General features: G+C 35.7%; 5 protein-coding genes across 6 annotated transcripts; 4 read left to right on the forward strand and 1 right to left on the reverse strand.

Annotated features, from left to right (window-relative positions):
• Positions 1-58,866: 58,866 nt before the first annotated feature.
• On the forward strand, positions 58,867-60,007 carry LOC113336641. Its single transcript, XM_026582288.1, has one exon. The coding sequence runs from the start codon at positions 59,202-59,204 to the stop codon at positions 59,808-59,810; it is 609 nt and encodes a 202-aa protein (XP_026438073.1). The 5' UTR covers positions 58,867-59,201; the 3' UTR covers positions 59,811-60,007.
• Positions 60,008-60,306: 299 nt separating this feature from the next.
• Positions 60,307-65,472, reverse strand: LOC113336833 (heat shock protein 90-6, mitochondrial-like). 2 transcript variants are annotated; one of them, XM_026582508.1, is made up of 20 exons: positions 65,282-65,472; positions 64,866-65,066; positions 64,700-64,773; positions 64,308-64,433; positions 64,132-64,225; positions 63,969-64,052; positions 63,690-63,833; positions 63,477-63,590; positions 63,318-63,377; positions 63,158-63,229; positions 62,976-63,080; positions 62,747-62,887; positions 62,491-62,583; positions 62,287-62,364; positions 61,939-62,193; positions 61,751-61,853; positions 61,430-61,604; positions 61,040-61,145; positions 60,857-60,946; positions 60,307-60,769 (listed from the first exon to the last, which is right to left on the reverse strand). In XM_026582508.1, exons 1-20 carry the CDS (start codon positions 65,387-65,389, stop codon positions 60,590-60,592), a joined length of 2,403 nt encoding a protein of 800 aa, XP_026438293.1. In that variant the 5' UTR covers positions 65,390-65,472; the 3' UTR covers positions 60,307-60,589. The 2 variants fall into 2 exon arrangements, with proteins under 2 accessions (XP_026438293.1, XP_026438292.1); XM_026582507.1 differs by having other exon boundaries at positions 63,158-63,232.
• Positions 65,473-67,163: 1,691 nt separating this feature from the next.
• Positions 67,164-69,766, forward strand: LOC113336814. Its single transcript, XM_026582489.1, has 2 exons — positions 67,164-68,190; positions 68,736-69,766. Exons 1-2 carry the CDS (start codon positions 67,164-67,166, stop codon positions 69,764-69,766), a joined length of 2,058 nt encoding a protein of 685 aa, XP_026438274.1.
• An 18,286-nt stretch (positions 69,767-88,052) lies between these two features.
• On the forward strand, positions 88,053-92,434 carry LOC113336678. Its single transcript, XM_026582321.1, has 6 exons — positions 88,053-88,416; positions 89,334-89,682; positions 91,199-91,283; positions 91,400-91,486; positions 91,606-91,848; positions 92,108-92,434. Exons 1-6 carry the CDS (start codon positions 88,256-88,258, stop codon positions 92,182-92,184), a joined length of 1,002 nt encoding a protein of 333 aa, XP_026438106.1. The 5' UTR covers positions 88,053-88,255; the 3' UTR covers positions 92,185-92,434.
• Positions 92,435-101,764: 9,330 nt separating this feature from the next.
• LOC113336882 lies at positions 101,765-105,724 on the forward strand. Its single transcript, XM_026582574.1, has 6 exons — positions 101,765-102,363; positions 103,372-103,448; positions 103,528-103,650; positions 103,749-104,459; positions 105,081-105,300; positions 105,443-105,724. The coding sequence occupies exons 1-6, from the start codon at positions 102,069-102,071 to the stop codon at positions 105,586-105,588; spliced, it is 1,572 nt and encodes a 523-aa protein (XP_026438359.1). The 5' UTR covers positions 101,765-102,068; the 3' UTR covers positions 105,589-105,724.
• The last annotated feature ends 13,558 nt before the right edge of the window (positions 105,725-119,282 follow it).

A 119,282-nucleotide genomic window follows, 5' to 3' on the forward strand; every position in this document is an offset into this window, starting at 1 on the left:
AGTTGAAGATACTTGTCGTCGACCAAGTTTCCGAAACTGTCGGGGAAGATATAGTTGGCCAGGACGTATAACAAATAAGATGACGCAGTTGCATTTATTCGCACCAAGTCCACATTTTCTTCCCTATCAAAGATTTCCTGAATCCCAGAGTACGTGTCCCTCAACTTTTTCAGATTCAACTTCTTGCTTGTATAACCATCCTTCTTCACAAACATAGTCTCTGGCTGCTTCTCATCCAAACCGAACAAGATCTTGGTCATTTTGAAGAGATTCTCCCAAGAAATGTCCTCATTGTAGCCATCTTGGATGGATTTTCCCTCAACCCCGAGGCCTAGAATTTGATGAGCATCATCGGGAATTATTTCCATCTCACCGAATGGGAATAACACTGTATCAGTCTCTCCGCAGAACCTTTCAATGCAGTTATGGTAAATTTGTCATACAAAACAACTGAACTCTTCACTGCAGGCCACAACCCGGAGTTTTTGAGAATCTCTCTCACCGCGTCACATTCCAAATGAAGTGACCATTTCTTCATCATAGTATTTGAAGCTTGACACTCATAAGACGGATGGCATTTTTATGATCCTAAATAACATAAACCAAAAACACACAATTTAAAAATATAAAATACAAACATTTGAAACACATTTAAGATAAAGTGTCTTAGTTATAAACAAAGTGATATTGAGATTACTTATTATGAGTAGAATAAATTTCATATGCCCATGAGTCTTTGTATAAAAAAAAACAACAGTTCCACCATCTTCTGGTAACCCTAGTAGAGGCTCACCTGTTTTTTGTTGCTTCTTCAAGTGAGGGGGAGGCATGTGGGAATCAATAGGTTTATTGGTACCCTCTTCTTCTTTCCAGTTGCAGTTCCAGCTTGAGGTTGTTTTTCAACCCCAACCCCTATTTTTTGACCATTACCTTCTTCTTCACAAACATTTTCTTCCTCTTCTTTATCATTTTCAACAATTTCATCATATCCATTATTATTTTATTTCCATTTTTTTATCACCATCATCATTACCTCCTCCAACAGGTAGCATGTCTTGATCATCATCATCATTATTATCATCATTGTTATCTCCTCCAACAGTCGGAGTTCCTTCCACATCATCATCATCGTTACCTCTTCTATCATATAAAATTGATTGGTCTGTATCTAGAGTTTCATCAGAATCACTTGGTTCGGGTGGACCCTGAGAATCATTCTGTTCACGGATCTTGAGCGTTCTCGGCTCAACGAATGCCCTTCGATGTGTTGCAGTCCAGATTTTTTCACCAACGCGAGGAGATTTTGAAGGATGAGTAATAAGTTTCTTCTTTCCTTTCTTGACCTTTTGCATCCTAAACAAGAACAATGAAAATATTTTCAACTATTCGTCAGGGTCAGCATTTGAACAAGGATACGACTAAGTAACAAATAGGGTTAGTCATCAGGGACGACAATATTATTAGGTTCCGACTAAACCCTAGTCAACACCTTATCCAAATAAAAAAGTAACGACGGATAACAAAAAGGTACACGGAGAAACTGGGTTTTGGTTAGCAATTAGTCGGCAAGGTCTATAATCCATATAATGCCGACTAATAAAAAGTCGGCAGGATTGCATTCTAAAAACATGCCTACTTATAACTATATGGGACTCAGGAAACATATGAATTTTCACAGTACTAGTCGGCAGGTTAGGGCTTTCAAAAACGAACAACTAATAAAACTACATTTAGTCGGCAAGGTTTTAAGGTTGAATATCGTGACGACCCTGTAAATGGCACTTCCAGATATGAAAAGCCGACAAGGTAGACGAATAGACCCCATGCCGGCTACATAACTTCAGATTCATAAATCCGAATTTTCTGACCTAATTTGACATGCAAAAGGAAAATTGAAGTACTAGAGTTAGTTTAAGTAGGCACTTACTTTCTCAATCGCGTCATTTCTTTGGTTTCATCAGTTTCAGTGATTTCTTCTTCGTCAACTGTTTTTGTATTCCGTTTGTATTGAATTACTTTTCCAAATCCAGGATCTTCAGTACTAGGTCTTCTAGAAGTGTTTTTCATACGCTTGAGATTATGAATTTTTGAAGAGATTAATCGACGGTGGAATTTTCAAATCGACGATTACTACGAATTAATCGACGAGTTTTCAATCATTTTTAATGAAGATGGGGACCAATTTTGGTCGGTATGGTAGAGAAGAAGAAGAGGGGAAGATGAAATGAAAATGAATTGGAAGGAAGCGTAAGGGTATTTTTGTAACTTTTCCCATTTTAACACCCCTTATCCCTTCAAATGAGTCCCTTTAAAATTGGTATACCCTAATTAATCTGGGTATACCCCAATCCGGCCAGGTATATCTATTAAGTTCCATTATTTTTAAGTGTAATCATGGGGAGTCACTAGGGAGCCAAACTACACAAACCTTAACACACCCAAGCAGTGGTGCAAGTCCTCTCTTTCATGCTGGTTTACAGATTGGGGCTTCTGTTTATTAAGAGCATGTGCACACACTTTTATTGAGATGCCCTTTTGTTTTGAAGGACCAATCAAATTGGTTAGTTACATGCACACTCTTTAAAGGAGTGTGCACAAAACTGGACTTGTCTTTTTGTGATATCGAACGAATGGCTTACACGTAGCTACTTATACACACTTTAACCTATATAAGTCCAGAATCTCAAAACCCTAAATATCTAAAATCCCTCCTTCACTCTTCCTCTTTCCTACCAGAACCCTAACTTTTCATCATGAACACAGTTTTCCAAACTCTAGGAAACAATATTACAAATAAATATATGAGATTACCTCCACAAGAAATTGAGATGGTGAATCTGAATCGCTTACATCAACAATAGCAGGCTTTTCAAGAACAACAACAACATGCTATTCAAGAACAACAACAACTTTTAAAGGTGTTAACGATTCAAGGTTTTATTCAGCAGTTATGTCACACAATCTTTTTTTATTATTTAATATTTCATTGTTGGGGCTGGATTTGGTGTTACAACTCTATACGTGTTTTTTAAGCCTGTTTCATTTATAGTATCCATCTTCACAGGATTTACTGGTTTGGTTAGAGTGATTTTATGGATGTGTTTTGGAAGAGTTGAAACAAGAAGAGAAACTGTATCTTGGAAAAGTTTGGTTATTAGGGTGATCATAAGGATATTTATTGTAGTTTGGGTTTACCACATAATCTCAGATTTGGTGAAGCGACGTCTAAGTGTTATTCCCATTTCAGCAGCAGCAACAGCATCTCCAACGACGACTCCACATCTACCCAGGTTTAGCAACTTTACTCTTACTTTGGTTATCTGGCTTGCCAGTATCTATTGGTGTTAGAGCACTGCTCGGTCGAACTCGCATGCGTTGCTGTCTCAAGCATGTTTGTCAATGTTAGTGATCAAAACTATAATTCTTAATTTCTAGCCTATTTATAGATGTATCGGACTAGGACATAGATTGTGTAGTTGAGCTTATACTTCACGGCGTTCATCATTTGAATACGAAGAACTACTAAGGGGAGCTTGTGGAACTTCATCGACAAAAGGTATGTGCAGACTAAAACTCATCTATTACTTGGAAAGTCTATTTCTACTCTATCTCCTATATTGAGACATAAGTCGTATTACGATATAGTTTTCTATATACACATTTGATATTTCGATCTGAGTTTATGTCGCTTGCATATTTCTCGAAATATGTGTTGGCATGCTTTCGCTTCGACTAAGTTCATCTTATATCATGTGAAAATTGCCGAGTAACGTATTACATGGTTTGTGTGATACAATCATTTGTTGTTGTCTTGGAATGTTTCGTTATGATTATTTCAATAACTTGAAAATTGCTTTGATGCTAATAGTATGTGAAAACGACTATTGTCATCCTCTAAGAAAGTTTCAATGATAGAAATAAGAGTTTAGAACACATAGCCATTATTGGATATGTCATGTTGTGCACTCTTGAACATATGTAATCCATGTCCGGGAACCATAGTATGCGCACCCGTTTGCGTATCTGTTGGTTTGAGAAATCTGGGAACCTAAGTATGCGTACCCGTTTGCATACTAGAGTACAGGTTCAGGCCCGAGAATTTCTGCTGGGATTGAAAGTTCGTGTACCCATTTGTGTACCAGCGAAGCCCAATCTTAGTCAGGGTATTTCAAGTATGCGTACCCGTTTGCATACTTGAAGGTTAAAGTTCTAAAATCGGTTATGAACATGAACATAAACATTTATATAATAAGGACTGCAATCTTTGCAAACCGTGGCTATAATGTTCATGATTGATTCGAGTGAATCAAACCGATTTTGCTTCAATTGTGTTCTTGTATAATTCTATGAAAATATAGCAATTTAAACACTCTCTAACTAGTTTCATTTGAGTCATTTGAACTAGTTATGGTTAAGATGGATAATGTTGATATGAGAGTAATCATATGGCTAACCTCGGTTAACTATTTGTGAACCAACATGGTGTACACGTTTGGGTACAGTTACATAAACCTAAATGAGGCTACATTTCATTTGTGTGTAAAAAGCTAAGTTTGATCTAACGGTTGAAAGATATTAGCTTGGTTGAATCAGGTTTTTCATCTAACGGTGAATATTTAATGCTTTGTTACCAAGGTAACTTGAATTTCAAACCCTAATTTGAAAATTATATAAAGGAGAACTCTAGCAACTGGGAAAACTAATCCCTACACCTCCTGTGTGTTACTAGTTGCATAAACTAGAATCGATTCTCCTTTAACCTTAGGTTTCTATTGAGCCCTGTAGGTTAACGACTTGAAAGACTTCATTGGGATTGTGAAGCCAGACCCAACTATTTTCTTTCTAGTTGCATGTTCTGATCTTGACCGATTCTATCGTATTGAGTGCAATTAAAATAATTGACTCGAGATTAATTTCTCCGATAGGCAAGATAAAAGTAATCACAAAAATCTTCGTCTCATCGTTTGTGATTCCACAATACCTTGTTTCGCTAGTCGATTAAGATTATTGTGAGGTGATTGATAATACTAGGCTGTTCTTCGGGACTATAAGTCTGGTTTATCAATTGGTTCTTGTTCACCTTGATTTATCAAAATACGGAAAAAAAACTCTTGGGCATTTCTGTGGGAGACAGATTTATTCAATCTATTGACTTTTCTGTGTGAGACAGATTTGTTTATCAAGTCTTCGACTTTGGGTCGTAACAACTCTTGGTTGTGGGTGAGATCAACTATGGGAATCAAGTGCCTAGTATCCTGCTGGGATCAGAGACGTAAGGAACGCAACTGTACCTTGAATCAGTGTGAGATTGATTAGGGTTCGATTGCAGTCCAATCTGAAGTTAATTGGTAGTAGGCTAGAGTCTGTAGCGGCTTAATATAGTGCGGTGTTCAAACTGGACTAGGTCCAGGGGTTTTTCTGCATTTGCGGTTTTCCTCATTAACAAAATTCTGGTGTCTGTGTTATTTCTTTTCCGCATTATATTTTGTTATATAATTGAAATATCACAGGTTGTGCGTTAATTTCAATCAATTATAATATCCGACCTTGGGTTGTTGATTTAAATTGATTGACACTTGAACATTGGTCTTTGGTACCTTTCAAGTTACTCCTCTTATATTCAATCTGGCTCGTAAATTTCTATTTGTTGATTGCGGATTAAATTAAGAGTTAGAGATATTAAACTCTTTGATATACTTTTCTCTAGATTGAGTCTGACTGTGTAGTTGATTCTCTAGAAAGTATGTTGGAGTAAGTCCTCTCAGATTGCCAAACGAATTGTTGGATGTGGTTGTTAGACCCCCGTATTTTCAATTGGTATCAGAGCACGCAAACACATTAAAGACCTTATAAGTCTGTGTGTTTGTCGTGATCTGATATGGAAAGAAGTGCTATCTCTATAAACGTACTACCAGTCTTCGATGGCTCAAATTACTTGTGGTGGAAAATTGCTATGCGTGCATTTCTTCAAGCGCGTGATTTTCAATCATGGGTTTATGTAGTTAATGGCTATGATGCTCCCGTTGTGGAAATATGAAATGCGACTGTTCCAAAGGATATTGGTGCATATGACGTTGCCGAGATACTTGTTGCAAAGCAAAACTCCGACGGTTTGAATGCCATCATACATGCCATTACCCCAGATCTTCAGCACCATGTGACAACGTGCACTCGGTCTAAAGATGCTTGGGGTATCTTAGAAACCGTATTTAAAGGGAATACCAGTGAAAAGGAAGCTAGGCTTCAAAACCTAAATTCCTATTGGGAAAACCTTCGTATGACAGATGAAGATTCATTTGATGAGTTTAATCACAATGTATCTGAAATTTTAATGCATCCTTTGCATTGGGTAAGACTATTCTTGAAAAGGACATTATGATGAAAATTCTCAGATCGCTGCCATCTAGATACGATTATAAGAAGCATGCCATCGTTGAAGGAAATAACCTTGATGCTCTCTTCAGAAATACGCTGGTTGGAAAGCTAAAGATATTTGATCATGAGCATACATCCAAAATCGGAAAGGATGTTGCCTTCAAAGCACAAAAGAACACTAAATTACTTGACAAAAGTAAAAGTATTTATGTCTATGAGGATGATCTTTTTGATGCAGATTCATCATATGAACTTGACAAGTCAGTCTCTTTGATCACAAGACAGTTTAGAGATCTCTTATTGAAGAGAAGTAAACGGTTTTCCAGAGACAAACCTAAGTCATCAGTTAAAACTCACAATCGCATTCCTCCTAAAAACAGGGATGCTGACGAGGCTGATGACGAGGATATGCCACAGTGCTTTAAGTGTAAAGGTTTTGGTCATTTTTCAAGTGAGTGTCCAAACCTTAGAAAATATACTGGGAACAAAGGTCTTGTTGCAACTATCAATGAAATGTTTGATCACCATGATTCCAATGAAGACGAAAAATCAAGTGTTGCGCTTCTTTATGAAGATATCGATTTTGATAATTTTAGCAATACGTACATCAATCTTGATATTCTTTCAGAATGAGACACAATCAATCTGGAAGAGAAAATTGACCTTTCTATTGGAAACTCTCTGTCTGATTTTTCAGGTTCCACTCTGTGTCTAGCAGCTTACACATCTCGGGTGTCTGAATCTTCTTATCCATTGACATGCTCTTATTGTTCACTCAAAGGTCATGAACTCTCAAAGTGTTTCAAGTAAAAACACAAGATGAGATATGTCAATAAACCTCAACGAAGAGCAAATCGGCTAGCAAACAAGCTCAAACTTGTTCAAAAAACCGCTGAGGTATGTAAGATTTTATCCTCTTCAAAGAAGTTAGTTTCCAAAGAGAAGACAAGACCACTAGAAAAGAGAGTATGGTCTAAACATTTTGATAGACATGGTTCTATGAATTCCTTTTTAAAAGGTTATGGTGGACAAATTGTTATTCACCGCAGCACAACTTAATTGTGTTGTTTTGGTGCATCTTGGGTCATGTGCCTGATTAAAAGAGACAAGATTGTGCACACCTCAGGCTTTAAAGAAAAAAAATGTTTTTGTTTTCTTAGATTTTCCATGTGTTTTGTGAAACTGGAATTCTTTCATATTGGAATGGACTTCCCTGTTTAATCAATAAAAGAGGGTTATTCTCGACAATTCTACTCTCTTTAGGGTTGTGATTGTGCGTGCGTGAACCTGTGTGGTTAAAGGTCCCGCAACCCTACATTCCTTTTCCTTATCTGAAACTCTTTTCATCTTAAGACTGCATGTTGAGTTTAAATTGTGATTTCCTCTCACAAACCCATATACGTATCATGTGTTCTGATGGAAAAGATGTTAATATGATTGTTATGCCATCAATCAAGAAGGAAAAATAGAAATCTCTGTTACCTCTAACTTTTAAAAGAAAAAAAATGAATGTGAGGAAGCCAAGAGTTGTTCCTTCAAATTCTCAGAAGTTTTCTGGTGTCCTTGAAGAGTTGAAGGAAACAAGGAAGGAGATTCAGCAAATAAAGGCTTTTGTTATGAGAACTCTCAAAATTCAGAAGGCCTTGGTTCGGCATCATCATCTTAGAAGGTTCATTGGAATTGACTCCTTTCTTCACGAACCTTATGTACATATGTTTGTTGACGACAAGGAGTTCGGGGACGATAAAGAATTCTTCAGAGGCCTCAATGTCTAGTAAATCTTCTTATGATAATTTATTTCTTGTGTTTTTAGAAGAATAACTAGGGTTAGGAATAGCCATTATTGTGAGTACACATAGCTATTCCAACGTTTTTATCTTCATGTTTTTAGATTTATTTATTTAAATTCTAATTTTTTTGGAAGATGATGTTTGCAATTTTAATCTTTATGATTTTATATATTGCAAATTTTTATGGGATATGTTGTTTACGTCCATGAACCTGTGACTGTCCCATACTTGTTCAAAAGTTATCTCTATTATGTCGGTATGAAAGTATTGATAAAAGATAGAATGAACTTTTGACAAACAAAAGTTAAAGCCTTTTATGTCATTATGCAAATTTTGATGGAAGAAAGGATGAACTTTTGTTTACAAGGATTAAGTATATTATATGTCATTGTGCAAATAGTGATGAAAAATAGAATGAATCCTTGTGTATTCCGCAGTATTGGTCGATCTCCGATCCACATTTTTGTGCAAATACTGTGTTGCTCCGTAAGTTCTCTTATTTCGAGCATGACCAATTGAATTGATCATTTTTGTGGTTGATTCAATTGAGATTTTTGGATTCAAATTCATGTTTTCATGTGGTTTGGTTATATCAAAAGAAATCCTTCTTTTCTTGTAAAAGCAAGGTCGCCTTTGTTGTTCTTTTGGGAATGACATTTATGGGGGAGAGTTCTTAATTGAACTTGTGCCTAATTTCCAAATATATGTTGGGAGTGCAGTTGTGGAATATTATAGGCAAGATAAAAGTAATCACAAACATCTTCGTCTCATCGTTTGTGATTCCACAATATCTTGTTTCGCTAGTCGATTAAGATTATTATGAGGTGATTGATAATACTAGGTTGTTCTTCGGGAATATAAGTCCGGTTTATCAATTGGTTCCTGTTCACCTTGATTTATCAAAATACGGAACAAAAACTCTTGGGTATTTCTGTAGGAGACAGATTTATTCAATCTATATACTTTTCTGTGTGAGACAGATTTGTTTATCTAGTCTTCGACTTTGGGTCGTAGCAACTCTTGGTTGTGGGTGAGATCAACTATGGGAATCAAGTGCCTAGTATCCTGCTGGGATCAGAGACGTAAGGAACACAAATGTACCTTGAATCAGTGTAAGATTGATTAGGGTTCGACTACAATCCAGTCTGAAGTTAATTGGTAGTAGGCTAGAGTCTGTAACGGCTTAATACGGTGTGGTGTTCAAACTGGACTAGGTCCCGGGGTTTTTCTGCATTTGCGGTTTTCCTCGCTAACAAAATTCTGGTGTTTGTGTTATTTCTTTTCCGCATTATATTTTGTTATATAATTGAAATATCACAGGTTGTGCATTAATTTCAATCAATTAGAATATCCGACCTTGGGTTGTTGATTTAAATTGATTGACACTTGAACATTGGTCTTTGGTACCTTTCAAGTTACTCCTCTTATATTCAATATGGCTCGAAAATTTCTATTTGCTGATTGCGGATTGAATTAAGAGTTAGAGATATTAAACTCTTTGATATACTTTTCTCTAGATTGAGTATGACTGTCTAGTTGATTCTCTAGAAAGTATGTTGGAGTAAGTCCTCTCAGATTGCCAAACGAATTGTTGGGTGTGGTTGTTAGACCCCCGTATTTTCAATTGGTATCAGAGCACGCAAACACATTAAAGACCTTATAAGTCTGTGTGTTTGTAGTGATATGATATGGACAGAAGTGCTATCTCTATAAACGTACCATCAGTCTTCGATGGCTCTAATTACTTGTGGTGGAAAATTGCTATGCGCGCCTTTCTTCAAGTACGTGATTTTCAATCATGTGTTTATATAGTTAATGGCTATGATGTTCCCGTTGTGGCAATAGGAAATGCGACCGTTCCAAAGGATATTGGTGCATATGACGTTGCCGAGATACTTGTTACAAAGCAAAACTACGACGGTTTGAATGCCATCATAGATGCCATTACCCCAGATCTTCAACACCATGTGACGACGATCACTCGGTCTAAAGATGGTTGGGATATCTTAGAAACCGTATTTGAAGGGAATACCAATGAAAAGGAAGCTAGGCTCCTAAATTCCGATTGGGAAAACCTTCGTATGACAGATGAAGATTCATTTGATGAGTTTCATCACAATGTATCTGAAATTGTTAATGCATCCTTTGCATTGGGTAAGACTATTCTTGAAAAGGACATTGTGATGAAAATTCTCAGATCGCTGCCATCTAGATACGATTATAAGAAGCATGCCATCGTTGAAGGAAATAACCTTGATGCTCTCTCCAGAAATACGCTGGTTGGAAAGCTAAAGATCTTTGATCATGAGCATACATCCAAAATCGGAAAGGATGTTGCCTTCAAAGCACAAAAGAACACTAAATTACTTGACAAAAGTAAAAGTATTTATGTCTCTGAGGATGATCTTTCTGAGGCAAATTCATCAGATGAACTTGACAAGTCAGTCTCTTTGATCACAAGACAGTTTATAGATCTCTTATTGAAGAGAAGTAAACGGTTTTCCAGAGACAAACCTAAGTCATCAGTTAAAACTCACAATCGCATTCCTCCTAAAAACAAGGATGCTGACGCGACTGATGAAGAGGATATGCCACAGTGCTTTAAGTGTAAAGGTTTTGGTCATTTTACAAGTGAGTGTCCAAACCGTAGAAAATATACTGGGAACAAAGGTCTTGCTGCAACTCTTGATGAAATGTTTGATCACTATGATTCCAATGAAGACGTAAAATCAAGTGTTGCGCTTCTTTGTGAAGATATTGATTTTGAAAATTGTAGCAATACATACATCAATTTTGATATTCTTTCAGAAGGAGACACAATCAATCTGGAAGAGAAAATTGACCTTTCTATTGGAAACTCTCTGTCTGATTTTTCAGGTTCCACTTTTTGTCTAGCAACATGCACATCTCGGGGGTCTGAATCTTCTTATCCATTGACATTCTCTTATTGTTCACTCAAAGGTCATGAGCTATCAAAGTGTTTCAAGTACAAACACAAGATGAGATATGTCAATAAACCTCAACGAAGAGCAAATCGGCTAGCAAACAAGCTCAAACTTGTTCAAAAAAACGCTGAGGTATGTAAGATTTTATCCTCTTCAAAGAAGTTAGTTTCCAAAGAGAAGACAAGACCACTAGAAAAGAGAGTATGGTCTAAACATTTTGATAGACATGGTTCTATGAATTCCTTTCAAAAAGGTTATGGTGGACAAATTGTTATTCACCGCAGCATAACTTAATTGTGTTGTTTTGGTGCATCTTGGGTCATGTGCCTGATTAAAAGAGACAAGATTGTGCACACCTTAGGCTTTAAGGAAAAAAATGTTTTTGTTTTCTTAGATTTGCCATGTGTTTTGTGAAACTGGAATTCTTTCATATTGGAATGGACTTCACTGTTTAATCAATAAAAGAGGGTTATTCTCGACAATTCTACTCTCTTTAGGGTTTTGATTGTGTGTGTTGAACATGTGTGGTTAAAGGTCCCGCAACCCTACATTCCTTTTCCTTATCTGAAACTCTTTTCATCTTAAGGTTGCATGTTGAGTTTAAATTGTGATTTCCTCTCACAAACCCATACACGTATGGATACTCCAAGCATCTTGTATTCTGATGGAAAAGATGTTAATATGATTGTTAAGCCATCAATCATGAAGGAAAAAGAAAAATCTCCGTTACCTCTAACTTTGAAAGAAAAAAAAGGAATGTGAGGAAGCCAAGAGCTGTTCCTTCAAATTCTCAGAAGTTTTCTGGTGTCTCTGAAGAGTTGAAGGAAACAAGGAAGGAGATTCAGCAAATAAAGGCATTTGTTATGAGAACTCTCAAAATTCAGAAGGCCTTGGTTCGACATCATCATCCTAGAAGGTTTGTTGGAATTGACTCCTTTCTTCACGAACCTTATGTACCTATGGCTGTTCACAACAAGGAGTTCGGGGACGATAAAGAATTCTTCAGAGGCCCCAATGTCTAGTAAATCTTCTTATGATAATTTATTTCTTGTGTTTTTAGAAGAATAACTAGGGTTTGGAATAGCCATTATTGTGAGTACACATATCTATGTCCAACGTTTTTATCTTCATGTTTTTAGATTTATTTATTTAAATTCTAAGTTTTTTGGAAGATGATGTTTGCAATTTTAATCTTTATGATTTTATATATTGCAAATTGTTATGGGATATGTTGTTTATGTCCGTGAACCTGTGACTGTCCCATACTTGTTCAAAAGTTATCTCTATTATGTCGGTATGAAAGTATTGATAAAAGATAGAATGAACTTTTGACAAACAAGATTTTAAGCCTTTTATGTCATTATGCAAATTTCAATGGAAGAAAGGATGAACTTTTTTTTACAAGGATTAAGTATATTATATGTCATTGTGCAAATAGTGATGAAAAATAGAATGAATCCTTGTGTATTCCGCAGTATTGGTCGATCTCCGATCCACATTTTTGTGCAAATACTGTGTTGCTCCGTAAGTTCTCTTATTTCGAGCACGACCAATTGAATTGATCATTTTTGTGGTTGATTCAATTGAGATTTTTGGATTCAAATTCATGTTTTCATGTGGTTTGGTTATATCAAAAGAAATCCTTCTTTTCTTGTAAAAGAAAGGTCGCCTTTGTTGTTCTTTTGGGAATGACATTTATGGGGGAGAGTTCTTAATTGAACTTGTGCTTAATTTCCAAATCTATGTTGGGAGTGCAGTTGTGGAATATTATAGGCAAGATAAAAGTAATCACAAACATCTTCGTCTCATCGTTTGTGATTCCACAATATCTTGTTTCGCTAGTCGATTAAGATTATTATGAGGTGATTGATAATACTAGGTTGTTCTTCGGGAATATAAGTCCGGTTTATCAATTGGTTCCTGTTCACCTTGATTTATCAAAATACGGAACAAAAACTCTTGGGTATTTCTGTAGGAGACAGATTTATTCAATCTATATACTTTTCTGTGTGAGACAGATTTGTTTATCTAGTCTTCGACTTTGGGTCGTAGCAACTCTTGGTTGTGGGTGAGATCAACTATGGGAATCAAGTGCCTAGTATCCTGCTGGGATCAGAAACGTAAGGAACGCAAATGTACCTTGAATCAGTGTAAGATTGATTAGGGTTCGACTACAGTCCAGTCTGAAGTTAATTGGTAGTAGGCTAGAGTCTGTAACGGCTTAATACGGTGTGGTGTTCAAACTGGACTAGGTCCCGGGGTTTTTCTGCATTTGCGGTTTTCCTCGCTAACAAAATTCTGGTGTTTGTGTTATTTCTTTTCCGCATTATATTTTGTTATATAATTGAAATATCACAGGTTGTGCATTAATTTCAATCAATTAGAATATCCGACCTTGGGTTGTTGATTTAAATTGATTGACACTTGAACATTGGTCTTTGGTACCTTTCAAGTTACTCCTCTTATATTCAATATGGCTCGAAAATTTCTATTTGCTGATTGCGGATTGAATTAAGAGTTAGAGATATTAAACTCTTTGATATACTTTTCTCTAGATTGAGTATGACTGTCTAGTTGATTCTCTAGAAAGTATGTTGGAGTAAGTCCTCTCAGATTGCCAAACGAATTGTTGGGTGTGGTTGTTAGACCCCCGTATTTTCAATTGGTATCAGAGCACGCAAACACATTAAAGACCTTATAAGTCTGTGTGTTTGTAGTGATATGATATGGACAGAAGTGCTATCTCTATAAACGTACCATCAGTCTTCGATGGCTCTAATTACTTGTGGTGGAAAATTGCTATGCGCGCCTTTCTTCAAGCACGTGATTTTCAATCATGTGTTTATATAGTTAATGGCTATGATGTTCCCGTTGTGGCAATAGGAAATGCGACCGTTCCAAAGGATATTGGTGCATATGACGTTGCCGAGATACTTGTTACAAAGCAAAACTACGACGGTTTGAATGCCATCATAGATGCCATTACCCCAGATCTTCAACACCATGTGACGACGATCACTCGGTCTAAAGATGGTTGGGATATCTTAGAAACCGTATTTGAAGGGAATACCAATGAAAAGGAAGCTAGGCTCCTAAATTCCGATTGGGAAAACCTTCGTATGACAGATGAAGATTCATTTGATGAGTTTCATCACAATGTATCTGAAATTGTTAATGCATCCTTTGCATTGGGTAAGACTATTCTTGAAAAGGACATTGTGATGAAAATTCTCAGATCGCTGCCATCTAGATACGATTATAAGAAGCATGCCATCGTTGAAGGAAATAACCTTGATGCTCTCTCCAGAAATACGCTGGTTGGAAAGCTAAAGATCTTTGATCATGAGCATACATCCAAAATCGGAAAGGATGTTGCCTTCAAAGCACAAAAGAACACTAAATTACTTGACAAAAGTAAAAGTATTTATGTCTCTGAGGATGATCTTTCTGAGGCAAATTCATCAGATGAACTTGACAAGTCAGTCTCTTTGATCACAAGACAGTTTATAGATCTCTTATTGAAGAGAAGTAAACGGTTTTCCAGAGACAAACCTAAGTCATCAGTTAAAACTCACAATCGCATTCCTCCTAAAAACAAGGATGCTGACGCGACTGATGAAGAGGATATGCCACAGTGCTTTAAGTGTAAAGGTTTTGGTCATTTTACAAGTGAGTGTCCAAACCGTAGAAAATATACTGGGAACAAAGGTCTTGCTGCAACTCTTGATGAAATGTTTGATCACTATGATTCCAATGAAGACGTAAAATCAAGTGTTGCGCTTCTTTGTGAAGATATTGATTTTGAAAATTGTAGCAATACATACATCAATTTTGATATTCTTTCAGAAGGAGACACAATCAATCTGGAAGAGAAAATTGACCTTTCTATTGGAAACTCTCTGTCTGATTTTTCAGGTTCCACTTTTTGTCTAGCAACATGCACATCTCGGGGGTCTGAATCTTCTTATCCATTGACATTCTCTTATTGTTCACTCAAAGGTCATGAGCTATCAAAGTGTTTCAAGTACAAACACAAGATGAGATATGTCAATAAACCTCAACGAAGAGCAAATCGGCTAGCAAACAAGCTCAAACTTGTTCAAAAAAACGCTGAGGTATGTAAGATTTTATCCTCTTCAAAGAAGTTAGTTTCCAAAGAGAAGACAAGACCACTAGAAAAGAGAGTATGGTCTAAACATTTTGATAGACATGGTTCTATGAATTCCTTTCAAAAAGGTTATGGTGGACAAATTGTTATTCACCGCAGCATAACTTAATTGTGTTGTTTTGGTGCATCTTGGGTCATGTGCCTGATTAAAAGAGACAAGATTGTGCACACCTTAGGCTTTAAGGAAAAAAATGTTTTTGTTTTCTTAGATTTGCCATGTGTTTTGTGAAACTGGAATTCTTTCATATTGGAATGGACTTCACTGTTTAATCAATAAAAGAGGGTTATTCTCGACAATTCTACTCTCTTTAGGGTTTTGATTGTGTGTGTTGAACATGTGTGGTTAAAGGTCCCGCAACCCTACATTCCTTTTCCTTATCTGAAACTCTTTTCATCTTAAGGTTGCATGTTGAGTTTAAATTGTGATTTCCTCTCACAAACCCATACACGTATGGATACTCCAAGCATCTTGTATTCTGATGGAAAAGATGTTAATATGATTGTTAAGCCATCAATCATGAAGGAAAAAGAAAAATCTCCGTTACCTCTAACTTTGAAAGAAAAAAAAGGAATGTGAGGAAGCCAAGAGCTGTTCCTTCAAATTCTCAGAAGTTTTCTGGTGTCTCTGAAGAGTTGAAGGAAACAAGGAAGGAGATTCAGCAAATAAAGGCATTTGTTATGAGAACTCTCAAAATTCAGAAGGCCTTGGTTCGACATCATCATCCTAGAAGGTTTGTTGGAATTGACTCCTTTCTTCACGAACCTTATGTACCTATGGTTGTTCACAACAAGGAGTTCGGGGACGATAAAGAATTCTTCAGAGGCCCCAATGTCTAGTAAATCTTCTTATGATAATTTATTTCTTGTGTTTTTAGAAGAATAACTAGGGTTTGGAATAGCCATTATTGTGAGTACACATATCTATGTCCAACGTTTTTATCTTCATGTTTTTAGATTTATTTATTTAAATTCTAAGTTTTTTGGAAGATGATGTTTGCAATTTTAATCTTTATGATTTTATATATTGCAAATTGTTATGGGATATGTTGTTTATGTCCGTGAACCTGTGACTGTCCCATACTTGTTCAAAAGTTATCTCTATTATGTCGGTATGAAAGTATTGATAAAAGATAGAATGAACTTTTGACAAACAAGATTTTAAGCCTTTTATGTCATTATGCAAATTTCAATGGAAGAAAGGATGAACTTTTTTTTACAAGGATTAAGTATATTATATGTCATTGTGCAAATAGTGATGAAAAATAGAATGAATCCTTGTGTATTCCGCAGTATTGGTCGATCTCCGATCCACATTTTTGTGCAAATACTGTGTTGCTCCGTAAGTTCTCTTATTTCGAGCACGACCAATTGAATTGATCATTTTTGTGGTTGATTCAATTGAGATTTTTGGATTCAAATTCATGTTTTCATGTGGTTTGGTTATATCAAAAGAAATCCTTCTTTTCTTGTAAAAGAAAGGTCGCCTTTGTTGTTCTTTTGGGAATGACATTTATGGGGGAGAGTTCTTAATTGAACTTGTGCTTAATTTCCAAATCTATGTTGGGAGTGCAGTTGTGGAATATTATAGGCAAGATAAAAGTAATCACAAACATCTTCGTCTCATCGTTTGTGATTCCACAATATCTTGTTTCGCTAGTCGATTAAGATTATTATGAGGTGATTGATAATACTAGGTTGTTCTTCGGGAATATAAGTCCGGTTTATCAATTGGTTCCTGTTCACCTTGATTTATCAAAATACGGAACAAAAACTCTTGGGTATTTCTGTAGGAGACAGATTTATTCAATCTATATACTTTTCTGTGTGAGACAGATTTGTTTATCTAGTCTTCGACTTTGGGTCGTAGCAACTCTTGGTTGTGGGTGAGATCAACTATGGGAATCAAGTGCCTAGTATCCTGCTGGGATCAGAAACGTAAGGAACGCAAATGTACCTTGAATCAGTGTAAGATTGATTAGGGTTCGACTACAGTCCAGTCTGAAGTTAATTGGTAGTAGGCTAGAGTCTGTAACGGCTTAATACGGTGTGGTGTTCAAACTGGACTAGGTCCCGGGGTTTTTCTGCATTTGCGGTTTTCCTCGCTAACAAAATTCTGGTGTTTGTGTTATTTCTTTTCCGCATTATATTTTGTTATATAATTGAAATATCACAGGTTGTGCATTAATTTCAATCAATTAGAATATCCGACCTTGGGTTGTTGATTTAAATTGATTGACACTTGAACATTGGTCTTTGGTACCTTTCAAGTTACTCCTCTTATATTCAATATGGCTCGAAAATTTCTATTTGCTGATTGCGGATTGAATTAAGAGTTAGAGATATTAAACTCTTTGATATACTTTTCTCTAGATTGAGTATGACTGTCTAGTTGATTCTCTAGAAAGTATGTTGGAGTAAGTCCTCTCAGATTGCCAAACGAATTGTTGGGTGTGGTTGTTAGACCCCCGTATTTTCAATTGGTATCAGAGCACGCAAACACATTAAAGACCTTATAAGTCTGTGTGTTTGTAGTGATATGATATGGACAGAAGTGCTATCTCTATAAACGTACCATCAGTCTTCGATGGCTCTAATTACTTGTGGTGGAAAATTGCTATGCGCGCCTTTCTTCAAGCACGTGATTTTCAATCATGTGTTTATATAGTTAATGGCTATGATGTTCCCGTTGTGGCAATAGGAAATGCGACCGTTCCAAAGGATATTGGTGCATATGACGTTGCCGAGATACTTGTTACAAAGCAAAACTACGACGGTTTGAATGCCATCATAGATGCCATTACCCCAGATCTTCAACACCATGTGACGACGATCACTCGGTCTAAAGATGGTTGGGATATCTTAGAAACCGTATTTGAAGGGAATACCAATGAAAAGGAAGCTAGGCTCCTAAATTCCGATTGGGAAAACCTTCGTATGACAGATGAAGATTCATTTGATGAGTTTCATCACAATGTATCTGAAATTGTTAATGCATCCTTTGCATTGGGTAAGACTATTCTTGAAAAGGACATTGTGATGAAAATTCTCAGATCGCTGCCATCTAGATACGATTATAAGAAGCATGCCATCGTTGAAGGAAATAACCTTGATGCTCTCTCCAGAAATACGCTGGTTGGAAAGCTAAAGATCTTTGATCATGAGCATACATCCAAAATCGGAAAGGATGTTGCCTTCAAAGCACAAAAGAACACTAAATTACTTGACAAAAGTAAAAGTATTTATGTCTCTGAGGATGATCTTTCTGAGGCAAATTCATCAGATGAACTTGACAAGTCAGTCTCTTTGATCACAAGACAGTTTATAGATCTCTTATTGAAGAGAAGTAAACGGTTTTCCAGAGACAAACCTAAGTCATCAGTTAAAACTCACAATCGCATTCCTCCTAAAAACAAGGATGCTGACGCGACTGATGAAGAGGATATGCCACAGTGCTTTAAGTGTAAAGGTTTTGGTCATTTTACAAGTGAGTGTCCAAACCGTAGAAAATATACTGGGAACAAAGGTCTTGCTGCAACTCTTGATGAAATGTTTGATCACTATGATTCCAATGAAGACGTAAAATCAAGTGTTGCGCTTCTTTGTGAAGATATTGATTTTGAAAATTGTAGCAATACATACATCAATTTTGATATTCTTTCAGAAGGAGACACAATCAATCTGGAAGAGAAAATTGACCTTTCTATTGGAAACTCTCTGTCTGATTTTTCAGGTTCCACTTTTTGTCTAGCAACATGCACATCTCGGGGGTCTGAATCTTCTTATCCATTGACATTCTCTTATTGTTCACTCAAAGGTCATGAGCTATCAAAGTGTTTCAAGTACAAACACAAGATGAGATATGTCAATAAACCTCAACGAAGAGCAAATCGGCTAGCAAACAAGCTCAAACTTGTTCAAAAAAACGCTGAGGTATGTAAGATTTTATCCTCTTCAAAGAAGTTAGTTTCCAAAGAGAAGACAAGACCACTAGAAAAGAGAGTATGGTCTAAACATTTTGATAGACATGGTTCTATGAATTCCTTTCAAAAAGGTTATGGTGGACAAATTGTTATTCACCGCAGCATAACTTAATTGTGTTGTTTTGGTGCATCTTGGGTCATGTGCCTGATTAAAAGAGACAAGATTGTGCACACCTTAGGCTTTAAGGAAAAAAATGTTTTTGTTTTCTTAGATTTGCCATGTGTTTTGTGAAACTGGAATTCTTTCATATTGGAATGGACTTCACTGTTTAATCAATAAAAGAGGGTTATTCTCGACAATTCTACTCTCTTTAGGGTTTTGATTGTGTGTGTTGAACATGTGTGGTTAAAGGTCCCGCAACCCTACATTCCTTTTCCTTATCTGAAACTCTTTTCATCTTAAGGTTGCATGTTGAGTTTAAATTGTGATTTCCTCTCACAAACCCATACACGTATGGATACTCCAAGCATCTTGTATTCTGATGGAAAAGATGTTAATATGATTGTTAAGCCATCAATCATGAAGGAAAAAGAAAAATCTCCGTTACCTCTAACTTTGAAAGAAAAAAAAGGAATGTGAGGAAGCCAAGAGCTGTTCCTTCAAATTCTCAGAAGTTTTCTGGTGTCTCTGAAGAGTTGAAGGAAACAAGGAAGGAGATTCAGCAAATAAAGGCATTTGTTATGAGAACTCTCAAAATTCAGAAGGCCTTGGTTCGACATCATCATCCTAGAAGGTTTGTTGGAATTGACTCCTTTCTTCACGAACCTTATGTACCTATGGTTGTTCACAACAAGGAGTTCGGGGACGATAAAGAATTCTTCAGAGGCCCCAATGTCTAGTAAATCTTCTTATGATAATTTATTTCTTGTGTTTTTAGAAGAATAACTAGGGTTTGGAATAGCCATTATTGTGAGTACACATATCTATGTCCAACGTTTTTATCTTCATGTTTTTAGATTTATTTATTTAAATTCTAAGTTTTTTGGAAGATGATGTTTGCAATTTTAATCTTTATGATTTTATATATTGCAAATTGTTATGGGATATGTTGTTTATGTCCGTGAACCTGTGACTGTCCCATACTTGTTCAAAAGTTATCTCTATTATGTCGGTATGAAAGTATTGATAAAAGATAGAATGAACTTTTGACAAACAAGATTTTAAGCCTTTTATGTCATTATGCAAATTTCAATGGAAGAAAGGATGAACTTTTTTTTACAAGGATTAAGTATATTATATGTCATTGTGCAAATAGTGATGAAAAATAGAATGAATCCTTGTGTATTCCGCAGTATTGGTCGATCTCCGATCCACATTTTTGTGCAAATACTGTGTTGCTCCGTAAGTTCTCTTATTTCGAGCACGACCAATTGAATTGATCATTTTTGTGGTTGATTCAATTGAGATTTTTGGATTCAAATTCATGTTTTCATGTGGTTTGGTTATATCAAAAGAAATCCTTCTTTTCTTGTAAAAGAAAGGTCGCCTTTGTTGTTCTTTTGGGAATGACATTTATGGGGGAGAGTTCTTAATTGAACTTGTGCTTAATTTCCAAATCTATGTTGGGAGTGCAGTTGTGGAATATTATAGGCAAGATAAAAGTAATCACAAACATCTTCGTCTCATCGTTTGTGATTCCACAATATCTTGTTTCGCTAGTCGATTAAGATTATTATGAGGTGATTGATAATACTAGGTTGTTCTTCGGGAATATAAGTCCGGTTTATCAATTGGTTCCTGTTCACCTTGATTTATCAAAATACGGAACAAAAACTCTTGGGTATTTCTGTAGGAGACAGATTTATTCAATCTATATACTTTTCTGTGTGAGACAGATTTGTTTATCTAGTCTTCGACTTTGGGTCGTAGCAACTCTTGGTTGTGGGTGAGATCAACTATGGGAATCAAGTGCCTAGTATCCTGCTGGGATCAGAAACGTAAGGAACGCAAATGTACCTTGAATCAGTGTAAGATTGATTAGGGTTCGACTACAGTCCAGTCTGAAGTTAATTGGTAGTAGGCTAGAGTCTGTAACGGCTTAATACGGTGTGGTGTTCAAACTGGACTAGGTCCCGGGGTTTTTCTGCATTTGCGGTTTTCCTCGCTAACAAAATTCTGGTGTTTGTGTTATTTCTTTTCCGCATTATATTTTGTTATATAATTGAAATATCACAGGTTGTGCATTAATTTCAATCAATTAGAATATCCGACCTTGGGTTGTTGATTTAAATTGATTGACACTTGAACATTGGTCTTTGGTACCTTTCAAGTTACTCCTCTTATATTCAATATGGCTCGAAAATTTCTATTTGCTGATTGCGGATTGAATTAAGAGTTAGAGATATTAAACTCTTTGATATACTTTTCTCTAGATTGAGTATGACTGTCTAGTTGATTCTCTAGAAAGTATGTTGGAGTAAGTCCTCTCAGATTGCCAAACGAATTGTTGGGTGTGGTTGTTAGACCCCCGTATTTTCAATTGGTATCAGAGCACGCAAACACATTAAAGACCTTATAAGTCTGTGTGTTTGTAGTGATATGATATGGACAGAAGTGCTATCTCTATAAACGTACCATCAGTCTTCGATGGCTCTAATTACTTGTGGTGGAAAATTGCTATGCGCGCCTTTCTTCAAGCACGTGATTTTCAATCATGTGTTTATATAGTTAATGGCTATGATGTTCCCGTTGTGGCAATAGGAAATGCGACCGTTCCAAAGGATATTGGTGCATATGACGTTGCCGAGATACTTGTTACAAAGCAAAACTACGACGGTTTGAATGCCATCATAGATGCCATTACCCCAGATCTTCAACACCATGTGACGACGATCACTCGGTCTAAAGATGGTTGGGATATCTTAGAAACCGTATTTGAAGGGAATACCAATGAAAAGGAAGCTAGGCTCCTAAATTCCGATTGGGAAAACCTTCGTATGACAGATGAAGATTCATTTGATGAGTTTCATCACAATGTATCTGAAATTGTTAATGCATCCTTTGCATTGGGTAAGACTATTCTTGAAAAGGACATTGTGATGAAAATTCTCAGATCGCTGCCATCTAGATACGATTATAAGAAGCATGCCATCGTTGAAGGAAATAACCTTGATGCTCTCTCCAGAAATACGCTGGTTGGAAAGCTAAAGATCTTTGATCATGAGCATACATCCAAAATCGGAAAGGATGTTGCCTTCAAAGCACAAAAGAACACTAAATTACTTGACAAAAGTAAAAGTATTTATGTCTCTGAGGATGATCTTTCTGAGGCAAATTCATCAGATGAACTTGACAAGTCAGTCTCTTTGATCACAAGACAGTTTATAGATCTCTTATTGAAGAGAAGTAAACGGTTTTCCAGAGACAAACCTAAGTCATCAGTTAAAACTCACAATCGCATTCCTCCTAAAAACAAGGATGCTGACGCGACTGATGAAGAGGATATGCCACAGTGCTTTAAGTGTAAAGGTTTTGGTCATTTTACAAGTGAGTGTCCAAACCGTAGAAAATATACTGGGAACAAAGGTCTTGCTGCAACTCTTGATGAAATGTTTGATCACTATGATTCCAATGAAGACGTAAAATCAAGTGTTGCGCTTCTTTGTGAAGATATTGATTTTGAAAATTGTAGCAATACATACATCAATTTTGATATTCTTTCAGAAGGAGACACAATCAATCTGGAAGAGAAAATTGACCTTTCTATTGGAAACTCTCTGTCTGATTTTTCAGGTTCCACTTTTTGTCTAGCAACATGCACATCTCGGGGGTCTGAATCTTCTTATCCATTGACATTCTCTTATTGTTCACTCAAAGGTCATGAGCTATCAAAGTGTTTCAAGTACAAACACAAGATGAGATATGTCAATAAACCTCAACGAAGAGCAAATCGGCTAGCAAACAAGCTCAAACTTGTTCAAAAAAACGCTGAGGTATGTAAGATTTTATCCTCTTCAAAGAAGTTAGTTTCCAAAGAGAAGACAAGACCACTAGAAAAGAGAGTATGGTCTAAACATTTTGATAGACATGGTTCTATGAATTCCTTTCAAAAAGGTTATGGTGGACAAATTGTTATTCACCGCAGCATAACTTAATTGTGTTGTTTTGGTGCATCTTGGGTCATGTGCCTGATTAAAAGAGACAAGATTGTGCACACCTTAGGCTTTAAGGAAAAAAATGTTTTTGTTTTCTTAGATTTGCCATGTGTTTTGTGAAACTGGAATTCTTTCATATTGGAATGGACTTCACTGTTTAATCAATAAAAGAGGGTTATTCTCGACAATTCTACTCTCTTTAGGGTTTTGATTGTGTGTGTTGAACATGTGTGGTTAAAGGTCCCGCAACCCTACATTCCTTTTCCTTATCTGAAACTCTTTTCATCTTAAGGTTGCATGTTGAGTTTAAATTGTGATTTCCTCTCACAAACCCATACACGTATGGATACTCCAAGCATCTTGTATTCTGATGGAAAAGATGTTAATATGATTGTTAAGCCATCAATCATGAAGGAAAAAGAAAAATCTCCGTTACCTCTAACTTTGAAAGAAAAAAAAGGAATGTGAGGAAGCCAAGAGCTGTTCCTTCAAATTCTCAGAAGTTTTCTGGTGTCTCTGAAGAGTTGAAGGAAACAAGGAAGGAGATTCAGCAAATAAAGGCATTTGTTATGAGAACTCTCAAAATTCAGAAGGCCTTGGTTCGACATCATCATCCTAGAAGGTTTGTTGGAATTGACTCCTTTCTTCACGAACCTTATGTACCTATGGTTGTTCACAACAAGGAGTTCGGGGACGATAAAGAATTCTTCAGAGGCCCCAATGTCTAGTAAATCTTCTTATGATAATTTATTTCTTGTGTTTTTAGAAGAATAACTAGGGTTTGGAATAGCCATTATTGTGAGTACACATATCTATGTCCAACGTTTTTATCTTCATGTTTTTAGATTTATTTATTTAAATTCTAAGTTTTTTGGAAGATGATGTTTGCAATTTTAATCTTTATGATTTTATATATTGCAAATTGTTATGGGATATGTTGTTTATGTCCGTGAACCTGTGACTGTCCCATACTTGTTCAAAAGTTATCTCTATTATGTCGGTATGAAAGTATTGATAAAAGATAGAATGAACTTTTGACAAACAAGATTTTAAGCCTTTTATGTCATTATGCAAATTTCAATGGAAGAAAGGATGAACTTTTTTTTACAAGGATTAAGTATATTATATGTCATTGTGCAAATAGTGATGAAAAATAGAATGAATCCTTGTGTATTCCGCAGTATTGGTCGATCTCCGATCCACATTTTTGTGCAAATACTGTGTTGCTCCGTAAGTTCTCTTATTTCGAGCACGACCAATTGAATTGATCATTTTTGTGGTTGATTCAATTGAGATTTTTGGATTCAAATTCATGTTTTCATGTGGTTTGGTTATATCAAAAGAAATCCTTCTTTTCTTGTAAAAGAAAGGTCGCCTTTGTTGTTCTTTTGGGAATGACATTTATGGGGGAGAGTTCTTAATTGAACTTGTGCTTAATTTCCAAATCTATGTTGGGAGTGCAGTTGTGGAATATTATAGGCAAGATAAAAGTAATCACAAACATCTTCGTCTCATCGTTTGTGATTCCACAATATCTTGTTTCGCTAGTCGATTAAGATTATTATGAGGTGATTGATAATACTAGGTTGTTCTTCGGGAATATAAGTCCGGTTTATCAATTGGTTCCTGTTCACCTTGATTTATCAAAATACGGAACAAAAACTCTTGGGTATTTCTGTAGGAGACAGATTTATTCAATCTATATACTTTTCTGTGTGAGACAGATTTGTTTATCTAGTCTTCGACTTTGGGTCGTAGCAACTCTTGGTTGTGGGTGAGATCAACTATGGGAATCAAGTGCCTAGTATCCTGCTGGGATCAGAAACGTAAGGAACGCAAATGTACCTTGAATCAGTGTAAGATTGATTAGGGTTCGACTACAGTCCAGTCTGAAGTTAATTGGTAGTAGGCTAGAGTCTGTAACGGCTTAATACGGTGTGGTGTTCAAACTGGACTAGGTCCCGGGGTTTTTCTGCATTTGCGGTTTTCCTCGCTAACAAAATTCTGGTGTTTGTGTTATTTCTTTTCCGCATTATATTTTGTTATATAATTGAAATATCACAGGTTGTGCATTAATTTCAATCAATTAGAATATCCGACCTTGGGTTGTTGATTTAAATTGATTGACACTTGAACATTGGTCTTTGGTACCTTTCAAGTTACTCCTCTTATATTCAATATGGCTCGAAAATTTCTATTTGCTGATTGCGGATTGAATTAAGAGTTAGAGATATTAAACTCTTTGATATACTTTTCTCTAGATTGAGTATGACTGTCTAGTTGATTCTCTAGAAAGTATGTTGGAGTAAGTCCTCTCAGATTGCCAAACGAATTGTTGGGTGTGGTTGTTAGACCCCCGTATTTTCAATTGGTATCAGAGCACGCAAACACATTAAAGACCTTATAAGTCTGTGTGTTTGTAGTGATATGATATGGACAGAAGTGCTATCTCTATAAACGTACCATCAGTCTTCGATGGCTCTAATTACTTGTGGTGGAAAATTGCTATGCGCGCCTTTCTTCAAGCACGTGATTTTCAATCATGTGTTTATATAGTTAATGGCTATGATGTTCCCGTTGTGGCAATAGGAAATGCGACCGTTCCAAAGGATATTGGTGCATATGACGTTGCCGAGATACTTGTTACAAAGCAAAACTACGACGGTTTGAATGCCATCATAGATGCCATTACCCCAGATCTTCAACACCATGTGACGACGAGCACTCGGTCTAAAGATGGTTGGGATATCTTAGAAACCGTATTTGAAGGGAATACCAATGAAAAGGAAGCTAGGCTTCAAAACCTAAATTCCGATTGGGAAAACCTTCGTATGACAGATGAAGATTCATTTGATGAGTTTCATCACAATGTATCTGAAATTGTTAATGCATCCTTTGCATTGGGTAAGACTATTCTTGAAAAGGACATTGTGATGAAAATTCTCAGATCGCTGCCATCTAGATACGATTATAAGAAGCATGCCATCGTTGAAGGAAATAACCTTGATGCTCTCTCCAGAAATACGCTGGTTGGAAAGCTAAAGATCTTTGATCATGAGCATACATCCAAAATCGGAAAGGATGTTGCCTTCAAAGCACAAAAGAACACTAAATTACTTGACAAAAGTAAAAGTATTTATGTCTCTGAGGATGATCTTTCTGAGGCAAATTCATCAGATGAACTTGACAAGTCAGTCTCTTTGATCACAAGACAGTTTATAGATCTCTTATTGAAGAGAAGTAAACGGTTTTCCAGAGACAAACCTAAGTCATCAGTTAAAACTCACAATCGCATTCCTCCTAAAAACAAGGATGCTGACGCGACTGATGAAGAGGATATGCCACAGTGCTTTAAGTGTAAAGGTTTTGGTCATTTTACAAGTGAGTGTCCAAACCGTAGAAAATATACTGGGAACAAAGGTCTTGCTGCAACTCTTGATGAAATGTTTGATCACTATGATTCCAATGAAGACGTAAAATCAAGTGTTGCGCTTCTTTGTGAAGATATTGATTTTGAAAATTGTAGCAATACATACATCAATTTTGATATTCTTTCAGAAGGAGACACAATCAATCTGGAAGAGAAAATTGACCTTTCTATTGGAAACTCTCTGTCTGATTTTTCAGGTTCCACTTTTTGTCTAGCAACATGCACATCTCGGGGGTCTGAATCTTCTTATCCATTGACATTCTCTTATTGTTCACTCAAAGGTCATGAGCTATCAAAGTGTTTCAAGTACAAACACAAGATGAGATATGTCAATAAACCTCAACGAAGAGCAAATCGGCTAGCAAACAAGCTCAAACTTGTTCAAAAAAACGCTGAGGTATGTAAGATTTTATCCTCTTCAAAGAAGTTAGTTTCCAAAGAGAAGACAAGACCACTAGAAAAGAGAGTATGGTCTAAACATTTTGATAGACATGGTTCTATGAATTCCTTTCAAAAAGGTTATGGTGGACAAATTGTTATTCACCGCAGCATAACTTAATTGTGTTGTTTTGGTGCATCTTGGGTCATGTGCCTGATTAAAAGAGACAAGATTGTGCACACCTTAGGCTTTAAGGAAAAAAATGTTTTTGTTTTCTTAGATTTGCCATGTGTTTTGTGAAACTGGAATTCTTTCATATTGGAATGGACTTCACTGTTTAATCAATAAAAGAGGGTTATTCTCGACAATTCTACTCTCTTTAGGGTTTTGATTGTGTGTGTTGAACATGTGTGGTTAAAGGTCCCGCAACCCTACATTCCTTTTCCTTATCTGAAACTCTTTTCATCTTAAGGTTGCATGTTGAGTTTAAATTGTGATTTCCTCTCACAAACCCATACACGTATGGATACTCCAAGCATCTTGTATTCTGATGGAAAAGATGTTAATATGATTGTTAAGCCATCAATCATGAAGGAAAAAGAAAAATCTCCGTTACCTCTAACTTTGAAAGAAAAAAAAGGAATGTGAGGAAGCCAAGAGCTGTTCCTTCAAATTCTCAGAAGTTTTCTGGTGTCTCTGAAGAGTTGAAGGAAACAAGGAAGGAGATTCAGCAAATAAAGGCATTTGTTATGAGAACTCTCAAAATTCAGAAGGCCTTGGTTCGACATCATCATCCTAGAAGGTTTGTTGGAATTGACTCCTTTCTTCACGAACCTTATGTACCTATGGTTGTTCACAACAAGGAGTTCGGGGACGATAAAGAATTCTTCAGAGGCCCCAATGTCTAGTAAATCTTCTTATGATAATTTATTTCTTGTGTTTTTAGAAGAATAACTAGGGTTTGGAATAGCCATTATTGTGAGTACACATAGCTATGTCCAACGTTTTTATCTTCATGTTTTTAGATTTATTTATTTAAATTCTAAGTTTTTTGGAAGATGATGTTTGCAATTTTAATCTTTATGATTTTATATATTGCAAATTGTTATGGGATATGTTGTTTATGTCCGTGAACCTGTGACTGTCCCATACTTGTTCAAAAGTTATCTCTATTATGTCGGTATGAAAGTATTGATAAAAGATAGAATGAACTTTTGACAAACAAGATTTTAAGCCTTTTATGTCATTATGCAAATTTTAATGGAAGAAAGGATGAACTTTTGTTTACAAGGATTAAGTTTATTATATGTCATTGTGCAAATAGTGATGAAAAATAGAATGAATCCTTGTGTATTCCGCAGTATTGGTCGATCTCCGATCCACATTTTTGTGCAAATACTGTGTTGCTCCGTAAGTTTTCTTATGTCGAGCATGACCAAGTGAATTGATCATTTTTTTGGTTGATTCAATTGAGATTTTTGGATTCAAATTCATGTTTTCATGTGGTTTGGTTATATCAAAAGAAATCCTTCTTTTCTTATAAAAGCAAGGTCGCCTTTGTTGTTCTTTCGGGAATGACATTTTATGGGGGAGAGTTCTTAATTGAACTTGTGCTTAATTGTCAAATCTATGTTGGGAGTGCAGCTGTGGAATATTATAGGCAAGATAAAAGTAATCACAAACATCTTTGTCTCATCGTTTGTGATTTCACAATATCTTGTTTCGGTAGTCGATTAAGATTATTATGAGGTGATTGATAATACTAGGTTGTTCTTCGGAAATATAAGTCTGGTTTATCAATTGGTTCCTGTTCACCTTGATTTATCAAAAGACGGAACAAAAACTCTTGGGTATTTCTGTGAGAGACATATTTATTCAATCTATAGACTTTTCTGTGTGAGACAGATTTGTTTATCAAGTCTTCGACTTTGGGTCGTAGCAACTCTTGGTTGTGGATGAGATCAACTAAGGGAATCAAGTGCGTAGTATCCTGATGGGATCTGAGACGTAAGGAATGCAAATGTACCTTGAATTAGTGTGAGATTGATTAGGGCTCAACTACAGTCCAGCCCGAAGTTAATTGGTAGTAGGCTAGAGTCTGTAGCGGCTTAATACAGTGTGGTGTTCAAACTGGACTAGGTCCCGGGGGTTTTCTGCATTTTCGGTTTTCCTGGTTAATAAAATTCTGGTGTCTGTGTTATTTCTTTTCCGTACTATATTTTGTTATATAATTGAAATATCACAGGTTGTGTGTTAAGTTCAATCAATTAGAATATCCGACCTTGGGTTGTTGATTTAAATTGATTAACACTTGAACATTGGTATTTGGTACCGTTCAAGTTACTCTTATATTCTATCGGGCTCGCAGATTTCTATTTTCTGATTGCGGATTGAATTAAGAGTTAGAGATATTAAACTCTTTGATATACTTTTCTCTAGATTGAGTCTGACTGTCTAGTTGATTCTCTAGAAAGTATGTTGGAGTAAGTCCTCTCAGATTGCCAAATGAATTGCTGGGTGTGGTTGTTAGACCCCCGCATTTTCATATGGTATATGTTTATGCAATATTGGTATGGGTTTGTACGGTGGTTTGGAAACCTCAATAGCTGAAACTTCCATCGTTATTTTCTTAGGGTTTATGTTAACTTTTCCTTTCACTGGATCTAGTTTTAATCAGTGTTTTTAAAACCGGACCGGACCGGCCGTTCTGTTCGGTAAACCAGTGAACCAGTAACAAAAAAGGGTTGGGTCACCCTTGACCCAGTAATCTGTTAAAAACCCCAATAAAACCAGTGAACCAGACGGTCCAACCGGTGAACCAGCCGATCAGCTGGGTTTTAACCCGGTTCACCCGGTCCATCAAAATTTTACTTTTTTTTCTTTCTTGAAATTCTTCTCTCCGCAAGCTTGAGTTTCAAACGATCCACTATACAAACAACATTCAAATAAACAATCTAAAAGTTAATAATCTTTTCATTCCATTAAAGTAACATTCGAACATAACATTGCTAATACATATGAACTATTTTGAAAAATCAACAAAATAGTTTAACAAAATAAAACTCATAGTGGAATATCAAAAATTATAGATAGAGAAAGAGAGAATTAAATCTTCCAACAAGATAAACAATAATCCTTAATTTGTCGAATTTCTGTTAGTTTATAACAATAAAACCTTGATTTCTTTCAAATGGACACATGGAGCTTTCCATGGGTGTAATAGAAGCAGACATATAGTTAGTATAGTTAGGGCGGTAGAGAGATGTAGCGGCTGAGAGTTAAGAAGACCCAATATTTATTAGGGTTTTAATGATATAAATAGTAAAAACTAAGCATAAGAGGGGTACATATGGAGTTTGCAAGGGAAAAATGTTTAATTTCTAAACGTGATTACTCGTTACTTCCAATGTTAATACAAATATATTTGACATATATTTGATACCTTATTTGTCGACAAAATAACTTCTATACAATTTTATATTATCCAAATAATTTGTATATTATTGACCCTGTGACCCCGGTTGAACCACTATTTAGACCAGTTGACCCTAACCCATTCACTTTGTTGGTTCGACACCCGGTCCAGTTCTTAAAACATTGGTTTTAATACATTCTCCTTTGTTGTTATGGTTTTCACTGATCAACTAGCCGCTATGTTGTATTGCATTCAAGCTTTTGAGTCCTCAATTCTTCAATAATAAGCGATTTAGAAGAGAGAGTAGTTAGACTTGAAACAATTGTTGTTGATCCTAAGAATAATATGCATTTGGATGTTGTTGTAGAGGAGTAACTTTTAGTGGAAGAGTTTGTCTGTGGAAGTAGTGACGAAGTTGATGATGACTGTTAATTAATGTTGTTTTATGTTAAAATGGGTGGCAGATGATATGAAAAAATCTACAAGACGGTTAGTAGGAAACGGGGAAGATATTTCTGTATGGATTGATAAATGGATTCTATACAGATCTTTAAAAGAAGTATATCCTGAAAATGAATTCATGAGCCAATTTCCTGACATGAAAGTATCAAATTTGTTAGTGGATGGAGATTGGGTAATTCCTAGTGAGTTACTTGAGATGATAAATATAAATGAAATGCCAGTAGTGGAAAATGGTGTTGATAGAAGGATCTGGACAAGAACTATTACAGGTGAATTCTCGGTGCCATCAGCTGTGGAAAGCATAAGAGAGGAGTTTCCTTTTCTACAGTGGACAAAAAAGGTATGGCACAGTTCAATTCATCCAAGTTTATCTAGTAATGTTTGGAAATTAGATAGAAGTATCTGCGCAACAGATGAAAATATGAAAAAGAGGAAAATTAAATTAGCATCTAGATGTGTCTTCTGCAAACAAGAAGAAAAGAATAAAGAACACATTGTCTGGTATTGCAGGTACAGTGAAATAATCTGGAGTTAGTTAGGAAGAATTTTCAACTTCACGAACCCAAAATCTTTTGAAGAAGTGTTACAGTTAACAAAAACAAAAAGCCTAGCAGTAAATGAATTATGGAAAATTGATTCTTATGCACAATGAGAGAGATATGGTTTATGATAAATCAATGTGTATATGAAAATGCTAACCATAACATGGATGCAATAAAAAAAAGGTAGTGCAATTTACTTTAGGAACTGAAGTTAGAATGCATGAACCAATGTGGAATAACACATATTTTTTGCAGGTACTTAAAGCATTTGGTCTAAAGAGCAGAAAAATTAGAACTGACAGAATAATGGATATCTTCGTATCCTGAACAAAACATATTACTATTGTGATGTGATGGTGCATCAAAAGGTAATCCAGGTGCTTCGTGGTACGGATTTATAGGGATAAATAATAGATGTGAATGTGTCATTCAGATCTCTTCTATTTAGCACTGATCCAAGAGCAGTAATTGCATCATTCCAGAATAAAAGAGTTCCCTGGTTTGCAATTTCAAGATGGGAGAAAATATGCAATACAATAAGCACATGTGATTTTATCCATAACTACAGGGAAGTAAACTTCTCTGCAAATACCTTAGCAAAAAGGGGAGCAAGTTTACAGAGAGGAGAAAAACAAATTTATTCTAATAAACCTCCATTTCTTGTAGAGATTGAAAATGAAAATAAAAAAATACTATAGGAGGATTTAGGTTGATCTTCTTTAGTTTTCTTAAGTTCCTGTTTTAAATAACCTCTTGTAACCTTTTGTAATCTTTGGTTATCAATAAAGTTATTACTTAGCAAAAAAAAAAAAGTAGCAATTGGTTTAAGTATCTCCACAAATTAATTTGCAGAAATAATGGCGATTCTAAATGCAGGTAAATGGGCAATAAATCAAGGATTTTGCAATTTGTGCTTCAGGAATGATTCTAAGGCAGCCTTAAAAGCTTTCTAAACTCATATAATTCCATGGTATGCTAGAACAAGATGGGATAAAATTTGTGCCAGACTTACATCTTGGTTCCACATTCACATTTACAGAGAAATAAACTTTTCAGCAAATAGACTGGCTAAAAAAGGGTCTAATCTTGCTAGAGGAGAAAAAATCATTTTTGATAGTAAACCTCCATTTCTTGATGGTCTGGAAAATCCAGAGAAAGCATTTTATAGATCTAGTTAAAGTGTAAGCCTGGAGAAAGGCATTATTTAGTTTGGTTTTCTTTTTAGAATTTAGTTCTGATGGAACTTAGTTTGTATTCTTTGATCTCTTTGGTTTAATTAAATTCTTATTATTGAGCAAAAAAAAAAGTTGTTTTATGTTCTTTTAGGTTAATTAAATCCATGTTTAGTAGTTATTTAAATCCTGTTGTTTAGTAATAGTTGGTACTTTTTTAGTAAGAAAAAACAACGATCCTGATGTATTTGGGTTAAATATATGTAAGGTCGTTGTTGGATTAATATATAATAATGTTATGTTTTTAAATCTCTATTTTATATGAAACCGTCAGATGTAGGGTTCATTAGGGACTTTTTTCGAAGCCTTAGATCTAGGTTTTTTTTTCTTGAAAAATGAACTAGCCTCTAACAGTCGTTGGACCCGTATCATCAACTTTAGATCTTGATATAAAGATATCTTATAAATATATTTCAAATTTTATTCTCTGGGGTGTTTGCAATTTCATACAAAACCAAAATAAGTTTTTCTCTGCATTTGTGTTGTGATGAGAAATCGTGCAAATAGCAGTAAACAGGATTTCTAAATCTTAGACACCATTATTTTACTATTGATTTAAAATGGAAAACTTATGGGATTGAATTTCAAAACTATCAACAGTAGGGAAGAATCGCGGATGCTAATGACATCAAAAAAAATCAATGTTTAATCTGTCTCAGATGAACTAACGGCATCAAGGACAAGAATGTAAGAAAACCCTTGAGATTTTAAGAATATATTCATTGCTCAAGTCAATTGTAATTCATTATCAGCAAGATTAAAAACAACAACTTATTGGTTTTAATATATTCAGTGTTTAAAATCAATGTTGTTGTTCGGGCATAAGGATTTTAATAATGTAGGATTTTAAAAACAATAAGTTTTTGATCGATCGTTATGCCCAAACAGAACCCCAACAAAAATTATCTACCCTTATATCATCAGATCTTATAATAATCGATTTTGTCATACTAATCATTAATATGTACACCAATGAAATGATTAACCATGAATGGAACACAAATTTTTTCTTGGTAACCATGAATGAGAAAAATTGCAGCGGTTCCAATGAAGAGGGAAAGTGAAACTGAAGGGTGCTTAGCTAATAAAATTCAAAAGATAAATAAAATATCTTTGAATCGCTACAGATAATGATAGAAATCCAACGGATGTTAGATGCGGGTTCATTTTTCTTATAAAGCGAACGCGCGCGTGACAACATGACTTTTTGCTTTTTGTTGCATCTCTCCCCACCCCTTGGTTCTTAGTCTCAATTGAAGGAAGAAAAAAAAGAGAAAAAAAGAAAAGAAAATGTGATGCCTTTATTCATTTGTCTAACGTTATGCTTCACAAAGAAAAATAATTATCCAATGTGTTTTTCCTTTTTTTCATCCCTTCGTTTTTTTTTTGTATCTGGCTTGCCAGTATCTATGGTATATGTTTATGCGAGATTGGTATGGTTGGAGTGATTTTACGGTTGCGTTTTGGAAGAGTTATAACAAGAAGAGAAGTTGTATCTTGGAAAAATTTGGTTATCAGGGTGATCATAAGGATATTCATTGTAGTTGGGGTTTACCACATAATCTCATATTTAGTGAAGCGGCGTCTAAGTGTTATTCCCAGCTCAGCAGCAACAACAATATCTCCAATGGCGGCTCCACATCTACCAAGGTTTAGCAACTTTACTCTTACTTTGGTTATCTGGCTTGCCATTATCTATGGTATATGTTTATGCGAGCTTGTTCTGGTTTATACGGTGGGTTGGAAACCTCAATAGCCGAAACTTCCATCGTTATCTTCTTAGGGTTTATGTTAACTTTTCCCTTCACTAGATCTAGTTTTAATACATTCGTCTTTGTTGTTATGGTTTTCACTGTTCTACTAGCCGCTATGTTGTATTGAATTCATACATTTGAGTCCTCAATTATTCCATAAACAAGCGATTTAGAAGAGAGGGTAGTTAGACTTGAAACGATTGTTGTTGATCCTAGGAATAATCTGCATTTGGATGTTGCTGTGGAGGAATAACTTTTAGTGGAAGAATCTGTATGTGGAAGTGGTGACAAAGTTGATGATGGTTGTCAACTAATGTTGTTTTATATTGTTTTAGGTTAATTAAATCCATGTTTATTAGTTATTTAAATCATGTTGTTTAATATTATTTAAATCCTATTGTTTAGTAGTAGTTGGTACCTTTGTAATAAGGAAAAACAACAATCCTGATGTATTTGGGCTGAATGTATGTAAGGTCGTTGTTCGATTAATATATAATTATGTTATGTTTTTCAATCTCTATTTTATATGAACCGTTGGATGTAGGGTTCATAGGAACTTTTTTTGAAGCCTTAAATCTATGATTTTTTTCTTGAAAAATGAACTCGCCACTAATAATCGTTGGATCCGTATCATCCGTTTTAGATCTTGATATAAATATATCTTATTAATATCAATCAAAATTTATTCTCTAAGGTGTTTGCAATTTCTTACGAAACATAAATAAGTTTTTCCCTGTATTTGTGTTGTGATGAAAAATCGTGCAAATAGCAATAAACAAGATTTCTGAATCTTAGAAACCATTGTTTTACTATTGATTTTAACTGAAAAACTTATGAGATTGAATTTCAAAATTATAAACAGTAGGGAAGAATCGAGGATGCTAATACTATTAAAGAAAATCAGTGTTTAATCTGTCTCAGATGAACTAATGGCATTAAAGACAAGATGTAAGGAGACCCTTGAGATTTTAAGAATATATTCATTGCTCAAGTATCAATTGTAATTCATTATCAGCTAGCTAGATTTTAAAAACAATAAGTTTTTGATCGATCGTTATGCCCAAACAAAACCCCACCAAAAATTATCTACCCTTATATCATAAGATCTTATAGTAATCGATTTTGTCATACTGATCATCAATATGTACAACAATGAAGTGATCAACCATGAATGAAACAATTTTTTTCTTGGTAAACATGGATGACAACAATTGCAGCGATTCCAATGAAGAGGGAAAATGAAACTGCAAGGGTGCTTCGCGAATAAAATTCGAAAGATATAATAAAATATCTTTGAATCAAGATCTACAGATGATGATACAAATCCAACGTATGTTAGATGCGGGTTCATTTCCCTATCATGCGAACGCGCGCGTGACAACAAGACTTTTTGCTTTTTGTTGCATCTCTCCCCACCCCTCAGTTCTTTTGTCTCATTTGTAAAAAAAAATCAAAAAAAAAAAGGAAAAAACAACGTGATGCCTTCATTCATTTGTCTAACGTTATGCTTCAGAAAGAAAAATAAATATAAAATGATTTTTTTCTTCTTTTTGTTGAATATGGTTGCCAGTATCTATTATGCGAGATTGGTCTGGGTTTGTACGGTAGGTTGGAAACCTTAATAGTTGAAACTTTCATCGTTATCTTCTTAGGGTTTATGTTAAGTTTTCCTTTCACTGGATCTAGTTATAATACATTCGTCTGTATTGTTACAGTTTTCACTACTCTACTATTCGCTATGTTGTAGTGCATTCAGACATTTGAGTCCTCAATTCTTCCATCAACAAGCGATTTAGATGAGAGCATAGTTAGACTTGAAACAGTTGTTGTTGATCCTACGAATAATCTGCGTTTGGATGTTGTTGTAGAGGAATAGTTTTTAGTGAAAAATCTGTCTGTGGAAGTGGTGACGAATTTGATGATGGCTGTTAATTAATGTCGCTTTATGTTGTTTTAGGTTAATTAAATCCTTAGTAGTTATTTAAATCATGTTGTTTAGTAATTATTTAAATAATGTTGTTTAATATTTGTTGGTACTTTTTTAGAAAGGAAAAACAACTATCCTGATGTATTTGGGATGAATGTATGTAAGGTCGTTGTTGGATTAATATATAATTATGTTATGTTTTTAAATTTTTATTTTATATGTAACGTTGGATGTAGGGTTCATTAGGGACATTTTTTGAAGCCTTAAGTATAGGTTTTTTTTTCTTGAAAAATGAACTCGTCTCTAACAACCGTTGGATCCGTATCATCAGCTTTAGATCTTGATATAAAGATATCTTATTTCAAATTTTATTCTCTAGGGTGTTTGCAATTTCATACAAAACCAAAATAAACTTTTCCCTGTATTTTTGTTGTGATGAAAAATCGTGCAAAGAGCAGTAAACAAGATTTACGAATATTAGACACCTTTATTTTACTATTGATTTTAACTGGAAAACTTATGATATTGAATTTCAAAACAATCAACAGTTGGGAAGAATCGAGGATGTTGATGCTATCATAGAAAATCAGTGTTTAATCTGTCTCAGATGAACTAATGGCATCAAGGACAAGAATGTGAGGAGACCCTTGATATTTTAAGAATATATTTGTTAGAGCATTGCTCGGTCGAACTCGCATGCGTTGCTATCTCAAGCATGTTTGTCAATGTTAGTGATCAAAACTATAAGTATTGATTTCTAGTCTATAGCTAAGGTCTCGGACTAGGATAGAAAGTATAGTTGAGCTCAATAACTCCATGAAAATCATCATACAAGACGAAGGACTACTCAAGGAACCGGTGGATCTTCATCGACTAAAAGGTATGTGGAGACTTGAACTTATCTATCACTCAAAAGTCTATTTATCTCCTATCTTGAGACAAAAGTCGTTTTGCTATATAGACTTAGATTATACACATTTGCTATTTCGAGCCGAGTTTATCTCGCCTATCTATTTCTCGAAATATGTGTTGGTAAGCTTTCGCTTTAGCCAAATTCATCTTTACCTAGTAACGAATGTCATGTTATGTTTCAATCACTTTGGAAATTGCTCTGACGAAAAATGGTCTGTGAATAACGGCTATATAACGTCCTCTGAGAATGTTTCAATGATTGAAATAAGAGTTCAGATTACATAACCATTGGTAGGATATAAGCATTGTTGTGGAAACACATATATGTATAAATCCTTATTCCTTGAACCAAAGTTTGCGAACTTTGTTGATCAAGAAAAACGGAATGTGGAGTGAGCCAAGTCCGCGAACTGGCGGAAGTTCTCGACCCGAGAATTTCTGCTGGAGTTTGTGAACTCCTTCCGTGAGCTTATGTCCGCGAACCCAGTCCGCGAACTTGAGTAGGTTATATCTAAAATCGATTGTTCTTGAACTCATGTTTATATAAACTAAGGAATGCTTTTGTAAACCGTGGCTATAAAGTTCATGAACCGATTCGAGTGAATCAAACTGTTTTTGCTTCGATTATGTCTTGTGTAGTTAGATAAAATCTAAGAAATTGAACAACTCTCTAACTAGTTTATTTGAGTCACTTGAATTAGTTATGGTGAAGAAGAATATGGTTGATATGAAAGTGATCATATGGCTAACTATTTGGTTGACTATTGTTGAACCAACAAATGTACAAGTTTGGGTATGGTTACACAAGCCTAGAAACGTGCATTTCATTTGTGTGTAACAAGCTAGTTTTCTATCTAACGGTTGAAAGATATTAGCTTGAATCTAAATCAGGTTCTCATCTAACGGTGAATATTGAATGCTTTGTTACCAAGCTAACATTGATTGCAAACCCTGATTTGAAAGACTATATAAGGGAACTCTAGAAACTGGGAAACCTAATCCCCACACCTTCTGTGTGATACTAGTTATGCTAAGCTAGAGTCGATTCTCCTTTAACCTTTGGTTTCTTCTTCTAAACCAGGTTAACGACTTAAAGACTTCATTGGGATTGTGAAGCTAGACCGATACTACTTTCTCGTAGTTGTATGATCTGATCTTGTTGTTTCTATTGTACAAGTACAATTGTAATAATTGGCTTGAGATTGATATCTCCGATAGACAAGATATAAAAGAAATCACAAACACTTCGTCTCATCGTTTGTGATTCCACAATATCTTTTTTCGTTGCGTCGATTAGGATTATTGTGAGGTGATTGATAATACTAGGCTGTTCTTCGGGAATATAAGTCTGGTTTATCAATTGGTTCTTATTCACCTTGATTTATCAAAAGACGGAACAAAACTCGTAGGTATATTCGTGGGAGACGGATTTTTCTGTTACCGTAGACTTTTCTGTGTGATACAGATTTGTTTATTAAAGTCTTCGACTTTGGGTCGTATCAACTCTTAGTTGTGGGTGAGATCAGCTAAGGGAATCAAGTACGTAGCATCTTGCTGGGATCAGAGATGTAGGAGCATAACTTTACCTTGGATCATTGTGAGATTGATTGGGGTTCAACTACAGTCCAGACCGAAGTTAGTTTGGAGTAGGCTAGTGTCTGTAGCGGCTTAATACAGTGTGTGTTCAATCTGGACTAGGTCTTGGGGTTTTTATGCATTTGCGGTTTCCTTGTTAACAAAATTCTGGTGTTTGTGTTCTTTCTTTTCCGCATTATATTTTGTTATATAATTGAAATATCACTGTTTGTGTGTTGTTCAATCAATTAGAATATCCGACCTTTTGGTTGTTGATTTAAATTGACTGACACTTGGATATTGGTCTTTGGTACCATCCAAGTTATCCCTCTAGTATTTGATAAAGACTCGCAGATTTCTATTTTGCTTGAGTATATATCAAATCGAGAGATTGAGATATAAACTCTTTGATATACTTTTTATCTAGATTGAGTCTGACTGTCTAGTTGATTCTCTAGAAAGTGTATTGGAGTTTGTCCATACAGATTGCTAAGCGAAATATTGGGTGTGGTTGTTGTACCCCACTTTTTCAATTGGTATCAGAGCAGGCAAACACGTTCAAGACCTCACAAGTCTGTGTTTATGGCGATCTGACTCTATGGACAGAGGTGTTATCTCAATATACGTACCACCAGTCTTCGATGGTTCAAACTACCCAGGGTGGAAAGTTTCTATGAGTGCTTATCTTCAAGCTCGTGATTTTCAAACCTGGGTACATGTAGTTAAAGTCTATGATCCTCTGATTAATACAAAAGGCGATGTATTTATACCTAAGGATGTTAGTAGTTATAGTCCTGAAGAATCTCTTGCTGCAATGCAAAACTCTGACGGATTTAATGCTATCAGACAAGTCGTTACCCTAGACCTTCAGCACTATGTGTCTACTTACAATAAGTTTAAAGATGCCTGGTATATCTTAGAAACTACATTTGAAGACAATAGATACGTTTATAAGAAGTATGCCATCGATGGAGGAAATAACCTCAACACCCTCTCCAAAAATACCTCTCTTGGAAAGGTAAAAATTCTTGATCCAAATTATGTTCAAACCTTTGCATTCATTGCTATTTCCGACACAAGAGAGTCCTCTAACTTGTCTTGGGATGATGAATGTTGTTCAAATGGAGATTGGTTCGATAAACCATCGATAACAGAAAGGATCAAGGATTTTGTAAAAAAAAGCATTGATAAACATCTTCTGTCAGCTTTTGTTGCTAATGATTCTGTGAAAGAAAAATCTTTAAGTGTCAACGTGTTGAATGCGTCTGATGGATGTGATGAACCCGCAGCTCTTGCAGCAGAAACATCCACATACTCAAGGTCTGATTCGAAAATTGAGTCTGACAAAGAGATTTTTGATTTCTTGAATAGAGAGGTTCTTCAAGAAAATCTTCAATTAAAAGCTTCATTGAAGAATCTAGAATCATTAATCCAGGTGAAAGATCTTGAGATAGACTGTCTTAATGATAAACTCTCCAGAACCATTGTTCTAAAGGAAAAAGAGACTAATACTCTCAAGGATGATCTACAAAGATTATCTGGAAGTTCTGACAAAATCTCAGCAATGTTATTTGGTCAGAAATCCTTTGGAAACACAAATGGTTTAGGATTTAAAAGCAAGACTGCTAGTATTGTTAACCTCGTTGTTTCTATTCATGGAAAAATAAAGGTTGACGGTTGTGATAAACAGAAGGCACTTCAACAAGACAAAGGATCCTTGATTTGTTCGTTTTGTGGAAATGCAGATCATGTTCAAAGCACGTGTTGGAGGTTCAAGAGGAACAACAAAAGAATCTTCAGATTGCAAAAGAACATGCAAAAGATGAATCTGGATAATCAACATGGGTCTCGTAAAACCAATGCTTCCAGAATCAGAAGAGGTAGGAAATCTGTTTATACAACAATCCTTGGTAAACAAGGGGAGCATCTGGCTCACAACATGTCTGTCTAATTCGAGAGACGTTCGCATCCTCATCTTTAACTTGAGAAAATGGGGTTTTGTGTCTTTGTGACTCAAGTAGTGTATTTATTTTTGTTAAAGAAAAATTCTCCTAATAATATAGATATTGAATCTTTAAACTATGGAAGACTTTTTCTTCTAGGGTTTAGACCTTTTACAAGTCTATTTAATACTTTTGTAGACTTCCTTTTTTCCCTAAAAAGATACAGTTTCATGGCTCCTGTAACTAGAGGCACCACAAGCAGGGATGCAGTCGAAGCAATTACGTGTATCTGTGTAAAGGAATCTCTTCCTCAAGGGTAAAGAAAGTGAAGACTACAAAGTGTAGAGAAGGTTCTTCCTCTAAATGCCTCTTGTCTTTTTATCAGCTTGATAATAACTTTAGAGGTTTGGTGAAAGATTTCATCAACAAAAGAAACAATTTAAAATCTCAAATTGTTTCGTCTTTAGAAGAGATAGCTCACTATGAACAAATGTTGTCTCTTTCAAAGAACACCTTGAGTGAACTAAAAAGAGAACTTAGTGAGTTAACTGATATTTCTGAAGAATTAGAGGAATTGAACGATCCCATAATCAATGGGTTTTTCAATAATGTGAAGGAATTCTCAGTAGAGGCTCTGAGAAAGATCTACAATGACTAGTAAGTCTTCGGATGAGAAATCTTCTATTTTCTTTTTTTGTTTAGAAGAATAACTAGAGTTTAGAATAGCCATTATTGTGATTACACATACCTATGTCCAACGTTTTCATTTTCATGTTTTAGATTTATTGGTTTAAATTCTAAATTTGTTTGGAAGATGATTTTTGCAGTATTAATATTTATGGTTTTATATATTGCAAATTTGTTATGGGATATGTGTGTTTACGTCCGTGAACTATGATTGTCCCATACCTTGTCAAAAGTAAAGTCTTTCGTATGTCGATATGCATGTATTGATAAAAGAATGAATAGACTTTTGACAAATACAAAAGTTAAGCCTATTATGTCAATTATTGATGGAAGATAGGTTAAAATCTTTTGTTTGTAAGGATATGTCTATTGAATGTCGTTATGCGAATAGTGATGGAAAATAGAATGAATCCTTGTGTATTCCGCAATATTGATCTTCCCTGATCCATATTTTTTGTATTAATGTGAGGCTCCGTAAAGTATCTTATGTTGAGCATTGAACGACCAAGTTGATTATTTTTATGATTAGCTATGTTGTTGTTCTGTGAGGTACTTTATGTCGAGCATATTCAACTAAATTAATCATCTTGTTTGGTTATTTAGTTGTTGCTCCGTAAGTTTTCTTATGTCGAGCATGACCAATTAAATTGATTACTTTGTGATTATTTTGGTTGTGTATTTCGATTAGATTAATTATGGGTTCTCTGGGGATTAATCTAATTGTATATTTTTAAGTCTCCATAAGTTCACTTATGTTGAGCATTTGTCGATTAAATTAATCATGGGTTCTCTTGTGGTTAGTTTAATTGAATATTTTTGGATTCAAATTCATACTTGTATGTGATTTGTTATGTCCAAAGAAATCCTTCTTTTCTTTTGAAATTAAGGTCGCTCTTGTTGTTCTTTCGGGAATGACATTTTATGGGGAAAAGTTCTTAATTGAACTTGTGCTTAATTACCAAATCTTTGTGGGGAGTGCGGCTGTGGAATATTATAGGGGTTATCTTGTATTTTTATAAACTCCTTGATGAATGCATTCATCTTCGGCTTTATGATTGCATCTAAATAAGATGATATATTTTTGCTTTCTTTTGGTCAAGAAATGTCTCTTTCGGAAATTTCATTAGGATCCCGTTCTTGTACCTTTGCCATTTTGTTGACAAAAAGGGGGAGAATTAATATGTAGTTCATACTACAAATACATATGGTTTTCGGATTATTATGTAAGGAGGGGTGGTTTCCATGTGATATGGAGTATTGACTAAGGGGGAGTGATACATATCACCATAATATTGTTGTTGAAGTTATGATACAATTGAACTTTGACGTTGTGTAATGATACTATGGCACTGTATAACGATGATTGAGAACTCTTGTTTTCTCGTTGTTATATGGATTTTCAACAACGATGAACTTACAACCTTTGGGATCATTGGAGTACTTGAAAGTGACGAAGATTTCAAGTAATGTTGAAGATTAGGCGTATGGAATAGGAGCTACGAAAGTTAATTTATTTATTTTTTGTATTCCATATGTATTGATAGTTTTGCCACTAAAATTGACAAAGGGGGAGATTGTTAGAGCATTGCTCGGTCGAACTCACATGCGTTGCTATCTCAAGCATGTTTATCAATGTTAGTGATTAAAACTATAAGTCTTGATTTCTAGTCTACTATAGCTAAGGTCTCGGACTAGGATAGAAAGTGTAGTTGATCTCAAGAACTCCATGGAAATCATCGTACAAGACGAAGGAATACTTAAGGAACCGGTAGATCTTCATCGACTAAAAGGTATGTGGAGACTTGAACTTATCTATCACTCAAAAGTTTATTTATCTCCTATCTTGAGAGAAAAATCGTTTTGCTATATAGACTTAGATTATACACATTTGCTATTTCGAGCCGAGTTTATCTCGCCTATCTATTTCTCGAAATATGTGTTGGTAAGCTTTCGCTTTAGCCAAATTCATCTTTACCTAGTGACGAATGTCATGTTATGTTTCAATCACTTTGGAAATTGCTCTGACGAAAAATGGTCTGTGAATAACGGCTATATAACGTCCTCTGAGAATGTTTCAATGATTGAAATGAGAGTTTAGATTACATAACCATTGTTAGGATATAAGCATTGTTGTGGAAACACATATATGTATAAGTCCTTATTCCTTGAACCAAAGTTTGCGAACTTTGTTGATCAAGAGAAACGAAATGTGGCGTGAGCCAAGTCCGCGAACTGGCGGAAGTTCTCGACAATAGAATTTCTGCTGGAGTTTGTGAACTCCTTCCACGAGCTTAAGTCTGCAATCCCAGTCCGCGAACTTGAGTAGGTTATATCTAAAATCAGTTGTTCTTGAACTCATGTTTCTATAAACTAAGGAATTCTTTTGCAAACCGTGGCTATAAAGTTCGTGAACCGATTCGAGTGAATCAAACGATTTTTGCTTAGATTGTGTCTTGTGTAGTTACATAAGATCTAAGCAATTGAACAACTCTCTAACTAGTTCATTTGAGTCACTTGAACAAGTTAAGGTGAAGAAGAATATGGTTGATATGAAAGTGATCATATGGCTAACCATTTGGTTTACTATTGTTCAACCAACAAATGTACAAGTTTGGGTACGGTTACACAAGCCTAGAAATGTGCATTTCATTTGTGTGTAACAAGCTAGTTTTCGATCTAACGGTTGAAAGATACTAGCTTGAATCTAAATCAGGTTTTCATCTAACGGTGAATATTGAATGCTTTGTTACCAGCTAACATTAATTGCAAACCCTGATTTGAAAGACTATATAAGGTAAAACTCTAGAAACTAGGAAACCTAATCCCCACACCTTCTGTGTGATACTAGTTGTGCTAAGCTAGAGTCGATTCTCCTTTAACCTTTTGTTTCTTCTTCTAAACCAGGTTAACGACTTAAAGACTTCATTGGGATTTTGAAGCCAGACCGATACTACTTTCTCGTAGTTGTGTGATTTGATCTTGTTGTTTCTATCGTACGAGTACAATTGTAATAATTGGCTTGAGATTGATATCTCTGATAGGAAATATATAAAAGAAATCACAAACACTTCGTCTCATCGTTTGTGATTCCACAATATATTTTTTCGTTGCGTCGATTAGGATTATTATGAGGTGATTCATAATACTAGGCTGTTCTTCGGAATATAAGTCTGATTTATCAATTGGTTCATGTTCACCTTGATTTATCAAAAGATGGAACAAAACTCGTAGGTATATTCGTGGGAGACGGATTTATCTATTACCGTAAACTTTTCTGTGTGATACAGATTTGTTTATTAAAGTCTTCGACTTTGGGTCGTAGCAACTCTTAGTTGTGGGTGAGATCAGCTAAGGGAATCAAGTACGTAGCATCCTGTTGGGATCAGAGACGTAGGAGCATAACTGTACCTTGGATCAATGTGAGATTGATTGGGGTTCAACTACAGTCCAGACCGAAGTTAGTTTGTAGTATACTAGTGTCTGTAGCGGCTTAATACAATGTGTGTTTAATCTGGACTAGTTCCCGGGATTTTTCTGCATTTGCGGTTTCCTCGTTAACAAAATTCTGGTGTCTGTGTTATTTCTTTTCTGCATTAAATTTTGTTATATAGTTGAAATATCACCGGCTGTGCATTGTTCAATCAATTAGAATATCCGACCTTTTGGTTGTTGATTTAAATTGATTGACACTTGGATATTGGTCTTTGGTACCATCCAAGTTATCTCTCTAGTATTTGATAAAGACTCGCAGATTTCTATTGCTTGAGTATATATCAAATCGAGAAATTAAGATATAAACTCTTTGATATACTTTTTATCTAGATTGAGTCTGACTGTCTAGTTGATTCTCTAGAAAGTGTATTGGAGTTTGTCCATACAGATTGCTAAGAGAAATATTGGGTGTGGTTATGGTACCCCTACTTTTTCAATATTTATTGCTCAAGTCAATTGTAATTCATCATCAGCTGGCTAGATTTTAAGAACAATAATTTTTTGATCGATCATTATGCCCAAACAGAATCCCACCAAAAATTATCTCCCCTTTTATCATAAGATCTTATAGTAATCGATTATTTCATACTGATCATCAATATGTACAAAAATGAAGTGATCAACCATGAGTGAAACAAAAAAAAATCATGGTAAACATGGATGAGAACAATTGCAGCGGTTCCACCGAAGAGGGAAAATGAAACTGCAAGGTTTCTTAGCAAATAAAATTCGAAAGATATAATAAAATATCTTTTAATCAATATCTACAGATGATGATACAAATCCAATGGCCGTTAGATGCGGGTTCATTTTTCCTGTCAAGCGAACGCGCGCGTGACAACACGTTGTTTTGTTTTTTTTTGCATCTTTCCCCACCCTTCAGTTTTTTTGTCTCGTTTGCAAAAAAAAAAATGGAAAAAGACAACGTGATGCTTTCATTCATTTGCCTAACGTTATGCTTCAGAAAGAAAAATAATTATCGAATGTCTTTTTCCTTCTTTTTTGTTGTATCTGGCTTGCCAGTATCTATGGTGAAAACGTGGGGGTACAAAAACCTCACCCAATAATTCGCTGAGAAATCTGTATGAACTAACTCCAATATACTTTTAAGAGAATCAAATAGACAGTCAGACTCAATCTTAATAAAAAGTATATCAAAGAGTTATATCTCAATTTCTCGATCCAATACTTACTCAAGCAAATAGAAATCTGTGATATTTTAATTATACAACAAAATATAATACGAAAAAGAAATAACACAGACACAAGAAGTTTTGTTAACGAGGAACCCGCAAATGCATAAAAACCCCGGGAACTAGTCCAGATTAAACACACATTGTATTAAGCCGCTACAGACACTAGCCTACTACAAACTAACTTCGGTCTGGACTGTAGTTGAACCCCAATCAATCTCATATTTATCCAAGGTACAATTGCGCTCCTTACGTCTCTGATCCCATCGGGATACTAGACACTTGATTCCATTACCTGATCTCACCCACAACTAAGATTTTCTACGACCCAAAGTCGAAAACTTTAATAAACAAATCTGTATCGCACAGAAAAGTCTACAGGAATAGATAAATCTGTCTCCCACAGAAATACTTACGAGTTTTGTTCCGTCTTTTGATAAATCAAGGTGAACATGAACCAACTGATATACCGAACTTATATTCCCGAAGAACAGCCTAGAAATATCAATCACCTCACAATAATCTTAATCGACTAGCGAAACAAGATATTGTGGAATCACAAATGATGAGACGAAGATGTTTGTGACTACTTTTCTATCTTGCCTATCGGAGAAATTAATCTCAAGCCAATCTTACGATTTTACTCAAATACGATAGAAACAACAAGATCAGATCACGCAACTACCAAGAAAATAGTTGGGTCTGGCTTCACAATCCCAATGAAGTCTTCAATTCGTTAACCTACAGGGTCTTGGTAAAAACCTAAGGTTAAAGGAGTGTCGACTCTAGATTATACAACTAGTATCACACATGAGGTGTGGGGATTAGGTTTCCCAGTTGCTAGAGTTCTCCTTTATATAGTCTCCAAATCAAGGTTCGCAATCTAAGTTACCTTGGTAACAAAGCATTCAATATTCACCGTCATATGAAAACCTGATTAGATTCAAGCTAGTATCTTTCAAACTTTAGATCGAACTTAGCTTGTTATATACAAATGAAATGCACGTTCATTTAGGTTTGTGTTACCGTACCTAAACGTGTACACCTAGTTGGTTCAACAGTAGTTAACCAAATGGTCAGCCATATGAGCACTTTCATATCAACCATATTCATCTTCACTATAACTAGTTCAAATGACTCAAAAGAACTAGTTAGAGAGTTGCTCAATTGCTTATATCTCATAGAAGTATACAAGACACAATTGAAGCAAAAACGATTTTGATTCACTTAAATAAATTCATGAACATTATAGCCACGGTTTGCAAATATGCATTCCTTAGTTTATATATGTCTTAGTTCACGAATAAACCGTTTTTAGAAAATAACCCACTCAAGTATGCATACCGGTACGCATACTTAAGTACCCGGATTGAGTTTGTTTTCAGTTCACAAACTCCAGCAGAAATTCACGGGATGTGAACTTCCGACAGTACGCGTACAGGTACGCGGACTTTAGTTCCGGTTATCCTGAGCAGCAAAGTACGCATACTTTGGTTCAAGGATTTTGGACTTACACAAGTATGAGTTCACATACAATGTTTATATCCATTCAAGGTTATACATTCTAAACTCTCATTTCAATCATTGAAACATTCTTAGAGGATGTTAAATAGAGGTTATTCACACACTATTTTTTATCAAAGCGATTTTCAAGATATTGAAATAATTAACATGACTTTCGTCACTTGTAAAGATGAACTTGACCAAAGCGAAAGCTTACCAACACATATTTCGAGAAATAGATAAGCGAGATGAACTCGGCTCGAAATAGTAAATGTGTATAATCGAAGTCTATATAGCAATACGACTTTTATCTCAAGATAGAAGATAAAATAAATAGACTTTTGAGCGATAGATAAGTTCAACTCTCCACATACCTTTTAGTCGATGAAGTTCCACCTGTTCCTTGAGTAGTTCTTCGTCTTTGTATGATTAACGCCGTGGAGTCTAGAGCTCAACTACACTTTCTATCCTAGTCCGAGACTTAGCTATAAGTAGACTAGAAATCAAGACGTATAGTTTTGGCAACTAAACTTGAGAAACAATCTTGAGATAGCAACGCTTGCGATTTCGACCGAGCAATGCTCTAACAATCTCCCCCTTTTTTTAGTGACAAAACTATCAATACATGGAATACAAAATAAATAAACTTTGCAGCTTCTCTTCCACATGCATGATCTCCTTGGTTCTTCAACATTACTTGAAATCTTCGTCACTTCCAAGTACTCCAACGATTCCAAAGATATCCAATGTAGCATCATCGTTGTTGAAGATCCGTAGCCAAAACAATGAGAAAACAAAAGCTCTCAATCATTGTTACACAGTGTCATAGTATTATTACAAACATCAAAGTTCAATTTTATCACAACTTCAACAACAATACTATGGTGTTATATATCACTCCCCCTTAGTCAATACTTCATCTCACATGAAAACCACTCCCCCTTACATAATGATCCGAAAACCATATGTATTTGTAGTGTGAACTACACATTATTTCTCCCCCTTTTGTAATAAAATTGGCAAAGGTACGAAAAATAGTGGGATTCTAATGAAATTTCCATAGAGACACTTCATGACCAAAAGAAAGCACATATCAACTTTTTTAGATGCAATCATATAGCCGAAACTAAATGCATCCATCAAGGAGTTTATAAAGATACAAGATAACCCCTATAATATTCCACAGCAGCACTCCCCACAAATATTTGGAAATTAAGCACAAGTTCAATTAAGAACTCTCCCCCATAAAATGTCATTCCCGAAAGAACAGCGAGAGCGACCTTACTTTCACAATAAAAGAAGGATTTCTTTGGACAACAACAAATTACATAAGAATATGAATTTGTATCCAAAATACTCAATTAAAATAACCACAAGATAACCCATGATTAATTTGATCGGAAATGCTCAACATAAGAGAACTTACGGAGCCACACAGTATATGCATAAAAAAATATGGATCAGGGAAGATCAATAGCGGAATAAACAAAGATTCATTTTATATTTCATCACTATTTGCACAATGACATTCAATAGACTTAATCTTTGTAAACAAAAGCTCATCCTTTCTTCCATCAATATTTGCATAATGACATAAAAGGCTTAACTTTTGTTTGTCAAAAGTTCATTCAATCTTTTATCAATACTTGCATATCCACATATGAAAGACTTAACTTTTGACCACGTATGGGACAGTCATAGTTCACGGACGCAAACACACATATCCCATAACAAATTGTAATATATAAAACCATAAAGATTAATACTGCAAAATTATCTTCCAAACAAACTTTAGAATTTAAACAAATAAATCTAAAAACATTGAAGATGAAAATCGTTGGAAAAAGCTATGTGTAATCGCAATAATGGCTATTCCAATCTCTAGTTATTCTTCTTAAAAACACAAGAATAAAATTCTCATAAGAAGTTTTCCTAGGCAAAATAAAAAAAAACACACAACTCATCTGAAGCATTTCACTTACTTTGAATACTCTTCTCATATTCCCTATATTCATCAAGCTCGTCTTCGATCATATCAATCATGGATTCAAGATTATCCATCTTTCTTCAAGTCTTTTGGAAGAGGATTCAAGTTCACTCTTGAGAGCACGTATTTGTTCTTCTTAGAGGGAAAGAGAACAGTCCAAACATCACTTTCTTTGCTTGAAAGACTTGATGAGGACATGGTTAGAAGAGAAGAATAATGAAATGCTCACATCAATGAGAAATCTTCATCTTAAGAAAGACTGAAGAAAGAAGATAAAATTTCCCAAAAGACATATGACCAAAACCCTAACAGAATTTGGTTATCCCCAAGAAAAAATCTTTACAGGAAAAACCGTTTACATACTTAAAAGGTTCTTGACTAAAACTGAAGATCAACAACAAGAGAAAGAATTAAACTTAAGGAATCAACAGAGAAAATTCATCACAACCCTCTTGAAGATTATGATTCCTGCCCAAGAACGTGACAAACAAGAATCATCTTAAACAGAATTACTGAGTGTAATTTCTCCAATCCTTAACAGGACTGGGTGGTTTCTTATGAAGGGATGAATTATTTGTTATTCCTTGTTTCTGTTTTGCCTTCATGGAGGAAGAGTTATACACATCATTCTTTCGTCCTTTTAGCACTGTTTTGAAAACATTGTTTGTTGATTTTCGCAACCTATGAATGGCTTTGCAAATCTCTTTTGAAGATTTCAAGGTATATTTCCTTTTCATCTTCTGAAAACAAGGTTTAACAAGGGGGAAATATTCTTAACCTTTAGTGCTTACAAATTCAAGATGATCCTGATTTTTACACAGGGAAACCAAACAGTTTGGTACGTCCCTGTGGATTTCCATATCATCCTCTTTAGGTTGATTTGAGATTGACATAGAATCAGGAGCAATTTGTTGATTATGCTTAAAAGAATTAATCGAAGAAGTTCGATGTTTCTTATTAAGATCACAATTACGAGCCATAGCAATCTCTTGTCTTAAAACAAACAGTTGACATTCCAGATCTTCAATCTTTTTAATCAAGGTTTCCTTTTCCAGTTGAAACACTTCTGGAGAAGTAAGATTGTTCATCATGGAATAATCAGGACTATTCGGAGGGCATGTGTGATTATTAGCAAAGAGATTAAGAGAACTTTCACAGATATCATCCTCAGGACAATAGTCTAGAGTAGCCATCCATGCTTTAGTTAACTCACTCGACTCCTTATCAGAATTTATGGAAGAGTCATGGAAACTTCTATAGCACTTGGAACAAGTTTTATTATCATAGATTTTCTGAACTTTTTTGTCCTCTTTTCTGACTGACTGGACTTTCCTTTGAGACTTTCTTTTCTTCTGTCTAAGAGTTTTCTTAAGTTATTGTATAAACAGTGACAGATTTGAATTGAAGAAATTCTCATCCCTTGTATCAATCAATTTAGAACGTCGAGACCTTTTATCAGATGTAGCAACATGGTTGCTTAACAAGTGACGTTATTCTCTTTGACAAAGTTCAATATCGAAAATTTTAAACTTTCCAACCAGAGTATTCCTGGTAAGTTTATCAAGGTTATTTCCTTCAACGATGGCATGTTTCTTAGAATCGTATCTGGATGGCAGAGATCTGAGAATCTTCATCACAATGTCCTTTTCAAGAATAGTCTTATCCAATGCAAGGAATGCATTAACAATTTCAGAAACTTTGTGATTAAACTCATCAAATGATTCTTCATCTGCCATATGAAGGTTTTCCCAAACAGAATTTAGGTTTTGAAGCCTGGCTTCTTTTTCACAGGTATTCTCTTCAAATACAGGTTTCTAAGAGATACCAGGCTTCTTTAGACTTCGTGCACGTAGTCACATGATGCCTAAGGTCTGGGGTAATGGCATGTATGATAGCATTTAAGCCATCAGAATTTTGCTTTGCAGCAAGGATTTCTTCTGGATTATATGCACCAATATCCTTAGGTCTAGAGCACATCGCCTACTGTATCAACCGGAGGAGTATAGCCATTAACAAACCGTACCCATGTTTGAAAAACGAGCTTGAAGCAAAGCACGCATAGAAATTTTCCACCATAAGTAGTTTGAGCCATCAAATACTAGCGGTACATTTATGGAGATAGAATTTCTGTCCATAGAGTCAGATCGCTACAAACACAGACTTACAAGGTCTTTAAACGTGTTTGCCTGCTCCGATACCAATTGAAAAAGTTGGAGTACAACAACCTCACCCAATAATTCGCTTAGCAATCTGTATGGACTAACTCCAATATACTTTTAAGAGAATCAACTAGACAGTCAGAATGAATCTTAATAAAAAGTATATCAAAGATTTATATCTCAATTTTCTCGATTCAATACTTACTCAAGCAAATAGAAATATGCGAGTCTAATTGAATACAAGAGAAATTAACTTGAATGGTACCAAAGACCAATGTTCAAGGATCAATCAATTTCAATCAACAACCAAAGGTCAGATTTCCCAATTGATCGATTCAACGCACAACCTGTGATATTTCAATTATATAACAAAATATAATGCAGAAAAGAAATAACACAGATACCAAGAGTATTGTTAACGAGGAAACCGCAAATGCAGAAAAACCCCGGGACCCAGTCCAGATTGAACACACATTGTATTAAGCCGCTACAAACACTAGCCTACTACAAACTAACTTCAGTCTGGACTGTAGTTGAACCCCAATCAATCTCACACTGATCCAAGGTACAGTTGCGCTCCTTATGTCTCTGATCCCAGCAAGATACTACGCACTTGATTCCCTTTGCTGATCTGACCCACAACTAAGAGTTGCTACGACCCAAAGTCGAAGACTTTAATAAACAAATCTGTATCCCACAGAAAAGTCTACAGGAATAGATAAATCTGTCTCTCACTGAAATACCTACGAGTTTTGTTCCGTCTTTTGATAAATTAATGTGAACAAGATCCAATTGATATACCGGACTTATATTCCCGAAGAACAACCTAGAAATATCAATCACCTCACAATAATTTTAATCGACTAGCGAAACAAGATATTGTGGAATCACAAACGATGAGACGAAGATGTTTGTGACTACTTTTCTATCTTGTATATCGAAGAAATTAATCTCAATCCAATCTTACGATTGTACTCAAATACGATAGAAACAGCAAGATCAGATCACGCAACTACCAAGAAAATAGTTGGGTCTGGCTTCACAATCCCAATGAAGTCTTCAAGTCGTTAACCTACAGGGTCTCGGTAGAAACCTAAGGTTAAAGGAGAATCGACTCTAGCTTATACAACTAGTATCACACATGAGGTGTGGGATTAGGTTTGCCAGTTGCTAGACTTCTCCTTTATATAGTCTCCAAATCAGGGTTTGCAATCTAAGTTACCTTGGTAACAAAGCATTCAGTATTCACCGTTAGATGAAAACCTGATTAGATTCAAGCTAATATCTTTCAACCGTTAGATCTAACTTAGCTTGTTATACACAAATGAAGTGCACGTTCATTTAGGTTTGTGTGACCGTACCTAAACGTGTACACCTAGTTGGTTCAACAGTAGTTAACCAAATGGTTAGCCATATAAGTACTTTCATATCAACCATATTCATCTTCACCATAACTAGTTCAAATGACTCAAAAGAACTCGTTAGAGAGTTGTTCAATTGCTTAGATCTCATAGAAGTATACAAGACACAATCGAAGCAAAAACGATTTTGATTCACTCGAAACGATTCATGAACATTATAGCCACGGTTTGCAAATATGCATTCCTTAGTTTATATATGTCTTAGTTCACGAATAAACCGTATTTAGAAAATAACCCACTCAAGTATGTATACCGGTACGCATACTTAAGTACCCGGATTGAGTTTGTTTTCAGTTCACAAACTCCAGCAGAAATTCACGGGACGTGAACTTCCGACAGTACGCGTACAGGTACGCGGACTTTAGTTCCGGTTATCTTGAGCAGCAAAGTACGCATACTTTGGTTCAAGGATTTTGGACTTACACAAGTATGAGTTCACATACAATGTTTATATCCATTCAAGGTTATATATTCTAAACTCTCATTTCAATCATTGAAACATTCTTAGAGGATGTTAAATAGAGGTTATTCACACACTATTTTTCAGCAAAGCGATTTTTAAGATATTGCAATAATCAACATGACTTTCGTCACTTGTAAAGATGAACTTGGCCAAAGAGAAAGCTTACCAACACATATTTCGAGAAATAGATTAGCGAGATGAACTCGGATCGAAATAGCAAATGTGTATAATCGAAGTCTATATAGCAATACGACTTTTGTTTCAAGATAGGAGATAGAGTAGATAGACTTTTGAGTGATAGATAAGTTCAAATCTCCACATACCTTTTATTCGATGAAGTTCCACCAGTTCCTTGAGTAGTTCTTCGCCTTTGTATGATGAACGTCGTGGAGTCTAGAGCTCAACTACACTTTCTATCCTAGTCCAAGACTTAGCTATAAGTAGACTAGAAATCAAGACTTATATTTTTGGCAACTAAACTTGACAAACAAGCTTGAGATAGCAACGCTTGCGATTTCGACCGAGCAATGCTCTAACATATGGTATATGTTTATGCGAGATTGGTCTAGGTTTGTACGGTGGGTTGGAAACCTCAGTAGTTGAAACTTCCATCGTTATCTTCTCAGGGTTTATGTTAACTTTTCCTTTCACTGGATCTAGTTTTAATACATTCGCCTTTGTTGTTATGGTTTTCACTGCTCTACTAGCTATGTTGTAGTGTTATATACTCTTTTTAATTTTGGTAATAACATAGCATTTAATAGGGGTAGTTTTAAGCGACTCTAGGGGAGTGACCTTCCCACGTGAGTGATAACAATTTAGTTAGTTTTTTATAATATATGCATGCTTCAAAAAAAACAGGGATAGTTTTGTACACTCCTCCAGTCTTATTAATATCTAGATTTGTCAAAGCGGACTAATATTTTAGGATGGAAGGAGTAAAATGTTTTAGAAAGTGAAGCGATTGTGACCTTACAGAGCCGTAAAAAAAGACGCATAGGCAAATTACAATGCAAGGTGGAATGTTGTAGCAATATGGTAGGGCGTTAAGAAAACGACACTCTTAACTCTATCTACAAAGGCTTCTCGTGATAAAAATTTCATGCCATATTCGTAGTTCATGTCTATCTAACAACAATGACGCCAGTTTTTTTTATCAAACATCATGCGGTTTTTAAACAAAAATGACCATAGTTTATTTTATTACATAATATAGTTAGTAGATAAGAGGACCAACCCGGCTAATTGAGTCCTCTATGTAAGTCCCTCAAACTCTACCAGTATGTTTGGATACATATCAATATCAAGAAGTAATATTTTGCTTGTAGAAGTCAAAAACCAAGAAGTTATAGAAAACTTCAAAACGACTTTTAAAAGCAAAAAATTAACTTGTTATAAAGCAAATATATGTTATTTCTGACTTCTGCTTCTAGAGAAGCATGAACAATTCTGTTTGTGGTGCCCAAATGTATTATATGAAATCTAATTTATTGTCAAGGCAAGACCTACTTGAACTAAATTACCATGTAAGATTAATTTTTAAATTAACTAAAACGGAAATTACAAATACTGCTAATAAGGGTATTATTTCCTTGGGTATCAAAATACATATAAAACAAAACATTCTTTATCTGTGGATTAGAATATCCTCGTGCATATTGGTACCCATGTTAACACTTGATAATGAATTTTACCTAGTTAATTATAGCAGTTTGCATGGAAAGGATATATACAGAGTCTGGGGTTCATTTGGCTTGGGAGAAACTTCTCAGGAAGCTACAGATGTGGATGTGTTTTCCTTGTAGGAAATGGTTTTCATGGAGGAGGCCATGCCGTGACCACCCAGGTGGAGTATTACCAGGTCCTTCAAATGGAAGAGGTGCAGATTTATTGATCTATGGCGTAGATAAGCCGCTTCAACATCTCCCAGTTGATATCCCACCAACTATGCCCACAAGAGGCGATGATGATTCTGAGGGTCTTAATTTAGGTATGCTTAATCTGATTTTTCAGAAACAAATAACCACTATTTCTAGCATTCCACCACAATGTCGCTTAGATTTTTAAAGAACCTTAAAATCTACCCTTGAGAAAGTGGTGGCTAACCCCAGCAACATATCTTCATGGGTTCAACTGCTCCTTCTACCCATCTGCACCCTAAATATGTACATACCAAAAAGTTCACGGGAAGAGAGATCTAGCAACAGAAAGCGACTACAAACTGCAGCCATTAATCAAGCCTTGGTCACTTGGAAAGAGCCAAATGGATGTAACCTTTTAATACAACGGCTATTGGAGGTTCACAAGGAGGATCAACTTAACAGGCAACAACATGCTAAAAAGAAACCAAAAACTAATGTTGAAGCTTGTAGGAAGAAACTCAGCTACGGGCAATATTCAGCGGCCATCAGAATTTTGTCTTCCACTGGTGTTGCACCATATAACGAAGATACTTTACACGAGTTGCAGCAGAAACACCCATATTCTCCTCCTCCTTCGATACCTTCTGAAAACATTGTGTCTGCACCAGTTTCTGTTGACAATAGAGTTGTCTTAACTGCAATTAAAGGCTTCCCAAAAGGCACCTCATGTGGCAGAGATGGCCTTAGAGACCAACATATGTTGGACGCCTTAAGTGGACCTGCTGCTGTTGTGTCTGAAGAATTATTATCAGCCATCGCAAGTGTAGTTAACTTGTGGTTATCTGGTCAGTGTCCTGCAGCCTTAGGGGAATACATAGCAAGTGCTCCTCTTACGCCGTTACTCAAGCCTGATGGTGGCTTGAGACCAATAGTTGTAGGGATAATATGAAGACGACTGTGTTCAAAACTAGTTGCCAGTGATGTATGTACGGAAAAGGCCAGTTACTTGGGTGACCACCAATTTGGAGTAGGAATTCCGTGTGGAGGTGAAAGTATACTGCATTCTTCCAACCGATTGCTTGAGTTGAAAGGTACACATAATAACCTTACTATGTTGCTCATTGATTTTACAAACGCGTTTAACTTAGTTGATAGAACTACCCTAATTAGAGAAGCAAGAGACAAATGCCCTAGCATATCCAGGTGGGTCGAATTCTGTTACGCTAAGCCTGAAAAACTATACTACAATGAGTCTGTTCTATCCTCAACTCAGGGTGTCCAACAAGGTGACCCACTTGGCCCTTTGTTGTTCGCATTAGCACTTCATCCACTTGTCTTCCAAATTGCTTCTCAATGTTCACTAGATCTTCACGCCTGGTATCTTGATGATGGCACCATCGTTGGTGACACAATGGAGGTTTCAAAAGCACTTAGTATTATTCAACGTGAAGGTGCTTCCAGAGGATTACATTTAAACATAAAGAAGACTGAAATTTTCTGGCCTTCTACAGACCCTAGAAGCCTTGAACTAGATGTATTTCCTGCTAATATAAGTAGTCCATCCAAAGGCGTTAAACTATTAGGAGGTCCAATCAGTTTGGACACTCAATTTTGTAGTGACATGGTGATGAATAGGGCAGACAAAACTATAAGTCTTATGGACAATGTTAAGAAGCTGAAAGATCCACATAGTGAGCTCTTACTTCTGCGCAGATGCACTGGTGTTTCAAGGCTATATTTCACCCTACGAACTACAAATCCTCAGGACATCCAAGCGGCAACAAGCCACTTTGATCAACATTTGATGAAGTATCTACGTCTTCTGATCACCGGGGATGCCGCTGGCTTCGGTCCTCTTCAACAGAGACTTACAACTCTACTTATGAAAGATGAGGGCTTTGATGTATACACAAAGGCCGATACAGGCCATTATTGCTATCTTGCTTCATACATTCAGACTCAAAGCTTGCAGCACACTATTCTACAGTCCATTGATACGACAGTACCAGGTCCTAACTTTCAGTTTGCACTTCACAATTTCATGCAGACTTGTGGCCTCACTCCTTCAACCTTTAATGTCAATAACACTGCCCCTCATCCTATGAAAACACTGGCAGTACATTATTTTGATGTTATTAAGAGGGAGTTACCCACTAAATTTTGTATGTCAGACAGGGAAGCAGTCTTATGGCAAAGCAACAGGACCGAGCATGCTATGGATTATTTGAAGACAATACCAATTGCTGGGCTAAATCAAACAATGGGACCAAGACAATTTCGTGTTGTACCTCAATACAGATTGGGTATACCTCTATTCCATGTTGGAAGTTTGTGCACAATCTGTAAACGGCCCATGGATATATTTGGAGACCACGTTGTCCACTGTGCCAGCGAAGTTGGGGTTAAATTCCGCCATGATTTTGTACGGGACGTGTTGATGGATATCTGCTACAAAGCAGGAGTCGCAGCCAGGAAAGAAGCACCACTGGCATTATTGTCAGATCAGCATACCCCTTTGAAACCCGCAGATATACTTATACACAGTTGGGAGGATGGCCGAGATACATGTTTTGACGTCACAGGAGTCTCACCCTTTACCGGAAATGATATTCGAAGCTTCACTCCAGGCCATGCCATTTCTGCAGCTGTTACTCGCAAAAATAGTAAATACCTCGCACAATGCGTATCACATGGTTTTGAGTTTAGAGTACTGGCTTTTACTACATTGGGCGAGTTGGGTGACGATATGATTGTCTTCTTGCAGCGTTTGAAGAATTGCCTTGGTAGTCATGATGTGCATAGCAAAATAGGTAGTTTTCTTTTTCAAAGGATAGGGTTGGCTATCCAAAAAGGAGTCGGAGCACAACTTGTTGCCCGACTACCAACCGAATTTGTGTAAAATTTTCCATAATAATATTAATAAAGTTTTTATTATGAAAATTATAATTTTATTAAAATGCCCTCAAAATGGAGTCATTTTCTCAAACAGTGGGGATACACATAGCAGGTGTTACTGGAATATAGTGCGATAAAGTTGCCTAATGATGATCCTAGTTATTTGAGTTCGAAACTCCTGGTATTGGGGGCTTGGGGTTTGCTGATATTTCCTTAAAAATGTTTAACAAAGACGATGAATGAACAAGATTAGTTACATTTACCAAGATTCCAACACAAATCCAGCGGCATCTATTCATGTTGTTTGATCCTCAAAATATTTAATATTACAGAACAAACCGAGCATTTTTTTGAGGAGATATTTCCTCAAAAAAATTAACAAAGACAATGAGTAAACAAGATTACAAAACAAATCGAGCACCATCTTTTCATGTCTTTTCTGATTCATACCATCTTTACATGTCTCACCAAACAACGCTACCAAACCAACATTAGGACATCTTAAAAGGCTCTTAAAATCCACCCCAACTTCCCTGCCCAAACAATCAGATCTCCTGATCCTCACAATCCGAACCACCAAATCTCCCATCAACAGAACACTATCTTCAAACGGAGATGAGTATCTATTCTTACATGCTTCTTTTACTGCTACTCACAGTCACAGTCCCTTCATCAAAAAGCAAACCAGATAGTATCGACCAAGCAGAGCTACAGTCAGCCATCCGCGACATGAGATCGAAATACTACTACGGATTCGTTATGCTATTAGAAATGTTGCTCAACTCCCCAAATTATACTGCTTTACAAGGCCCTGACGTAACGTTCCTCATGCCGGACGATGAAGAACTTTCAGTACTATCTATATCTCCCGACGGACTAACAGATTTCATGCTCAACCATTCGATCCCAAGATGTATGAACTACGAAGATTTTGCACACATGCCTGCGGGAACCATGATTCCAACAAATTTACCGAGAAACATGCTCAGAATTATTACAGATAGAAGTGCACATGTGTTTGTCAATCAGGCACGAATTGTAGCTCCAGATTTGTGCTCAGCTGGTACGATCAAGTGTCACGGACTCAATAGGATTCTATCCGACATAAGAAGCATTAAGAAGCCAATAAGGAAGCTGCCAGTGCCTCAAGAAAATACTACCAAAACTTCAGCACCAGGTAGTCCTCCCGGCAGAGTTGATGATGATGATGACGACCAAGATTAAACTCCTACTGGAGTTGATCTACATGATACTCTTTTAGATTGGTACCAGGGTTAAGATACCTATTCTGCGTTTCTAAGTTTCAAATTCTCACTGAATAAATGTAGTTCATATTATCCGTCCAAACAGATAATTTTTCAATTATGAATAGACTTTGTTGCCTATGGTGTATGCTTAACCAATGCCCATATCTAATGCAGAAAAAGAAACACGAATACGTAACTTAATCAGGCACAAAAGCCGTAGCTCCAAACTTAAGGCCAGTCCTACTTGATAAATTTATGCCATGGACTAAATTTAGTTCTCCCAACATAGACCAGAATTGAAAGCATTTTTGTGTGATTTATATGGTGTTATTAAGATTGGTATACCAGAGTAAGTAGCCTAAGTGTTGGTTGTTCGAAACTATTAATAAGCAAATGAAGCCAATATGCACAAATATCCAACAGAAGCAATTCTCAACATAAACTGCTTTTAACAGGAGCAAAACAACCTCGCGACAAAATAAAATAAGGAGGATGGATAAGATAAATATTCATTTTTCTTAAGAGTATTGAGAAACAAAGTGGTATTACAGTTCAATTCACATTTCCTAATAGATTTCTGGTGCCCAGCAGAAAAGAGAATTGCGAGATAGTCCCACTACACTTTTTTTATTGTGCTCCCACTGAACATTTAGAATGAACTTACTAATTATCTCTACTATTTATATATCTCCAGTATCCTGCTACGCCGCTCTACTTCACAAAATGGGACTTACCAGGAAGTGCGTCCAAGTCCCATCATTTATGACCGGTGCCAGCTTCAACTGGTACCACCTCTGCTTCAATAGCAGCCTCCGAACCATTGATCATGTTACTCTGTTTGATTACCTCTGCTTCAATAGCTGGGGACCATTTTCCTGAGAGAGCCATACCCATCATCTCGTATATCTTCCCGCCAAGCTCCGCAGGATTTTCAGGCTGCATTATAAAGAGATGATGACATGAGATGAATGCACAACAAGACAAGGTACGCTAATAGCTAGAAGAAGAAAAAACAGCACTCACAGTGAAGCCGCTAGAGATTAAAGCTGTATTATACAAAAGATCAATTGCCCGCAGTGCCTCTTGATCATCGGGGCTACTCTTGCATGCAACCTGTGCCACCATATTCCAAACCACTCAATAAAGTTATCCTACTCCAACAGATATAGGAAATGAGAAGAGGAGATTTTAGCCCCTATTTCTTACACTCAAGTTTTTGATGATTGCGTGGTCTGCATTAATCTCCAATACTCTCCTCCCTCTCATATAGTCCAAGGAAGATGTGTCTCCAAGTGACTGAGCCTTCATCAGCCTGAACAAATTCCGAATACACAAATCAGTAACACAAATCCCTCTGCACCCTCTGCAGATAAAAGTCTTTTTGCTTGAATATATTAAACCAAGCAAGACTTATATATTAAGACCTAATTCTGCAGTCCGCACTGCAGCCAAAAACAATACGGCGTCCCAAAACAAAATTAGCTATTCTACTGCCTCGTTGGTTTAGTTACATACTACAAGTGCGAACATGAGAGCAGACATTCTATTAACATACCGAGTATTGTTAATCTCACAACACGGCAAGGAAGAACTAACCTCTCCATATTGGCTGACCAGCCAAACTTTCCAGACACAAGAACACAAGGTGAGCTGCTCAGACGATTGGAGATTTGAACACTAGCAACTTTATCACCCAGACGCTTCTTCATCCAATCACAAGTTACACCAAACTCCTGCTTGACCTGTTTCTCCTTCTCTTCATCCTTATCACCTGCCAAAAACAGAATTAGGAGTTCATCAATCATAACAACCATTACATTCTCACACGCAAAGAAATAACTGTGAAAAGAATTTCCACAGACACCTAACTTAAATCAATAATACTGAAGCATACAAGTAATGTTATTGTAAACATACCCATATCTAAATCTTCCTTGCTAATGTCCACGAAGTTTTTCTCCTTGTAGGACTTTAGGTTTTGGATAGCGACCTCATCAATGGGATCAACTAGAAATAGCACCTGCAACAAACACAACAAGGAAGCCCATGATGAACAGTGGAGGAAAACAGCAAATTTTCTCATTGAGCTATAAAAGTAATCATACTTCATATTCCTTCTCCTTGAGCTTCTCTAAAAACGGTGCATTTTGAGCACTAGTCAAACTATCTGATGCAATATAGTAGATATCCTTCTGCTCGGGCTTCATATTCTCAACATATTCATCCAAGCTGATCATCACTTCATCAGCCTGAGAGGAGAAAAATCGAAGAAGGGGAGAAAGACGCTTATGGTTTTCACGATCCTCGATACAACCCAACTTTATGTTCTTTCCAAAGTTATCCCAGAACTTTTCATAATCCTGCAGCATGATAAAGAGAAAAAGTCAAACATATGCAGTCAAGTCAAAGCGAGTTAAATGTCCACACGTCTATGTGATAGATCAATGCAGTACCTCGGGGTTCTCACTCATAGCGATACCCAAGATCATATCAAAGGCCTTGCGCACCAACCGTTTCCTCATAATACGCACCTAACAAGATGTGAATGATAAAAGTCAATATGGCTACATAATGACCTGGATATTTCAGAAGAAACACCAGAGCAAAAATGAACAGAAAAGACAAGGTTGATACAAGAAAAATTAAAATGTACTTACAATACGGCTCTCTTGAAGAATCTCACGTGAGACATTTAGAGGAAGATCGTTTGAATCTACAACACCTTTCACGAAGCTAAGATATCTAGGGAACTAGTTAACAGAGCAGAAGCAAACCAAGCAGGCAAAATATTAGTACTTGTGACTGTGAACGGCATGTTACTTTCAAAAATATAGGCGAAAAAAAAATAGAAAAGTAGAGAGAAGATGAAGAAAATGTATGACAAGCAAAAAAATATGATCCGGACTTTCTTACCAGCTCTCCGTCAAAGTCGTCTGAAATGAACACTCGCTTAACGTAAAGCCTAATGTTCTTCGTCTTTGGGTTTGTTATGTCATCTTTTCCCGTTGGACTAATGGCTGGCACATAAAGTACAGACCTGAATTCAACCTCACCCTGCCAAATAATACTTCATAAGCTTTATGGCCTTGAAATCATATTTCACCAGTAGAAAATTGTAGTAGTGATGCAGGAGAAATATTACCTCTGTTGTAAAATGAGAAGATGCCAATGGCTCCAAGTACTCATTGAAGGTTTGCTTGTAGAAATCATTATACTCTTCCGTAGTCACTTCCTTAGGATTGCGAAGCTACGCACAAGACACAAATAGGTAAATGAATTCCTGAAATTAATGAACGTCCTAACTACTTTTTAATAGCGGCATACCCATAAAGGTTTAGTTTCATTTGTAAGCTCCCAGTCCCAGTATCTTTCAACCACAGTTTTGGTCTTCTTCTTCTTCTGGTCATAACAGAAACACATCAAAAGTTAAAAGACATCCTAGGAAAGAAAATATGTTAGAGCAGAATAGGACCAAAGAGGCCACCTCGGTTTGGCTATCATCTCCTTCCTTTTTTACTTCAGCTGGATCCTCATCAACCTCAACCTGGGATCAAAAAAGGCAGAATTAGGATAAAGAAACCCCAATTTTTCATGATAAAACAACATAAATAAATGCGAACAGAATACATGCAGGAAACCAAACCTCTTTGGTATGTCCCTTTTCTTGCCAGGTATATATAGGGAACGATACAAACTGAGAGTAGTTCTTCACAAGTTTCTGGACCCTTTCCGGATGCGCAAAACCTTTGTCATCACGCTGATCACAGGAAACAGTAAAAGAAACAAACAATAAATATCACTATAGCAATCTTCCAGGAGTGGAAGAAGTTATGGAAAACAAAGCTTTCATAACAACCTTGAGATATAATGTTAAACGAGTTCCTCTTGGAATAAGCTTCTCCGGGTCTGTCTCCTCTCGGATTGTATAGGAGCTGGCATTAGCCTCTCCCTCCCATACATATTGCTTTTCAGATTTTGGGCTCTTAGTTGAGACAACAACCTATGTAAAGGAGTCAGATCAGTAAGTTACTAGAATATAAGAATGGACGGGGGTAGAACATATGATTAACAAGGAAAATGTAAAAATATAAGGACTATAAGGTAAACCAGACTTAAGAAATGCCAAAGTCCATACCCTATCAGCCACAAGAAAAGCTGAATAAAATCCAACACCAAATTGACCTATTAAATTGTTGTCAGATCCAGAATCCTTGCTATCCTGAAGATGAACAGAACTAGCATAAGCAAATGAAATAAGGATAAGCCTTAAAAGGGCTGTCACTGCAAGGAAGCAGTACCTTTAAAGCCTTTAAAAACTTAGCAGTTCCACTCTGAGCAATAGTTCCAAGACAATCAACAATTTCTTCCCGAGTCATACCAATTCCAGAGTCACTGCATTTGTTACAACACTAACTAATTATAGAAGGGCCCAACTAAGAGAAATATATTAATAGTTTGCGTTCAAAGAGCTTACGTGATAGTAATGATCCCATTATCCTTGTCTGTCTGAACTCGGATATCCAGCTCACCTGATTCTTTCATAAGCCCAGGATCTGTAACACTCAAAAATCGCAGCTTGTCCAGCGCATCACTAGCATTGCTGTAAGTATTTATTTGACAATTACAAGTTAGCAAATTGTGTAACCCAAAAAAACAAATCAAACTTCTTAATTGAAGTAATCCAGGCTCCTAATAGCTGTAATGTAACTATCACCAATCATCAAAAATATATCCTTGCTAGGGAATTGAAATGACAAAAGGCACAAAATTTAAGAACCTTTTAGGAACAAGGAACAAAATTTAACTTCATCTGAGGTTATGCACCTTAAAATTCATATTCCCAAAACAAATTGTTGGATGATATACCTGATGAGTTCTCGGAGAAATACTTCTTTGTTACTATACAAGCTGTGAACAATGAGATCCATCAAACGACTAACCTGTCAACACAAAACATACCAAATTCCATAAGCCCCTGGACCAGAAAAAGATTTATTCAAAAAAAACAAAAAAAACAGTTCAAGTGTCATACTTCTGCTTGGTACTCAAACTTTTCAGCAGGTGGTGAATCTGTGGCATCTGATGCTGCCGCCGAGGTTGATTCATAACGATTACTCAAATAAAAACCATTTCTTAAATTAAACTTCGGTGTTGAGTGAGAAGAATTGCTTCTCCCTGTGGTTATTGATGAAAACCATCTGCTTGCTGATTGGTTAGAATCATTCACTCCAGTCTGAAACAACGAAGCAAAAACCGAAATTAAACTAGAGAGTTCATAAAAACATTTATTATCACTCAAATCCAATTCCAATTTAAAAGAACACACACACACACACAAAAAAAAAAAAATCTTGGTAATTACATATTGAGAAGGAACCAACAGAAAAGTTCTATTTGGAGCATTTTCAATGATGAATCAGTGAGGACTGACAGTGTTTAGGGTTTTACCAAATCATATTGAGAAGTGGATGATGAAATTGAGGAAGCAACACCGCGATACCTTGAGCCACCATTACGAAGAATAGAGGAAGAAGAAAGTCTCGATAGCTTATGCATTTTTAAGATGATAAAATCAAGTTCTGGGATGCAAAGGTTACAGAGAGAGACCGCTTGTTTTTGTGATTATTATTTTGTTAGGGTTTTTACGAGGGTTTAAGAATAGTGGTACTTATATAATTGGCCCTCCGTTTAATGGGCTTCACAAATATCCTTATGACACAACAAATATACTCCTCTCAATCCAAAGTCCATCGTGAGTCCACTAAGAATTCTACAACACTACAAACTCTTCATATATATATATATTATATTTTTTAATCTAAACCAAAAATCAATTATCAACGGAAAGAAAAACAGAACAAGAGAGAGAGAAGCTGATCTTCCGTCAGCTGAAATCCGAAGAAAAAAAAATTCGAAAATTTTTCTATGAAATCATCTTCTTCTTCTACTGAATCTATGTTCATCAATTTAATCATTCGATTGTTTAAATCTGAGATCTGAGAGAAGTTTCTTCATCAACAACACAATCAACAGAATCTTCTCGATCTGTTGTTCTCAAACAATTTGGTAATGGTGATTCGTGATTAAAGATGAGCAGAATTGTGTATGATATTTGCATGTCCGATTTGTAGTTTCTAAATCTTCATATTTGATTTCAGTTTATTTGTATTTTCTGTTGCGGAGATCGTGATTTTTGGAAGCTTAATTTTGTGTGTTTGATTATACTGGATTGATTGGTTCATTTACACATTTTTTGAATTTGAGATCGTTATTCATCTCTTAAACATGTATTATTCAATTTCTCAATCTCCGGTTTTTGGTTTGTAATATCTGTTGTTTTACTTAGATTTGCTCATGATTCAATGTTATGTTGTTTATAATTCATGATTATTAGCTTCAATGTACTTTCTATGAAGCAGTTATCAATTATTTTGGAGAATACTGATTGTTGATCAATTATTAGGAGAATTATTTGGAGAATACTGAGTGTTGATGAATTATTTGGGGAACCCTGATTGTTAATGAATCAGTTTTGGCATAATTAGAAGTTAGGAGTTAGTGTAATCAATTAGAAGCTAGAAGTTAGTGTTGATAAACTCAGTTTACATATCTAACGTTCGACATTGAATATAACTTTCACGAGGGGGCGCTGCCTCCGAGTGATGTGCGACGTAATTTGAAATCAAAAAATAGGTTAGGTTTGAGCTATTTTCTTATGGTTTGCAGTGAAATTTTTAACATGGAGCATGTATGGTCATGTACTATTTCATGTATAGCAGGTTAACATTTGCACCGATTGCATACTAATCTAATACAAAGTAACATATATGATATATTGTTTATGTTGTTTTTTTGTAGCAAAATCTTGGTTGTTGACATAGTTTTTCATTGTTGACACTGAAAATTTGCACAATATCCAGATTATTGTATCAACATTGGTTTTTGATGCAGCTTGTTTGATCAACTTTCATTGTTGATGCAAATAACCTTTAAGATTATGGTTGTTGACAGATGTTTTTATTTGATCAACATTAGTTGTTGATGCAGGTTTACTGGATCAACTTTCAATGTAGATGCAAATAACCTGGATAATTTCTGATTATGGTTGTTGATAGATGTTTTATTAGATCAACATTGGTTGTTGATGCAGGTTTGTTGGATCAACTTCCATTGTTGATGCAAATAACCTGGATAATTTTCTGATTATGGTTGTTGACAGATGTTTTATTGGATCAACATTGGTTGTTGACAGAGTATGGTGTCAACATTGGTTATTTTTTTTTATGTTTTATTAGTTTTGTTGATCTGTTATGATTGTTACGGGCCAAAGATGGCTGTTGCAGAGTTCACATTTTGCAATTTGACTGTCTCGCATGTTGTTTCGGAAACAACTACTGTCAGCGAGATGATAAGTGTGGTGAAACAAAATTGTCCTTATATCCCTGAAGACCTCGTACTTTTTGGTTACACTGTAGATGGAATTTCACATGTCATTAATCACGATTTGGAATTGAGGTTTTTCATTCACTACTGCATCTCGAAAGGGATTGATGTGTTGAAGTTAAACATCCAGTCTAAGATTTGCGTTAATTCAGTTCCTTCTTCTTCTTATGTTACTCCTTTTTCGTCGTCATCAAGTTGTGTTTTAAACAACGAGGTGGTTGTTGTAGAAGACTTGACGGATGATTCATCTTTGATCAAAAGGGTCCCCAAGAAGTTAGACGCTTGGGCCAACATCTTAATTGGAGTAGGGAAGGTGTTTGAAAGTGTTAAAGATTGGCGTGATACTGTTAAGAAGTATGAAGTTCAGAGTGGTTACAAAACTTTCATATGTAAGAGTGGCCAGAAACGATACAATGTGCAGTGTAAGAACAAGAAAAGTGAAAATTGTTGCTGGAGGTTTCATGCCTCTCTCGTTGGAAATACTAAAGGTGTGTTTCAGTGCAAGACGTATCATGGAGAGCATTCATGTGATTTAGCTCGTCCCGATCCATCAAAAGTAAGAATGACGAAATCTTTTCTGAAGGATATCTTAATAAATGATTTTCGAGCATCAAAGAAGAAGAAGACTGCAGTTGATGTCAAAGATATGCTCCTTCTGGAATATAGTGTTGATCTCACGTATAGTCAGGCATACCATGGTTTACAATTCACTAAAGAGTGTCTTTGGGGTGATGATATCAAATCTTATTCAGACTTTGTTTGGTATAAAGAATCAATTGAACGTTATAATCCTGGAAGCGTCGTCAAGTTTGAGTATGATGGTGTAACAAAGCAGTTCCAGAGGTTTTTTGTTGCTTTCGAAGCTTCCATTACTGGTTTCAATAACTACTGTCGTCCGATGATATTTATTGATTGTACTTTTCTCACTAGGAAGTTTAAGGGCGGTCTTATGGTTGACCAAGTTATGATTTTTAATTTTTTTTCTCTTTTTTAATTATTAAGTGTTTCAACTTTGGTTGTTGATTACACAACATAGTCTGACATGTTCCTGGATTTCAATTCTATGGATCTCATAATTCTTTTTGTTGATCCCATAACTTTTGTGTTGATCCATTATTTCAATTGTTGATCTCATAATTTCAATTGTTGATTACATAATTTTTTGTTGTTGATCCCATATTTTTGTATCAACTTTTGTTGTTGGTTTATAATTTCAATTGTTGATCCCATAAATTTTGTTGTTGATCCCATAATTCATGTTGTTGATTACATAACTTTTTGTTGTTGATCCCATAATTCTTGTTGTTAACCCTATAACTTGTTCATGGATTTCAGTTTTTATGGGTCACTTTTTGAATCTTTGGATTTTTTGTATTTTGTAGAGATTTATCCAGTTGCGTTTGGAATTGTACCTTACGAAAATTGTGAGAGTTGGGAATGGTTCTTAACCAATTTGAAGGGTATTATCAGCGTCCACTGACCATCATATCAGACCGTGGAACTGGCCTTTTGAAGCATGTCCATGTGATCTTCCTAAACACTCACCATTCGTACTGTTTGTACCACATGAAAGGGAATATTCCTGTTCCAAAGGGCAAGAGTAGGCAAACTGCTGTGAAGTTGTTTGGAAAGTGCTACATTGCGTTAACAAAGGAGAAATTTTATGTTGTTGCAAAGAGTATGAGCAACTTGAAGCTGGATTCAGTTATTGATTGGATGGTAAAGATTTCATTCCAGAACTGGGGTGCTCATGCATTTCTGGGAGAAAGATTTGGTGAGAACATATCCAACATTGTTGAGAGTTTTAATAGTGTGATTAAGCATGATAAGCGGCTTCCATCACTTGAGCTTATCGAGTGTATTTGTGCTAAAGGAATGGAGCAGAACTACAAGAGGTTGATGGAGTCTAGTAAGTGGACTGCAAAGCTTACTCCCCGGATGCAGGCTAGGCTCAACAAGAGGGTGACTGACTGTCATTCTTACAAGTTCAGAAAATCAAGTGATAAAGTTTTTGAGATCATTTCTCCTACTGGAAAGCACACAGTCGACTTGGATGTTAAGGCATGCACTTGCAATTGGTGGCAGAAGCATAGTTTCCCTTGCACCCACTCGATGAAAGCGATGTTGCATATTAGGGAAGATGAACCTTACAAGTACATTATTCTGTATTATACTATCGAGTACTACAGAGGTTTGTATGCTCGTCCTATCTATCTTATTCCGGACAGTGAGAGGGCGCCTAAAATTTCTGAGGATGGTTATATGTTGCCTCCCAATGGTGGTCGAGCGTCAGCTGGAAGGCCAACTACTGCAAGGTACAGAGGTTCTCGAGAGAAAGTTTGCACAAAAAGGAAGTGTGGTCAGTGTGAGAGACTTGCCTTCCACAACCGTCGTAGATGTCGCAGAGCTCCTTTGGCTCCTCGTGCACCTGTGTTCCGCAAGGAGTCTAATTCAAGGATGATCAACTTTTTGAGGAAGATGTTGTTCTAAAGTTTTTGTGAATGCTTTCCTATTTTTTTGAACTGTTTTTTTATGGCATACATTTTGTTTAGTTTATGTTACCTTGGATGTTAGTTGTTTTTATGCTTTCCTATTTTTCTTATTGTATTTGTTATGTTTTTAATGACATACATTCTGTTTTATTTGTTTATCAATATTATTCTTGTCAGTTTATGTCAGTTTGCAGGTTCCAGGTTTACTAGTTTTTACACGAAAAAGTATTATGTAAACAGTATTAACATATCATTGTTGAACCAAATCATGGGATCAACTTCCATTGTTAATCCCCCATTACTGGATCAACTTCCATTGTTGATGCTTAATAAAAAGAACAAAAATTGCATGGTTTTTTCTCTATGCACAAGTTAACTCCATTAGTTGTACATAGCTGAAAATTTTAATATTAACATTCACTCACTTGATAACAAACCAATCACTCATTCATCTATTATTTTTTTGACCCATTGATTTTTGGGATCAACTCCCATTGTTGATCCTTTTCATGGATCAACTTCCATTGTTGATGCTAAATAAAAAGAAACAAATTGCATGGTTTTATCTGTATATACAAGTTAACTACATTAGTTGTGCATACTTACAATCTTTACTACCAACATCCATTCACTTGATAACAAACCATTCATATGTTTTATAGATGGATATAAATCAATAAACTAAACTAATACTAATATTAATTCATAACAAACCATTATTATACGCATCATCCAAATTGTTTCAGAACATAAACATTCTTGCAAACATTTTTTTACAGTAACTAAGATGTCTTTTCAAACTAACTTCCAATAAGCAGACCTACATTTTACTTACCAGGATATGTTAAACTACATCTAAGTTTTTTCTTTTGTCAGAGCATGAACAATATGTTGTACTAATCTAATGGTTCAACAGAGTCTTGTAAATTGAGTATTTCTTCAACTGAGTCGATAAGTTGTTGTGTTTCCTTAATCTCTTCGACTGAGTCGGTAAGTTATTGTACTTCCTTATCTTCTTCAGGTGTGTCAGTAATTCTGAAAACTGGTTTTCATGCATCAAATTCCCCCAACATCTTGGCAGCCATCTTCATTCTCTTCCTGTTTATCTTGTCATGGTATTCGACGCTCTTATCATCTAGATCCCAGCAGTGCCCACGCTTCACCAAACACTTCATGAATAAGCAAATGTGGATTGGACAGTCCGACCTTTGTTGTTGTGGTATAGGGTAGTGCTCAAAATGTATACTTATTGGTCCACCTGTGTCGACATCTGTTTTGCCTATTTCGTTCAGGACATCAGTCAATGGTTGTACCATAACAGTATATTGTATGTTGTATCCTGGGTTGTGATATATGGTGTTGAAAACTAACCATCTTCCACCTATTAACGCAAGCATCACCCAATGGAATGGTCTCTTTTTCTTGTCTTGGAGACACATTGGTATGAGCAGGTACGTGTCATCGCAATTCAATGTGTAATTCTGCCTTACCGGAGTTGTAATTCCACGTGGATATCTAGAGAAAAATTTACAACCAATGGAACAAATTTTCCTACATTCATTGGGTCAGGAGTGAGCCAATACCTCTCTTTCTAAATACGAACTCCACTTTCCTGGCATCTTTGGTAGCTACTGCGCCCCTCATCAGTTGTTGCATCATATTCTTGACATTAGTTTGTTTTTGACATTAGATAACAACAAGTATATCATAAATGTTTTATCAAATTTGGTTGTTGACACTATAATTTTGAAATTGGTATTCTCAATTTCCAGATTTTTGAGGGTCAACAACGAATGTTTAAACAAAAAAAATTGTAGTATTGTTTAGTTTTTTGTGTCAACTTTTGTTGTTGATTCCATTTATTTTTGTACTATAATTCATTCATTCGTTCATGTATACTTGAACCATCCCTAGCACATTTAATTGTTTCATCTCACCTAAATAAGATGTCAACTAAGATAATATAGACCTAAATAAGTTGATGTAACAAGTTATTGAAAAGACAGCTTAAGAGTTTTCATTACTTACATAAGCATTTGTATACAGAATCAAGTGCTTCTTCCCGTAGTAGTTCGGCTTACTTGGATCTTGCATCTTTGATTGCAGCAAGTTCATGTAGCAATCAACAATATCGACGTTAATGTTTTGGTCATCCAATAGAGTTTGGATATGCTTTTTATAGACAATCTCTTGAACGTCATTGTTGAAATAAAAGTTACATGCTCTGTCCATGCATTTTTCAAATGAAAATTTTATTATCATGACATAACATATTAGAAATTCTAACTGTAACTTGAATTACAATCGTTTTTCGCAGATGTTCCATGGATCAACTTTGATTGTTTACACCTATAAATAAACAGGCAAGTTGTTACAGAGTTACATACCTTTCTGTCGCTTTCTCAAAAAATGGACAAATGACATTTTCTTCTTCCTCGGTGCAGGATTTCCAGAGTTTGAGTTTTTCTGGCTTCTTCAGCTTTGTTGGCTCAGATGGTGTCACATCAATGTAATCGTCGAGGTCGATTATTGTCGATTCTTCAACACCTCCCCCCTTCTTCTTCTTCTTCTTCTTCTTCTTTCCCTTTCCCCCTTTCTTCCCCTTGTTTGCCTGCTTCGTTTTCGCTTTACCTTGAGGTGTGTATTTATGTGGTGCCTTCCTTGACCTTGTGTAATGCTTCACTTCTCTTTCAATAGTGTCGCACTGGCTCTGCGTCGCTTTAGAATCATCGTCTTGGGTGGTGTCCCAATCTTCCTCTTTAGTTGGCCCATTAATTTCATCTATTTTGTATATCACTTTAAGCCCTTCCAATACATCCTCGTCATCTGCAAGTGCAGAATCACCCTCTTCCGTTTGTTGTGTAGGAGTACATTTCGTTTGTTGTGTAAGAGCATCTTCCATATGCTGTGTAGGAGTATAAAATATTCCGGCAGTGATTGCATTGAAGTTCGGGGTAGTACCTGCATAGACATAATCCGATTAGATTAACATGAAAAAAGCTTATGTAAATAGTATCAATTCATTGTTGACCATTGCTTTTGAGATCAACAATTATTGTTAGTCCTTTCATGGGATCAAATTCCATTGTTTACCCCATATTATTTGATCAACTTCTAATGTTGATACTTAAAAAAATAAAAAAGTATGCATGGTTTTATCTGTATCCACAAGTTAATTCCATTATCTGTAAATACCCTGCAATGCTAACACTCATTCTCTTGATAACAAACCAATCATTCATTATTTGTTGACCCATTGCTTTCATGGATAAACTTTCATTGTTGACACTTAATAAAAAAAATAAAAATGCATAGGTTTTATCTGTAAACTCAAGTAAACTCCGTTAGTTGTACATACCTGTTATCTTTAATACTAACATTCACTCATTTCATTCATTACGGATGTAAAGAAATCAGTAAACCAAACTAATACTAACATTAATTCATAACAAACCATTACAAATAGATCATCCAAACTGTGCATAACATAAACAAACTTGCATACAATTCTTATGGTAACTAATATGTCTTTTTAAACCAACTACCAATGAGCAGACTATGAACAGAGTACGGTTAGCTAACACTTGCAGAGTTAAACACATACATTTCTTTTAAATTGATTACTTCTTCAACTGAGTTAAAATAGTACCTGTAACGACATAATCCGATCTTTCTGGAAGTATAGCTTTGATTGGAGGAGTTGAATAAACAACTACATCTCTCACGATCTCCGTTTCATGCATGTTTGTACTCCTTTCTCCTTCATTGACTTCATTCTCCTCTTCTAATTGTTCAACTGAGTTACCAATCTCTACAATCACATTACTGATCTGAAGATTTACTTCTTGTCTTCTTTGTTATTCTCTTCCTGCATTGAATCACATCTTCTAGTTTTCCAAGTGATCTTTCAGCCTAGGATGTACCTGGATCTTTAGTCCACTTTGAAAACCCTTCTAAAAGCTCTTTTCCAAATCACTTTGACTTGCATCTGACAATGAAAACGTCAGTTTACTTGATTATAGTTCTTCGTCTACATTCAAGTCAGCTTCAGTACTCTTTCCAGATGGTTCTCCACTTGTATTCTCCACTTGAGTTAATTCAGTCTCTAAGATATCTTTGGTTGCTCTTATGAATTCCTGTCGAGTACTCTCTGATCTTTCTTTCTGGACATGCATTTCATTTTCTTTTCATCCCTTCACTTGTTTAGCAATATCTTCAAGTCTCTCTAAATCTGCATGTTGCAAATGAATCATGTCTTTGTTATTGTTAATAATATTCTTCATGAAGATTATGTTGTTCATCAATGTTATTATTTGGCCCCTTCTTTGATAAGTTATTTCTTGCTTGTCACATTCAAGATATAAGTTTTCTTCTGCCAGCTCCTCATTCTTCTGCCTCTCTAATTCCAATTCTCGTGCTGGTGTTGATAGGTCAAATACATCTTATCTTCTGTAACCGGATCAACAAAATCTTCATGAACCTGCAAACCGGTGTGCAATACAGTGAGCAAAATATTTTTTGGGCAATAATTATTTTTTTCTCACATTCTACCCTAAATATATCTTTCCCGAGAGGGCGTATCCCCCAAGTGAGGTGCGGCGTATATGAATTTGCAGCTAAAACTCTATTTTAGGTAATGTATAAGTGGAGTACATTTCATTTATGATGTCAACTTTCATTGTTGATTCCATTCATTGGGGATCAACTTCCATTGTTGACACACAAAATCTGTAATACATTTCAGATATTGTGCCAACTTTGGTTGTTGATTCCATTGTTGATACACAAAATCTGTAATACATTTCAGATGGCAACTCGGTGTCATTTCTTTAACTCTATCATCTATAATCACACTTGTTTTCCTAATCCTAATTTGAACCACCTCTAATTTAAATACACAGATACAAAAAAAAATGCATAATCATACTTGTCTGCAGTGTATTTCAGTTATTTTATGTCAACTTTGGTTGTTGATCCATTTGCTGGGATCAACTTCCATTGTTTACACACAAAAAATTAGTTTGTACTAGGAAATTTAAAGAGAGTAAGAAAAAAATTGTATGATGTTTAAACCAAGTCATGTCTATTCCCTCTCTAGCTTTTTCGCCAAAATCATTGCGAAGTTTCTTGCACTACGTGTGCTGGTTCCATCTTAGTAATCTCGAAGTTCTGGTTTCAAAACCCCGCCTCTTTTCGATGTAGTTCCCAGTGTGTTCACAAAACCAATACTGGATGCAAAGAAATGAAAGAGGTTCGTTTTTACACATCGTACGGAACATTGTACTATATACAAATATAAACATTTTACTTTGAAATAAATGTCTTTTACTTACCAGTAGCATTGTAGTGCATCCAATAACAATCCTTTTTTTCCTTTTTGTTTTGAGATGTTCGAAATCAAGTAATCTACAATGTGATCTGGCCATGACACTTTGTCTATTTGTAGAACGAGGTAACCATTTACTCGCACAGCTTGTTGTTCTAAAATCTGGGAAGAATAACACCGCATACAACCACATAGCAAAAACTCTGACAAAATACTCCGGGTCGGACTCATCTCCAGATGCAATTCTTAGTTTGTTTTCAACCTCAGTCTTAGTTATTTTATCCTTACAATCTGGCTCTTTCTTTGGTTTGAACTTAGTATTCAAGAATTCCCTGCATTCATCTTGGTGCTTTGATTTGAGTTTCCTCTTCAAATCTTCACTCTCTATAATTATTCTCATTTTGAAGATCAACGCAAATTCCCTTGCATCCAGAGAGCACTCTGTATAATTATCTTTTTTTTTGGGATCTGCAAATGCAACATTCTTCGTTTCTTTATTAAATCCACTAAGCAGCAGCCGTACTGCAAGATTGATTCTTTCTAACCATTTAGGAGTCACTATAATGTTGTTGTTTGCGATGTAGAATGGGCTGAAGAAGTCCCAGAAAGGATTGGCCTTCAGTGCTTGTGCAAGGATTGGTCTTTTTATTTACTTCATCTTCTACTTAAAACAGCTTGTATAGAAAACTCCCCATTTCAACCAATGGAATGAGACCTCCTTTAAATGTAACTTCGTTCGCCCTTGGCCTACCTGCATACATGCAACTCAACCATTGAATTATTTCTTTATAATAATTAAACAACTTAATGATATGGTAGCATAGAACACAACTCAATATTGTTATCTTTCAATTCCTTTTCCGGATTCGCATCTTCGGTAACTTTTTCTTCGTCTGATTCTTTTCCCTCCTCCTCTGATTTTTTCTCTTCTTCGTCTGAGTATTATTCTTCCTCTTCTTCTGATTCTTCAATTATCATCTTTTTGTTTCTTTTACCTGATGGTTCCTCTTCATTTTTTTTTCTTTTTCTTCACCTCTGCTTTCTGTTCATCATCTAATTTCTTCTTGTTCTCCTTCTTTCTTTTTGTTGCTTTAACTTTTTGAATCTCTTGCTATTAGTCTTCTTCTGAATCTTCTTGTCCCTCTTATGTTCTTTTTGTTGCTTTGACTAGTTCATTTTGTTGATCATTTTTCTGCTTTTTCCTTCTTTCAATCCGTTGCTATTTTTCTTCCAATATTTTCTTCCGTTTGTTTCCTACATCTTTCGGAATTTGTTTCGGTTGATCCTCTTCTTGATTCTTCAGGCTTAACCGCGATGATCTCCTCATTTTATTGTTATATTTCAAACAGCAGTAATATAGTGAACATTCTTATTCATTCAATAACAGTTGAACAGTTAGTAAAATGGGATCAACTCCTGTTGTTGATCCCATCAAATGGGTCAACTTATGTTGTTGATCCCATCAAATGGTATCAACTTCTGTTGTCAACACAATGTTACTTGTATAATATGGCCCTAGTTTTCAGTTTTTTGTGATCAACTCCTAATGTTGATGCCATTTTATGTGATCAACTACTGTTGTTGACACAAACAACGACAATTATAACAAGAATTACCACGATTTTTTCATATCTAGCCTTACATGAAAGAGAACAAACCTCAAAACAAATTCTTCTATAACTACAACAGAAATTACAGGACATGATTTTGTAGTTTCATTCATTCATTTACAATCACTAACAAGAATTACCATAACTTGTTCATATATAGCCTTACACGTAGCAGAACCAAACTCAAAAAAAAAAAAAAAATCTTCAATAACCAAAGCAGAAATCCCAGGACATGATATTGTAAGTTATTAGTCATATTGTTCCTATTTCTTCCTATCTATTAACTTATACTGCCAAAACATATTCACCAATTGCTCATTCTAACAAAAAATGAAAATTAAGTCATTAACGGCACAAAGATGCTCATCGATTCTGAATCATAAACATACAAAAATAAGATCAAAATAATGGATATATAAAGAATCAGATAAAAGATAAAGAAGAATCATAAATAATCAAATGAATACTAAAATCAAATTCCTAAATAATGAAATGAATACTAAAATCTTCACTGATAACAATAAATAAAAGATGTAAATTGTATTTACCTTTTGAATCTTGTGATTGGATCTTCAATTTCACTAAACCCTAGTTTCAGAAATAAAAAATCAAAATAAAAATGAAAATCATAACAAATCAAAACCAAAATCTTCACAGATCACAGTAAATAGAAGAGGAATTTCATGTGTTTTTACCTGTTTAATCTTCTTTTTGATCTTTAATTCAGTAAACTCACTAAATCCTATTTTTCGATCGTTCTTTCACTGATTTTTGGTTTTCTTCAAATTAAATATGATCCAAATGATTTAGTTTATCTGATTTTCCGTTTCTGTAGTTGATTTTTAATTTATAGATTGACAGTTTCTTCTGTAGTTGTGATTTTCAGTTTTTTTCTTTTCAGTTTCCAGATTTGTTTCAGCAACAGAGAGAGAGACGAACGTGATAGTGAGTAACAGATTCTGCAGTAAATGTGTTGTTGTAACGTTTAATCCTTAATTATAATGAAGGGTAGATTTGTAATCTAACAATCCGGGATTTTTAGGGGAGGGTATAATTATTTTGGGGAAGGGTATTTTTGTTGGGCCTCTATTATGAGGGTATTTAATTAATACACCCTTAAGAATATACTTATCGAAGCTTCTGAACTTGAGGTGTTAATCAAGCTTTTGTAGTGAGAGCAAAACACGGAGTACAAATTGGTCAAACTCAGTCTGACCTCTCTTTTTTTCCCAAAGAATTACCATTTCGAAAAAACTTCCAAAGAATTACCATTCTGAAAATGTTAGCCTTGCCGAGAAAAAAAATTGCGTGAAAAATCTTGGCGGAGATGGATGATTGGACCATGTAACAAAACTTATCTACAACTCTGTGAATTGGCGAATAGAATGAGTCAACTCGTTTTTTTCAAATCTTCTATTGTTAATCTCTTCTGCAAATCTTTAGATCTTTACTGTTTGATCCTTTATCGTTCTTTTCTTATTTGATGTTTATCATAATTTGTTTACATCATTATTAATTTTTTTGGCTTCTCTTAAATGTAGCCCATGCTTTTATTAACTATAGCCCAAAATTACTAAACGAGTCTTAATCTTTTTAACTAATAATCCTACTTCTTCCCCAAAATTAAAATGTGAACCCTATTTTTTTTTTCCGGTCCAAACTAAATTATGCATTTCAATTTCTTTCTAATCGCTCTTTCATTATTCTTATAAATCACCCTATTATAAACCTTAATTTTTTACTTTTTCGCCAACAAAAAAATAAAAAAACTAAACCCAACTTTTTACCTTTTTTTATAATACAATGTTATTTTTCCACATCATGATTATCAATTGAGGTTATATATTCTAAATATTCCTTTAAAACTTCTCCATTACAATATCAATTGAAAGACGAAATGAAATCAACTAGGATTTTGATTCTTTTCCTAAAATCAATTTTCTAAAACTCCATAAGCATTATTATTCTATAAAAAAAATCTAAGATGATTTTCTTTTTTCTCAATCATGATTACATAAAACTGGGTATTCTAAGATCATCAATTATATATGCCACATATATTACTAATTATGAAAATTACATGATTAACTTTATTTTATTTTTTTATTTAGGGATTTGATAATTATTTTGGGCTATACATAAAACTTATGTATAATTTTATGGGTTGTGTTAATAATCATAAGAACCCATTTGGTTGAATTGATGATGTATTTTATGTGGGTTGTAGTTAATAAAAGCATGGGCTATATTTAAGAAAAGCCAATTTTTTTAAAAGACTGAAAGTCAAATCATATTCACATTTTCAAAATTAAGTTTGAGTCTTTTCTCTGAGTAAATAATTTATTTTCTTTTCTCCATGATGTGTGTAGATTGTTTATGCTTTAATGGCGTTTGCCTATTTGTATGCGGTAACAAAAGCGTTTGCTGAGATTGTCTACAAACTTTTGTTTAATCGAATTGTTGATGTTGGTATCTACAGTATCCATGGTTTTTGGTGGTGAGGATCTCTGCAACGATTCAACTCAGTGATTCGTGTTATTAAAATACCACGCTTCTTAGTCTTTTCACAAAAAAAAATCAAATTCCAGAAAGTCAAACCTAAACGGATGTATTGTTTCTTTTTTCTTCTCAGAGGGTTAACATCCAGCTATTACACTTACCATGCAAGTAGAAAATCTTGTTTATCTAATTACATTTTTCCTAGCCATAATATACTCGATCATTCTCATCTTGTATATACTTCAAACCTTAATATGAACTGTATAATACCAATACCCATTATCTATCAGTGCAACAACAGAAGTCTAAACCCTAATATAGTTATGGAGGAGGGAAATTCAAGTCAAATTGGTGACCTAGTTAACAAATTTCAACATGCAACTTTAGCCTTGGGGGATGCAAATGAAATTGTTGTTTTCCAACAAGATTGTAACAATGAAGAAGAGGAATCCAACTGGGAAGCTGTAGATGGTGGATTTTCGATAAGGGCTAAAATCGTAAACTCATGATTATACGAAGCTCTGATCCAGCAATCAGACGTGAGTATTGAGACACGGGTCTCTCATCGAATTCTCAACGGAGAGTACTTTCTCTCAGAGTACATGTAGATATGTAGTCTCACGACTGGACAACAGCATATCTCATGAATACTGAATACTTTCAGTGATTATTTCTATATAGTATCACGAGATGGACGGCTCCTAGACAGTTTGCTCTGCTAGTATAGAGCGATAACGTCTTCAGGAACAAACAACGAGTTTACCCTGACTATACAAAGGATATAACTTACCGACAAGCTCATATCAGGATAATTAATGCTCCTAGACAGCTTGCTCTGCTAGTATAGAGCCACAAAGTTAATTATTCCTAATTGCTCCTATTCCATGGTCGAATCCACGACTGGTCCCATGGAATGGAAATAAACAATTGTTCAGATTCTATGATCGAATCCACAGCTTGATCTCATAGAATATCAATAACTATATTATCTCATTACTCTGATTTCATGATCGAATCGACAACTGGTCTCATAAATGGTAATAAATAAATCTTAATTACTCTGATTCTATTGTCAAATCTACGATCCCATGGAATGGTAATGCTCACTTTATTATTCCGAATTCGTAGTCGAATCCTCAGCTGATCCTATGAATTAATAATAAACATCTTATTGCTCAGTTTTGTGAATTATTCTACACCGAATTCCACAATTAGTAATAAATAATCAACAATCGGGCGTCTGAGATACCTCTAAGTAAGCCCCTATTCCAATGGTGAAGGTGTATTCAACGACGATACATTAACAGTCACCACACGAACGAGTATTTCAAAAATACAACGAAACGATGAGCCTATGCAAAATAGAGAAGAAAATAATAAATAATTAAAAATATTGACCAGAGTGCTGGGAGCACGGACACACGACCGATCGACCGTGTCGTGGTCAATCCCACGCCAGTTTTATATTTTTAATGCATTTTTATTATTTTTCATGATTTGATGAAAATTCTCTCATTTTATCAAATCTCCTTCGTCTTGAGGAAACGCCTCGGTTTCATGGTACTTCCATAAATTCATAAAAATAATATAAAATTAAGAAAAGGAGTTGGGGAATGACCATCGGCCAACCGGCCATGCCTTGGTCCCAACCGGCCCCACACCTCATGGTTTCTTCTTATTTTATTATTGTTATTATTTCTCTAATTTCATGAAAAAACTCCTTGATTTCATGGTATTTTTGCACAAATCATCAAATAATAATAAAATAAAATAAATTATGAAAACTTGTGGGACCGGGCCTTGGCCGGTCGGCCATGGCCTAGTCGGTCCCACACGCCCCTTTGTTTTATTATTTTATTATTAGTTTTCCTTGAATTCATCAAATTCCTTGATTTTATGGTATTTCTCTCAAATTAGGAAAAATTCCCTCAAATCATCAAAAATACCTAAAAAATATTAAAAAATTATGAAAACTCGTGGGACCGGACCCAAGCCGGCCGGCCATGCCTTACACGGTCCCACACGCCCTTGTTTTATTATTTTAATATTTTTTGCTTCCTTGAACTCATGAAAACTCCTTCAATTCATGGAAACTCCCTAAATTCATCAAATTTCTCAAAATTCATGAATTTTTCATAAATCATCAAAAATATTATATAATTAAGAAAAAGGCACCACGAGACCGTGGTCACGACCGACCGACCATGCCTTGACCACGGCGGTCCCACGCCTCCTCATTCCTTATTTTATAATTATTTTTCATCATCTCATGGTGTTTTCCTCAGTTTCGTCGAAACCCTAATTTTGGCATATTTTCTCGAATGGATGCTCAATTGCACGTCAGAAAATATCAAAATTCTCAGGACTGAGACGCGGACGCCTTGGGGACACAAGCACGCTATCTTGACCGACCAAGATTGGCTCTTTGGCTCACGGAAGCCGGTCTCATCAATTTTCACAGTTTTGACCTAACTTGCACAATTGCTCGTATTAGGTCCAAAACTCTTCCAAACACTTTGGATTTTCATGAAGTGATCGTCAGGCGGTCACGTGACAACCCAGACACAGTTTCATGACTCCATGGTCGGTCCCTCGTCTCGTCATAATTAATTAGGTTTTCTCACCTAAGGCTCATACGAGCATTTTTGAATAAATGATTAAGCCAGCATTTCATCATTCTTCCACCAAAAAATCGTCAACTCTTCAGGAGTTCTTCGTATTTTCTCACGTGAGCATATGGACACTACATGGTTGATTCACGGTCCCATGTAGTCGCTCCCTCCTTCGTCCCATGGTTAAACTTCTGACGAACCATGAATTGATCATCAGTTGATCAAATTAGGGTTTCTGAATCCAAGGATCATCATTCCAGATTCCAACCTTAATAATTTTACGAAGGCCTCATGGTCATTAATTTTATTAATTATGCTCGGTTCAACGATCAGTACTCTAATTAATATTTTTGGTGGCTGCCAATAATCCATCAGATGAGCAACACATGCTCAGACTATCAAATATTCAACAATTCATCACATGAGAAACACTTGCTCAAATGATAAATATTTTCTCAAACCAAGGAATATTGGTTCAACAATCAATATTCAACGATCCATCGAATGAGCAATACTTGCTCACTTCATCGTAAGAATTATACCTCTGTCTCATGACATGTTCAATTCTTGAGTTTCAGAACATCATGTTCAACTCAGCAACTACATGGACTCATCGTCCCATCAAACCACGAAGTCATCAATTGACTAACATACCACAAGACGTCAATCGTGTCACTTGGGGGGATATCACTTAGGGTTTTGGTCCGGCGGTCTACGGCACGTGTGTTCAAACACACGATGGAATGTGAGCAAGTCGTGCAGTCAGTTGAAGGAATTAACGAGGTAGTGGGTGGAAAATCGATCAAGTCTCCACATGTTGAGCAACTGGTTTCAAACGCGATCTCCACTTTCCCACTCCTTGATTCCATCAACTATCACACTTCATGGGATCATGGTGTCTAAAATTCCAGCAATATAAACAAGTCTCTGAATCATGATTGAAGCATCAACATTATCATCAATCTCACGTCTCATCGACAACACGAGATCATCAACTCATCAATTGAGCAACTACTCTCAATTGAGCAATTTCAATCATTTAGAGCTTATCATATTCAGAATTCACACACCCACAATCTTTGATTACCATTGATTCCACGCATTTCTCAGCTTCCCTCATACAGATCAACCCATCCTCTCTTGTGACCGAATTTACTCTGGAACGGTCATTGTCTTGATTTAGGCCGGAGTACTACAGATTGATCTCTCGAATCTAAAGCACCCCCTTTGTAGAGGTGCATCTGTGTGAGGTTTAACATTTCGCTCGGTTCGAGGAGTCTCCTACGTACAGACGTCTCCTCAATTCCTTAAAAACCAGCAAATCGTTTTTCCCCATCTACAGAAGCTAGTGCCATTGGGAAGATTATCATTGAAGGAAGAATGTTATACCAAACTGTCGAGAAATTCATCAAGTTCAACCCAATCTGATGATATTTAAGTTCAACAAATGGGATCTCTTGAACAAGGTCATTGAAGAAAGGCCATGGAGCATCAACAAGCATTTACTAGCGGTCTACACTGAAAAACATTGGGGTTTTCAATAGTTCTGGATCCATCTCAAGTATCTTTTGCCCGAACACATGAACGTATTTTATGTTACCAAAATTGGAGAAACCATGGGAGAAGTTATTGGTATTGAATCTAAAGATGTTATTCCTATAGGAAGTGACCCTGTTAAGGTTTATGCTAATATTGATCTCTCCATGCCAATGAGAAGATGATTCAAAACTATCACCAATGCAGGAATCACTAGATGGCAAAAACATTATATGAAAGGCAACCCAATAGCATATGCACATAATGTTATGTCATTAATCACTCTAAAGGATCCTGTAAAGATGCTGCAAATTATCTAATTAAGGCACATGAGAAGCCCTATTTCTTTGGAAAACTAGCAACCTTAGGAAAACCATCTCAAATACTGGATCAAATTCTGTTCCTGCTTCAACCAAAACTCAGAAGAAGTTTGTTAAGACTATTGTTGATACATGAAAAATATTACCCCTTAGTCGGGCTAGTGTGCCCCCAAAAGGGAGGAAAACCCAACATGAGACATGGGGACGTAGGGACTAAATCCCAAGTCCACCAAGAAAGTGTCTATTAAATGAAAAGGACAAGGGGGAATTAATAGAAAAGAAAGAGGTTTTATTAGAGAATGAATGACATTAGTAGTAATTAAAGAGGTTTAGGACACATGGCATGATGTCGTAAAAGGAAGGGGCTTTTGGAAAGTATATATAAAGAAGGACAAGGTACAATGGAAAGACAACTCTCTATCTTACTATTGTTGATAAAGTGAGGTCATTTGGCTAGCTAGGACGGGTAGAACCTTAAACCTAAAATCACCTCTCAACAACTACTGTCTTTGTTCCCCCTAAATATGGTGTTGTAGTTAACATGATTTTTTTTGTTTAAAAAGGATTTAACTAATGAAGTTGAGGAAAACAGACTTGGGAAAAGACTTTGGAGCTCTACAGACTCAAGTACCCAATCTATTGATGCTGAGATCCCTTCACCAAAGTCCATCTCTATTACCAACTATGAAATTCAAACATATCGTATGGTCACCACCGGAGCTAAACAAACAACTGACACATGAAAGGGGATTCAAGTAAATATTACTTATTCCTGCTCAATTTTCTTTTTATTTGAATATTTTTGTTATTCTAAGTTGCATTATCATTTATATTCTTAATCAATGCTTTTGCTCTCCCCAGTTTCTTTGTTTATCTTTTAGCATTTTTTTTTTGTTGGTCTACCTTTTCACTCTCACTATATAAAAGTCAACAATTAAGAATATGTCTTGGAATGTTAAGGGTTTCAAAAAAGCCGATACTAAAAATCATTTAAATGATTTGATTAGGTTTCAAAATCCTATATATTCTTGTGTGAAACAAAAATTAGTAAGGATAAAAGTCAACCTTTGCTTAAACAATATCAATACCCGAATTCTTAATTTATAGAATCTGAAGGTCTCTGGTGGTTTAATTCTGCTTTGGGAAAATGGGTTCCACCGTGATATTACACTAATTAGTGATTCATTATTATTTAGTATGTTGAACTTCTGGATGAATCCATACCTTGGGATTATGTCTAAACACATAGTTTAAGGAAGTAGACTTGTGAAACTTATTTCGTAGTTGAAAAGGTGATTTCAGGATATATTTTTAGGATCGATCCCTAATAAGGATCTAAACTAGAAACGATCCTAAGGAAGACGAACATCGATAAAAAAAAAGGTGAATGATTGCAAGCATTACCTAATTAGTAGACTAACTCCACCAAAGGGTTTTATCCCCATTGAAGTCAACCGAACTTTATTACAAGCTGAAAGTTTATGATCATTGGATCATCAATGGAGCCTATACCCTTTAGGAAGAGGTTCTTCTTTTTAAAATTTACAAGTGTTGTTAATGTGTTGAAAGTTCGCTGTTCAGGCGTAGTCCATCTTAATCTTGGAATATTACGTCTTCGATACCAGATTGTAATCTAAATAAGAAATACCAATATTTATGAAGCCTATACCCTCTAGGAAGAGGTTCTTATTTTTAAAATTTACAAGTGTTATTAATGTGTTGAAAGTTCGTAGTTCAGGCGTAGTCCATCTCAAGCTTGGAATATTACGTCTTGGATATTAGATTTTTATCTAAATAAACAATACCAATATTTGGCGCAAGTTTCAGTCAGGTTGTGTGATGTAATGCAGAAAACTTAGAGAGAAAAAAAACCCTATGTGAGATTAGTAGTGCCGTTGGAACTCCTATGAAAGTTGACAATGCAAATTTGTTGAAGAAATTTGAAATCTTTGTAAAAGTTTTGGTTAAAATGGACTTAATTAAAACTTTGCTTGTGGAAATTTTGGTTGAAATAGATCGATTAGTCACTTTCACATTATTTATGTATGCAAATTTGCCAAATTTTTTTCCATGTTTTGTATAGCTATTCGCTATGAAGTAATGCAAGCTCAAGTAAGAAAATGACTGACCAATAAAAGCCACACTGATAAACTCAAGGTTACCAATCAGTTGTCGGTGAAAAACCTAATGTTAAAGCGGACTATAAAAGCAAAAAGGCTATTGCTCAGTTTGTTCCAAAAGATCTTCAACAATCAGGATATGATGGTAACACATATGATGCGTTGATAACTCAGCAACATCTTATGATAATGCAACTACTCAGGAAAATGTAACTACTACAACTATTAGCAAAAAGTCACATGTTAATATAGTTCATGATAAAATAATTAATCATCTAGTTACAAATGCTACAAATGCAAGTGTCAGGTAAGTAACGAGGATACTAATGAAAGCCATATAGTAAATACTAATACTAATAGCTTGGTGAACCCTATGATCTCTCATTTTTTTCCCGAGAAATTAAACTACAACCAGAGTGGGTACGTCCAACGTGAGCAATGCTCAACTTGCAATGATTAAAAAAATAACGGTTCACACACCTAAACAAGCCGTAGAAGAATCAATAACAAAGGTTGTTAACCAAATATCTCAAATTACTGCTAGTCAAAAATGAGAGATTTATTCACAAAGAGCAAGAAAAAGAGACATGTCTGCTAGTGATGATACAAATAGATTAAGTAGGCTAGCCATGTACACAGATGGTAATGAATATGATGATTATTTAACATTTTCATCATCACTAGTACTGGAAATGTTGTGATTGAGGATACTCCTTCCCCCCCTCGGATTGTTTTCAACATGTTTTGCGTGATTTTAAGAAGAAAAATGTTAAATCAAAACATGTACTTTACTTGAGTGCTCCTGAAAATAATCATTGGATGGAACACTTTGGATGGGCTTGCTAATGTAATAATAACTAATTCATGCATGACTGAACGAATTTCTTGTTGCAATCCAACTCCTAATCCATATTCTACCATTTAGCCGATGCGTCATATAAAAAGCTAACTAATTATTACAAAATTGAAAAAATAACTTAAAATAATGCAGGTGAATAAGAAAAAGCAAGATGTGTCATGCAACTGGATGCTTGAGCATAGAATAAGCAGAACGTGATACAATGTTAGAGGCTTTGAAGTGGACACAAAAGATAAAGCTGCAATACATTTATTTTTAGCTTGATCTAAAACTTGTATCCTCCTAAAGTCATTGTTTAAAAAGTCAGCAAGATAACAATAGTTAATATAGTTCTTTTGTCAATTTAATTATTTATTTGCATAAAAATAAGAAAATTTGTGGCGTTAATCGACAATAGGTTTAGTAGACTGGGCTTTTATGCGCTCAGTACCGAAAATACTTAACATGGTCCTAATGTGGACAAATAAAATTCAGACACCCAAAGCATTTTTGAAGATCACAATCAATTCGTAAAACCACCACCCCTATGAATCCCAATGATGGAGGGTATTGGACCGATTAGTCCACAGTTGGACCATCCCTAGATGGAGTGGCTTAGTTTGGCTAGATCTGTCGTATACCCAGACACAAGAGTTTGGTTTTGATGAATCTGATACCAACACAAGAGTTTGGTTTTGGTGAATCTTCCACAGTAACGTGTGAAGATGAAACTATGTATTTATATAGGGTTTTTACACATACACAATCAGTATGCATATTCTATTTATAAGGAAACTAACAACTGTTAAGTAGGAAATTATTGTGGAAGACTAGACTTTGTTAAAAGATATCCTGACTCAGCCAGTTCAGAGATTATAGGTAGTTCGGTAGAGCTATCATTGACACCCTCCCTCAAGTTGAGCTGGAGTTTGCGAATGTTTAACTTGTCACGTATAAATTGAAACCTTGGTGATGCTAAGTCCTTTGTAGAGATGTCTGCAAGCTGATCTTTAGAAGAGATAAACTTCACATGAAGTTCTTTGCTTGCACCTCGTTCTCGATTAAAATGGTAGTCAATTTCAATGTGCTTCGTGCGTGCATGGAACACAGGGTTTGCTGTTAAATATGTAGCTCCAAAATTATCGCACCATAATGTAGGTGTTGTTGTGGTTTTCCCGAATTCTTTTAGCAGCGACTAGATCCAAACAAGTTCAGAAGTAGCAATTGCCACACCTCTGTATTCTGCCTTTGTTCTCGACTTGACACTGTCTTTTACTTAGTGCGCTCCAAGATATTATGTTACCACCAAAATAGGCAGTTTGGTAGAGCTATCTTTGACCCCCAGGTCCGGCCTTGGTTGTGCAAGAAAAACATTAAAAAGATCCCCACCTTGAGTAGCACGGCACGTGCACTATCTCGTCTCTAAATCAAGTCTTCACTGAAATCGGAGAGTTCTTCTTCACTTCTTATTTCCTTCTCCAAATCTAACCCGGCAACTTCTTCCATGTAAATCTGATTAAATTATCTTTTGCGCCAGAGTTTCATCATCAACCAAGCACATGAGATTTTGATTTTATCTTATAAATTTTATTGTGATAATAATAATTATTAAGAGATTATTCTGCCATGGCGGGAATAGCTCTGTTAGTGGATCTTTTAAAGAAAAATTCAAGCATTACTACTCAAACCATTCATTCTACTAAATTAATTTCCGCATCAATTGCTGCTTCAGCTGCTGCTGCTTCTGTTTTTGGTGAAAGGCCTTTTGCTTCTAGGTTTTTATTCGGGTATGTTTGTTTAAACTGCTTATTTTGCTTGATGAATATGATTGATTAGGGCATCAGTGAATTTGGATTTTGTTTTGATTGTTGGTGTACTCTGAAAGCGATGATTTCGTTCAATTGATTTTCTTTAGTGGGTTGGTTGACCTGATTAGTTTGTATACTCCCCCTCTCCGTGTAAAGACGTACTCCTGCAATGTTTGCTTGATTTTGTAGAGAAAAGATTAAAAAAGAAGTTTCTTTTTTTTGTTTTTGATTCGTTCAGTTTATGTCAAAATTTGTGGCAATTAGCAATTTACGTTCAAGTTTTGAATGCGCCATTGGTAATCACAAGTCTGCATAATAGATTTGTTATCGGGATTGGTTGAATGGGTTATGTGGGACTTACTGGTAAGACAGAATTTGTTGCTGGACGAACTATCGTTTTGGTTGTTGTATAATATATTCACATCTGAAGATTAATTTGTTAGTACAATGGCTTGGAAAATTGGGTGACATGGTGTATAAGTCGTTTACAATGTTATATTATGACATGGGTTAAATTAGCTATCTTCTGAGTCAAGAATCGAAAGCTAGTAATAAGTTATGATGTTAGACATCTGATACTATTATTCCTGCTCTCCAACTGTGAAATTTTTGGTTAGCATTCTCTTAAAAGCTATCAAATTGATGTGATGTGTAGGCAACTCACCTTCTTCCGGATGATAAATACTTCATACACTTTCTCTATGCCATGTTTAAGTTTTGAAAGTTGTGCTTCTTTAACTTCCCACATTGGCAATATAGTGACACTGCTCGTCGGTTCATTTTTGTGTTTGTTGAGGAGTATGCTTGTTTATCCTTCTTTGGATTTTGTTTTTTCACTTAATCTTTCTCTCTATAGAACCTCCTTGTAGATTGACTCCTACCTTTTCCATTTTCAGTGATGGCGTGGGATCAGTTGCCTATGCAGATGCCGGCGCAGAATGGGCGCCGGAAGATTATATTCCCAATTTTAAAAATGCTGCTAAGAAAATGTTTCAGAATGATTCAATCAAATATAGTATAAAGGAATACCCGATAGAGCTAAAACCTCTGTTCTCAGCTTTTGGACTGAGGGCTTTTGGTATGACAACCTTGCGATCATTTTTGATGTTCTACTTGCCTCTGTTGGAGCCTCGTACCAACCTGGAAGAAGATGAAGATGAAGATTTTTTACAAGATGCGCCCCCTGAGGAGCCCACAGATTTGGTTGTGCCTTTTCAGAAATCCGTGAAGCAGATCGTTCGCGAGGTAACTTCATTAAAACTCCCTATCTTGATATTTAATTGGTTACATCTAATCTGAAGATTTCTCTGCTATTCTCATGCATAACGTCCTTTCGCCTTCTGTTTCTTGTGTTCTTAGTCACGAGCCTTCTGTTTCGGGCAAGTGTCCATCTGATTATTTTGGGTGTGATGACCAGTATTTATCCCACAACATAAAAGCAAAAACATATATTTACTAGCTCCCAGCAGGGTGAGTTTAATTTATACTGATTTCTTAGATTGTGAAAGCGTTAGAAATCATTTGCTTAGGGTCGATTTTACCATTCATAACTTTGAGTTGCACTCTATGAAGATCGGAGGGGCATACTAGCATTGTGCATACATTGATTGTTACTTACTTTCAAGATGAAAGAAACTTCTTTGGTAGGGATCTTAAGAAATAGAATTAGGAAATCTGAAGAAACATAAGAAAATAAAAGGAAACGAGGCAGCTTAGAATTTCAGCATCTATGCTACTGGGATCAATCTTGAATTTTCAACGTCGATACCCATTCCAGAAGTAGCACATGTTCTGTCTAGAGCATATATATACCCAAATTTAGGGTTTGAACCTTGCAGTGTCAATGCAACAATTAGTTGCATCGATACAACTTCCACCCTTTATTTTTCTTAGTTTGAGAATCTTTCACTTTTCTATATAAACAACAACTAAGACTTTTAGCATCATTTCTTCTCCTCTTTACTACATTCGTTTAAGTTGACCCTGCTGTCACCAATGATGAAGCCATAGTTCTTTGAGTGCCCTGGCCCTTTTAGGTGGTCTAGGCCGTGTTCCTCACTCCTTGCATGGTAATAAAATAAAAAGTAAATGTTTGTATAACATACAAATATGCTGTAAGGTGTCTTATTGGGAGTGTAACTCCCAAGGTATCCATGTTTGGCAATCTAGCACAATCACAGTTCATGTATAACACACAACACAGAAGGCACCTAGAAAATGGGAAAAATATGCTAAGAATACAAGATTTATCTAAACCAACTAAGAATGCATGGAATCATGATAAGAAAATAAATTAAGCACTTATTAGTTTGCATAAAGGAAAAAGTCAAATACTAAACTTGGCAAGTGGAAAATCAACAAGTTTAAGAAGTGTGGATTCTTATTTCAACATACTTTATGTCTAATTATTAATCAATCCTACCCTAGCAGATACTATGTAGTAGCTGTTGGATTATATATGATATCTTGAATGTTGGACACGTTTAAGTCCGAGTACCCAATCTTACCCTGTCATTGCTCATGTCATAGGCATGCAGCTGTATTTGATATAATGGCGCATATGTCGTCCCCTCAGCTTTTGTTGATTTAAAACTTGTATAGAGGAGACTTATATGCATTATTTGTCATGAAATTGAACTGTTTTCTTGACTTCCGAATATAAGTTAAGGTTCGATCTGAATTAGGCCATTGTTTATTTCATACTTTTATGCTTCTCTCTTGTGTGTCGGTTAATCTCAATTTGTTTTTGTATTCGTCTCAGATTACTGTTTCGACGACTAGACGGGTTCTTGAAAGAGTTGCTGTTCATTATGTTTCACGAAGGATGGCATGGAAACTTCTTAAAGGCACACTCTTTATGACATTCACCTTTTCAGCTGAAACCTTTGAGTTTAATTCAACAAAAACAAAAAAAGAGAAAGGAAACTCTGTCAAGCTACTAATGGATTTTTCTCATGTGCAGATATCCCGGTATCAGCCAGACGCAAGGCTGCCAGGGGGATGCCTGGTCTAGAGTTCTTCTGCCGTGTTAGTAGAACGACATTCAGAGGTTGAACTTTATGATGCTTTCATTCGTGATTAGTATGGCATGATTGGCTAAGTTTAATTTCATCTGTTTTTAATATTATTGATGTATTGTCCGTTTTTCTTTTTCGTTCTTTATTACAGGACATTTGTTAGGGATTGCAGCAGCATGGCTTGTCCAAGTTGGAATTGACATCTACAGAAGCTGCAAGTTTATGTTTACTGATAAACCTGAGGAAGCTGAAAAGATTGATAGAGCAGCTCTTATGAAGCTTATTGGAACCAAAATCTGTATTACAACTGTTAAATGTGGCGGTTCCTTGATATTTGCTTCCATTGGAGCAGGAATTGGCGCTTTCTTCCATCCTTCCATTGGGCAATGGATTGGTAAACGCATCCTAACTTTTAACCTTTTTTTTTTGTTTACAATTACTTAATTAACCCTCTTAGTTTTGTTCTGCCAAATCATTTTTAGGATGAGATCTTCATTATCGTTTAGAGGTCTAAACTTTGAAATCTTGTTGTCCAAGTGTTGGCCAACTGAAAACTAAGAAACTTTTATTAGGACATTCTGAACAGATGCATTTTCTATACGGAATGATAACATTGTCTTAAAATACATTAACATGCTCTATTTCTACTGCAGGATGTGCTGCCGGGGATGCGGCAGGTTCGTTTATTATAACAATATTATTAGTTAAAGGTCTACATCTTGCACTGTAGAGACCTACAGCAGTTCTTGGGTTTGCCTTGATATGATTCTTGCACTGCCTTAAAAGGGGACTGGTGCATGTGTGGATTCTGCAGCGCTCATCGCTAATCACATGATTCATGGGAAAGGTTATTCTTATAACAGAAGGAATAATTTGTTTTCATTTTTGCATGCTTGCTGAGAATAGAGATGACTAGCTTTTGACTTCATATAGCTCTCTGTACTTTCTGCAGCAGTTTCAATACATCATCAATTTTGTTATATTTCTTTTTTACAATATTTGCAATCTATATTCTATCCACACTTCCAATTTTCGAAGTGACTACATCCAAAATCTAACCTCTCACGAGTCACGACATTAAACCCAAGAAAAGATGGTGTAAGAAAACCCATTTAACACGAATAATCTAAAATACATCGGCCATTTGAGAAACATACCCACCCTGGTAAAAGAATCGTAAAGTCTCAGTCAAATCCGAGTAGGATCTGACTGGGTCAACTATGAGCTAGAGTCAGCCTTGAGTCAGACTTCTAACTTCTAAGTTTTGTTTATATGAATTTTGATACCCACGAGCCTCGAGTTAGTCTCGAGTCAGACTTCTAACTTCTAAATTTTGAGACTTCTAAATGTTTTGTTTATAAAAATCAACACTGCTAATGTTTTGTTTATATGGATTTTAATATCCACGTGCTAGAGTCAGCCTCGAGTCAGACTTTTAACAAGCTGTAAATATCAGCACCGCTAATGTTTTTTTTATATGAATTTTGATACCCTTCCCAATAAACTAGTATCCCCTATAAAAATCCTTGGCAAAAGATTTCTTTATATCGATTTTGATACCCTTCCCAATAAACTAGTATCCCCTTTAGAATTTTTGGCAAGAGAGTCTCTGTTTTGTTTATATGGATTTTGATACCGAAAAAGCGGAGGTCTAACAACCACACTCAATATTTCGCTTAGCAATCCGTATGGACTAACTCCAATATACTTTCAAGAGAATCAACTAGACAGTCAGACTCAATCTTAAAAAAAAGTATATCAAAGAGTTATATCTCAATTTCTCAATTCAATCTGCAATCAAACAAATAGGAATTTGCGAGCCCGATTGAATATAAGAAATAACTTGGACGGTATCAAAAACCAATATCCAAGTGTCGATCAATTTAATCAACAACCAAAGGTTGGATTCACAATTGATTGAACTTACGCACAACCTGTGTTATTTCAGTTATATAAACAAATATAATGCGGAAAAGAAATAACACAAACACCAGAAGTTTTGTTAACGAGGAAACCGCTAATGCAGAAAAACCCCGGGACCTAGTCCAGATTTGAAGACCACACTGTATTAAGCCGCTACAGACACTAGCCTACTCCTAATTAACTTCAGACTGGAATGCAGTTGAGCCCTAACCAATCTCACACTGATCAAGGTACAATCGCGTTCCTTACGCCTCTAGAACCACACCGGATTCTGCGCACTTGATTCCCTTAGTTGATCTCACCCACAACTAAGAGTTTCTACAACCCAAAGTCGAAGACTTGATAAACCAATTTGTCTCACACAGAAAAGTCTATTGGATAGATAAATCTGTCTCCCACAAATAAACCTATGAGTTTTGTTCCGTCTTTTGATAAATCAAAGTGAACAGGAACCAATTGATATACCAGACTTATATTCCCGAATAACAACCTAAAAATATCAATCACCTCACAATAATCTAAATCGTATGGTAGCGAAAAAAGATATTGTGGAATCAAAAACGATGAGACGAAGATGTTTGTGAATATTTTTTATCTTGCCTATCGGAGATTAAATCTCGAGCAAATCTTAGAGAAGATAGTACTCAATCACGATAGAAAACAGCAAGATCAGAACACACAACTACAGAGAAAGTAGTTGGGTCTGGCTTCACAATCCCAATGAAGTCTTCAAGAGAGGGTTTTGGAAAAACTTAAGGTTAAAGGAGAATCGACTCTAGTCGCAACTAGTATCACACAGGAGGTGTGGGGGATTAGGTTTCCCAGTTGCTAGAGTTCTCCTTTATATAGTCTTCAAATTTGGGTTTGCAATCAATGTTACTTTGGTACCAAAGCATTCAATATTCACCGTTACATGAAAACCTGATTAAACTCAAGCTAATATGTTTCAACCGTTAGATCGAACTTAGCTTGTTACACACAAATGAAAAGTGACTTCATTTAGATATGAGTAACCGTACCTAAACGTGTACACCTTCGTTGGCTCAACAATAGTTAACCGAAGTTATCCATATGAACACTTTCATATCAACCTCATTCATCTTAACCATAACTAGTTCAAATGACTCGAATGAAACTAGTTCTAGAGCTGTTCAATTGTTTATATTCTCATAGTAGTATACAAGATACAATTGAAGCAAAATTGATTTTGATTCACTCGAATCATGTCATGAACATTGTAGCCACGGTTTTCAAAAGATTTCATTCTTTAATATATAAATGTATTAGTTCATGAACAAACCGATTTTAGAACATAATCCACTCAAGTATGCAAACGGGTACGCATACCTTAGTGGTCGGACTAAGTTTGGGTTCGCCAGTATGCGAACGGTTACACATACCACCAAACTCAGTAAAGTCCCGGAACTTGAACCTCACGCCAGTACGCGTACTAGTATGCGTACTTAGTTCCAAGACCTCTATTAAACCAATTAGTACGCATACGGGTATGCATACCATGGTTCCTGGACTTGGATCACATATATGCAAGTACGCATACTGTCTTTATATCCAATTGTTCTAAATTCTCATGTCAACCATTGAAACATTCTCAAAAGACGAAAATAACTGTCTCACACAAACTATTAGCTTCAAAGTAATTTTCAAGTGATCGAATGATCAATACGAAAAATTCCGAGTCTATATCAAATGATTGTCTCATACAAATCATGTAAGATGTTACCAGGAGATTTTCACATGATCATCTTTTGAATTTCGTCAAGAATATAAGATGAAGTTGGTTAAAGCGAAAGTTTACTAACACATATTTTGAGAAATGTGTAAGCAAGTTAAACTCAGCTCGAAATATCAAATGTGCATAATTGAAGTCTATATAGCTATACGAATTTTGTCTCAAATAGGAGATGAAGTAGATATACTTTTGAGTGATAGATGAGTTCAAGTCTCGACATACCTTTTGTTGGTGAAGTTCCACAAGCTCCCCTTAGTAGTTCTTCGTCTTCAATCGATGAACGCCGTGAAGTCTAATGCTCAACTACACTTTCTATCTTAATCCGAGATTTAGCTATAAGTAGACTAGAAATCAAGACTTATAGTTTTGGCAACTAAACTTGACAAACAAGCTTGAGATAGCAACGCTTGCGAGTTCGACCGATCAGTTCTCTAACAATCTCCCCCTTTGTCAATTTTAATGACAAAACTAACAATACATATGGATTACAAAATAAATAAACTTTGTATCTTCTCATCTAAATGCTTGATTTCCTTGGTTCTTCGACATTACTCGAAATCTTTGTTACTTCTAAGTACCCCAGTGATTCTTAACGTGTTCAACTCATCATCATAGTTGTTGAAGATCTGTAGCTATAACAATGAGAAAACAATAGCTCTCAATCATTGTTATACAGTGTCATAGTATTATTACACATCATCAAAGTCCAATTGTATCACAACTTTGAAAACAATACTATGGTGATATGTATCACTCCCCCTTAGTCAATACTTCATCTCACATGAACCCCCCCCTCTTACATAATGATCCGTAAACCATATGTATTTGTAGTATTAACTGCACATTAATTCTTCCCCTTTTTGTCAATATAAATTGGCAAAGGTATGAAAACTAGTGGGATCCTAATGAAATTTCTATAGAGATACTTCATGACCAAAAGAGAACATATCAACTTTGTTTTGATGATTTCACATAGCCGAAACTAGTGTATTCATCAAGGATTTTATAAAGATACAAGAAAACTCTTATAGTATTCCACAGCCGCACTGCCACAAAGATTTGGAAATTAAGCAAAGTTCAATTAAGAACTCTCCCCCATAAAATGTCATTCCCGAAAGAACAATAAGAGGGACCTTACTTTCACAAGAAAATAAGGATTTCTTTGGACATTAACAAATCACATGAAACATGAATTTGTATCCAAAATACTCAATTAAATTAACCACAAGAGAACCCATGATTAATTTAGTCGAAAATGCTCACATAAGAGAACTCACGGAGCCGCACAATGTTTACACAAAGATGTGGATCAGGGAAAGACCAATACTGCGGAATATTCAAAGATTCATTCTATTTTTCATCAATATTTGCATAGAGACATGTAATAGACTTAATCTTTGTAATCAAAAGTTCATCCTATCTTCCATCAATATTTGGCATAATGACATAATTGGTTTAACTTTTGTTGTCAAAAGTTCATTCTATCTTTTATCAATAAAGACATATGATAGACTTAACTTTTGAGCAATATTTAGCTGAACTTCTTGTGGATTTAACACATTTAGCAGTATAATTGAAAGAAAAAATCATTCAAGGCTAAAATACCATTAAATTCATTATAACCATTAAGAAAAATAGTTTAACAGGTTCGCCATAATAAGTCCATCAAAAGACAATAAAGACAAAATGAAGAAACTTAACTATGCATTACGATTGTATTTCTTAGCAATCTTAAAGACAGGTTAAGTCAGTTCAGGATGAACTCCCAAAACATAGTTCAGTTGTTCCTGCAAGTACTCAATTCTTTCATGAAGAAGAGTAGTTTCAGGGTTGGAAGGTTTCTTCATTTTGTTGATGTTTGTCTGAGACATAAGAATAGCACGACCAATGCAGGTTATAACAGGAGGAAATCCAAAGTGACTGCAGATTTTGCTAATGAGACATGGAAACCCAAGATTTTTCATTATGCGAAACCATATGAATCATTTGACGGATAATCACGCCACAAAAATCAATCTCTTCACCAGAGACAAGATAACAAATCATCTCGTCAAGGGTCCGTCCAAAGATTCTTATCAAGTGTGCTTGGAATCAAATTTGAAACAACCAATTTGCTAAAGAATTTCAGATGAAAGCTTATGTTGTCGACAAACAACTTGCTTAGTAATATTTCTGATAGCTGTCTCTGAGATGGTCTGAGATGATCAGGTTGAGGAATGAAAAAAGAGCGATCAAGTGATAGATTTAACAAATTTACAATCACGCTACGATTTACCTCAAACGATGTTCCACCAACAATTGTTTTAAAACTACAATTGGTCTTGTCGGCTGCATGTAGGTTAGCATAAAATTGACAGGTCATCTCAGGATGAGACGAGCCAAGGCCATCATGAATCTAACCCCATTTATATTGACTCATGAACTGGTGAAACTCTGGTTCTTGAAAAGTTTGATCATAAAATCTTTCAGTAATGAAATTACCTTTAAGAAACTTGACATATTTGTTCCTAGCAGTCATACTAGTAAAGCTAATTCGAACGGCTGGATCATAATAGGGTTGGAGAGCATCTATACCAACATCATCATCATCAAATTCATCATCACTATCCGCAGTTCTTCTACTTAAGCTAGCACCACTGTTATACTTTCTTCTAGACATGCTGATATAGGAAAGAGCAAATAAATAACTCTAGTTGTTTGAGATCTTACTTGGATAACCAAACTGTTGCAAATGGTGAAGTTCTGAAACGATGACCAACACAAAATTCGTTCTTAACCCAAAGCATAAAAGCTTCTCATGATTTCAATGGGACAAACTAAACATACAATGGTTAAGAAACGAGAGAGAGAGAGAGATGTAGATGATGGTATCCGATCCTTGAGTTTTTCATTTTTCGTTCTCGAACTGTTGAGAGGAAGAGGTGAAAAGAACGAAGGGAGTTATTCCTCTTTTTATGTGTCAAACGGTGGTACATGAACCGGATAAGAAGGTTCTGGAACGCGATTCAAACACGTAATGGTTACGAGTTCAGAGTATGTGAACCAAACGTGTGCATAAAAGGACTCGTTTGTTTTGCGCTACATCATATTTTGATTTAAACAAAATACGGAAAAGAGATTTGAGGCAAAACACAACAAGTCTCTCACGAGCAACTCTTTGAGAGCTCATAAGAGGAAATAGCCACCATGACACCAAGAGAGAGCTTCTTTCCAACCACTCTTGCATCTTATAGTATTGAGGCATACCCAAGGAACTGTTGTTTAAAGTTTTTCAAAGAACTTTAAGGAGACACAAGAGAATTTGTGTTCCTGATTTCTTCGTGTACAACTCTTAACAGACAGTCTCTGCAGATAATATTCAGTACTGCACAAGGAAACCCTTTTAATAAAAAGAGACATCATGTCTTTCTCACAAAAGAGAGCAATACCATTATCTTGAGAAGGTGTATCAGGATTTGACTGATGAACATAGTCAAATTCAGAGATGGAATTGACTGATGTATGAGGTTTAGATACTTCTTGTATTATATCCAATTTGTCTGATACACATGAGACAGAGGGATTACCCTTACTGATAAGAAGATCAATATCAACCTCAACATGAACATTATTCATCATAACTTGATGTATCTTATTAAGAGATTATTGATCTTTCTGGAGATAAAACTCAACATCAAGAGATAAGCTTTCAAGTCCTGAAAACACTTATAGGGATTTTCACCCTGGAGGAGGTTTAGAAAGAATTTCTTCTACAGATTTTATTAAATCAGTCATGGAAGAGAATTATGGAATCCCTGGATCTGGTGGTGCATTAATTGAGATAACACTCCTGTCCATAGAGTCAGATCACTACAAACACAAAATTGTGAGGTCTTAAACGTGTTTGCCTGCTCTGATACCAATTGAAAATGCGGAGGTCTAACAACCATACCGAATATTTCGCTTAGCAATCTGTATGAACTAACTCCAATATACTTCCAAGAGAATCAACTAGACAGTCAGACTCAATCTTAAAAAAAGTATATCAAAGAGTTATATCTCAATTTTTCAATTCAATCTGCAATCAAACAAATAGGAATTTGCGAGCCCGATTGAATATAAGAAATAAATTGGACGGTACCAAAAACCAATATCCAAGTGTCAATCAATTTAATCAACAACCAAAGGTTGGATTCACAATTGATTGAACTTACGCACAACCTGTGATATTTCAATTGTATAAACAAATATAATGCGGAAAATAAATAACACATACACCAGAAGTTTTGTTAACGAGGAAACCGCAAATGCAGAAAAACCCCGGGACCTAGGCCAGATTTGAACACCACATTGTATTAAGACGCTACAAAAATTAGCCTACTCCAAGTTAACTTCGGACTGGAATGTAGTTGAGCCATAACCAATATCGCACTGATCAAGGTACAATTACGCTCCTTACGTCTCTGAATCCCAGCAGGACTCTGCGCACTTGATTCCCTTAGATGATCTCACCCACAACTAAGAGTTGCTACGCCCCAAAATCGAAGACTTGATAAACCAATCTTTCTCACACAGAAAAGTCTATTGGATAGATAAATCTGTCTCCCATAGATAAACATATGAGTTTTGTTCCGTCTTTTGATAAATCAAGGTGAACAGGAACCAATTCATATATCGGACGTATATTCCCGAAGAACAGCCTAGAAATATCAATCACCTCACAATAGTCTTAATCGTATGGTAAATAAACAAGATATTGTGGAATCACAAACGATAATACGAAGATGTCTGCGAATACTTTTTATCTTGCCTATCGGAGATTAAATCTCAAGCAAATCTTAGAGAAGATAATACTCAATCACGATAGAAAACAACAAGATCAGAACAGACAACTGCAGAGAAAATAGTTGGGTTTGGCTTCACAATCCCCATGAAGTCGTTAACCTACATGGTTTTGGGAAAACCTAAGGTTAAAGGAGAATCGACTATAGTCACAACTAGTATTACATAGGAGGTGTGGGGATTAGATTTCCCAGTTGCTATAGTTCTCCTTTATATAATCTTCAAATGAGGATTTGCAATCAACGTTACATTGGTAACAAAGCATTCAATATTCACCGTTACATGAAAACCTGATTAGACTCAAGCTAATATCTTTAAACCGTTAGACCGAACTTAGCTTGTTACACACAAATAAAAAGTGACTTCATTTAGATATGAGTAACCGTACCTAAACGTGTACACCTTCAAATGACTCAAATGAAACTTGTTCTAGAGTTGTTCAATTGTTTATATTCTCATAGAAGTATACAAGACACAATCGAAGCAAAATCGATTTTGATTCACTTGAATCAAGTCATGAACATTATAGCCACGGTCTTCAAAAGATTGCATTCCTTATTATATAAATGTATTCGTTCATAAATAAACCGATTTTATAACATAATCCACTCAAGTATGCAAACGGGTACGCATACCTTAGTGGCCGGACTAAGTTTGGGTTCGCCAGTATGCGAATGATTACGCATATCACCAAACTCAGTAAAGTCCCGGAACTTGAATCTCACGCCAGTACGCGTACCGGTATGCGTACTTAGTTCCCGAACCTCTACTAAACCAATCAGTACGCGTACGGGTATGCATACCATGGTTCCCAGACTTGGATCACATATATGCAAGTATGCATACTGTGCTTATATCCAATTGTTCTAAACTCTCATTTCAACCATTGAAACTTTCTCGGAAGACGACAATAGCTATCTCACACAAACTATTAGCTTCAAAGCAATTTACAAGTGATCGAATGATCAATACGAAACATTCTGAGTCTACATCAAATGAATGTCTCACACAAATCATGTAAGATGTTACCAGGTAATTTTCACATGATCATCTTTTGACTTTTGTCAAGAATATAAGATGAACTTGGTTAAAGCGAAAGCTTACCAACACATATTTCGAGAAATATGTAAGCGAGTTAAACTCAGCTCGAAATATCAAATGTGCATAATTGAAGTCTATATAACTATACGACTTTTGTCTCAAGTAGGAGATAAAGTAGATAGACTTTTGAGTGATACATGAGTTCAAGTCTCCACATACCTTTTGTTGATGAAGTTTCACAAGCTCTCCTTAGTAGTTCTTCGTCTTCAATTGATGAACGTTGCGAAGTCTAATGCTCAACGACACTTTCTATCTTAATCAGAGATTTAGCTATAATTAGACTAAAAATCAAGACTTATAGTTTTGGCAACTAAACTTGACAAACAAGCTTGAGATTGCAACGCTTGCGAGTTCGACCGAACAATGTTCTAACAGATACCCTTCTCAATAAACTAGTATCCCCTATTAGAATCCTTGCAAGAGGGTCTTAAAAGATGGTAAAATTAACGAGGGCTGAGTAAGAAAAAATAACCATCACAGTAAATTTCCTTTTAATAAATTAGAGGAAAGAAGTTGACTAGTTGTACTGCCAAAATCCAAAACACTTCACTTCGGAATGGCTCTTGGTCGGGCGGGAGACATTGAGCCGTGAGTCGTCACCGTGTGTCCCTCCCTAGTCCCTACTCCAAAACCTAATTGGGGGTGGCAGAATTGAAATTTAACAAGATGGTGGGCAAAATCGGGATTTAATGTTTCTCTGTTCCTTAATGAGCTGAAAAGCCCAAGACCGGCGACTATGTAAAAACATTAGATGTGAAATCGGCACCGAAGCTCTGCAACTCTTCCCCTTTCTTCTTCAATATCTACCCCTTGGCTTGATCCTTTTCTCATCTTTCTCTGTAATGAAATTACTCTCAAGCTGAAAAACTGAGTTCAATTCATCAAATTCACTGTATGTTGCAGCTAATTTTGGTTGCCCAACTCGTTGACTGCAGTGAACCATGTGTATAGGGTTCCAAATTCCAATTACTCTGATAATTTAGTACAATTTTTTTGCTGTTTTATCTCTATCTGTCGATATGTCTGAAGAATTTCATGGATTCCTGGAATGGAATGAACACTTTGTTTCACAGGAAAAGGGTAATAGAGTGGTTCATTATTACTTGAAGGATTTAAATGGTGATTCTATTCTTGCTGTTGTGGGCACTGAAAGAAGTGTCAGGCATATGATTTATGTTGTTTCAGAGGAGTTTCTACAAGCTTATGGATCTGAAACTTCTATTACTCCTTGCTTTAAATGGAGATCTAAACGTGAGGTTGTAGATTGGCTTACCTCATTGCTTTCCAAGCAGCTTCTTCCACATAATTTTTCTGGTACATATTCACCTTACTCTGTTGAGTTTTATGTTTTCAGTGTCTTAGTGGTGTTGGCTGTTAATTTCTTGGGGGAATTTCATATGGGGTTCTTTTAATTGCAATGTCTGAACTATTATTTGTGTTGTGGAGTTCTGAATGTGTTATTGGATAGTCATGTATTGATTTTAAGGACGCTTTGGTTGGCTAGAAATTTGACACATTATCTGGAAAACTGACAAGTAGTTTGCTGAAGAATATTGCACCTAACATTATGTTTTGAGAGATGGCCTTTTAACCATATGACCATGTTTTTATGTGTGTGATTGTGTCATCTCAGTATAGAATGAGCTCCAGTTATACAAAATTTCTCATTGCATTGTTGGAGACCCAAGTGCTCTAGTAAGATGGGGACTAGGATGGTTCCTTGGGAGTTTTGGGATAGCTAAGCTGGTAGAGCATAGCACTGGATTATGGAAATCCTAGTGTTGGTTTTTGACATGTTGCTAACACATGACAGTTACGTATTAGTTAGCAGTCTAGTTATCTTCACCTTAAACATACTTATTTGTACCGAAAATATGCCTTTCTAGTAAAAGATTGCCATCATACATATGTGTATGATGGCTGTATCTTTTTTCATCCATAAAACAAGATCGAACGAGTATGAACTAGGGATAAAGCGTAAAAACTTGTGAACGGCTTAGCAAGTTAATAGATTATGAAATTCTGATTAATTTGGAAAATCTATTCTGTATCTGTATTATACTAATGCAGAGAAGTTTGGTGAAATTATTTCCCAACCTATAAAGGTTTGTTTTCGGAAGAGAAATTTACATGACAGTAGTTCAGTATATAAAATTTGGTTATGTTGCTAGTTGTTACTCTATAAATATAGGTCTTTTAAATTTTACTATCTTTACTAGATATATGAACTGTAGCCATGCTTCCTTATAAAGCTTCGAATTATTCCATATTATGTTTTACTAAGTGGAGGATCACTAAGCAGTTTAATTGTTTTATTGACAGAATTACGAAAAGGCGATTCAATGCAAGGCCCAATGAACGGACTCATTTCTCCAAGGACCCATCTAAGATATCCCATGGTAGCTGTTAAAGAAATTGTTCATCTTGTTACCTTTAATTTCTGTGTTTTTTGGAACTTATCCTGTGTTTCCTTTCCAGAGCCGATTCTCAAGGAAGCTGAAAGGCCATAATTCGGATATCGTGTGGTCAGGTGATGCTTGGACCTGTGCTAAACAGCTCACACATTACCCATCATTTTGCAGGAATAAAATTACAATAGCTGTAAGCATCGATACACTTATGACATTTAAGCCTATTTTAAATTTAAAATGTCAGTCAGACTTTCAAATACAAATATTAATTTATTTATTTTTATCCAGATTTATTCTTTTGTTCTCGTCATGGCTAAAGAGGAAAAACCATACCTTGCATACTTGGAAGATATGTATGAAGATAGGAAGGGACTAAAAAAGGTCAAAGTGCGGTGGTTTCATGACAATCAGGAGATTGAGGGTTCACGGGCCCAACCAAATCCACACCCAAGAGAAGTTTATATCACACCTTATGTTCAGGTCATCAGTGCAGAATGTGTTGATGGTCCTGCCACAGTTTTAACTCCTGAGCACCATGAGAAATGTTTGAGTGTTCTTCCTCAAATGTATTCAACCAAAATCCACCTATGTTACAGACAGTTCAGAAACAATACAGTTAAACCCTTTGACCTGACTAAATTGCGAGGCTACTTTGAACAACCAATCCTTTTGTGTTTGGAAGAAGAGAAAGATTTTAGCCATGGAGGCACCATAAATAAAGGAGTTAAGAGGTCCAGAAGTTGCAGAGGGCGTCAGGGAATTGTGACAAGTCATTCTGGTCTAAGGATCTCTGGACCAAGGCCTATGACTGTCAAGCACATGGGATCCAACACCTTTTTTTCGCAGCCTCTTAAGGTTGAGGAGAAGATTGAGCTATTGTCTCAAGATAGTGGCATCCGAGGATGCTGGTTCAGATGTACAATTTTGCAGAAAACACAAAAACAAGTTAAGGTTCGGTATGATGATTTGTTAGATGATTATGATGCCAGTAAGCTTGAGGTATGTTTATTTAGTTCAGCCCCTTGTTTTTTCTTTCCTTATAGCTACTTTAGGGATACATCCGTAAAAGATAAACCAAAACTAGAGTTCCGAATATGACATATATCTGCTACTGTTAGTAATACACTATTTGCTCGGAACATAGTTCGAAAATGATACCTAATCGATACAAGTAACTTTGCATTTTAAAAGTTAAGTGGACCAGTTGTCTCAAAGACTCTGCAGCTGGTATCCAGGTTAGAACTTGCTTGATGCGAGTGAGGAAATTGCCTTAATCTTAAAGGAGATATTCCGAGCTTTTTTAGTAAAATATCAAAATTGCAAATTTCAACTGTTCTTGAGGTGCTGCCTCTACTTTTAAAGGCTCAAGGAAATCTACCATCAAACCTAACATTGATCCCTTCATGAAATAGACTTTTTAATCTTATTTGGGTTATAAATTTTTCACCATAAACCAAGTTCAGCCTAACTACTAAGGGAAATTGGTTGATGTGTGTTGATGTTAGAGATGATTTCACCAATTTGAGCCGTTATTTTCATGGATTGATGCAGACTTGGGCAATAAATGTTCTTTATGGGGAAGAATAACACTTGCGTATTTTTCTTCTTTGCAATGTGTAGGAGTGGGTCCCATCTTTCAGATTAGCAGCCCCAGATAAACTAGGTATGAGGAGTTCAAGCCGTCCAATGATTCGGCCATGCCGTTCTGACATAGATATGGATGACAGTCATGACATTGGAGCTCCAGTGGATGCATGGTGGAATGATGGCTGGTGGGAAGGAGTAGTGACTGATACCAAGTACTGTGGGGATCACAATACCCTGCAAGTTTACTTTCCAGGTATGTTTCTATGCCATTTGTAATGTGCTACTTGTTTCTTTATGTACGATGATTGAATCCAACTTGCCACCCAGAAATTTATCTGTTGGTAAACTGTTTCTTGGGTAGTATATAACCACATTCTACCTACTTACCTTTTCAGGTGAGAATCTGCTATCGACTTTCCAAAGAAGTAATCTGAGGAGTTCTAGGGATTGGATAAGGAATCAGTGGGTTGATGTTAAGTCAGAGCCCGATATAGTTTCTCTTGTATCTGGAGCTGTAGGTTTAATTCAGAACACGGTATAGTTTCTCTTGTAGAGGTTTGATAAAGGGTTTATGTCATAAACTTGACAGTATAGTGTAATACAGATCACAGTGATTCCAGATTAACTTCATTACATAAACTTGACAGTATAGTTTCTCTTGTTGAGCTTTTACAAAACTCGTGTTGTTGTTTCTTATATTTTGCATCTCTTTTCTTCTCTCTTCCGATTAACTTCATTACAATAAAAGGAAACTGAACACACTATTTATAGTGTGATTAACCAACATAACTAACAATGAGACAAATAAGACACACTAACATAGCTGCATCAAATTCTCTTATAAAACAATAATCCAAATGAACGCCCTTCATTCAGGAATGCATGACTGGATTCGAGGCAAGAGATATAGAGCTTCTGTTATTATCACAACCAAGTTCGGGAATACCAAAAATTGGAAAATGAAGATCTTGCAGAAGATAACAGATCCAGACAATTTCAGAGCCAATGTTCTGTATTCAGCTCCTGTGCTTGACCTGGCCACTTGTGGACATCCTGTCATCAACACAACCTGCTAGTGGCGGAGCCAGAAAACACAATGAAGGGGGCTAATTTTTTTATATTTTCTTTTCTTAGAAAGATGAGGGGATTAAAGCTAAATATTTAGTGGACTAATCACTAATTACATAATAAAATGAAGGGTATTTATATGATTATTAAGTTTTTTTTTTTTTTTTTTATTTTGGGTGGGTGGGTGGGGTTGGGGGACTAAAGCCATGGTTAGTCAATCCCTCCGCCGCTGCAACCTGCCCAATCAGCATATGAGAAACCTAGTAGAAATGAAATACCTTTTGTGAAATCTAATCCAAAACCTAGACTACCCTTGACATATCCCAGTATTCTTTTAGCAGTCATCAGATGTGGAATTCTTGGATGCTGCATATGTGGACATACCAGATTAACTGCATAAGATTATTGTGGTCTTATCCAAGTCAGAGAGTAAAGAACACCTACTAGAGATATGTGATTTGTGATTTGTAGGATTCTCCAAGAGATCACCATCATCTTAATTGAATTTTCCGGATGCAACATATAACCTTCTATATGATGTTTATTTAAGAGATCAAATGTGTCATTGGTTTGAGATAGAAACAACGGGTTAAATCCCTCTTAAATTCAAGACCCCAAGAAGTAATGTAGGTCTCCTGAATCTTTAATAGGAAAATGAGTCTGAAGTTGAGAAATATCCGATGTAAGAAATGCATAAGAAGATCCAGTAAAAGGATGTTATCAACATATACTAGTGCCACTGTTATTTGAGAGCTTGTCTTATGAACAAATAGAGATCGTTAATCTGCACAATTTACACATTGAAGAGAGAGAGGAGAGCTACAGTTAACTTCTCATACCAAGCCCTGTGGGGCATGCTTGAAGACATAAATAGCTTTGTTAAGTAAGCAAACATGGTCAGGTTTTGAAGGATCCTGAAAACCTGGTGGTTGGGTCATGTATACCGAAAAGAAGAGGTGCCAAGTACGCCACTAACTTTTTCGGTCAAAAACTTGTATAGACAAACTTGTTACAATCAGTACTATAGATCAACATATGAGATCCTGTACCTGAATTATAAACATATGTACTCGAACTGTATAAGAAACGAATTCCAACAAGAACAAGTCTTGTAATCTATATTTCAAGATATGAATTCACAAGAATAAATCTTGCAGGTTCCGAACAGTTTGAGCTTGAAAAACTGCCTAGGTTGTTAACGTAATACTTGTGATATTTCTATTCTAAAGATAAACAATATAATGCGGAAAAGAAATAACGCAAGACAATAGAAATTTTGTTCACGAGGAAAACTGCAATGTGCAGAAAAATCCTGGGACCTAGTCCAAAACTTGAACACTGCATTGTATTAAGCAGCTATAAATATTATCCTACTATAAAACTTCGGGCTGGAATGTAATTAAGACTAAATCGAACCTACGAGCAAAGCATCTTCAGTCGTGCTCCTTACGTATCTTAAATCTCGCAAGACCTTACACACTTGATTCCCTAGATGACGTTTTTTATGGGCTTAAAAGTCTGCTTGAACCTAAGTGAAGACGTTTAAACTATTCTTCCTCTAACAGGTAGCCTAATGATTTCCTTCAAAAAGATATTTAATCAAGGTAATGGAAATATATTTGCTTATGAGGAATCTTCAAGGAAAATAAAATATCAAGCAAAAATCAACAATTAGGGTAGCTTATTTTCTTCAAAAGGTTATAGAGGTGCCTAAAAGATTTTACCTCACAAGAAAAATCTAAACAAATAAGAAAAGGGCTTGGATATCTATCAGTGGAATCACAAAGTCTGTGACGAAGAGTACTTTGTGGTTTCTATCTATCTTGTTCATGATCTATAGTTTGACAACTACAATAATTAATAAGAACAAGATACGTATAACAAAGAACTATCAGGTAAAATATAGTCTGACCAGGATTCAAGAATCTCTTAGCGAACACTTTAAAATTCGTAACCTAATACGGTTTCACTATAGCAAACCTAGGTTTTTAGAGGACGAATATAATCGTAACTAGGACACATAAGTGCTAGGATTGAGATTCTTGTATGCAGGGAGTTCTCCATTTTTTTAATGACATGGATAGGTAGCTTTCAAACAAAGATGATTTTATGAACTTATTTCCATGTTTACGAATTACTTTGTTACCAAGCAAGCTTAACTTATCCATATAGATTGATAATGTAAGCATGTGAGAAGTTTTCCTTAAATCACAAAGAAAAAATATGCAACCGTATATTAGTCGAAATACATGTTGTGCACCAAGTGATTAACCCAAGAAAAATGGTTAAGTTGTTTGGGAACCGACAAGGATAAGTTAGATTATAATAACTCACAAGATCAAGACAGTTCATGAATATTTTGTCGTCTCGGAGTTCAGGAACCTTTTGTTTTGATAAGTTACCGAACTGTCTAAATCTGTTCGTGAACTCAAATACATAAAGTATCCAGAAAGCTATCAAAATCAACCAGTTCGCGAACTGAGCAAATAAGTTTGTGAACTAGCGAAACAAAAGTACCCAGTAATATCTCAAAATCAACTAGTTTATGAATCGAAAACAACAGTTCGTGTACGCGAGTTAATTAGAGAATAATTCACCATGTCTTATAATTTATAAGTTCTAAGTTCGTAAACTAAGCAAATTAGTTCGTGAACATAAAACTAACTTGGCGACTCCTTATGAAATTTAATACGCAATTGTGATATGTTTAACGATAAATTATTCTCAATCTATTATGCGATAATTTATATATTGCTTGAATTTAGATTCGAGTTTTACCAAGTAGAAGCTTGTACTCGAAATTTCTTCTTTACAATGTTTATCATAATACTAAAGTCACATGACATGTCTCAGCTGATACAATGGTAGAAAATATGAGTAAATAGGATAGTCAATCTTCACATACCTTTGTTGTTGTAGACGCCATCGTTGTTCTTCAGTCTTCAATCTTCAAGGTCGATTGGTGAATTCTGATACTTCACTACTATGCTTTATTCCAAGTCCGAGACTGGCCTTAGTAGACTATATATCAAAATATACTTTTAATCTACTAAATTTGACAACAAGCTTGACATACAAAAACTTGTGAGTTTGATCGAGCAATGCTCTAACAATCTCCCGCCTTGTCAATTACATATGTATTTAAAAATAAATAAACCTTCAGTTCAATCTCCATAATGCTTCTTGATTTATTGAATTCTCCGTTCTTCAATTTTTTAAATGGTTCTGCATGTGTTCATTCAACACCTTGTTGAAGATCCATAGGTTGATAACAACTTATGAGAATAACCAAGTGAGAGCATTAAGAATGAATAATTAATCTACTCAATGGTTTTTATGCCAATGCGTAGTATTTTTACCTACTTTAAAGTCCATTATACCAAAACTTTAAAGTAATATTACGGTGATATGTTCTCTTCCTTAGAGCAAGGGCTATGGAATGAGAGTTCTCATTCAATGTGAATGAGTCTCACTGGATTTGAGCAAATTAGGTGCCACTATGGGTAGTGAATCTCCCTACTTTCTCCCAAAATCACCCACACACTCACTGGAACGAGTGAGAGGTCGAAAGTCTTCACTAAGCGGCTGAAAATCAGCCGTTTGGGAAAAAAGAAATCTTGAGCGGCTGAACATATGCCTCCCAGGGATAATTTTAGAGTTTTATTAATTTAAAACTCTTTAAGGTGAGCCCTCTACAAGTTTTAATATTAAATAACCTAGAAAAGGTAAAACGGCTAATGTTTAGCCGTTTGTATTTTTTTAATAATAAAAAAGAAAGGAAACGTCTGAACATCAGCCTCTTATACCATGAAATTTGCGCACCACGGTCGCAAACCCCCCTATTCATCTAGGCACTCACTGGTTTGGGAAGTGAATGAGTGTTAAAAACACTCATTCCATAGCCCTTGCTCTTAGTCTTTACTTGTCTCTTTTTGCTATATTTGAAATTTACCTTTTTGCCAATGTAATTCACCACCCCCTATAAAAATTTCAGTAAAGCCATATGCTTTAGTATATTTCTACTAAATAATTCGCCCCCCTTTTGTCATAAATTGACAAAGGTTTCGATTAGGATCATAATGAACTACACCTTAAGAGATTATCAAGAATAAAAATAACATACCAGCTTTTTCGATGATTCTACTAAGTTTCACAACTTAGCATCTTCATCTAACAGAGATTTTTAAAGGTACTATCATCTCTTATAATTCCACATCCGCAATTCTCACAAAGATATAACATTTAAGCACAATCTCAAAATGAATTCTCCCATATTTTTGTCATTTCCAAAGAGAACAAAAAGAGCTACCTTTCTCTATATAAGAAAAGAATTTTTCTCGAACATTAAGAAATTTACAAGTAATTTGTATCCAATAGTTTTCTCACTTCTCGCCAGTTACGAACAAAGAAGCTTCAAGATAATGATCTTAGACTTTAGATGCATCATAAACATTATTCTAAAGAGAAAAATTAATCATCAACAAAAATTTGCTCCTCTTGATTAGAAACAAAGAGTAAAGAGTGTAATTTTTGTGATATGATGCATAAGATTTTATTCTGATCTAGCCAGTTACGAATGTAGAATTTAAAGTCACAACCTTATTTTCTATCTGTTACGCCCAAGAAACCCATGACTAAGAATTATCTTATGAAACCCCTACAATATATTTAAAGTACAATCATGAAGATTAAATATTGCATTTTTTTTTTGTTCTCATAAATTTATTCCTCTCTTAGACAATTACGAACAAAAAGAGTAAAGAACGTAACCTGTAAGAAAAATTCATGAGAAGATTTTCAAATCATACATGTACGATAAAACAAAGAACTATCTCATGAAAAAAAACAATACACAAATAATAATCAATAAAAATCAAATATTGCAAGCATCATCTTTAAAATAAAATTTAACTAAATAAACTTTAATAAATGATAGATGATAACAAGTAGTAATGTAACAAAATTATTAATAAGCTACTTATGTTAGAGCAAAGGTCGGTTGAACTCACCAAGCGTTGGTATGTCATATTTTAGTATCAAAACTTTTCTAGAGTCGCTTGATTAAATACTAGAGTCAACTTCATTTATGTTAGACTAGAAAGTCTAGGAATGCTGAGACATACAAGTATTACTCCGAAAACCTGAAGAATGAGAAGAAGTAATGAACTACAACGACGACATTATCCTTCTACTTGAGGTTAGTAATATTGAGTTGAACTTGTTTCATTCCTAACGTATCTTTCAAGTCGTGCTATATTGAAAACATAACATGCGAAGATGTATATACTATACATATTGTATATAATACTCTAGTGAAGAGACATGATCATAGTATTAAGGAATTAGACTACGAAGTATAAGCTTATCTTTTGAACTTTGTAGATATGACATCGACATAATCTTGTATATAGTTTTATGATTATGTGTATGGATGTGTGGTGAAGATTTCATCCTAGGAAACAATATTTTACATTTGTTTAAAGGAAGTACATTCATGAATCGAAAGGGAAATCAATAGGTTTATTGGTCCGGCTATTCATTGCATATTCTTTGATGACCAATATGTGTGAGTTGGTAGAACCGATCTTAACTCAGGTTATGTATTTTGGTATAACCGATCACAATACCTAGTCTTATGATTTGGTATGACTGGTCCTGGTAATTAGTGTAACTGAAAAAGTGGGGGTCTAACAACACCACCCAATATTTCGCTTAGCAATCTGTATGGACTAACTTCGAAATACTTTGCTAGAGAATCAACTAGACAGTCAGACTCAATCTAGATAAAAGTATCTCAAGGAGTTAATATCTCTCTCTTGATTTGATTTTTACTCAAGCTAAAAACAATAGCGAGTCTTTATCAAATACAAGGAATAACTTGGACGGTACCAAGTGTTAATCAATGAAATCGACAACCACAAGGTCGGATCTCCAATCGATTAACCTTTAACGCATAACCTATATTATTTCAATTATAAAGATAAACAATATAATGCGGAAAATGAAATAACACAGACACCAGAAATTTTGTTAATGAGGAAAACGCAAATGCAGAAAAATCCCGGGACCTAGTCCAAATTGAATACACACTGTATTAAGCCGCTACAGACACTAGACTACTCCAAGCTAACTTCGGACTGGACTATAGTTGAACCCCAATCAGTCTCCCACTAATTCAAGGTACAGTTGTACTCTTGCGCCTCAGATCCCAGCAGGATACTGCGCACTTGATTCCCTTAGCTGATCTCACACACAACCAAGAGTTGCTGGAACCCAAAATCGCAGACTTTGGGTAATAAACAAATCTGTCTCGATAATAAACAAATCTGTCTCACACAGAAAAGTCTATCAAAGGATAAATCTGTCTCCCACAGAAAAACCCTAGGTTTTTGTTCCGTCTTAAGATATGAAATCAAGGTGAATAGGAACCAATTGATAATCCGGTCTTATATTCCCGAAGAACAACCTAGATTAATCAATAAACTCTCAACAGTCTTACTTGAATACACAAGAGGACGTCGAGGAATCACAAACACTGAGACGAAGATGTTTGTGACTTCTTTATCTTGCCTATCGGAGAACTCTCACGATCTCAAGCCAATCAAAAATTGTACTCGTACGATAGAAGATGCAAGATCAGATCACACAACTATGATAAAAGTAGTATCGGTCTGGCTTCACAATCTCAATGAAGTCTTTAAGTCGTTAACCTGGTTTTAGAGAAGAAAACCAAATGTTAGTGGAGAATTGACTCTATCGAGCGCACTAGTATCACACAGACGTGTGGGGATTGGTTTTTTCCAATGCTAGATGTCTCCTATATATAGTCTTCAAATCAGGGTTTTGCCTTAGTTAAAGCAATCAATATTCACCGTTAGATGAAAACCTGATTTAGATTCAAGCTAATATTTCTCAACCGTTAGATCGAAAACTTAGCTTGTCACACACACTTGAGATATACGTTTACTGGGTTTGTGAAAACCGTGCCCAAACGTGTACCTGTATGTTGGTTCAACATAGTAACCCAAAAGGTCAACCATATGAGCATTTCATATTAACCTTGTTCTTCTTCACCATAACTAGTTCAATTGAATCAAATGAACTAGTTAGAGAGTTGTTCAATTGCTATGAGATCTTATGTAACTACACAAGACACAATTGAAACAAAGATGATTCGATTCGACTGAATCGGCTCATGAACTTTATAGCCACGGTTTGCATACTGCATTCCTTAGTAATTTAAGTTTCATATTCAGAGCACATCTTTAGATCATAACCCACTCAAGTACGCAAACAATTTTTCGGACTTAAGACAACCGGCAGAGTTTTCCAAACTCATCAGAAAATCTCAGCAAGGAGACTTCTGCCAGTTCGCGGACTAAACACGCAAACGAGTTTTTGGAAAATCCCAGCAGAAATTTTCGGCAAGAGAACTTCCGTCAGTTTGCGGACTGAGTTCGCAAACTGAGTTCGTGGACTTGGCAAAGCCAATTCCTCCGGTTTCTCTTAATCAACAAAGTTCGCAAACTTCGGATTAAGGAATATGACTTATGCACATATGTGTTTCCACACAATGCTTGTATCCATCATTGGTTATATATACCTAAATTCTCATTCCAACCATTGAAACATTCTTAGAGGACGTTATATAGTTGTTACACTATTTCTCGTCAAAGCGATTTTCAAAGTGATTGAAACATTATGACTTTCGTCATTAGGTGAAGATAAACCCGATCAAAGCGAAACGCTTTACCAACACATGATTTCGAGATATAGATAGGCGACATATACTCGGCTCGAAATATCAAATGTGTATGATCCAGTCTATATAATATACGACTTTTGTCTCATAAGAAGTAGGAGATAGAAGAGATATACTTTTGAGTGATAGATAAGTTCAAGTCTCCACATACCTTTTTGTTGATGAAGTTCCACGGTTCCTTGAGTAGATCTTCGTCGTTGTATGATGAATCGCCATGAAGTCCTTGAGCTCAACTGCACTTTTCTATCCTAGTCCGAGACTTAGCTATGTAGACTAGAAATCAAGACTCATAGTTTTGATCACTAACATTGACAAACATGCTTGAGATAGCAACGCATGCGAGGTCGACCGAGCTATGCTCTAACAGTAACCGATCCTAAGTAATCACCATGAGATGGTATGATTGATCCTTGTAATTGGTGTGACCGATTCTGGTAATTGGTGTGACCGATCATAAGCGGTTGTGTGACTGATCCTTGTAATTGGTATGACCGATCCTAGTGACTGGTATGACCGATCATAAGTAGGTACCATGTTTAGGTAGAACCGATCCTAGTGGTTGGTATAACCGATCCAAACCCATGTATGTGACTTGGTAGGACCGATCACAACTAACCATTGTGACTTGGTATGACCAATCACATAGTAGTCTTCGAATTTTGGTAGAACCAATTCTAAACTTGTTTGGAAGTGTGGTAGAACCGATTCCAATAAGCAAATCCATGTAAATACGAAATAAGGATTTGCAGAGTAAAGATGTCAACATACTTTGAACATGAGAAGTAACTCTTATCATTTATTGTTCAAATATATTCCTTGGTACTCAAGGTGATCTTGTGCCGAAATAAATTAAGAATCTTTTAATTATGGTTTTTGGTTTTATATGCTTTAATTACCAGCAATTAATGCATAGCTCTAGAAAATAAAAATTAGTAATGTGCATTTACTAATTGGAGATTTTCATGAGAGATTTCAGAAATATTGGACAAATATTTATTAGAATTAGGAAAGCTGAATTTGGGCATTCATTGCATATCTTGAGAATATTTTCGGTTTTGGAAATTCCTTGGTGTCCAAACATCCCTGGTCTATAAATACCTAAGTTTGCATTTCTAGCAAACTATCCTAAGAGCCAGGCAAACTTTATTTCTTGTTGTTTCTGGTGGAGCCGTCTATTCGAAGAGGAAAGTTCCTAATTAGGTGAAATCTTTTACGACCTATCTTTTAAAGACTTCTGTGGGATCAAGAAGCTCTACGAGTACCATTGGTGGGAAACTAGATAATTGCAGTGTTATTAGTTGTCGATTTGATTTGATTGACTAACGGTTGTTGAAACTTTGATTGCACCTAGTTTGTTTATTCTTGAGAATCTTCTCTTCTGATATAAGATTCACTCAGACTAGATCAAAATATCGACATGATATTTAGAACTGTTGTTAGATCTAAAGACATCTTGTGATAATCCATTGTTAACAGACTATGTTCTGTGCGTTATTGATCATGAAAAATTAGGGGTCTAACAACCACACACAGTATTTTGTTTCGGCAATCTGTATATACTAACTCCAATATATTTCCAAAAGACTCAACTAGACAGTCAGACTCAATCAAGGAAAATACATCCAAGAGTTATATCTCTGTTTCCCAATGTAATCAGCAAATCAAAAATATAGAAATCCGCGAGCCTGATTATTATGAGAAACAACTTGAACGGTACCAAAGACCAATGTTCAAGTGTCAATCAATTCATATCAACAACCAAAGGTTATTATCTAATTGATTGAACTACACACAACCTGTGATATTTCAATTATATAGAAAATATAATGTGGAAAAGAAATAACACAGACACCAAAAATTTTGTTAACGAGGAAACCGCAAATGCAGAATAACCCCGGGACCTAGTCCAGATCTTAACACCACACTGTATTAAGCTGCTACAAACTCTAGCCTACTACAAGTTAACTTCGGACTAGAATGTATTTGAGCACTAACCAATCTCACACTGATTAAGGTATAGTCGCTTTCCTTACGCCTCTGAATCCCAGCAGGACTCTACGACCAATTCACATCCCTAAAAAAGGATGAATTGTCGAATTTAACCCTCTTTCAATAATCAAAAAGGGAAATCCTTTTCAATACCAATTTATGATATGAAAAGAACAACAGAATTCCAGAAAACCAAAAGAAAAAAAACAATTTTTTTTTTCTTAAAGCCTGATTTGTGCTCAACTCTTGTCTCTTTGACTAGGCACATGAGACAAGATGTACCTTCAACACGATCAAGCTGTGTTGGGGTGAACAATAATCTGTCCACCATTCAATTCTTGTACGGAATTCTTAATACCCTTTTTTACAGAATGTTTAGACCTTGTTCTTTTCCGGAGAGGTCTAATCAATTCTTTAGAAATTAACTTTTTCGGAGAAATATTGAGTTTACATACCTCAGATGAATTAGGCTTCTGAACAAGTTTGAGCTTGTTTGCTAATCGATTTGCTCTCCGGTGAAGTTTGTTGACATATCTTATTTTATGCTTGTACTTCTAACACTTAGAGAGTTCATGACCCTTAATAGTACAATAAGAATATGTCAATGTGGAGGACGGTTCAGACACCATAGCTGAGCATGATGCTAAACAAATTGAGGTACCTTAAACATGTGAAATAGAATTTTCAGTAGACATGGAAAAATCCATTTTATCCTCCATAGTGGTCGACGAAGTTTCTACAGGAAGAATATCAAGATTGATGTACGTATTGCTACAATTATCAAAATCAATATTTTCACCGAGGAGTGCGACACTTGACTTTTCATCTTCATCTGAATCATAGTGATCAGACATCTCATCAAGAGTTGCAGCAAGACCTTTGTTCCTAATGTATTTTCTATGATTTGGACACTCATTATAAAAATGACCAAAACCTTTACACCCAAAGCACTGTGGCATATCCTCATCATCAGTATCGACGGTGTCCCTGTTTTTAAGAGGAGCACGGTCATGAGGTTTTACTGATAACCTGGGTTTATCTCCGATGAACCGTTTACTTATCTTCAAAAGAAGATCTCTAAACTGTCTTGTGATCAGTGAAACTGAGTTGTCAAGATCTTCATCTGATGAATCGGTTTTAATAGGATCAACAACATAGTTGCCAACACTTTTACTTTTGTCAAGCAATTTAGTGTTCTTTTATGCTTTTCAAGCAATATCCTTCCCAAATTTGGATGTATGCTCATGATCAAAGATCTTTAACTTCCCAACATCTGGAAAGTGTATCAAGGTTATTTCCTTCAACGATGGCATGTTTCTTAGAATCGTATTTGGCTGGCAACGATCTGAGAATTTTCATCACAATGTCCTTCAGGAATAGTCTTACCCAATGCAAAAGATGCATTGATAATTTCAGACACTTTGTGATTAAACTCATCAAATGAATCTTCATCAGCCATACGAAGGTTTTCCCAATCAGAATTTAGGTTTTAAAGCCAAACTTATTTCTCAGAGGAATTTTCTTCAAATACAGTTTCTAAGATATCCCAGGCTTCTTTAGACTTAGTGCACTTAGTCACATGGTGCTGAAGATCTGGGGTAATGGAATGGATGATAGCATTTAATCCGTCAGAATTTTGCTTTGCAGCGAGAATCTCGGCAGGATCATATGCACCAATATCCTTTGGAACATTTACATCGCCTTCTGTAACAACTGGAGGATCATAGCCATTAACTACACGAACCCATGATTGAAAATCACGCGCTTGAAGAAAGGCACGCATAACAATTTTCCACCATAAGTAATTCGAGTCATCGAAGACTGGTGGTACGTTTATAGATATAAGTGTTTCTGTCCATAAAGTCAGATTGATGCAAACACAGACTTATGAGGTCTTAAACGTGTTTGCCTGCTCTGATACCAATTGAAAAAGTGGGGGTCTAACAACCACACCCAATATTTCATTTCGACAATATGTATGGAATAACTCCAATATATTTACAAGAGAATCAACTAGATAGTCAGACTCAATTAAGGAAAATACATCCAAGAGTTATATATTTGTTTCTCAATATAATCAGCAAATCAAACAGATAGAAATCCGCGAGCCTGATTATTATGAGAAACAACTTGAACGGTACCAAAGACCAATGTTCAAGTGTCAATCAATTTATATCAACAACCAAAGGTTGGATTATCTAATTGATTGAACTACGCGCAACATGTGATATTTCAATTATATAAACAAATATAATGCGGAAAAAGAATAACACAAACACCATAAATTTTGTTAACTAGGAAATCGGAAACGCAGAAAAACCCCAGGACCTAGTCCATATTTGAACACTACACTGTATTAAGCCGCTACAAACTCTAGCCTACTACAAGTTAACTTCAGATTGGAATGTAGTTGAGCCCCAACTAAGTCTCACACCGACTAAGGTACAGTCGCGTTCATTACGCTTCTTGAATCCCAACAGGACTCTGCGCACTTGATTCCCTTAGCTGATCTCACCCACAACTAAGAGTTTCTACGACCCAAAGTCGAAGACTTGATAAACAAATCTGTATCACACAGAAAAGTCTATTGAATAAATAAATCTGTCTCCCACAGAAATACCTACGAGTTTTGTTCCGTCTTTTGATAAATCAGGGTGAACATGAACCAATTGATACACCGGACTTATATTCCCGAAGAAGAGCCTAGTAATATCAATCACCTCACAATAAATTAACCGTATGGTAGCGGAACAAGATATTGTGGAATCACAAAGAATGAGACAAAGAGGTTTGTGATTACTTTTCATCTTACCTATCGGAGATTAAATCTCGAGCAAATCTTAGAGAAGATAGTAGTCAATACGATAGAACAAAATATGATCAGAACACGCAACTACAGAGAAAATAGTTGGGTATGGCTTCAGAATCCCAATGAAGTCTTTAAGTCGTTAACCTATAATGGTTTTAGAAAAACCTAGGTTAAAGGAGAATCGACTCTAGTCGCAACTAGTATGACATATGAGGTGTGGGGATTAGGTTTCCCAGTTGTTAGAGTTCTCCCTTATATAGTCTTCAAATCAAGGTTTGCAATCAATGTTACCTTGGTAACAAAGCATTCAATATTCACCGTTAGATGAAACCTGATTTAAGATTCAAGCTAATATCTTTCAACCGTTAGATTGAACTTAGCTTGTTACACACAAACGAAATATACTTTCACTTAGATATGGACCGTACCTAAACGTGTATATTGAGTTGGCTCAATAGCAGTTAAGCGAAGTTAGCCATATGAACACTTTCATATCAACCTTGTTCATCTTAATCGCAACTAGTTCAAATGACTCAAATGAAACTAGTTATAGAGTTGTTCAATTGTTTATATTCTCATATATAAGTATACAAGACACAATTGAAGC

This window comes from Papaver somniferum, unplaced genomic scaffold (genome assembly GCF_003573695.1).
Source record: "Papaver somniferum cultivar HN1 unplaced genomic scaffold, ASM357369v1 unplaced-scaffold_154, whole genome shotgun sequence".
Lineage (NCBI taxonomy): Eukaryota > Viridiplantae > Streptophyta > Magnoliopsida > Ranunculales > Papaveraceae > Papaver > Papaver somniferum.

Coding starts and splice junctions, on each gene's coding strand:
- LOC113336641 (XM_026582288.1), top strand. CDS start 59,202: ATGAGTATCTATTCTTACATGCTTCTTTTACTGCTACTCACAGTCACA.
- LOC113336833 (XM_026582507.1), bottom strand. CDS start 65,389: ATGCATAAGCTATCGAGACTTTCTTCTTCCTCTATTCTTCGTAATGGT. Junction 63,378..63,476: donor AAAAGGGACATACCAAAGAG/GTTTGGTTTCCT, acceptor TTTTGATCCCAG/GTTGAGGTTGATGAGGATCC. Junction 62,365..62,490: donor TTCTTCAAGAGAGCCGTATT/GTAAGTACATTT, acceptor ACATCTTGTTAG/GTGCGTATTATGAGGAAACG.
- LOC113336814 (XM_026582489.1), top strand. CDS start 67,164: ATGGCTGTTGCAGAGTTCACATTTTGCAATTTGACTGTCTCGCATGTT. Junction 68,191..68,735: donor TCCGATGATATTTATTGATT/GTACTTTTCTCA, acceptor ACCAATTTGAAG/GGTATTATCAGCGTCCACTG.
- LOC113336678 (XM_026582321.1), top strand. CDS start 88,256: ATGGCGGGAATAGCTCTGTTAGTGGATCTTTTAAAGAAAAATTCAAGC. Junction 88,417..89,333: donor GCTTCTAGGTTTTTATTCGG/GTATGTTTGTTT, acceptor TTCCATTTTCAG/TGATGGCGTGGGATCAGTTG. Junction 91,487..91,605: donor TAGTAGAACGACATTCAGAG/GTTGAACTTTAT, acceptor TCTTTATTACAG/GACATTTGTTAGGGATTGCA.
- LOC113336882 (XM_026582574.1), top strand. CDS start 102,069: ATGTCTGAAGAATTTCATGGATTCCTGGAATGGAATGAACACTTTGTT. Junction 104,460..105,080: donor ATGATGCCAGTAAGCTTGAG/GTATGTTTATTT, acceptor TGCAATGTGTAG/GAGTGGGTCCCATCTTTCAG. Junction 105,301..105,442: donor CCTGCAAGTTTACTTTCCAG/GTATGTTTCTAT, acceptor TTACCTTTTCAG/GTGAGAATCTGCTATCGACT.